The sequence below is a fragment of the Taurulus bubalis genome (assembly GCF_910589615.1).
Source record: "Taurulus bubalis genome assembly, chromosome: 6".
In the NCBI taxonomy this organism is placed as follows: domain Eukaryota; kingdom Metazoa; phylum Chordata; class Actinopteri; order Perciformes; family Cottidae; genus Taurulus; species Taurulus bubalis.
The window spans coordinates 17,468,710-17,611,553 of record NC_136594.1 but is presented as its reverse complement, the minus strand read 5'-3'; the positions used below and the strand labels follow the sequence as shown (position 1 = coordinate 17,611,553).

General features: G+C 41.6%; 15 protein-coding genes across 20 annotated transcripts in view; 7 read left to right on the top strand and 8 right to left on the bottom strand.

The window, feature by feature from the left end:
* Positions 1-8,270, bottom strand: part of nt5c2b (5'-nucleotidase, cytosolic IIb) — a gene marked incomplete at its 3' end in the record, with an annotated part of 20,205 nt that extends 11,935 nt beyond the window's left edge. Inside the window, exons 1-3 of the mRNA XM_079219181.1 lie at positions 8,127-8,270; positions 5,817-5,936; positions 1,602-1,675 (exon numbers count right to left, since the gene is read on the bottom strand). Of these exons, the coding sequence (XP_079075307.1) occupies positions 1,602-1,675; positions 5,817-5,917 (175 nt within the window). The 5' untranslated portion in view covers positions 5,918-5,936; positions 8,127-8,270. The remainder of the gene's footprint in view (positions 1-1,601; positions 1,676-5,816; positions 5,937-8,126) is intronic.
* A 3,373-nt stretch (positions 8,271-11,643) lies between these two features.
* inab (internexin neuronal intermediate filament protein, alpha b) lies at positions 11,644-13,759 on the top strand (the record flags this gene model as incomplete). Its single annotated transcript, XM_079219561.1, has 3 exons — positions 11,644-12,681; positions 13,157-13,281; positions 13,477-13,759. 3 exons carry the CDS (start codon positions 11,644-11,646, stop codon positions 13,757-13,759), a joined length of 1,446 nt encoding a protein of 481 aa, XP_079075687.1.
* Positions 13,760-35,084: 21,325 nt separating this feature from the next.
* taf5 (TAF5 RNA polymerase II, TATA box binding protein (TBP)-associated factor) lies at positions 35,085-40,754 on the top strand (the record flags this gene model as incomplete). 2 transcript variants are annotated; one of them, XM_079219557.1, is made up of 11 exons in its annotated part: positions 35,085-35,502; positions 36,183-36,411; positions 36,529-36,844; positions 36,954-37,117; positions 37,576-37,711; positions 37,798-37,918; positions 38,014-38,143; positions 39,041-39,205; positions 39,316-39,493; positions 39,954-40,131; positions 40,252-40,754. In XM_079219557.1, 11 exons carry the CDS (start codon positions 35,085-35,087, stop codon positions 40,464-40,466), a joined length of 2,250 nt encoding a protein of 749 aa, XP_079075683.1. In that variant the 3' UTR covers positions 40,467-40,754. The 2 variants fall into 2 exon arrangements, with proteins under 2 accessions (XP_079075683.1, XP_079075684.1); XM_079219558.1 differs by having other exon boundaries at positions 35,085-35,513; positions 36,194-36,411.
* Positions 40,755-40,855: 101 nt separating this feature from the next.
* On the bottom strand, positions 40,856-42,368 carry atp5md (ATP synthase membrane subunit k). Its single transcript, XM_079219581.1, has 4 exons — positions 42,295-42,368; positions 41,286-41,390; positions 41,075-41,168; positions 40,856-40,978 (listed from the first exon to the last, which is right to left on the bottom strand). The coding sequence occupies exons 2-3, from the start codon at positions 41,370-41,372 to the stop codon at positions 41,079-41,081; spliced, it is 177 nt and encodes a 58-aa protein (XP_079075707.1). The 5' UTR covers positions 41,373-41,390; positions 42,295-42,368; the 3' UTR covers positions 40,856-40,978; positions 41,075-41,078.
* Positions 42,369-43,119: 751 nt separating this feature from the next.
* On the top strand, positions 43,120-56,322 carry pdcd11 (programmed cell death 11; the record flags this gene model as incomplete). The annotated part of the gene is made up of 36 exons (XM_079219553.1): positions 43,120-43,221; positions 43,538-43,678; positions 43,843-44,007; positions 44,147-44,308; positions 44,402-44,522; positions 44,701-44,876; positions 45,539-45,646; positions 45,853-46,065; positions 46,184-46,308; positions 46,404-46,464; positions 46,795-46,941; positions 47,046-47,297; positions 47,442-47,567; positions 47,663-47,857; positions 48,072-48,242; positions 48,327-48,540; positions 48,616-48,768; positions 50,251-50,363; positions 50,514-51,010; positions 51,193-51,255; positions 51,418-51,514; positions 51,656-51,745; positions 51,879-51,981; positions 52,098-52,275; positions 52,596-52,652; positions 52,748-52,870; positions 53,036-53,158; positions 53,394-53,559; positions 53,755-53,901; positions 54,085-54,216; positions 54,314-54,457; positions 54,648-54,898; positions 55,100-55,268; positions 55,429-55,582; positions 55,824-55,989; positions 56,151-56,322. 36 exons carry the CDS (start codon positions 43,120-43,122, stop codon positions 56,320-56,322), a joined length of 5,577 nt encoding a protein of 1,858 aa, XP_079075679.1.
* A 1,162-nt stretch (positions 56,323-57,484) lies between these two features.
* Positions 57,485-63,088, bottom strand: LOC306737788 (RING finger protein 122; the record flags this gene model as incomplete). Of its 4 annotated transcripts, none has more annotated exons than XM_079219578.1 (7): positions 62,540-63,088; positions 61,973-62,340; positions 60,348-60,501; positions 59,616-59,658; positions 59,067-59,108; positions 58,368-58,450; positions 57,485-57,605 (listed from the first exon to the last, which is right to left on the bottom strand). In XM_079219578.1, the coding sequence occupies exons 2-7, from the start codon at positions 61,995-61,997 to the stop codon at positions 57,485-57,487; spliced, it is 468 nt and encodes a 155-aa protein (XP_079075704.1). In that variant the 5' UTR covers positions 61,998-62,340; positions 62,540-63,088. The 4 variants fall into 4 exon arrangements, with proteins under 4 accessions (XP_079075704.1, XP_079075706.1, XP_079075705.1 ...); XM_079219580.1 differs by having other exon boundaries at positions 60,348-60,475; XM_079219579.1 differs by lacking the exon at positions 62,540-63,088 and having other exon boundaries at positions 61,973-62,363.
* Positions 62,829-72,044, top strand: LOC306737772 (inositol 1,4,5-trisphosphate receptor-interacting protein). The gene is given in 3 exon segments (XM_079219560.1): positions 62,829-62,862; positions 62,865-62,887; positions 69,952-72,044. Coding segments are annotated over 3 exon segments (1,941 nt in total). The 5' UTR covers positions 62,829-62,843; the 3' UTR covers positions 71,851-72,044.
* On the bottom strand, positions 65,311-67,784 carry calhm1b (calcium homeostasis modulator 1b; the record flags this gene model as incomplete). Its single annotated transcript, XM_079219569.1, has 2 exons — positions 65,311-65,942; positions 67,239-67,784. The coding sequence occupies 2 exons, from the start codon at positions 67,782-67,784 to the stop codon at positions 65,406-65,408; spliced, it is 1,083 nt and encodes a 360-aa protein (XP_079075695.1). The 3' UTR covers positions 65,311-65,405.
* Positions 72,045-74,399: 2,355 nt separating the features above from the next.
* On the top strand, positions 74,400-79,598 carry LOC306737782 (ras-related protein Rab-40C-like). Its single transcript, XM_079219570.1, has 6 exons — positions 74,400-74,679; positions 74,767-74,827; positions 74,921-74,981; positions 75,067-75,144; positions 75,366-75,588; positions 77,539-79,598. Exons 1-6 carry the CDS (start codon positions 74,526-74,528, stop codon positions 77,838-77,840), a joined length of 879 nt encoding a protein of 292 aa, XP_079075696.1. The 5' UTR covers positions 74,400-74,525; the 3' UTR covers positions 77,841-79,598.
* Positions 79,599-80,887: 1,289 nt separating this feature from the next.
* Positions 80,888-82,785, top strand: wfikkn1 (WAP, follistatin/kazal, immunoglobulin, kunitz and netrin domain containing 1; the record flags this gene model as incomplete). The annotated part of the gene is made up of 2 exons (XM_079219179.1): positions 80,888-81,154; positions 81,271-82,785. The coding sequence occupies 2 exons, from the start codon at positions 80,888-80,890 to the stop codon at positions 82,783-82,785; spliced, it is 1,782 nt and encodes a 593-aa protein (XP_079075305.1).
* Positions 82,786-83,421: 636 nt separating this feature from the next.
* Positions 83,422-85,826, bottom strand: mettl26 (methyltransferase like 26). 2 transcript variants are annotated; one of them, XM_079219573.1, is made up of 6 exons: positions 85,540-85,826; positions 85,077-85,239; positions 84,345-84,404; positions 84,160-84,227; positions 83,838-83,916; positions 83,422-83,702 (listed from the first exon to the last, which is right to left on the bottom strand). In XM_079219573.1, the coding sequence occupies exons 1-6, from the start codon at positions 85,731-85,733 to the stop codon at positions 83,646-83,648; spliced, it is 621 nt and encodes a 206-aa protein (XP_079075699.1). In that variant the 5' UTR covers positions 85,734-85,826; the 3' UTR covers positions 83,422-83,645. The 2 variants fall into 2 exon arrangements, with proteins under 2 accessions (XP_079075699.1, XP_079075698.1); XM_079219572.1 differs by lacking the exon at positions 84,160-84,227.
* Positions 85,827-86,654: 828 nt separating this feature from the next.
* On the bottom strand, positions 86,655-104,163 carry LOC306737767 (girdin-like; the record flags this gene model as incomplete). Its single annotated transcript, XM_079219554.1, has 28 exons — positions 86,655-87,733; positions 88,015-88,080; positions 89,065-89,142; positions 89,641-89,852; positions 90,477-90,569; positions 90,775-90,920; positions 91,146-91,332; positions 91,454-91,597; positions 91,701-91,978; positions 92,104-92,265; positions 92,438-92,611; positions 92,731-92,872; positions 92,981-93,111; positions 93,605-93,799; positions 93,924-94,129; positions 94,205-94,882; positions 95,391-95,535; positions 95,705-95,851; positions 95,971-96,129; positions 97,363-97,444; positions 98,434-98,609; positions 98,776-98,916; positions 99,249-99,332; positions 99,433-99,491; positions 100,050-100,119; positions 102,230-102,335; positions 103,917-104,008; positions 104,101-104,163. 28 exons carry the CDS (start codon positions 104,161-104,163, stop codon positions 86,655-86,657), a joined length of 5,295 nt encoding a protein of 1,764 aa, XP_079075680.1.
* Positions 104,164-106,895: 2,732 nt separating this feature from the next.
* Positions 106,896-114,259, bottom strand: pld5 (phospholipase D family member 5; the record flags this gene model as incomplete). Its single annotated transcript, XM_079219565.1, has 10 exons — positions 106,896-107,152; positions 107,454-107,544; positions 107,693-107,858; positions 108,036-108,187; positions 109,058-109,255; positions 110,710-110,837; positions 111,284-111,392; positions 111,597-111,780; positions 112,345-112,481; positions 114,227-114,259. The coding sequence occupies 10 exons, from the start codon at positions 114,257-114,259 to the stop codon at positions 106,896-106,898; spliced, it is 1,455 nt and encodes a 484-aa protein (XP_079075691.1).
* Positions 114,260-123,665: 9,406 nt separating this feature from the next.
* On the bottom strand, positions 123,666-134,109 carry cep170ab (centrosomal protein 170Ab; the record flags this gene model as incomplete). Its single annotated transcript, XM_079219178.1, has 18 exons — positions 123,666-123,922; positions 124,040-124,091; positions 125,839-125,932; positions 126,322-126,410; positions 126,852-127,013; positions 127,104-127,212; positions 127,446-127,689; positions 127,985-129,457; positions 129,737-129,869; positions 129,959-130,087; positions 130,217-130,587; positions 130,759-131,211; positions 131,322-131,456; positions 132,146-132,305; positions 132,786-132,844; positions 133,052-133,130; positions 133,811-133,900; positions 134,005-134,109. 18 exons carry the CDS (start codon positions 134,107-134,109, stop codon positions 123,666-123,668), a joined length of 4,194 nt encoding a protein of 1,397 aa, XP_079075304.1.
* Positions 134,110-138,829: 4,720 nt separating this feature from the next.
* The window catches only part of LOC306737769 (B-cell lymphoma/leukemia 11A-like), a gene marked incomplete at both ends in the record, with an annotated part of 32,106 nt that continues 28,091 nt past the window's right edge, over positions 138,830-142,844 (top strand). Inside the window, 2 exons of the mRNA XM_079219556.1 lie at positions 138,830-138,884; positions 141,582-141,971. Coding sequence (XP_079075682.1) covers positions 138,830-138,884; positions 141,582-141,971 — 445 coding nt within the window. The remainder of the gene's footprint in view (positions 138,885-141,581; positions 141,972-142,844) is intronic.

Here is a 142,844-nt window from a genome sequence, read left to right as displayed (position 1 = left end):
TGCTCAAAATGTTAATGTTTAATAAGATTGATACTTGTGTTTTTGGGTTTTAAAACACTGTCATGATATGCAAAATGACAAAAAGGTGTAAAACTACTCAAAAACAGAACAATAGAAGCGGGCAATATAACTAGATAAATTCCTATAATTAAATAGCAATATCACATAACAATGTCTCAGAAATAATGCTATATTTTTCTCATACATTTGCTTTCTGCATATTTCCATTTCCACGCTCTGTCAATAATTACAAAATGGCAGTTTCACCCAGAATTTAGACTTTTTCTTTTAAAGCACCCACTTAAACTGTTGAACACCCTCTAAAAACAAATAGTGCTGTCAGCCCGGGTGCTGTGGTTAAGCAGCAGCCATGCTGTGACACCACCAGCTCCCTGAAGTTGATGGAGTACCTCTGGGATCAAAACCTGAACACCCTCCAAAAGATACTCGATAGCCAAGCTTCCAGTCAACATTAACACTTCGTTATGAGCACCCATAAAGAGTCATGTCAACAGCTGAGCGTGTGCAGCATCTCCTGCCCTCTGGACAGGGATAGGGGTACAGAGCCAGAGAGGGACTACGAGTGATCCCCGTTCTCAAAGGACCCAGCGCTGGTGAACTCAACAAACAAACGTGACCTGCTTTTCAAAGTCAGGGAGGATTTATTTTTAGAGATGGTGAGAGCAAAAATTGGAGCTGCGTCACAGAGCAAAGCGGCATGAAAAATCGGGATATTTTTGGCCCGGCAACAGGTCAGTAGGAAAAACAACATATCAATATAATCGACTTTGTGGACCAGGGAACTCTGCTTAATATTTACTATGTTTTCGTGTCCTCTGTGTCACTGGCATTGACCTAAATAATATATTGTGGTCAACAACCTGCAGTTCTGTGGGGGGGATGGGAGGGTAGCCAAATATAGGGTTGAAAAGAACAGATAGTGTAGACTTTAACATCCACGCAAAACACACAAGATAAAAAGGTAAAAGGAAACTCAGTAACTGGAAATTTGTTTTTCACGGATTCCCAAAAATTCTAGAAAATCCCTCAATCCTCAAACTGACTGACATTAACAAAATGCTTTTTTCTTCACTTTTTTAACAATGCATGGATGCATTTAATGCATAAACCTAAACTAAACATTTTCTTTCAATCTGGGCTATCAAGTGACACTCTGGACCCGTCTACATTATTAATATGGCCATAGAAAGGATAATCCATGTGAACTGAGGACCTGCTATGCAACCCTCTGGCCAACTTGAACTACGTACCGAACATTTAAAAGTATTGTATAGGGCTGAACATTTTGATTATTTTACTTATTGATGTATCGTTTGTCTTTTCGGTTTAAATTATTAAAACTACTAAATGGTAGAAATATGGCTAAATGTGTGTGAAAGTATCAAATTGTGAAAGTCAGAAAATCCAATCCAGACATTCAATTAACAACAAGAAAGTGATACAAGCGTTTAAATCCTCACATCTAACAGACAAAACAACCAGAGAAGTATTAGCATTTTAACCCATCATATTTAAAAAAAAAATAAAGCAGCTATTTTGTTTCTGCACCAGGGATGCGTGTCATTGTGTATTCAACTCACCTGCTAAAGTGTAATCCATGTCAAAGCCAAAGCATTTGATCTTCTCCATTGCCAAGCTTCTGTTGACAAACACTCTGCAGGAAACAAGTTGAGGTAAATGTTTTAGTTGCAAAATTCAACAACAAGATTAGCATTTATTCTGGCAGACTCAAAAGAAGCTGTGTCGCGGACTGAAAGGACCTACTATAACCCAGAAAATGGATAGTGTGAAAATGTACCAAAATAATGATACAACTCAATAAGAAACACAAGCACACGCACACACAGTTAGTTAATTTGATACAGACATCACAGTGCCATTATAATTGTATTATACATGTATGCACCAGATGTACTGTGTGTAGGGTTTGTAGTGAAAAACTAATTGACTTTGGGTATTAAAAAACTGTTTTAATCAAAAATATATCCAAGTCAGTCTGTCACTTTTCTGCTCATGACAAAAAGAAATGGTGAAATTCAATGTCACGGTGTCAAGTTGAGCACATCTGAACCCAACAAGGCGACATGTGGAGCATTATTTAATTATCTAGAATCCATTACAACAAATTTGTCGAAAAGATAGTTTTTAACATATGTTATAATTAAATAATGGTAACATGATAAAATACTTTCTTTTTCCACAAAGGGTGGTCATTTTGCGTCGCACGAATTCTAAAAGTAAAAGCAGCTTTTAAAAGAAAGATATCCCATTTAACTTTAGTCCTGCTGTTAAAGACAAGACTACTGCACGAGTTGCCAAGAGGCAGGTGTTAAAATGGAAGTGGCGTTTCTCATTGACTAAGAAATCTTGCTTAGGAGAAGCGAAATGAAAGAGATCACGGCAAAGATCATTGTTTGTGAAAATGAATTACTACATATCACAAGACTTAACAATGCATGGCCTTAAAATTTGTTTAGCATTTTACATCAACATAACAATTCAAAATATTAACTAACTACTTTTATATAATTACACAATTGCACAGCACTAAAATGGGAAACAAAAAAACAGAAGTTGTTGAGTAATCTAAAACCACACGTCTTGAGTCCAGTGTCTGCTAAAACCACAGGAAGTTTACAAAACTCTAAACCAGGGGATTGTGAAACCTGACAGATTCAACTCAAAGCGTGTCAATCTTCCAGGAAACGTGCATCAAAATGTGCTGACTCATAAGTCAATCAGGACACTGAGGTCCAGCGGCCACAGCGATAGACGGTGTTTACATAGCCTGGCTGACACATGCTGCTCTGACTGTTGGCACGGAGCTACACGTCTTATCTTCAGCATCTGTAAATGTTCCAGATATGTACACACTAGACAATATTTAATAATGTTGTAAATAAGATGTCAATTGTTTAAAAAGGGAAATAAAAAAAAACTAGATTACATCACTCTTGTCAAGCACGTTACTGTGATACGAAACAAATCGGCTCTGCAAAGCAACTCATCGTCTCATTAATCTGTGACCAATCTCAAAATCAGTTGTGAAATACCTGGCAGCAGATCCATAGTGAACAAGTTCCCATTTAGATGTTAGTCCGGCAGACGACTGACGATGCATTCTGTGCGAAATTAAACTTTCGTTTGACTCTCCGTTGGTGGGACCTGCTCCAGCTACACAGAGCAGCCACAAACAATGCCCCCCTCTCTTCTCTCTTCTCTTTCTCTCTCTCTCTCTTTGCTTTCTTGCCATTCAGACATTTTCTGACTTGTTGCAAAAATGATTGTGGCCTTTCTGCGTCATTCTCTGTTGTTGTGTGTCGTCAGTCAGGGTTGTTGTTGTGCAGCATGATGTTTGTGAGCCCTCAAAGACATCCAGAACAATCACAAGTCAGGAAGAACCAAGCTGCTGCCCCACAGCGACAGCTGCTCACCAGACTGAGATGTGCCTCCAAGTAAACACTCACAGGAGCACACTTTATTATAAAGGGATGGATTTTATGGGAATGATAACAGACAATATGAATACCTGATTGAGAATGTTATCATTGGCAAAACGTTTTAATGGCATTACTTTTTAACCAAACTTTGTATTCTTACTTTTTTTGTGTTATTCATATATTACATTTTCCAAAAGTTATTTACCAGTTGATCAAATTAATAAATATTCTTGCTTAAGTCTAAAACTTAAAATTCAGTTATATGATCCCCCCCAAAAAAAAACAAGGTTATATGAGACTTTAAACCCAAAACACTTGAATTTTGGGGACCCTTTTATATCAGGTCACAAGGTCCAAATCAAGAAAAAAACATGGTATAAATCCCCTCCCCCCCAAAAAATATGTTGGGTTTTAAATTAAACATAAAAATCAGGGCTACACTAATATATAATCCACATGTACAAGCTCTAAACATAACTCAAACAATAAATAGGATTAGGGGTTAGGGTGAGGGCTTAAAGGGCTACTCTAGTTTTTCAAATAGTAAAACTTGAATATTGACATAGGTAAATGTCATCAGTGGTATTTAAATTTCAACAATACGTAATCAATAGGGATTATTTATCAAGGCATTCAGTTCCTTACAAGATAATTAGTATGGCTTTATGCGGCTTGAAAAGACAGAATACGCCTCATTAAAAACAAATGCACGACTACTGTCAATATTTCTCTGTGCTAAGTGGGCAAACACTGTTTCCAGAGAGGGACTCCAATCTAAATCTCTTCTATTTTGTTGAGCTGTTGTCATTTCAGATATGACCTCTTGCTCAATGCATGTGGGGAGTGAGTAAAGGGCATTCATTAATCATAACGCCTCTCCTAAACTCACCCCTATTGACAATGGGTGGGGTGACTTGATTACCAGACTTTGGTCCTGCAGACAACACCATTGCCTCAAATATCCCACATGAACCACAACACAATCTCTTCACAACTTCTACTCCATCCGAGCGCAGCTGTGCGACCACCAGACAGATTTTTTCCGCTGCCCTCTAATCTCACGTAGACAGTGATTGGCGTCCCTGAGATAGAACGTTTAAGTCGTCAGGCCTCTGCTATGTGATACGCAGCTCGCTGTCCGGGTACATTGTTTTAGCTGAGCTCCTACTTTGAAGTAATGGTCTCCGTCCGTCTGCGAGATAAACACAATGTCCCCTTCATTGGCCTCTTACATCTTACAAGAATGGCTGAGCAGATCAAGCAGCCAGAACTTATGTAACAAGCATATTGTCTGAGAGAGCTCAACACCACCTTTGTACCTTTTGTTATCTTAGCATGTGAGTATCTGCAGGGCGTAGGGACATCACAGACCGGGGCTCTTGTTTCAGCACACACACACACACACACACACACACACACCCACACACACACACACACAGCTCACAGATGAGTGACAGCTTTGTCAACCCTGTGAGCGTTGCGTATTATATAATGGCATGAAAGAACAGCAGTACCCAGTGGACATGCATGTTTGAAGCCGAGTTAAACATTGAACCGCCACACATGTTTTATTACTAAATGCCTCCTACATGAGCCTTTCATCGGGGCGTTGTCAGTCAACAGGTACAGGAACAAGGAAGTCCATCTATGGAAATACGCTGCTATTGTGGGAGTTGTTCAAACAAGTCAGTGTCAAAATACAATAAATGTGGAGGGTATAAGTTTGCCTTCAAGCCAACTACAAGCTTCGTATTCATGCACTCACAGCCGTGACATTTTGCCATGAGGCCGAGAGGAATTTTGCACAAGAGTATGAAAAACACACCCAAAACACAATCGACAGCTTCTACAGTATGTGAACCAGCCAAACCTGCTTAAAGAATCAAGCTCACAAAGCTCGGTGGAATGACCTAGTAAAGCTTCTGCTCTACTTAATGACGAGTAATGTGGATAAAAGAAAACACGAAGCAATATGTTTCTAGATATATGTGAGGATTAGTTCTGTCTCAGTGAAAATAATTGGAAATGACATGGAAATGACATGACTTATATGTCGGTCTTTGAAGCCGGAGTTTGATGTTCAGCAGCTATTTTGTTATGAGTCTGAATAACAATAACAAATTAGAATTCCTGACGCTAGTGTAGTTTGTTTACATTTTGCATTTGTTGTATGGATTCGTATATTGTTGGAAAATATATGTTCCGGTTGTGACCAATTCACTTTTCAAGTGTGATCAACTTATGTGAACCAACTTTGTCATTATACATTTCTTCAAAGTGAAAATCTTTGGGTTAGTTATGATGTCGTTTCAGATGTTCAGAAATGCACCTTTGACCTCCACACGCGTTTCTTACCTATGGTATGGCTCTCTTCTGTATTTTTTCATTGACACGCCGTCCATGTTGGCGGGTAAGTCTGCGTAGTTCTGCAGTCTGTCGCTCCATGAAGTGGTCATCTTTAAAACCTTTCAATGTCTGGGGAGAAGCAGCACATGTGGAGAGGCTCAATTTAAAAATGGATGGTCAAACACAAACACAACCAAATACGATCACTTCAGAAGATGTTTACCACATACGAGTGAGTGAACTTTAGGGTTCTTTGCTACACAAATAGAAGAACAGATAAGCAAAACAAATCTTTTAAAACTGAAAAGAATCACCAACATTTGTTTTTGAGTTGACTTCTTGGGTCATTCTTTTCAAAAAGTCCCATTAGCCACATCCATTTAAAAATAGATGACGTTTTTAGAGATGGCTATAATTTTACATTATAATTTCATTTTGCGGAGAGGGGGCGGGGGTTGACAGTTGTGTTGATGTATTTTTATATATGTCTGCAATTTACTCAAAATGTCATGTAAAAAATACACAACCACAACACTATATCAGCATTACGTTTATTATAAAATTAAAATTGTCATTTATTTGCACATGAGAAGCTGAATATGATCCTTTGATTACTATTGTACACATCATTCTGGTTAAAGTACTGATTGACCTCATGTGCATCTCGCCTGGTAGGCAGCAAGCTTTACTTTCTGGAAAGGAGCAGCTTGAGTAGGAGGGATGATTGCACCCCCAGCTGTGACACATCATGACCACAAAGTTGCCCAAATTGTTCATGTCGACATCATCTGTTGTTGGTAGTTATTGGCTTTTGTTGGCTAAAAACATCAGAAGCCTCGTCACATACATCCTAGGGTTTGCCGTGCAGTTTTATTGCCTTTATCTTGATTGGTACTTTGCACACACTGCTGATGTCGGTTCTCAGGTGGCTCGTTCTTCAGGTGTGTCAAACATGAACTTGAACTCTTGTGCAATAGCATCGCCACCACCCAGTTGCGCCGAACGTTTTCAATCATTCAGATTTCGGCCACTTCATAGAGACAGCCATTTGGTTTTTGCGTGGCTAATGTATTTTAAAAAAAATAAAAATAAAATAAAAAAAATCAACCCATAAACGAGTATTTGTGCCAATTTTGGCTCTTATTTCCACTTGTGAAAATATGTTATACCCATGTATATGTATATTATATGCTTGCGTGCGTGTGTTCAACATTGAAAGATCTGAACAGTTCAATCATCATCCTTAAATAAGGGATGTGGTGCGCTCAAACTGCAAATAGAGGTCAGGATGGGTCACGAGGGAACATGCTCCAGTGGCAGTGCAACCAGCACAAACCCATCTCGTCTCACTCACAAGACTTAAACAAGGGCTCATTCACAAGAAGGCAATTTTACTCAAGTAACGTGACGATGTTAAAGCACCAGATATCAAGCAGACAGGCGGAGACCAAAGAGGACACACAACAATCCCTGGAAAGCCTTGTAAATTCCTGCCTTAGTGGAAAGCCTTGTAGGGTTTGGTTTCTCCCGGGCTGATACTTTATCGTGCTACACTCACAGGAGGAAGGTGAGGCAGAGGAGGTCAGCCTCCTCCTTCTCGGGGCCAGCGCCAATGCAAATGAGAGGCATGCTGAGGTGAGCGGTCCACAAACACTGCATTAGAGCATCAACACATTGTCATCAATGATGACGACTTCACAGCTTGGGAGGAGAGTGAACGAAAGATGTTTTTGAGGGGGAAGGTGGGGGGTGTAATCCTAAAGCATGTTTATTATGTTTTAGCTTTACAGTATGAACTGGGTCCTCTGGGCTCTGAAGGAGAGACAGATCCACAACTAAACACGACAGCCAACAACAGTGGAACAAAAAGGGGGCAACACACAACTTGTGACAGTCTTTGTTTCCTCAAAGTCGGTGTTGGGAGTCGACGTTCACCTCAAACAATGCTAACGTTACAAGTTAACGGACACACACTCTTTGAGATGCCATTTGTGTTGGAGCATCACCATCTCCGGGCTGTACAAACATGTCGGGCTGCTCGCAGAAGCCAGCAGTGACGGCTGAGAGGGATTAGCTTCGGCTAACTTGCTGTGAAAGTGTCATCACAAGCTAACATCAAAGAAAAGGTTACGAGCCGCGTCCCGCCGCTGGTTGCGGGACCGTAACCGCTAAGCTAACCGTCCTGGCTGACGTGTACCGAGAAGGACGAGCAGCAGTGGTCCGGGACGACGCTAACGCGTTAGCCTTTGATTCAACAAGCAAAAAGCAACAAAGTGTCGGGGGGCAGATTTGGCCGCGACTTGGCGTTACTGTACTCACCTCTGAGTTCCTGAATAAAACAACTGCACCGTCAGTTAGTCTGAGCATGCGCCGTGAGCGGAGCCGAAGTCGGAGATAAATCGTTGATGTGCGGTGTCTTTTTTCTGTCTTCACTGTAAAGCCAGGCAGCAGACGGGTATTCCTGCTGTCCTGCTCTTTGCTGTCTCTCTCTCTGCCTCTCTGTGCTAACAGCTGTTGTTATGAGACGTTCAGGGGGCGGTGTTTATCGGACTATCAAGAGGAGGCGGGACTCTGTGTCGTCTTGGCACAGAAACGTGACACCGCGGTCTCGCGTCCGTTATAGGTTGACTGCAACAAGGTGGATCTACCTTAATCTATTGATCTTGATGCACAAACTCATTTGCTTATAGTGGGCCTGCAGCATTGCAGAGAGGAGGTGCTTCGGTGCTTTGCTCAATGTGCAATTCTATTGCAAACTACTCACGTGTGTTTGTCCAACTTAACTAAAACAACACAAGAAAGCACAAGTAATGTGAAGATAAGTTGCCTCTTGTTTGCTGACTGCTTTCACAACTGCTACATATGATGACGCTTGTATTCTGTGATTTATATCATCAGCGGTGGAAGAAATACTCCTTTACTGAAGTATAAATTGGCAATACAACAGTTTTACACACTATACAAGTCCTGCATTCATTATCCCACTTAAGTAAAATGATACAATTATCTAAAATTAAAAGTATAAATTATCCTTCTACAGGAAAAATGCACTTGAGATTGATACCTTTTTTATATGTGACATTATAGTGTTGCAATAATGCATTTGACTGTTGTAGCTGGTCAAGGTGGAGCTACTTTATCTACTTTAGATACAGTTAGGTAGTTTATTCCTGTGGTTGCAGGGTCAGGCCCCCTACAGGGTCACCAGATAAATATGAGGAGTAATGATTAATGGGATAGGAATGAACTAAAGGTTCTGCCACACAGATTTGTAGTCATTTGTCTAATCTTTGTAGATTTTCAACAATGTATTGTAGTTGTATAGGAGAGACTGACTTACATTACAGGAGACGTGTGGAAACCATTGTTGTAGTTTCTCTGACATCAAGGTGCATTTTGAATTGTTGTATGTTAAGTGTTTTGTTGTTGTTTAGATTTTTTCCGTTTAAATGTCAAACATGTAAAATGTTATGTTGTGTTTCCTTTGATAACTACGAAAACCAGAGCTACATATTGTATTGTTTGATTGAATTATTAATGTTACTGTCTATTTGTGAAATATATACCAAACTCAATCAAATATATATATTTTTGTTGTATTCTTAACCTCAAAATGAACTACACTGGTCTAAAATTTGTCACACCGCGGTGAGGGTTGTCTTGTCTGGGGTTTTTGTCTCGTAACTTCCTGTTTTATTTTGAAGCCTGACTCTCCTCTCGTTTCAGGTCACTTGCTCTTCCTCATGTGTCACTGGTCTGATTGTCTCCCCTGATCCCTGAGTGGTTCCACCTGTCCCCCATTGCCCTCATGTGTTTATAGTCTGCGTCTTCCCTCTGTCCTGTGCCAAAGTGTTTGTCCTTGTCGATGCACCAAAGCCCGTGTCCACAGCCATAGATAGAATTTTGCCCAAGAGTTTTGTTCGTAAGTAGTTTTGTTCTGTTTATTTTCCACTCCTTCGGGAGCGCTTTTGGTTTGACGGATTATTGAGGAAGTTGCTTGGAACAAAGGACACAAAGTGCGCCAGTACGACTATCTCCTGCATCTGGGTCCTCCTTTCAGTCCAGGCCTGACAAAATTAAGGGAACTATAACACATAGCGGTGACTATCTTTACCCTTTGGATTTGAAGAACCTCAAACACACTTAAAGCTTAAAGCCAGTGTCATAACCTCAGTCGTTTAATTTCAGATTCATTCTGCCAGAACACAGAGGCAATATGGCTTCCAAAATTCCACAGCACAGGTAAAAAGGGCATTTCTACTTTGGGGAATACAATATTTTCCATTGACGTCATAATAACTAGTGCCTCCCTGTCACAAGCTGATTTACTTTGGCCTGAAGGGCGACATGTTATTGTTGCGCAGACTTTGCAACAATGATGTCAGCACAGATTTTGAGTGAAAGGCAGAAAAGATCTCCAGGGCACTTGTGGGGCATCTCGGAGGCTCACATTTGAATATTCTGCACCAGTATATTGTGCGTCTCCCAGTTTACAGCTCCTCTGGTGAACAGTAGTAGCAATGACCCTTTCTTCTGTCAGCCTGAAAATGGCACCTTAGAAAAGCCCAATCAGAGTTGATACCTTTGAACCTGACTGTCGGCTTGTCTTTTCCTTTTGCTTACTTCTTGGGAAATCACTATGACCCATGTCAGTTCACAGTTCCTCCATCATCCAGTAGCCAGTATGCTGCATTAACTTTAGTCAAAACAGCCTGGTATAAAGTGGACCTAATGTATCTGTCGTATTCACGTCTTCTTGCAGTGCTGCAATCTGACAGCAGAGGGCAGCAAAGGCCAGTCAGTGGGATGCTGTTTTCAAGGAACTCTGCGCAAAACGAAATAAACACCAGACGAAACTGATATATCTTAACTTTACTTAAGCTTAAAGAACATTATTGACTATGAATTAAGATCTTAAACTTGTTTTATTTTTAAATATTCAGCTCCAAAGTCCCAAAGTGCAACCTCAAAGCCACAAGATGCGGGTTTGTCATCTTAAAATGGAAAGTCCTCATTTAATTCCCACTCCACGGATGTCGGACAGCAGGTGCACAACCCCAAAGTGAAACTAACGCCTCTCTCTTTTGTTCTGCTCCTCACAAAGTCCATTTTCAGCATTTCTTCATTAATACATTATAGCCTCATTCTCATTGCAGACGTTTAAGAACAAGAGGCATCAAACACACGATATTTTTCACTTTAAACCTATAAAATATTGATTTGAGCATACTGTTGTAACTAATGGAAAGTGTCACTGCAATAAATTACAAAACAGTAACAAGTGTAACCTGCTAGTTGCAACTACAACAGATACAAATTTTGAAGCAAAGTGCATCCTCATTGGATTTATAGGGGGTGAGGGTTCTTTGAGAATTTTTTGTTTTCTCGGTTCGTAATATTTGTTACTGTCTATACAGAAAGCGTGATAGTACTACCTAGTATACACGCTAAATATGTGCTTTCTGGAAGAATGATTACAGTATGATTTTTCAGTTTAAAGTGTAAATGTGCAACATGCATCAAACACTGACGCACCACTGCGCCAAACAGGACATTTCCATCTGCTCCACACAAAGAACAGTGTCAACTGCGCACATCTGGACCAATGGACCAGAATGGATACAAATTATTGTAGATATATTACAATGAGGTTATTAATAATGCAATTTACATCGAGCATAACATTCAGCATTGATCGGCATATTCATTGGGCTACCTGACGCATGTGGAACGAACGGGTCCGGATGTTGCGTCGGGCATTAATGAGTGGCAGGGTTGGTCCCCCTATATAAAGGAGACGCGCCCACTGCTCTGCTCTGACTGCATTCAAGCCAAGATGAGCTACGGATCAGAAGCCTTTTCCTCCTCCTCCTACAGGAAGATGTTCGGGGAGTCTCCCCGTTATGCGTCCTCTCCGTCACGGACATCGATGAACGTGTCCTCCCGGGGAGGTTACCGGGTGTCCTCTGGCACCCGGACCAACGTTTCATCCGCGGGCTCGTACAACAGAAAGTCCAGCCGCCTCATGCCACTGGACACCTTCGACCTGTCACAGAGCACCGTCCTCAACAATGAGTTCAAAATTGTCCGCACCAATGAGAAGGAACAAATGCAGGGGCTTAATGATCGCTTTGCAATGTTCATCGACAAAGTGCGCAACTTGGAGCAGCACAACAAAGTGCTGGAGACGGAGTTGACTGCCCTGCGCCAGCGGCAGACCGAGCCGTCCCGCCTGGCCGAGCTTTACCAGCAAGAGATCCGTGAACTGCGCTCGCAGCTCGAAGAACTGAACGGGGAGAAGTCCCAGCTCGTGATCGAGAGGGATTTTATTGAAGACGACCTGCAGAAGCTCAGGGGGAAATACGAAGAGGAGTACCGTGCCCGGGAGGACGCGGAGGTCACCCTCAAGGCCTTTAAGAAAGATGTGGACGATGCCACCATGGTGCGCCTGGACCTGGAGAAGAAGGTGGAATCCCTGCTGGACGAGATCAACTTCCTCAGGAAGGTGCACGAGGAGGAGGTGGCCGAGCTGACGGAGATGATCCACGCTGCCCAGGTGTCTGTGGAGATGGAGGTGTCCAAGCCGGATCTCACCTCCGCCCTCAAGGAGATTCGAGGCCAATACGAGTCCATGGCGTCCAAGAACATGCACTCCGCCGAGGAGTGGTACAAGACCAAGTTCGCCGACCTGTCCGATCAGGCCACCCGGAGTAATGACGCCATCCGCGCCAGCAGGGAGGAACTGAACGAGTTCAGGAGGCAGCTGCAGTCGAAGACCATCGAGACGGAGAGTCTGAGGGGAACCAACGAGTCTCTGGATAAGCAGCTCCGGGAGATGGAGGATAGGCACAATGCGGAGATTGGAAACTACCAGGTAAGCACCTTTTAATGACTCGCTTACTGCGTTTCTAAACTAGAAAATAAGGCATTTTATGCCCAGTCATTCAAGTGTATTTTAATTGAAATAATTACACTGTAAAACGTCTTCAGAGCAATAACAATATCAGGAGCAGCTGAGCCCTGTCCGTGGTGCTGAAACTCATCCCCCTGGGACAGCGCGCTCAGCAGCTGCATCAGACAACGCCCACTGAGTGGATGTGCTCTAAATGAATAACTTTAGTGCGGTTTGTTTAATCACTCCCAACTGGGAGTATACTGTTTAGGACACACATGTCAACGCATTATGCTCATGAGCGATATGATACAGAGGATAATAATATGATTTATGGAGGTCTTTGTTTGGGCACTGCGATTACTCCTCTGCAAGAAATGTGACCACAGACTGTTGTCCTTAAAAAAAAAATCTTGAACCCTGGCCTACTTTTCTTTTATCGTTCCATTGTCTTTAGGACAATATGATCGAGCTGGAGAATGAGCTGAGGGCCAATAAGAGCGAGATGGCTTGTCACCTGAGGGAGTACCAGGATCTGCTGAATGTCAAGATGGCACTGGATATTGAAATTGCAGCCTACAGGTAGGTTCTTCTCTCAAAGACAACTCACACATTATCAGTCATAACCTCAATAAAATGGAATTTAAAAACACTAAGATACAGGCATTTAGTGGGGGGAATCACATTGTTCCTTAAATGCTGCTCCTGACCATTACTCTTAATCTTTATGTTATCTCTATCCAATCTAAACCCTTCTCTCCATCGTCCTCGCTGCAGGAAACTACTGGAAGGAGAGGAGACCCGCATCGGGACAGGGATCAGCTATCCTGGCTCCTCCATGAGTGCAAGTGTTGGGCAAGGCTACAACTACCAGAGCCGTATTTACAGCAGCTCTGGCATGGGCTCCAAGAGGGAGGTCAAGGACGAGGACCAGCAGCAGCAGAGCAAGGCTGGAGGCAAGGTGTCCCAGCGTGAAGTTTATGAGGAGACAGTGGTCACCACCAAGAAGATGGAGAAGCAGCCAGACCCCAGCGACATTTCCACCAATCAGAAAATCTAAGAGCCTACTGTAAGCTTGTTTTTCACCCTTTACCTTGTAAACCTTTATCACTTTTCATTTCCCATGCTGAAACAAACCCTGAGCCTTTACACTTCAACACTTGTGGGGATCTAAGATGATAGGTCCTTATTATAAGATCATCCTGGTTTCCATCTGCACGTTTGCGTGTTGGATGTCCACAAGTGTGTATAGAGTGCGGGATCTAGATGTTTGTTTGACGTGTGGTTTCCCCTCCCTGTCCCGTTTGTCCCCCACGTGTGTTCCCCAAAGGAAATCCATTGTAACTCTACCACTCTATACAAAACCACAGTGCATCTGCACTCTCTCTTTCTCACACACTCAACATCAAACAATAACAAGCACTTACTGTAGGTAGCATCTCTTACAGAAGTGTGGTCTTTCAAAATATAATATTCAACTGGTCCGTCACATTTTGGGCTGATGTTACTTCCATATGTGATACTGTAACACGAATATAACAACTCTGGTCATTCACCACCACCACAAGCTGTGAGCTGCTCTAAACACATTCCAATTTTAGCATGTGTGTGCGTCCACAAACAAAAGAGATCCCCACAACAGTTTAGTGAGGAAGCACACAGTCTACAGCCAAGATAAACAATGAAAGATGACAATGTATTACTGAGTCATTATTTCGAGTCGGAGTTCAGAAGCAAAATGTGTACCTGGGGAAAAAAATGTGATCCCTGTTTGACTGCAGTTCAATCAGTTCTGCATGACAACAGTATGGAAGATTCTCCTCTTCCACCTCCTTTCTAACTTCCCAGTAAAGTTTCATTCTCAAAAGTGGATTCCCGTAGTTATTTAAAAGAGATTTGAAACAAAGAAGAAAACAAACGTATTAATCAAGCATAATTTGCATGGTGTATGTAGATGTCATGCTTGCATGGAATCCATCGGCCCATTGCTTATTCGACACAATTTCATTGTTAAAAGGCTGGCTAATGCCTTCCTTTTTACCATTTACCGTGCTGAGCATCATATTGCACAACACTCAATAATAACTGTAATAGATGTGCTTGTAAGCCTGTAGGTTAGATTATAACTTGTACTGCAGGATGTGACTTAGATAGGCCTCAAAGCTATGAAGATAAGAAGTCAAAATCCACTTTAATGCACTTATATAGGAATGTCAAAACTACCACATTTGGTAAACAGTTTGCACATTATGATCTGAAAGTTACAGGGAAAAGTGAAACAACAATGCTGTAATGGAGGAAACATACAGCATATTTAGCACATATCTACAAGATCCTCTATGATCCATCTGGGTGGGATGAGTTGTATGCATCTTCAAAACCATTTCCCTTGTGCCATCATCGATGATGCTTGAAGCACATTTGAGCTCCAGAATTCATACCATATCACTCAGCCAGAAGAAAACCATGCCATCAATGCTCAAAATACTCACTCTCAGAAGCCGCCAGACCACCACGTGTTTGAATCAACTTGACTTCTATCTTTATAACTGTTGCCATGACTGGACAAAATGTCTGTTGTAGCAAGACCTCACCCCTAGAAATCTCTTAGTATGAGACCTGAGCTTGTTTTTTCTCTGCTTGTGTACTACCGACTTTAACACAGCTTATTCTCCTGCTGCTGGTCATGGCGACCCACACCCAAACTGCACATGTGATGAAAACTAAAAACTATGATTGTACGGCAGATTGTTGTGGATTGGGTTCCTAATGTTTTACTTGTGATCGGTATCTTAGTACTGTAGTGAGTGTGTCTGTGTCTCTGCACAGTGGCCTATTATAATTATGTAGGGGCCAACCTGAAAGTTGGGCATCTTGTTTTCTAGATCATTGAGATCCAGTGTGGAGCTGAAGAAATGTACAAGAACTTAAAAATACAAGCCACATTTTATAATACACAGCTATAACAATGGATGAATGGTTCATCAAGCCTTTGTCTTTGCACTGTAAACCAAGTCATTCATTGGTGTCTGAAGATAGAAATGTCCCTCCTACTACTACTGCACTGCCAAACTTTTGTAAGTACACATGCAACATCCCTTCATGGGAAAAAAAAATACATCAAGCATTTTCTGAAAATCCAGTTTGTCACCAGTATGAAACCACCCATCAAGATTTAGCGATAGAACAACTAACTGTAGGATGTGAAATGCCTTAAAACACCAGCAGCTTTTTTTCTGGCCATGTGTGTGTGATGTGTATGATTCTGTTCATAGGGATGTGTCATCATTATTATCTCTTTATTAGAGCTACCATGACAACAAAAGCATAGGGGATCGAATGTAGTTAACATGTTATTCTGTTTGATGTTATTCCTATGTATTGCTGTTTGACACCATATAATAAAGACTCAATAAAGACTTGAAAGTATCGAGGCTGCACATGATTTCATTGTGTACTTAAGTGCATTTCAGAGGTACATATTATTTCATGCTACTCCACTACTTTTCAGAGAGAAATATTTTTGCTGCACTGTTTTTACTCCACTACATTCATTTACTGTTTATTTTGCAGATTCAAATTAATAATTATATTATTATTATCAAAATAAATTGAATCAACAAATGCATTATGTAATATTATAGATAAAGGTAAGATAGATTTGACTGATTCCCAAAGGCAAATTCACAAGTCACCCAACAGTATATTATATAGTAATCCAAATTAGACTATATACAAATGTAATAATATTAACAAATGTAAAAGTAATAATAATCCAATATTATAATAAACAGTTTTATGAAATGGTTAATTCAGCATAGTACATTTAATTCATAATTTGTACATTTGGTTCTTTAAGTATATTGTATAGAAATATTGTGTATTTGTGATATTGCTACTTGTACTTAAGTAAAAGATCTGAGTACTCCCCCACCACTGATTAATGACGAGTCAATGTGTTTTAACAATATTAGAATAAGGATGGAGAGAATATTCACACATTTCTGTATTAGTATAGGAGCACATTCACCATGCTTTTCTTTATTAGCATGAGCAACAGTGGGGAGTTTTTGTGTGTGTTGCACACTTGATGCAGCAAATGCAGGAAAACTGTGAGGTTCAATGTTGAGTGCCAGTATTGAAATATTATTATTTTTCTACTATGTTTTCAGGTCACAGGAAAACAATAGTTGCTTTATATATTTCTGTAAAAGTAACTATTGCTTTGCACCAACACAAGCCAGAAAGCAATGTCACCTTGACCTCCGTCCTGGATATGTATATATATATATATATATATATATATATATATATATATATATATATATATATATATATGTGTATATACACGTATATATACATATATATATACGTATATATATATATATATATATATTCATATATATACGTATATATATATCTATGTATATATATGTATATAAATATATATATATATATATATATATATATATATATATATATATATATATATATATATATATATATATTCTGCTTCTCAGGGCCACGATGCAGATGTGTATGAAAGAAATATGATGGATTACCCGCTGCTGTACTGTACACTGATCCTTGTACCCCTGCTGCAGCTCCACACACACACACACACACACACACACACACACACACACACACACACACACACACACACACACACACACACAGTCCTAGACCTTGAGACCTTAGGCCTCTTGGCGTGTCTATGTTACTGGGTGTGCATGTGTGACGCAGTTTGCAGTTCTTCAAAGATTTATACCCCTGCAATGCTGCTGAGTAGAAGGTGTGGTGGGAGCCATTCAGTGTAAAAGCCCTGTTATGAAACAGCCTTCCCTCATGCTTCAAACTTGTAGAGTGCTTCAACTTTCTATTTTGATTCTCTTAGCCATTCTGACCCTTCCTCACAACCATAGAAAACACACAAGAGTATTACGAAGCAATAAAAGCACATGAATACCATAGAAAATATTGCCTCCTACAGGAAAATCTCAGATTAATTTGAGGGTGTTTCGTCCTTCAGTCCCAATGCAATCATACATTGCAGTTTGCTGATTTCTCAAGTGTGTCACTCTATAATTATTGGCGCTTGCTTGTCTTAAAATACTCGCAGTGTTGTGTAAAATATAGTTTTTATGCTGTAATAAATGTAAATTGAATGAGCTGAAAATAAACTGAGCCTATACCAGTTCACAGATAAACACATTTTTCCCTTAATTTTCTCTCATCTCAATACATTAACTGGTTAATGGTTTCCCCCATTTTATTTAAACTTAAATTGCTATCAACACTTCAAAGTCTAATCTGAGTGAAATATTTAAACCCAACATTATATCTACACCATCCTGTCAAATGGACCTATTATAGATGTCTCATGCAGGGTTTTCTACACACCTTCCTAAAATTTCAGAATATAGATATGTCAGGCAACATTTTGGGAAGATCCCCCAGAATTTAAAATGATCTAAAGTTCTGGTTTCAATAATGTTTAGGATGTTCATGGAGTTTGAGAGGTAAATACATATCATCTGTGCATGCACACTCCGTACTGGCTGTGGGAATTGATAATGGTGTATTTAATAAGGGGACAGTGCACATTAATAAAAACATTTCTGTTAAAAGTGCCGGAGTTAGCCAAGAGGCTATATTCCATCCGTAGTCCAGAGAGGCAGATGTTAAAAAAAACTAAAACAAACCTAAAAACAGAGATTAAATTAAACATACAAGGATTATAAAATGTTGACACTAAAAATCAATAAAAGTCATGCAGGTAGATGATGGTCGACCGGCAAAGTCAAGACAGACAGACAGCTGACAACAGACAAACAGAGGGAAAGTACAACATGGACAGATTGAGGAAGGCAAGGAGCAGTTATGCTCTAGTGCTGACAGAGCTGTGCACCAATCAACCATTTCTTTAGTTGTGCCTTAAAAGATTCCTTTTCATGCCTTCGTCTTTGCTATCTTGAGGTATAAAGGGGATTGTGTTGAGGGAGAAGCATGTTTTATGTTCCATCTGGTAATACTTGTGTCTGTGTAGGGCTGTGATGGTGATTGGAATGAGAATCAGGAAGCAGAGCAAAGGGGGCCATGGCCGTAAATTTCACCAGTTTGTCAGCGTCTCCGGATCAAAGTCATCACTCTTCACTGGCCTGAAGTGTCGGCTCTTCAGACATTTTAAAATGTGAATGTGTGACCTTTAACACCCACAAATATCCAACTAAAAATAAAAAAAGGCAGAAAGATGTTATTAATAAGGGAGATGATCACATTCCTTTTAAATTGTAATCCAAGGTTCTTCAAGTCTAAAGGCCTTTTCAGACCAAACGCAAATAATTCACAATAGATTGTCTCGGACATCGCCATAGTGGCCAATGTCATTATTCTGTATTCATACTGTCACACAACAGACATAGATATTGATGGATCGAAGTAAAGATAGTGAACAGTGTGTGCCTGTATGTGAAGTCAAGCAAAACATGAATACACACACATATGCCCAGGGTGTTGTGGATTGAAATGAAGCGCCTGCACATGTTGAAAATGTTTCAACTTGAGTGAAACATTTCAAGGTCTTAACTGACTATAAATGAACAGAGACAAGAGAAACAAAGAAAGAGAGTCAAGAGGACAATTACAATTTTTTCACATACATGGTTGGTTCGGATGTTGCTAGCTAGCTTACAGCTAACTCTGGTACAGGTGGTGCATTGGCCGTTTTGGGTTAATAAACAGAGACTGCATGCACACATGCAAACAAATATTTGCTTTGCTTTCCGTCTAAACACACCTTTACAGGATTACACAAACAGTTTTGGAGGTGCATTTCTTTGTTTGTGGAGTTACCAAGAATTACATGATTACAAGATCACTGTGCAAGATGTGTTTAGCCTTGTTTAACACAAACATTCAGGAGGAACAATAAGCCTCCACCAAAAACAGGGGGAAATACTCCTTCCAATGAGTCCAGAATTGTCTTTTTGAATGTTGCTACATACAGCTCGCCAAATCCAACAATTAACTGGATTTTGGGGAAAATGCGCAAAGCCAGCAACCAGCTCGACATCTTCTCCGCACCGTCATGTGTTCCTGGTGGTCAGTACAATATGTTTAAGCTAACTGCCCATAAACCAGTGTATTGTTGTAATAAAAGGTACAGTGTGTAAATATGCCTAGCTAGCTGTTTCTCCTTACATCCACTGCGTTGCACTATGCTAAGCTAGGCTAAACACAACACTGAGCTTGTACAGAGATGGAACTGCTGATAAATGAGATAATTTCCCAAAATATCAGAATATTCCTTTAAACACAGGCAGCCAAACACATTTTAAATGCATTGTTATAACTAATTTTACCATTTGACTCAGCAACAGATGGTGATCCATGTTCTCTTTGTACCTGTAATCAAAGTGTTAATTTGTGAGTTGCTGATTCTGTTGCCTTGGAATCGGTGGCTCGCATCCTGCTGTGCTTCAGCAGCCATGGTGATTTACACCTTTCAGAGAGACAGAGTTTGTTGTCCAGACAAATAGATCAAAAGACAGGAATATATAAACGGATACAGAAGTCAGATAGCAAACATTATGGAGAGCAGATGAACAAATTTAAGATAATGGTATACAGAGGTAGTATGACTGAACATAGTTTGCTGTTCTGTTGGGGAAATGCACTTCAGAAATGCTTTGCCGTTAAGCTATCTACTCATTCTGTTTCCTTGCCTCGCAAAAAGTACTGAGTCATTTTGAGGTAGGCCGTGTGACGTGGCTTTCTCTCTAAACCAAGCCATCGCTGTGTTTTTTTCCTTCGTGCTAATAATAGCAGAGACAGAGCCGGTAGAGCCAGACATGCCGAGAGAAAGACTGAAGGAAAATGTTAAACAAAGGGGGAAGGTCACAGCTCTACTCTTGACCTCCTCTAAGCTTCTCTGAGAATGTGATATTGGGGGTATTCAACCTGAGAAATACAATTACTTTAGCTGCTAAGTGCATCTCACTAATCAGAAAATGGTCACTGTTCTTCTTCAAATATTTTCAATATTCTAGAGAATTCGATTTAGGTGTAAAGATTAGATTTGTCGAGCAAAGGTTAACTTACTTGATCTACTTTAGATGTGCCACATGTTTTTCTTTAATTTTGTTCTTCAGTCAAACAAAAGTGTTGGCTAGATTAGAAAATGCAAACTGATAAAAAAGAAATACTCTATTTGAATACAGGAAAGGAATACTACTTGTGCGAAGCTGCCTATGCATGACACAATCATTTTCAGAGCTGCCCTCTAACTACCACATGTGATGAATGCAAAGCCAATAAAAAAGACACGTCACACCAGGTCTAGCTGTGGTGAAACATATTTATTTCCTCAGATGTGGAAAAGTGTGATTCATCCCTTCCTATAGTGATTAAACAGATATAATAGAACTCCATCATTACACAGGAAAACGTTTGATGAGATGTTAAAAGGTAGGTATTTTTAGGTTTCAGCTGGCTGCATCAAAAGGTGGAGAGGGAGGAAGGTACTTTGAGAAACTGATGTGCATAAGCTCTGCAGATTGCTCTTGATGCACTGTAGGAACTGTAGAGGTAAATCTGATTAAAAAACACATTTAAAAAGTCTTTCAAAAATGTAAATCCACTTGGGAACACATCAGCAGTCATACATGCACTTCCTCTATTTTATCTAATTAATAATGAAGCATTCCTGAGAACAAAATATGTTTTACTTCCAATATGTGATGACCTTCAGTTAAACAATACTGTAAAAGTAAAATCTCTTTCATTTAACCACGTTACTTTCCTGCAACTGTCAAAATGTTGCAGAGATACACTCAGCCACTTGAGGAAGAAGTGCTGGTTGGTCCCTATTCAGATGGGACTCGTTATGTACGAGGAAGCCAGGGAGGGTGCAGAAGTGCAGCAAAACAAATTCAACCTACAGGGATGTGTCCTTAAGGTAACCTTGTGCTGCAGCGTGGAACCACTGGCAGTATTAACACTGTCATTTGGAATGACAACTCACATAAAGATATCCATTTAGATGTTGACATTCTGGATTATAAATCTATAACAAGGCAATGTCCTCATAAAACTCCAGCCAATTTCAGAAATCCATTTCATTATAGCAAAGTCAGATAATGGTCTATATAAAAGGGCAGCAATTGAGGGGGGAAACAATTATACATATGGATTTGTTATTTCGATCTCTTTCACACACACAATCTGATATACTTTCAGATAAGTTGTCTACCTAAAGATCACAGTGTACCCTCTGTTCTAAAATGTTCCTTCAGCTCTTTTGGTTGGTTGAGAGGTCTGTGCTGCCGCTGCCTAATCCATTATGGAGCAGCTGAGCCCATCCAGGGCGTTCTATTCAACATCCAGCCTGCAGACTATGACACATGGCTTTAGAGAGAGAGAAAGAACAAAGAGAAATTGAAAGTATGAAAATGTAATACAAAGCTGAGTTCAACCTGATGTTGAAAAGAATGCTCTTCAAGGTACCATGAGGCATTAAAGGTCAGAATAATTAATCAGGACCTCAAAGCTTTAAAAAAAGAAAAAATATTTCTCTGATCATGATGATTCTCTTTCAACAATAAGAGTTGAAGAATTCCCTTCTTCACTTATGTTGGAGCTCTAATGACAGATCTATTCTGATCAGTCGAAAGATTACATGTAAGAAGAGCTTTGTCGTGATTTTATTCAAGGCTTCTTCTGTTTTTGTTTCTTGTCCCTCATTAGTAAATTATTCAAATGACTTCACCGCTGTCTTGCTGTTTAATAACTTAACAGATTTAATATACTTTTGCAGTAATGCTGTCATGCAGTATCTACATAATTTCCCCCAAACGCATCTACTTATTTCCAATGATATTATAAAATAAATTAATAAGATATAGCATTTCATTATTAGCATATAACATCATTAGGCCACGCCAATGTGACCATTCATTTCCTCTGCTGCTGAACAGCTGTGAAGTCGTTAGAGATCAGAAAGAGTTCATCTGCTATCATGAATCTTAAGGCCCTTACGACTTAAATGTAGGCAATGCACATTTTACAGAATTTTAAGAATATTATTTTAAGGCCATAAACAACTAAGTTACAGTTATTTCTCAGGAACAAGTAGCCAGCATTGTATGTCTGTAAGAGATGTTTTCCTGCATGTCCTTCTTCTTTTTGCTGAAGCAGAAGTGCTGCACAGATTAACTCGGATCACCCCATAAAACCTAGTGGATAATTAAACCTGATTGAACATAATGACTGATTTCCAAGATTTTGAAGAGCCTGCACTGGTCTCCATGACATACAAAGGTAACCTACGACAGTTGACGGGCATTATTTTCAAATGTGGAAGGGTTTAGGATTCACTGCTTTTTCATCTTGATTTAAAATATGACACATTAGATTTAGACATATGTATGCAACAAAGCATTTGTGAAGCCACAACACGCACAACCTTGAGGCGGATGGGCTACAACAGCAGAAGACCCCACCGGGTACCACTCATCTCCACTACAAATAGGAAAAAGAGGCTACAATTTGCAAGAGCTCACCAAAATTGGACAGTTGAAGACTGGAAAAATGTTGCCTGGTATGATGAGTCTCGATTTCTGTTGAGACATTCAGATGGTGGAGTCAGAATTTGGCGTAAACAGAATGAGAACATCATGCCTTGTTACCACTGTGCAGGCTGCTGGTGGTGGAGTAATGGTGTGGGGGATGTTTTCTTGGCACACTTTAGGCCCCTTAGTGCCAATTGGGCATCGTTTAAATGCCACGGCCTACCTGAGCATTGTTTCTGACCATGTCCATCCCTTTATGGCCACCATGTACCCATTCTCTGATGGCTACTTCCAGCAGGATAATGCACCATGTCACAAAGCTCGAATCATTTCTAATTGGTTTCTTGAACATGACAATGAGTTCACTGTAATAAAATGGCCCCCACAGCCACCAGATCTCAACCCAATAGAGCGTCTTTGGGATGTGGTGGAACGGGAGCTTCGTGCCCTGGATGTGCATCCCACAAATCTCCATCAACTGCAAGATGCTATGCTATCAATATGGGCCAACATTTCTAAAGAACGCTTTCAGCACCTTGTTGAATCAATGCCATGTAGAATTAAGGCAGTTCTGAAGGCGAAAGGGGGTCAAACACAGTATTAGTATGGTGTTCCTAATAATCCTTTAGGTGAGTGTACATATATATATATATATATATATATATATATATATATATATATATATATATATATATCATAATTGGAATCAAATAAAATGTTTGAAAAGTGTAGCTTAATAAACGATAACTGTCAGTTAGCTTGTTTTACTACTTTCTCTAAAGTTCTAATTTGTGAAGTTGATTTCATCTTTATCTTCGAGAGGATTAGTGCAAATCCCTTCATTATATTTTGTTTATTTTGTGTGTTATTATTGAGCACATCAGTGCAAATTATCCTTTTTAAACCAACCACAGAATAGTTGGTTTAAAAAGGATAAAAAAATTCTTACCTACAAAAAATGTAACCCCTAATGTGGCCTTGACTGGATTGATGAGGTTCTGCTTCTCAGGCTCCTGTGATTATTTTAGCTCCAGGAAAACAATCAGCAGGTGTGTTTATTCCTTATCATCAAACAAGGATACATTCTGTATTACAAACAATATCACTTTTGAAGTTGTGCTCTCATCCAGTGTCACGCTGAGACTGAGATTACTGTAGGATTTATACCTTGCATTAAACTGCCTCAGTAGCAATGTGCAGCAGAGGTTGTGGGGGGAGGGACACTCCCTTCCCCACACAAAGGGCTGCAGGCTGTCAGGCAGGAGGAATAAAGATTACCTGCCTCCAGAGGCCGACTTATTGACAAAGCTCACATGCTGCTCCACACGGTATATATATAGTCTTCAAACATCCAGAAGTGCGCAGGGCAGCTGGGTAGGGGGGCTGGGACTGCAGGGGGGAAGCATAGACTGAAGGTGCAAAAACAATAGTGACACATGCACCCAATGAGATAAAGGTGGGGTCTTGTATTATCTGCTGTGCAAACCAACCTTCGGCTGATTACCATTCAGAATTGATTGTGCATATGACAACAAATACATTTTCATAATCTCTTACTCCTTCCTAATTTCCGGAAATGCTGTGACGACGAACGGGGAAATCCTACATCAGGTCTGAGATAGAAACTACAATATCTCTCTGTGTACGTGGCAGCCATCAAAATGGAAAGCACACTGGCGTCTTTCTGTTGAAGGCATGAAAGCCATTCATGTTTGAACATGTCCTCTTTATCACGAAAACTGCCTTAGAAGAAGTTAAACCATGACACAGTGTGAACACAGTGCTGTCCAAATTGAGTAGATGTTCAAGAAAACAAATGCTCTTGTATCATCAAAGGAACCTTAGAGAAGTGATTATTGTGCTTATGATGTTCTCAAATAAAATGCAAGTTGCACGAAATTAAATGATTAAAAGCATTTGGAACAAATCAAAGCACTTTAAACACCCAGTAAATAATTTACTTGGCAAATATTTTTTATGTTCACATAGATTATTTAAGGTTTTCTACACAATATTCAGAGCATTGTAATGTAGAGATATAAAGAAGAGAAGAGTAATGTCTGAGCAGAGAATGAGCTCTGCTCTCTCTGCGCGTGTGTTGCTATCAGAGCTGTGATTTTTCTAATTAGCACCTTGAAAGAGTTTTACAGTTTTACATCAATGTTTGCAGATATTCTAAATGTAAAATTACCAACAACCATTGCCTGTGGTGTGGGATGAAATTGTTCAAATGGGATGCACAATATAGTACCACTTTCCAATAAGTCACACCTTGAAATGGACTTTTGTTAGGTTGAAATAATTGCATTTTTAATGGTGAAGAAGTAATTGATCAATCCTTTAGAGATCCATAAAAAGCCATTAAAAAGAATGAGTTTTGCACTGCAATGTTGCAATTTATAGGTTAGGTTATAGGACCCTGACGCAGCAACCGTATCAGAAACCTTTCATTAAAAGAATACCTTAACATTTCTTGGAAATACGCTTATTTGCTTTCCTGCTGGGATTTACATGAGAAGGTGCTCTCTCACGTGAGAAAGGTAACAAGCTGATGTCTGAGCTACTATTGTGAGAAACCCATGACCCTTTATTAATGACTGAGCCGCGTTCTAAAAAAGGATCATGTCTGATCTCTAATGCATGAACAAATGATTTATTAATCATTAATAAGGCCATTTGTTGTAAGTTATAAATGTTTGAGTAAGCCTACTGTATACCATTTTTTTGTTTTTGATTGAGTTATTACTTTTGTTGGTTTAGCTATGAAGGGACCAGGTTTTATCGCCCCTTTACTGCTGCACACATACTTCAACCTTCACCCACTGAAGGTGATAATGTCTTCGTAGATGATGTGTGTGATGTGTGGGGAGCTGGTTAGGTGGGTGGTGCTAAAGTATTGAACAATACCACCGTCCCCTTACTCCCCTGTGCCCGTTTGTGCAGCAGTGTCCATTTCAACCTTGACGCTTGAAGAAATGACACTAAGGTTGGCGATGGACTGTTTCTCTGGAAGTGAGTTATTTAATCTAACCTGCTAGTCATGGGTGAGTGCAGGGTAATTACAAGGCATCATTCAAGATCAGCAGAGAACGACATAGCGTTATGATTGTTTTAAGATTCAATGGGGAAGAAATGGCCGGCTGAAGTTAACCGAGCGATTTCTCTCTCAATGAAAGCATAGACGGTTATGGCAGCATTTCACACTAATGGCTGCTTTCATTAATCAATGTCACCATTGATCAAAGGTATTGTCTTATTGAGCGAGAGAAACCATCAAACAGATGTTGTTAACGCATCAAATTAATTTGTTTTGGCAGATGTGGTGTTACAGGCCACGGATGATGACACATATGGCAAGATTCTTTATGGTCAGCATATCCCATTCATTTCTCTTATCTCATGTGCACTGTCACAAGCTTGACGCATTATCTGTATTATGTGCGGAGGAAGGTCTGAGCATCCATCACTTAAGAGCCATGAGCATCTTTATCTCCCGCTAGGTCGTGCAGACGAAGCCAGAGAAGACCAACCAGTGGATGTAGACCTACTTTGCAAGAAATTCATTCAATTTTGTTCACATAAATACTATGTAATTTGAGTACAATAATGTGTGTCCATCTTACTGTGCATGTCTACATCACCCCTTCTCCTTTTGTGAGGATCCTTAAGACCCTTGGCCCCACCCCTCTTTGCTGCACTACACAGCAAATACATGCAATGTCAAGGCATCCCATCTCCAGGCCTACAGTATATATGCATGTGTGCGTTTGCCGCCCCCGCTCCTCTCCATCTCTGAAAGTGCTGACTGCACTCATTCCTCACCTGCTGGCATTCCGCCCAGAGGCTGATATACTGTGTCAGTGTACACACATTAACAGCTATTGATCGGGAAGAAAACAGCAAAAGCATTCCATTATCTTGGCGGGACCGTAATTATAAAAATGGCAACTCATTCTGAGCCTGTGGGACTAAACCCACTTAAATATTTACCTCCCATAATTAAGTGAATACAGTAAAAGGTCTGGCTGAGTGGTGTAGAGGTATGCAGATGGCTTTGTTGTTGTGTGGATTACAAGGGCAGCTGATCTATAAGACGACGCCCCATAGTTCGAGAGCAGATCGATGGAGCAGGATCAGCTACTAATTAAAAAGCAGTTTGGAAGCCTGTGCAGTCAGCTTCTGAGCAGACTGAGAGGTCATATATCACTTGTCTGTATAAATCAATTTGTAGGCCGATTCACAGGTTAGTTTATCGGTTGGTGTTTTGGTCTTCTGACAAAGTGTTCACCGTGTACGATGTCACTATGTGCTGCGAGGTTAGGATCTGAACTCCTCTACACATGAGACGATTATCAGACTGACTCTCAAGCTGGTGTTCACTGTGCATGCCTTCTCTCATGAAATAGCATAATTAGGCGTTCTCAGGGTGAAGACACCCGTTACTGCTCAGAGAGAAGGAAATTACACTGAATAATTTGCAGTCATTTTACTGTACAATAGAATCGGACATTAAGATTCAGAATCCATTAGATTGATAAAAAATAATCAGTTCCTCTGCTTTATAAGGACATTTTCCTTTATATTTGTTTCATTCTATTGTGGATTTTATTCTTTTTGAAACAGCTTTTTAGCATCAATTTCTTTTTCTAACTCTTCCAAACAACTGGAAGTTATATTTGTTGAAGTGTGTATCCAATTTTGGCATAATACATGTAATCTCCAAACAATTATGGAGTCAAACTGTGGACGAAATGAAAAAAAAGATTTTTGGAGACATCTTCTTAATGGTTTATTATGTCAGAAGTTTTGTCTAAAATCGAATTTGAAATACAGCATGATGGCTTCTGAGTGAATGCGAACACATTTTAATGGTGTGTGTGTGTGTGTGTGTGTGTGTGTGTGTGTGTGTGTGTGTGTGTGTGTGTGTGTGTAATCTGCATGTTTCTGTCTTTTCATGTAGATTTACCTGTCTCGGTCCCCAATGACATCCATCCTTTCCACCCTCACCCTCTTGGTGACATCTTTGCCTTGCAGTTGCCCAAGTCCCTTTCCTCCATGATGACAGGGAACTGATTGGAAATCGATGTGTCCTTTCTGTCAAATTAACTGATAAGCTACAGAGAGACGGTGCTCCTGAACAGCTTGGCTTACAAAGCAAATCCGGATTTAGTTCAGGTCCGCATTGACAGATTTCAGGAATTTACCAAAGCTCGCTTTGTGCGAGACATAGATCTTTTTATCAGCCGCTCTATTGTGAAGAAGAATCTTGCCAATGTGACACACACACTAGGAGGAAAAGGTGCAATATCCCTCGATAAATTATTCAAATTTATGAGGGGTTTGGAAACAGCTAACAATACCACTATTTCTCTCTTTATTCTTTTGTGTATTATAAACTATTCCATACATGTACCCACACACACATAGAGGAAACTGACTGAATATCGTAGCTAAAACTACAGACAATACCATATAAATCATAAATGTCTGTTAATTATTAGTCTCTAAAATGTTAATGTCACCATTGGTTAGAAATTGTAATTATTGATTTAGGCTTTAAGTACCGGGGCTCTGATCTTTAGCAAATTGGAGGCCACCTCCTTATCTTTCCCTCTCAGCAGCTGTCAGTCAGTGTGTGTGTGTGTGTGTGTGTGTGTGTGTGTGTGTGTATGTGTGTGTGTGTGTGTGTGTGCGTGCGTGCGTGTGTGTGTGTGATAATCTTAAACACGCTCATTGGACCGCAGAGAAGCCTAATTTGGAAGGGGAGCTATCTGAAGGGGTTTGGAACAAAGGGCAATCATGCAGTGAATTATCTCTTCTCCAGAGCTTCAATCTGTAATAACAACATGTGGTTCAATAACAAAAAATGAATCATAATAACAGCAATAGTTATGATGTAATATGCGATACGGAGACATACAGTTTGGGGTGCATGAACTAATGAGTTGAATCAAAATGTTTCAATATGACTCAGCATGTTTCTTGGTCGCCTCACTGCACCGTTCTGCCTTATTAGTTTTAGATGGGGCCTGCATTATTTATAGTGATAAAGAACTTGTGTGGCACAACATTGTGTTGGGTGGGACCTGCAGACGGGGGGCCGCTCAAGTGTCTGGTTAGATCTACTGACAGAAAATGCGTGGGGAGGGACCACGCAGCGAGGAGAGGCTGTGCAGAAAGTGAAAACAACGTAAATCAATTAATTAATACAGAAATACATTATGTTCATGAAGACAACTCCACACGTTTTTAAACAGATGCCCAATATAACTGCATTTGAAACGCCCATCTCCCTTCGTTCTTTTGTTCTTTTTTTAAGCGCAAAGATAGCCCTCACCAATCTCTCACAATGGGGACCCGACACAGGGATGACGCCACAGTGGGATAGCAGTGGGTTATGTTGCAACATGAGCTTAATATAGTTAAAGCTACATTATAACATCAGCATACTGAGGCCTATGGAGCCAACAGCAATGAACATTTTCTTGATGTTACTGCAGGAAGCTGCCTTATATTGTTTTGTTTCCAGACACTGAAAAATAATTAAACAAGGGAAACAACACCATGAACAAGTAGAATGAACTTAAAAGAATACTTAAAGTTTTTGTCAAATAGGTCAAAATTCATTTTCTTTCTTGCCAAGACTTAGATGAAAAGATTGATAGATATATATGAAGCCTCTAAGCCTGTTGGCTTAACATAAATATTGAAAATAGAAGGATACCAGCTAGCCAGGCTTTATCTCAAGGTTAAAAAACATCCACCTACGAGCACCTCTAGAGTTCAGCACTTAACAAGTTACATCTAGTTTTTTTGAATTTGCAGCTACAAAAAAGCTACAAAAACGCTTATCCTTTTCATTGTATACAAACATAGACATGGTACATATCTTCTCATCCAACTCTCAAGAAAGCAAACAAGTTCCACAAATGTCAAACTACTTTAACTTTGATAGCTGAGTAGACTAAATGACTTGTTATATATGCTTTTTACAGTGGAACTACTTCCTCAGACGTGTATTGACGGTGACTGTAGCAGTTTCCTTTGAGCAGACAGGGAGTAAATGTCTTGCTTAAGGGCACTTTGACAATGTATCTCATCTACCCCAGCTGTTCTGGGGGATTTGAACAAGGTTGCTTCCATACAGCTACCATTGCTCATCCATAAGGCCGGCAGAGCCGACAACTGCGTGCAAGATCCAACCCTCCAGTCAGGTCAGTATTGAATAATGCAAGCTCCACACATTTCATTCCCCCAAATGGAGATCTCTAGTGCCACATCTCTGCCTTCACACCCATTATTCCGCTCGAATGGGCAAAAAGGCTCTAAGATGCATCAATGCACGCACGCACACAAGTGTGCCATCACACACACACACACACACACACACACACACACACACACACACACACACACACACACACACACACACACACACACACACACACACACACACGTTTAGTCCAAAGAAAATAAGAGCAGCCTCTCTAAGACAAATAATGACAGTTAAAAGCTAACCAGAAAGCTTTAAAGTGAGTTACGGCAACATAAAGATGGATTTTATGGAATTTGTTGGCAACCCAAAACAAGTATTTATAACTCCAAATTTGATGAAACAACTGGTGTAAAAAAAGATTTTTCAGGTTGGATAAAGGTTTAAACCCCAGTTGCTTAAATACGGGTTAAATCGTTTGTGCATCAAGTCCAATTTAGCTTTAATTGGCAACAAGTCCATCACAAACACGGCAGCTCTGTTTATTGTTTCACCCCACTGTAATTAAACTGGATCAAGATGCAATTCTTTCTTGTTGCTCATGGCTACCAGAAGAGAAATCCTCATCCCCCTGCAGCTCACTTCTCACATCACTGCAAGAAATCTGCTGTTCTCTATATTCACATGCCTTCCTTTACACCTGCCTCTCACCTCTAACAATCTCATTCGAGCATCTCTCTTTCATCTCTATCAACCGTACATCCTCTCAGTTTAAGGCACAATCCTTTCTTTCTTGTTTCTGCTCCCCATGCGATGCCACGCCCCCGTTCCCTGACCCAACCCCCATCCCAACCACCATGCTGACTTGCCCCTCCTTCTTCTCCCTTCATCTTTTCCCCCCACTCCCTCCCTCCCCTTTTGCTTCTCTTAGGGCATTTTCCACCTCTTCTGAGAGTCACACCTCATGAATTATTTACCTGTGCAACTCAGTGGGGGATTTTGTTGCGTTTCCTGACCGTTTCTGCTCATAGACAGGCAGTGGCTACTGCAAGGCTGCAACTCATTTAAATGCGCAGGTAAGCATCACAGATCGTCTGCTTCACACAAAGCTCTCTGGTGGACTGCTGAGCGTCCTGCCTGGAAAACAATAACACCATCATAAGGAAGTGAGGACGGACAAACACAGCAAGCAAGGGAATCATCACTTTGTGTTCTAATAGGTTGTCATCTTATCCTATATGATTATTCTAGTAGGCCCTTAACAAGCAGGCATTATTTTATGGGGATAGTGAATCTATTTCAAGTAATCATGAGATGCAGCTCAACTGCACCATTTCTTGCAGCAGGGAAAAGAATACCCTGCATGTGCATGCATTAAAATAAAACTACTGAAAGTGACGAAAACTGCAACGCCCACTCTGCTCCCAGGACTACATCACTCTCTGACGCCTCGCGCGCAAGTATGCAAGGGGAATCTTATTTTAATAATAGCTTTTGCCATATATCTTTTTTTACTTTTAAAGCTTGGTAGAATATATAAATCCAACGACTGAAATTGTTCATTTGCTGCTTATTTCTTTCACACTTGGGGTGATGCCACCAATACCAATTAGCACATCTGCTATAAACCTTCCCTCCAATCTTATCAGAGGACATTTTTACTGGCACATAAGCAGAACAGCTTGAGGGGGAATTCATAACAGCGCATCTCCTGAAGCGCATTAACCACGTAAACACAAAAAGAAAAGAAAAAGCCTTTTAATTTGAATCAGTAATGCATGTCAGTGGTATCAGCACCACTATTATGTGAATGTAAGCATAAAAAGTACAGTAACGGCAGCAATTGACATTCAATTCTAATGTTTGGATTGCATGAAGTATGTCAAAAAAGGATTGTTGTGGATCTACAGCAATATGAATTTCAGGGGTTTAAGTGCACATGAAATAGTTTCCTTTGAGGGCTTTTGTGCTCCAGAGCTGTCTCTGGGTGATGCCACACCCTGCTGCCTCCTGACACAGAGAGAAAGAGGGGGAGGGGAGAGAGAGGGAGAGCGATGGGAGGTTGGTAGCGTCCTCCAGCTTCTGCACACACTGAGAGGAACTGAGAAAAGTCATCACTGAAGTGTGAAAGAAAGATCGAACTGACCATGTGTCTCTCCCCTCCGAACATTTCATTACTATTGTAAAGAGCATGTGAGCAGCTTTACCGACGTTGAATGTAAGACCACACACACACACACACACACACACACACACACACACACACACACACACACACACACACACACACACACAAAACTGGCCGCAGCGTAAAAAAAATGAATTTTGGGGGTTTTACCATTTAATGAGAGGGAAGAAAGCTTTTTAATTTTGAATGGCTTGACATAAACCAACATCTAAACTTGTTTCATAGAATTGGAAGAAATCAAATCAATAAACTACTCCTTTAAAAGTGAATGTCTTTTGAAAATATCATAATTGGTACTGTTGAAGTGTCAGTACCTCAAAAGCCTGTTGTCTCTCACTTAACACAATTCAATCCTCGATTACCAGCTGATTGCTGCATGTAATCCATCAGTTTTATTTCAAATCAATGTTAACACTGGTGAGCTGCATGAGGCATTAAAGCGGCCACAAGAGATTACCATTAATTATTCTATAATTTAAAAGTACAATCACTTCAATACAACAGTAGAGTGACACGTGTCTTTTAGGACTGGTCAACTGCATATCTGCTAAGATAGAGGGTGAATATATGACAAGAGCGTCAGACAGGTTTAGTAAAATTGCTTTTTAATACATTGTCATTGTCATTCAGTGACACCAAAAGCAGTCCTGTATCCTCCTCACACCTCATTAGCAGCGTTGCAATGAACCTGCACTGATGACCACGCCCTGAGTTGCTGATGTTAACATGTTTGTCTCCTTCACCCACCAAACATCTCCACCCCACCCCCATCTCTCCTACTCACCTAACTACGGCACCGCAATGTTATACAACGCCCTCCTGCTTCTGCTGTGAACCCTTCTCCTGCTCTTGCCCCACCCCTCACTATGGACCTGAGTCTGCAGTCGTTAAACCTGCTGGTGAGTTATCACTCTAGTGAGGAAGTGCATCTGAGCTCGATGAAAAATTGTTTAATACTAGGTTAGGAGAAAGATTTTAAAGATGTACATATTACAATTCATGAGGTGTTATAATTAAGACAGACCTCGAGCAAAATACTTTAGAGAAGAGACTTGAACTGAATGAGAAAGGCTGCCAGTGAGTAAACACTGCCAGTGCACTGTTTGAAAAATAAAAATGCTAGTAAGGCCTGATTTTCTACTGACAGTCACCTAGAAATGAAAACAAATACAGCGCTGACCAAAATAATGCACAGTCAGCGGTATGAGTGTATCTCTGACAGGGAGTTTAGAGTGTTCGGAGAGGGAAGAAGCTGTGTTATTCTGTATGGGCAGAAATCCAGCCTCAGCCGAATGCAAAGAGGGTACTGCTGATATTTGTATGTCATTTATATTTGTCATGTGTTTTATCCCACTGCTACAATTTAATCAATCCAAGTTTGCAAAACACAAAGTTGAGTTGATTAAGTGCTTATCAAGATCGCAATGCTATTCAAAACCTGTATGTTCCTCAATTTATTGCATCACCCACTGACATTAATTATTTGTATCTCATATAAAGGGGAAAATAGTGCATTGTTTTAAACTGATATGAGACTGTGGAGCACAGAGGGATATTCCATGCACAAAAACTGTCTTAAAAGCATGACTATAAGATTATAGGGCAAAGATTTGTCTCTGAAAACAACATATTGCAAATAAAGATATATATTTACTGGTGCCAGCTTCCTAAATGTGAATATTATCTGGTTTTCCTTCTCTTCTATGGCCATCATTTGAGTATCTTTGATTTTTTTTTTTACTATTGGTTGGACAAAACAACACATATGAAGGCGCCTGGGATCGTCTGATGTAAATGTTATATTTACTGACCTTTTAAAGACAAAACAATAATGAATCATTTTGAAAATAATCAGTATATTAAGCAATAATGACGATAATCATTAGTTTCGGGCTCGGTTTTTCTTCTACATTTGTTCAAGGTTGAGATGCTCAAGACTGTCGGAGTTATGTGAGACCAAAGTGCCACCATCTGGTGCAAAATGGTACATCGCTAATTATAAATGAAATATGCTATTCAATTTAAAATACACACATTACGGTAAGTATAAATAGAACTCTTTCACTTTTTATAATAATCAGTCTTCAAATGCATACAGTTTACATGAGTTTCCATAGAATGAAAATGAAATAAGGTGCAATAGGTATGCATGGTAAATATGGATACATTTTATTTAAGAACTATTGGAGCTCAAATTAACTGTTGATGATACAATTATGGGTTATACATGTAGATATTGTTCCAATTAACACCAGCAGACCAGTTTCCGCTGAGTGACAGGCGCTGGTGGGAGGCGGGAGCTCTGCTCTCCACAGGATGACGTGTCATCAATAAGCACCAATCAGGTGATCTGATCTTACACCGCTATTGGTTTCCGTTTTTAAACCTTGCACATGCGCATTTCATTTTTAAAATGGCGGCCGTACAAGGTGGTCTGGTCGACGCGGTCGAAGAAAAGGACATAAAAACAGAACCATCAAGCGATGGCATTGCAAATAATAATGCAAACGACGCAAGACCGCCCTCCACGCCTCCCGGCTCCAGTGCTTCGGCTGGAAGTAACAAATCCGCGGCGGGAGCCCCGGAGGACCAGCAGACGCTGCTGGCAGTGCTGCAATTCCTGAGAAAGAACAAACTGACCGAGTCCGTGGACATTTTGCGTCGTGAAGCGGGATTACCAGAGGATTCTCTGGACCTGAAGGCGGGCGACTCCTCCGGGGCCGGTTCGGGTGGTGCTGCGGGAAGTGGTGAGGCAGAAGGCGGGGATGCGAGCTCTCTTCTCAGCCGGGTGACCGCCTCATCCGCCGCTGTCGCTCCGGCGCCAACTAAAGGTCCGAACGATGTGTAGAACTTGGCGATTGTTTTATTTTTTAAAACGCTGTTGCATCGTCAATACACACGTTTGCTGTTAATATAGTATTTAACGCAAGAAATAAGTATTTCCTCTTTGAATTATACCTACCACGTTTATGACTATAGAGTTACTATGCTCGTGCTTTCAATGACCAGAAATACATAAACTACAATATGCTGATCCCAACTCCTCTGAGTCTCAGTTAAAGCTTCATAAAGACAGTATGTATTGCAGAGATGGATGAGTTACATTACAACGAGGAGTTTTGTGTTTCTGGTCATTGAGTTTCAGATGTGTACACAAACTTTTTCCTTGGCTTTAGGGATGCCAAAGTTTGTATTTTTTCACAAAACAATTCAGTTAAATTGGCCACTATTTCAAATCAACATGTACTCATTTGCATTTCAGTTCAAGTGTAATTGCAAGTAAAGATACGAAACCAATTGGGATTTTTAGATACACCTGTCATTACAATAACTGAAGAAATTACTTTTCCCACACCTGCTTAGTTATCGTTATCGTCACATAGTTTAAACGTTGTGTTATAAAGCCATAATGTTTTTATTCTTTACCTAAATGACAGTTAAGGTATTTATATACTTTTTTCTTTTGAAGCTTAGCTTAATGCACATCTCACTGAGACTTCTTCTTCAACAGCTGCTGGGGAGGACCAGCCAGACGTCAACGTGGTGCTGTCAGCTTACAGCCAGCAGGGAGACCCAAAGCTGTACCCGGTTTACTACAGCGGCCTGAAGAGGTTCATAGAATCCGTGTTGGACTGTCACCGAGCAGAGCTGTCCCAAGTCTTCTACCCGCTGTTTGTGCACATGTATCTGGAACTGGTGTACAACAATTACGAAACTGAGGCCAAGGCGTTCTTTGAAAAGTGAGTTTCCTTGACATACCGTACAACTTTCTAACTATAAACACGGAACTTGATTTTGTTTTGGTATTAAATCCTGCACAGTTGATAAACCATACCTCTTGTTTCTCACCATCTCAGGTTCAGCGGCGATCAGGAGTGTTACTACGAAGATGACTTGCGAATTTTGTCCAGCTTGTCCAAGAGGGAGCACATGAGAGGCAACGAGACTCTACTGGACTTCCGTACCAGCAAGTTTGTCCTGCGTATCTCCCGTGACTCTTACCAGCTGCTGAAGAGGCACCTGCAGGAGCGTCAGAACAACCAGATCTGGAATATCATACAAGAGCATCTCTACATTGACATCTTTGATGGCATGCCACGCAGCAAGAGCCAGATTGACGCCATGTCTGGCAGCTTGGCAGGAGAGGGCAAACGAGAGGCTAATAAGGCGAAGGTTGGATTCATACACCAACACTCAAATATGATGTTTTCTTCGTCTCCCCATGCTTTTTTCACAATTGATTAATTCACGACATTCTCTTGTTTTATTATAATTAATACAGGTTTACTATGGACTGCTGAAGGAACCAGAAATTGAACTGCCTCTTGATGATGAGGATGAGGAGGCAGAGAATGAGGAGGGTAAACCCAAGAAGAAGAAACCCAAAAAGGACAGCATGGGCTCCAAGAGCAAGAAGCAGGATCCTCATGCACCTGCACAGACTAGGTAGAGATTCTGAGAAAGAATATTTCAAATTTGTAAACATAAACATTCCAGATGTGTCCCGCTTTATTTCCTGTTGCACTGTATGTGAATGACATTACGTTCTACGTAGCTGTGAATGTGCAGTGCTGGTCCTTTCTTTCTGTCTCCATCAGCTATTGTTGTTGCCAGAGCAGTATGATTCATTAGAAGTTAGCTGCATTGTTGACGGACACTTCAGTTAAACATTATTGCATGAATTCAAACTTTTAATTTGAAGGAAATGACCTATCCACATACAGAACAAGACGGTTAATAATGTTGTACTTGCCAAACATCCAAGCCTCTAGCCTACACATTCCTATGTTTTAGAAGAGTCATAATTTCAGTTATTGAGTTTATTACTTGGAAGCTCCTTTTTAAAAATCCTTAAACTGCTTGTAGATGCACCAGTCAGTGACAGGTGACATTGCTTTTTTCAGGATCCCTCTTCCAGAACTAAAGGATTCAGACAAGCTGGACAAGATCATGTACATGAAGGAGGCCACCAAGAGGATCCGCCTGGGACCAGATAACCTCCCCTCCATCTGCTTCTACTCTTTTCTCAATGCTTACCAGGTAATATAGCTTGTAACCTAGCAAGTGATGGATAATAGACAGTTCATTGTAAACTACACAAGAATAATTTCTAATTATTCTTATAGGGTCTGACTGCAGTGGACTTCACAGATGACTCCAGCCTGGTCGCAGGAGGCTTTGCTGACTCCACAGTACGGGTGTGGAGTGTCACACCGAAAAAGCTCCGCAAGGTCAAGTCTGCAGCAGGTACAGTGCAAGACTGTGACCATGGTGACCCAGCTTGATGTTATTAGGACTTTCTGTAACACAAGTTTCTTCTCGCTCTCTCTCTCTCTCTCAAGACTTGAATCTGATTGACAAAGAGTCAGACGATGTGCTGGAGAGGATCATGGATGAGAAGACGGCTAGCGAGTCAAAGATCCTCTATGGACACAGTGGCCCGGTGTATGGCATCAGCTTCAGCCCAGACAGGTATAATAATACTAATAAAGTCTTTATTTGTATCGCGCTTATCAAAACCAAGTTAGTTATTGACATAGTAAGCAAAGAACACATACAAGCACAGCACTATAAGAATAAAACAAACCACATTAAACATTCAAGTGAAATCAGGGAAGGCGGTGCAATACAATTATATTTTAAGCTTGGATTTAAAAGAAGCCTGCAGTATTTCCTTAGGCTAGGTCTTCCAGAGCCTCGACTCCTGAGTTCAGATAAAAGCCAGAGGATCTCAAAGTACGAGCAGAACGTACAGAGATCTGAGGTATACTGAATAGTCAAACCGTTTAGTGCCTTAGAAGTAATTAAAGGAAGTTTAACATCAATTCTAAAACCGACTGTAAGCCTGTGTGAAGAGGCTAAAAACAGGGTAACGTCTTCAAACCTGTTTACTTGGTTAAAAGCCTGGCAGCTGAGTTCTGTACTGTGGCAATGTACCTTTGTTGATAAAAAACATGTTTGTACAATTTTTTGTATTTTTTTGTTTTGTTCTGCTCTTGGATTACAGTCAAACAAGATGCCAATATTTCTAGCAACAGGCCTGATGTATTCCGGCAGGTATAAATTTAATGTTTGTGTTGCTGGAGACAATAACAACAACTTCGGTTTTGGTTGAGTTCAATGGAAGGAAATTCTTAGCTATCCAGCTTTTTACATCTATTAGGCACTCCTGTAAATAAGCGAGCATACTGTGTTCACTGCGCGTAAATCATTTACCGGTAATTGTTCATTTTTGCGGCTTACGTTATAACATTATTATCATCGTCTGTCTATGTGCTTACGTTTAGAGTATTAAAAAGAGGCACAAAGTTGAGACTCCTGACTAATATAACTCATAATTCCTGTTGACCCCCTTGTTTTGACTCTCAGAAACTACTTGCTATCAAGTTCTGAAGATGGCACAGTCCGGCTGTGGAGTCTCCAAACATTTACTTGTCTGGTGGGCTACAAAGGTCACAACTACCCCGTGTGGGACACACACTTTTCCCCCCATGGGTACTATTTTATCTCCGGGGGACACGACAGAGTTGCCCGGTAAGAAACAGTTTTTCCCTATTCTTCAATGACAGAGCAAAAACACACTGTCGATACACAGCAGATACAATGTCCGTCATTGTTTAACAACATTGTACTTTCTCGAACAGTCTCTGGGCAACAGATCACTACCAGCCTCTGAGGATGTTTTCTGGTCACCTAGCTGATGTCACTTGCACCCGCTTCCACCCCAACTCCAATTACGTGGCCACAGGTTCTTCTGATCGTACCATCCGACTCTGGGATGTCCTGAACGGAAACTGTGTGCGCATCTTCACCGGTCACAAGGTCAGATGAGTCTCCAGAGCAGAGCCCCACGTCTGTGGTTTCTCATTCTGCAGTCGGGGCATATCATGAACGCCTAATCTTTTGTCTAAAGTAATGAAATTAAGCATTTACAAAAGGTAAACAAAACTAAAAAATGTCCTTAGTTACATTTAGTTTGCATCTAAGGGAATCATTTAGTTTGACTCACATCAGCAAATATTGTGACGTGATGCATATTCAACATCCAAACTAAGTTGATCCCAATAAAATACATTTTGCTAGCCAGTTTAACATTACATGCACTGTCTACACACCCATGAGTTTGGGAGCAACCTCTATCATTTCTGGTGGATGCTATAAAGTAATGCTGTTCAGAGAATTTCCTTTACACTGTTAAATATGCTAAAGTGTCACAGCACAGCTAGCAGAATTGACTGCTGCAGAGACCACTACTCAGCCAGCCTTCAACGCTGTCTTCCAGGGTCCCATCCATGCGCTGGCCTTCTCTCCCAATGGTAAGTTCTTGGCTTCAGGAGCCACTGATAACAGAGTTCTTCTGTGGGACATTGGTCATGGGCTGATGATTGGAGAGCTTAAAGGCCACACAGACTCCATCTACTCCCTCCGGTTCAGCAGAGATGGAGAGATCCTCGCCTCTGGTGGGTGACATCTTTTAATTTGACTTTATCTGTTGATTTCAATGTATTCACATGCAGATTTGAGTGGAGTTTTTCTTCAAATTATAGTTGCAGTGACACTGCGTTATCTTTTTATTCCAGGCTCGATGGACAACACGGTTCGTCTGTGGAATGCTCTGAAAGCATTTGACGATTTAGAGACCGATGATTTCACAGCGGCTACAGGACACGTCCATCTACAAGATAACTCCCAGGAGCTTCTGCTGGGCACCTACATGTCAAAATCCACACCTGTCATACACCTTCACTTCACGCGAAGGAACCTGCTGTTGGCTGCTGGTTCCTACAATCCATGAGACATTCTTGAACTATGAGGAAAATAATCCATAGAAGCTTGAAATGAAGCAAATCTAGTCTCCATCCTGCAAGTAATTTAATAGGTTTGTGTTGCAGTTGGACAAAAACTGTATTCTCAACAAATCACAGCTGTTGAGAATTTAGCTGTGAAGAAGATAAAAGTGCGGTTCCCGACTCCTGTTCTGACCCATAGATTTGGGCCACGAATCCAAGCGGATCTATTGCAAATATCCCTTCGCCATGATGAGTGCCATTGTTGATTGAAGACTTTTTTTTTTTTTCAAATCACTGCCAATGAGTACAGCTTTGTTCAACACATTGCTGACATTTCTGTATCATAGTATTTTATATTGGTGTACACTGTAAATAAAAAAAAAAACATGTTTTCTATTTTTTGGGCATAAATGTTCTTTATTGTTGACATAAGGAAACCAAACAGTGATATTTTATTACAAGCATGTCCAGATGCTTTCTCCTCTCCCAGCTGTTAAACGGTGGTCAAAATGGGCACCTGTACGGAGACAATGAGGGCCTTGAGTTAAATAAATGGAGCATTACTTTCATAAAGTACAATGAATTTGGAAAATAATAGGATCTAGAGACTTACATGATCACTTTTCTGTGACAGCGGCCTGCTTCTTGGGCTTCAATTTGAAGAAAAGGCCAATGGCTAGTAGACTGGCGTATGTGGCCAAAACACACTAAAGAGAAAAACAGGATGTAAAAATGTCATGACAAGATTCAGGCATGACAGTTTTAGCCTGCGTGACAGTGTCACTCGTAAGCATTAAAATACAGTTTATTCAAAGTTAACTCACATTCCTCCTTCCTGTGATCGTGTATGCATTGAAGTACTTCGCAAATCCAGTGAACTGGTGCTGGGTTCCTGCGTCGTGTCCTCCCATGATGGATTGTTAATGGTCCTATAACAAGGAGAATACATGAGAGTGATTAACAGAGTACATGAGCCAAGTTCAATCTTTACCTTTGGTACTGCAACCTTGTGTGGAACCAAACAAATCTGGAACTGAAAAAGAACTGCCAAAAACTTTCATTGCAATTTGAAAGATTCTGTGAATTCATTATTTAGACTTCTCTGATGGTAACCCGAATATATTTGAATTATTTCTGGATTTGGGGATTTTTGGTTGCACAAAGGCAAATCATTTGAAGAAGTCACCTTGCAGCCTGGGAAACTCATCTGTGTAACTACATTTATAGCCGAGAAATAATCAGCAAATGAAATGACAAAATCGAAGTTGAACTACTGAGATGACCTTTACATTGGTATTAGCCACACAGCATTGTAATTTAATTAACAAGACTAGACTACTCTCGACAGGACAGAGTGTGAAAAAAACAACTCAAGCACGTCAACGTCAGTAAATATTCAAGTGCCATTTTTATTTCGTCCCACCGCACACACAACTTTCTTACAGGTGTAAACTAACGTCAACTAAACATAATGTGCTGTTAGCTACTGATAGAGGTTCAACTTTACTGATGGTTGGCTTGACATGCTTCTATGATCAATGTCAACACGCTAAAAACATGATTTGGAGCAATAACACATTTAAGCTACTACTTCTACTTCTTAACCCCACATTTTATTCAGACTGACTTTCATCAGCCAGTAACTGCAAAGCTTGTTAGCTAGCAAGCTAGCTAGGTCCGCCTGCTAACGTCAGTTAGTTGCATTTTCAAAACGCTGATTAAATACTACATTATCACAGAGGCGTTTTAAAGATGACGTGGCTACATCCCTACTCAGCGTTGTTGAACCAAACGTGAATGGTGTCGTTTGTTTCTAAATATGTTGTGACTTACCGTTAGCTCTCGACCCCTGTGCAAACAGAACGAGACAAGTGTCCTTCAGCAGAGGCCGCAATGCTAGAATTGGTAGAAAATCCCGCCCACACTGGCAATCCGGAAGTGTGTCCCTATTGGTCCAAAATAATGTCACTCAATATTAGCGTTTCAAACGGCCACTAAGTGGCTAATGTCGAAGTCAATCACTTTTACTTGTCTATGATTGGAGACAGACTGAAACGCCCGCTCAAGTTTTACTTCCGGGTTGTGATCATGGCGTGTTGCTGAACAACATGTGAGTTTTGCCGGAGATTTGATGTAGGGACACGTTTTTATGATAAACACGGAAAGAATCGTTTGATATACGTTTAGATCGAAGTCGAGTTTACCTCTATCTGAATAGGCTATTTTTATGCTGGTAAACACGCTTCATGTTTAGCCCTAGTGCTCAAATACGATACAGGTAGCTAATGTTGTCTCGTGCGTCTTGAGTTGTAACTTTATGTGCAGCAGTGTTGCATCTGATTATTGTGGACTTTGCTATATTTTTCGAACTAATTGGTTCATATGTTTATATGGGTTTAATGTATCAAGCGATGTATGTTTAGAGAGAGCCAAGCGGCTACCTGTGTCCCTCATGATGCTATCATTTTTATGCATTTATTTCATCAGCAATGGTAACTCACTCCGACGTAAAACGCGATGGTTGAGTTACTTGAGCTGGGTCAAATTATGCTTGACTAGTTATTACCTCATGTTTTTGTATCATCAGATCGTGTTAAAGGTTTTAAAACGGTGACAGTGTCTTTTGGATTTTCCACAGACTTTGAAACAACATCCAACATGGCATCAGTGGAAGAAGACTTCCCTCGAGGAGGGACTGCAAAGAAGCCCACCGAGAGTAAAATAGTGGTGCAGCGGACAGAAGTGGACAACTTATTCCAGGTATAATTCTACTCTTTTCTGTCTTTATAGCCATACTACTGTAAAAATACTTTTCTTTGTCAGGACAAATAACAGGGGGTTGCAAAAGACTTTCTGAACTGGGTAAAAGTGTAAATGATGAGGATTATCACACAATAACAGGCATTGTATTCCTCAGACAGCAGTGTGTTGCTGAAGTGGAAGTGGTTATTTCTCATCAGCTGTTGTCAACATTACTTTCCTTTCACACAAAACTCTGTAATTAAGTATGGCTTATGTTTTGTATACTTGATCAAATGACCTCCATAGTGAAAGATGGTTTGCTTTTCTCTCGCAGTCAAATGAACCGGCCGAAACTAAGAAAAGAAAAGGGGCAGGCAAAGATGCCGACAAGAAGCTCAAGAAGCCAAAGACGGACAAAGAAGATGGTCTGACGCTGAATGCAGCAGCCAAGTGTGTGGAAATTCTACACCTCAAGGTAATGCATTTGTCGAGAACCAGCGTGTGTTTGTAATTTGTCAAATGTGATAAGTAGGTTTGTTTTCTCAGCAAAATGAGTTTTGGTGTTAAACTAATGTGAATCCAAATCGTATTAAGCTCCGTTTCGAAGTTTAATATTGTGTGCGTTTTCTGCATTCCCAGAATTTGAAGGAGGGTATCCTGATTCTGGGCTGTGTAAAGGAGGTAACTGATTTTGAGGTGACAGTCAGCCTGCCCTGTGGCTTGCAAGGCTACCTCCGCATCATGAACATCTGTGACTCCTACACCAAGCTGCTCAGCGAGCAACTGGATTCAGCTGATACAGAGGTACGTTTAGTCTAAAATCAGAAAGTAACCTACATTAGACCAAGGGGTATACATGAACCCTTTTATGTCTTAGAGTTTAATCATGTGCCAGGATATCTTGTAATATTTAAGAAATGTATCTTGTGTTTTTACTTCACAGGAGATCTGCTCTCTAGAACATTTCTTCTTCCCTGGCATGGTGATCAGGTGTGTGATAGCCAAGTTAGATACCGCCAAAGGAGGCTCCGTTAGCATCCAGTTGTCAATCAATCCAAAGCTGGTGAACAAGGCTCTTACATCTAGCTCTCTAAAAGCTGGCATGGTGAGTCCTTAATGATCTTTAGTTAAATATTTGGTAAATATTTTATATTTTTTATTCAACAATTTATTGTAATGTTATTTTGTGACAACTCAGGTCTTGAGTGGATGTGTGGAGAGTGTGGAGGATCATGGCTACATAGTTGACATTGGCCTCAGTGGAACCAAAGCCTTCCTGCCCAAGAAAGTGGGAGAAGACCAACACAACAACCAGAAAGGTATGACAAAGTATTTAATTTGCCATTTACTATGGAAATATCAGTTGCATCCTTTCAGATGCAGAGTAGTAGTAAAGCAGTTGTTTCCCAGTTTTTGATTTTTCCCGTCATAAAGTAACTGATTTGAAAAGAAGTAAGAATACATGTCACAAGCTTTTGTGTGTTCTCATGTCTCCAGAGCTGAAAGTGGGTCAGTATTTGACTGCTCAATTGGAAGACGTAAAGAACGATGCGCGTCTGGTCCGCCTTTCTGTCATCCCGCCGACCGTCGTCCAGGCCTGTGCCAAATCCGATCAGGGCTGGAACCTCACCAACCTGCAGCCTGGCCTTCTGGTCAAAGCTACGATCAAAAAGGTAGATACATACTTTTTACTTTGGTAAGGAGTACATCGTCCCTCCGAGGATAAGTGGCAGCCTACAATTGTTTTTTAACATCCAGTGAATGATCTTCGGTCAGGCGTGTCACTTTGTTTGTTTGTACGCGCATTACAGAATGTTTCAATTTCATTAACATTGCGAGATAGGACATTTGTGCTGCATTCATGTAGTTTTTGGAAAAATAGTTCTTGACTGGGACAATTCAAGTGAATATAATACATCTTCTTTGTAGCGTCCATTTTGTTTCATCAAACACACTCAAGTCGGAAAAAATATATCTATCTAGTGAAGAAACTAGGACCATCTGAGGAGCATGTGAATGCACCATTTGGAATTTAAAAATCACTAATCAAAACTGGAATTACCGCATAAAGCACCTGCGAGATATGACAACAGGATGAGGGTTAAATAAATATATTGCAACACATTATGTCAAGTATTCCTAATTTCTTTCTCATCATATCAGCGTTAAAACAATGACCGTGTGCTGCAGCATAAAGCCTGAGAACATTAAGAAGGGAGGAATCCTAATTTCACTCTTGTATACACTTGTTCAAAGAGTCCCAATCACAACTTCAGTGTGGAGCCATGTTTCATTTGAATAACTTGCATGCAATAACTATATGTTGATATTGCAGGTGACCAAACATGGTCTGCTCCTGGACTTCCTGTCCTCCTTCAGTGGCCAGGTGGACGTTCTCCACATGGAGCCAGAGCAGACGTCCAACTACACTGAGGGAACTGAGGTAAAACAGATCCGCTAATGTTTTCAGCTCTTTGAGCCAGTCAATGAAATTGATATTTCTCGATTTAAAATGCACCCTTTTTTTCTTTTTTTTTAAAGGAATCTTAAATGAAGGCGTTAAATGTTACCAGTGAACCGATTTACAATGCGTTTCATATTAGAGTATGAACTTGGTAGGCTAACCCTGTTTTGCATGAATTCACCCAGGTGCGAGCCTGTGTGCTCTATGTGGATCCGTCCACCCGTCTAGTGGGCCTGAGCCTGCGCAGCTACCTCTTTCAGCCCGGGATGAGACTTGACCACATTCCTGCTGGAGGTGACCGCATTGGTGAGGTGGTGAAGGACTGCAAGATGATCTCTATGCACCACATGTCTGGAGCCATGGTGGAACTGCCGGACACAACAATGGCCTTTGTACATGTGAGTCACAGTGATGTTTGAATATTAAAGCCTGTTTGGACTATTAAGAAGAATAAATGCTCTCTGTGAATATTCTGCTGACTCAGCATTACAGTAATAACTTAAATGTATCTGACAGAGGAACCACCTGAACGAGTCTAATACGCGAGGTAATGAAAACAGAGTGCTGGCTAAGCCTGAACACACCATCAGGATACTGGACTTCAGCGCCATGGACCAAATTCATTTCGTTAGTCTGCGGAAGTATGTTGCACTTCATTTATGTGTGTTCTATAGTAACATTGGCCTCTAAAGTTCCAATGTGATGTATTGACAATCGTCTTTTGTCTTGATTTCAGGAGTATCATTGAGAAGCGTTTTTATAGATATCATGATCTTCAGGCCGGTCAGGTTGTAGAGGTAAGAATAAAGCATCACCATCTAAGGACTAGTTTGACATTTTTCAAATGTATTTTCCATCAACAACATATTTAGAAAAGCCTCTTTTGAGTTTGGAACTCTGATGCAATGGTTTAAAATAGAGATGTTGAATGTCTAGAGGCAGCCTGGCTAACATCAGTGTATATTTCTGTAAATTTGCCCCCAAAGAAAGGTTAGACCTGGACACGGTTAACTTCCCTTGCCAATAATTTGGTCCATTTTTAATATAGTTTTCCTGCCTTGTTCTGCTCTCTTACTTTGTCTATTATCTGTCACACCTTTTCTGTCTTCCCCGTGTCTCCTTCCAAGGGGACAGTATCAGCCCTGCTTAGTCACGGCATGATCGTGCATCTGTCCGACCACATTAAAGGCCTAGTGCCCCAGACACACCTGTCTGACATCATCCTCAAGAACCCAGAGAAGAAGTACGTGGAGGGCATGAAGATCAAATGTCGGGTCAGTCCAGTTTCCTTTTAATCCACTGAGATAACCACGAGAATAAGATCTGTGTGGCAGATTGTATATTATCTCTCATATTTTGTGTGAATATGTTCCTTCAGGTAATGTCAGTGGATGCAGAGAAAAAGAAGCTGTACCTGAGCAGAAAGAAGGCTCTGGTTGAAAGCTCCCTGCCATTGTTCCTTAGCTTTAGCGATGCCCGTCCTGGCCGCGTGTCCCACGGCTACATTGTCTCCATCAAAAGCTATGGCTGCCTTGTTCGTTTCTACAACAATGTCAAGGGTTTGGTGCCGCTCCACCAGCTCAGCTCTGAGCCAGTCATCAATCCTGAGGAGGTCTTCTACGTGGGGCAGGTGAGGAGATTGATTAGCATGAACACAGAGGATCATGTCTATTTGTATTCTCTGTTCCAGATGTTTGGGAACCTTTTATTAACAAGACCTTGACTGTTAAGTATCGGCATCTGATAAGTTGTTTTGTTTTTTCCATTTGTCCAGGTGTTGAAGGCTAAAGTTCTTCATTGTGACCCTGATAAGTCGAAGATGGTGCTGTCATTTAAGGCAGCGATGGAGGGAGAGACGGATGAAGCTGCCTTGCCCGAGTTGGACTGTGAGGTGGGAAAGGTAATTGTCTCTTTTTTTTTTTCTTCTTCCATCTCAATTTATACATTTTCGACCGACATTTGACATTTTTGAACATTTGTATTTGTGTGATGTAGCGGCTGGAGGCTAAAGTGCTGAAAAAGTTAGAGACCGGTCTGGAGGTGGCCATTCTCCCTGATGAGACCCGTGCTGTACTACCCACAATGCACCTTTCTGATCACATGTCCAACTGCACTCTGCTGTGGAAGAGTATGCAGGAGGGAGACAACATCTCAAACATCATCTGCTACGGCAAGAACAAACATCATGTTGTATCCTTCATAAAAAAAGTCTGTAGATGTTGTGTGGTTCTGAGTACAACTGAAGAGATAATCTCAACCTGCTATGATTGATTGATTGATTTTTGATTCTGTACAGTAGGAATTATTTTACCGTCCTTTGATGCTTATCGGGAAGTACATTTCCTAATTCTGAAAAGCAGGGAAGTTGTTGTTGTTATTTTCCTTAGTTGTTCCTCTGTTAAAGTCCATCACCAAGAAACCAACGGTGAGATGGTCACTGGAGGAAGGAGTGGTTGCCAAGGACTTCTCTGAAGTCACAGTTGGAATGCAGCTGATTGGCTGGATCAAGAACATCATGTCTTATGGCGTGTTTGTAGAGTTTCCATACGGCCTTGTTGGTCTTGCACCCAAGTCTGTAAGTAATGGGCTTTATGTTTACTTCTACACTTTTTATCCATTTTCCCTGCTAAAATTCTTCCTCTGCTTTGCTTCTTTTTAGGCCATGACAGACAGGTTCCTCATCGATACAACAACTGCCTTCCAGCTGGGCCAGACAGTGATTGCTAAAGTGACCAACCTGGATGTAGAAAAACAGCGTTTTCTGGTCACACTGAAGATTTCCGAGGTCATATCGCCACAGAGTGATGCCCAGACCAGACTCATTAATGGCCTGCAAGAGAGAAAAGTTGTGACTGAAATGTTAGCTATGAGAGGTATGATTGCATTGGTCTTTAATTCTTTATTTTAAGTTTGTCTTCAGTGTCTAACGTCCCCGTCTTTACTTTAAGAGGACAGTGATCTTCGCCAGCAGCTGGCTGCTCTGACTGTTGGTCAGAAGCTGAAGTTGACTGTAGATACTGCGATGGACGATTGCGGTGCCACCTTCAAGTCTGACGATTTGGCCGGTGCTACCATAATGGCCACCAGGCACCATGTCATGGGTGTGTATTGAACCAGAAATGTATTTTAAATCTTGATCTTGTTCCTCACCATGCCTAGTCCCCTTTCGTTTGAAGCTCCAACATGGCGTCTCTCTGGGAGGCTCCCAGTAGCGCTCGGGCTGGTGGTCTTTCCTGTTCCTTTGTGACAATAGTCATTGCCATCACATTTGTTTCTTGCGATGCCTTGACATGCATAATAGAAACAGGCTGGTATCAGATTGTCATGGTTTGATTGCATCAACCAAAATAATGTAGTAAATGATGCAGCTGCTGTATTTATTGCCGAGTTGATGCAGCTGAGGCTCTATAGCAGGGGTGTCAAACTCATTTTCACCCCAGGCCATATCAGCATCATGGTCGTCCTCAAAGGGCCGGTTGTAACTGTAACACTGTATACATTTAACTCCTCCACAACATAATGTTAACTGTCTTTGTATTATATTATTGTTTATTCAAGTGTAAAAATATTGTACATGCATTTATATAAATGTAAAAATATATGGAAGCAAATTTCTCTGTTACTATGACAGAAGTCCATTTAATTTAGGGTTAAGAACCCCACATTGCTAAAGATCAAACTTAAAACAAAAATAACAAAGAAAAAGATCAAACGCACGTTATTATATTAACTTTCTTCAAAGCTTTTTTTGTCACAGTTGAGAAGGACATAACTGGTCCAACAAATAATTGTGAGCAAATAAAGGCATGTACTGAGAAAGTACACAATATCCCAGTATGCCAACACAAAAAAAATAGTTTGAAATATTCCCTTTTACACTCAATTAAAAACCAAAAAGTGCATCTTAAGGACATGAGGTAATACAATACACATAATATTTTTATAACTTCAACTTTTTAACAGACTCAGTGTTTTCATGCACAAACATGAAATAAAGTCGGTAATGAAGCTTAACTATCACAAATAGTCCAACGTGTAAACTCACGCAAGTAAAGCCTGTTGTGAACGCATTGAGGAGTGTGAATAGATGGCACTCCGCTGCATAAAAAATCTCCTTCAAAATAGAAGCACATAAAAAATCCCCTTCAAAATAAAAGCCCACGCAAAGGTCCGTGATTCACTGAAAACGGGTTCATGAGGTCGTCACGGGCCACATAAAATGACGCGACGGGCCGGATTCGGCCCGCGGGCCTTGAGTTTGATATATGTGCTCTATAGTGTGGGTCAAACTCTAAAAACACTGGATCCTCGCATAACTCGATAGCATCTTTTATGCCAAAGCTTTGGGGCCCCCTGTGGAGTAAACTCATTACATACCTTGTAAAGTAGTGTTTTTTTCATCTGATTGAACAGATAATTATCTTTTCACCTATTTGAGAACCGTGTGTCCCACCCCTTGCACACAGGACTCATCTGTCATATGCTGCACTGTTGGCTTTAGCATATTATTAATTTATTTATTTTGCAGAATCACTTTGTGAAAGCTGCTGAATATAATTGTCTGTTGGCTGCACTGTTTCCAGGCGTTAATTTGACCTCGGGTCAGAAAGCTACTGCGGTCATCCTCAATGTTGACTTGCAGTCAACCTGTGTCCATGTGTCCATCCTACCCAAGCTGATGATCAAGAAGAAATCTGTGAGTATTTTTTTCTCAATGAAAGTTGGACTGAACATTTCTCAAAACTGCTTTCTCTGGAGCCGCCTTATATTTCACACTAATGTACATTGTGTGTGTATATAACTTATTGTCCTTTTGTGATGTTTGTTTTCATCTGTATCTTTACAGTTAGCTGAAGGATCAAAGTACACAGCGATAGTGCAGCACATCAACGAAGACTTTGCCATCCTCTCACTGGGTGACACAGCACAGCTGACTGTGATCCAAACTTGCAACCACCTCAATGAGACATTTCGGTCCGAGTCAGAGAAGCTGAAGGCGGGGATGATTTTGGCCGTCGAGGTCATAGAACCCAGCTGCCAGCAACTGCAGGAGCTCCCCCTCGTGTCGTGGAAGCGCTGCGCACCACAACAGCACACACCCTCAGAAAACCAGACGAGCGTTAAGGGTCACCTCTTCGGGGAAATCGTGAATGGTATAGTGCGGACCGTGAAGCCCGCCTCCATTCAGGTCACACTCGAGGATGGAAGTACGGGGTCCGTGCATGTTTCTGAGGTGCTGGAGCCTGCACAAGTGTGTATTGGGTCCTTCCCCACATCCACGGTTCCAGTCGGCAGTAAGGTCACCGCCAGGGTCATCGGAGGGCGCGACGCCTCCAGTCACAGGTAAAGTATGCTGAAGGGCCTCATGTTGGAGTACACATTTCTAATTGGAAGTTCCTTCTTTTGTCCCCTTGTTTTTATTCCATTCTTAATTAAACAACCACTGTAAAAGTGTAACGTGGAATGTGATATTTTCTGTGTATTTGTTAAATTGTATTGAACCAATCTTGCGTTTCTTATTTCAGATTCTTGCCCTTCTCCCACCCCAGATTTACATACACCATCCCTGAGCTCACACTTATACCCAGGTAATTATATAGCACAGTCCATTGAGTATTGTTATTATCATGATATACTGCTCAGGTACCTGACTATTTTGTAACCATGAAGCTGTTATCACCCCACTGCTACACATTTTGGGGTTGGTCCTTTTCTTATTTGTTTGTGTTTTTTATTTTTAATCTCTGCAGCAAATTGGATCAAAGTTACGATTTGAAAGCAGTTGCAGGAAAAGACGGACTAAACAACTATACGGCCGGGGAAGAAATTACATGCTTTGTATCAAAGGTATGTTTGGGCAATCATAGTGACTTGCTTTTTCTTTCTGGCAGCTTCCACAAAAAGTAGTTTTCGGTCATACATTTTAAATCAAGAATAAATCCAAAACTGCAGAAGAGTTTTTCAGTGTGTTCATGCTTCTGCCTCCAGTTTAATCCAAAGAAGAAGATTTTGGAGGTCACCACAGGTCCTTGTGTTAATGGGATAGTTGACCTGCTGGCCATGATCACCGATCCAAAAGTAAGTTTACAGTATTTTAATACACTATGTGTATTGGAAGAGGAGGTGTGGGATCATTTGTATCAGTCCAAGGTTACCATTATGAACCATCATTTCAAATGGCTGTGATTGTCTAAATGCTGCTTATTTTCAGGATGCAAGGCACCCGGAGAAACCGTACAAGCTTGGCCAAGCAGTCAATGCCAAAGTACTGGAAATTAAGTCCAAACCTCACCATTTCATGCTGTCACTCACAGGTTTTTAATCTAATTGTTTATTGCTTCCCATTGTTACGTTTCACATGGCTGTTCAGATTGTTTATAAAATACACAGACAACAATTTATCTGATTCTGTATTTCTTTTGTTTTCAAGGTGTCCATAAGCTAGAGAAAGGCAGTGTAGCTTTGGGGATGGTGACTGATATTCATCCCCGAATAGGCCTCCTGGTCAAACTTCCCTTTGGCAATGTGGGAACAGTTGCTGTCACTGACCTGACTGATGCCTACAAGCCAAACCCATTTTCCCCCTACAGCAAGGATCAACTGTTGAGGTTAGGAGATGCAGCAGCAACCTTTGTCTGAAAGGCCTTTTAATATGTGGTGCATTGATTTATTAGTGATGTTTCAATTAAATTACAAACCGTAACTAAATTACTTAACTTTTATTATTTTGTAGTTCAGGTAAACAGAATAAACGGTTTTAATCATTTGTGCCTTTTTTGTTACGTTATGAATGCTGTTGTTTCACAACGCCCAGAATACATTTATTGGCATCTGCTGGCACATTATCAACAACTTAAACCAAAAAAAAAGTATATTGTTGCCACCATCAGATCAGAAGAGTTTATTTTTGCCTCTTCTTTTTCTTCAGGTGTTTCCTCCTTGGGGGTGAAAATCGCAAGTGGCAGTTGTCTCTCCGTCCATCAAGGTAAGACCGAGTCCTTTGCATTTCTGAGTTTGTGTATCAATTTCAGACACTTATCTCATAAAAACATCTGGTTGACCCTAACTTTGCTCTTCAAGGCTGAACCCAGAGCAGACCAAGCCATCGAAGGACCCAGAAGTTTTGTCTATAGACAACCTGCAGGAAGGCCAGTTAATCAGAGGCTACATCCAATCTGTGGCAGAGCAGGGGGTCTTCATCAAGTAAGAGAAAGTTATCCAGCACTGAACTTTAGCTTCAACTTTCTTTGACATTAGACTGGATAGCTATTGCATTAATATTTAAACTGTATAGAAACTGGAAAATGTAGTTTCAGGTTTAGTTATTTCAGTAATTGTCGTCATCCTCATTTCATGTTCTTCTTCCAGGTTGTCAAGGAGCATCACAGGAAGAGCCCAATTTCAGCTGTCCACCAAGTACTTTGTCAACAGCCACAAGGTCCTTGCTGAGCACCTGACTCCCAACACCCTGCTCACGACCAAGATCCACAGGTAAAAAAAGCCCTGGGTTTCTTTCTGTAATCGTATAGTGTTTCAAATCATAAGAACAAAAGGAATGAGTCGTCATAACCAACATAAAAAAATCAATTTGGACAAACGAGGAGAATCAAGCACCGTAATGCTGATTAAGTGTCTTTCCACATCTTGCCCAGTGCAGCTTCAGGTAGCAGTGTTTTATAGTCAATTCTGTCATCATGTCTGCAGCTCTTTCTATTCTTGTCCTCAGTATTGACAGAAAGAAGAAGTTGGTCAACCTCTCTCTGCTCCCTGGGGACACCGGGAAGGCAGACGTCCTTCCAGAGTCTCTCGGTCTGCCGCTGTGTTTGATGGGAGTGGCGAAGAAGAAATATGACTTGAAGAAGAAGAAACGCGCCGTGTCTGAGAGTGAGCAGGTAAGAAACGGCCACGACTCCGCCTTTTCAACTGTGCTGAGGTTAACCCCCGTAATGCCATCTTCATATATCATTCATTATCCTTAAGTCTGACTGTAATAAAATCTGTTAAATGCTTGATGGTCCCCGATTCCCTAATGCGTTGCGGTTCATGTAATCTTTGATGGTAGTCTTCACTGTGGTTTCATTTGTCAGGAACAAGCAGAGTCCCAGGTCCCAAACAAGAAGAAGAAAACAAAGACCGATGACAATGACAGCGGTGTGGAAGTGAACTTTAGAGAAGACAAGAAGAAGAAATATGACTTGAAGAAGACGAAACGCACGGCGCCTGAGAGTGAGCAGGTAAGAAACGGCCACAACTCCGCCTTTTCAAGTGTGCTGAGGTTAACTCCCATCACATAGGTCAATCATTCATTACCCTTAAGTCTGCCCGTAATACAATCTGATAAATGCTTGATGATTCCCTTATGTGTTACAGTTTATGTTATCTTTGATGGTAGTCTTTACTGTGGTTTAATTTCTCAGAAACTAGCAGAGTCCCAGGTCGCAAACAAGAAGAAGAAAGCAAAGACCGATGACAAGGACAGCAGAGTAGGAGTGTACTTCAGAGAAGAGGAGGATAATAAAGATGAAAAGCCCAAATCTGATTCTGTAAAAGTAAGCAAATGCACATTCATACAAATCTCCATAGATTTGGTACAGTAATATTATTATTTAGAACCTGAAAAATAAATGCCCTCCTCTTTGTCAACAGGTGACACCCAGCTCAACGGGTCCGTCCAGACTGCAGGTGGCAGCAGGTTTCTCCTGGGACGTGCATCTGAGCTCCCTGAAGCCTGCCTCTGCAGCGCAGGAGGGCGACTCCAGTGATGGAGAGGACCAAGATGGAAGCAGCAAGGTGAGCTGATCATAAAAATACATGCATGTATCATTTTAGGTTTATTGAAGGAATTCAACATTCTGTCATTGTTTTTGTAATCGGTTTAAAGATGATCTCTCAACGTCTTTGTAATTTAAAACATCTTTTCTGTTTCTAAATATTTTCTACCCTCAAACTCATCGTCCTTCCCGTCTTTCGCCTCTACCAGCCGGTGAAAAAGTCTCGTCATGAGCTTCAGCAAGAGAAAAAGGAAGCAGAGAAGGCCCTCGTAAAGCGGGAGACTGAGCTAATGGATCCGAGCCTGCGACCTCAAGATGCAGCAGCCTTCGAGCGCCTGCTCCTCGCTTCACCCAACAGTTCACTGCTCTGGCTCCAGTATATGGCTAACCATCTACAGGCCACCCAAATCGAGCAGGCCCGCGCTGTGGCCGAGAGGGCCCTAAAAACTATCTCCTTTAGGTGATTGAATTATAGATAAACATGTTTAAGCTTTTCATTAAGATAATGCATTTGTTTTTAGATGGTGACCACTAAAAATCTAATGTTGTTTTGTTTTGACCGGATGCTCTCATCCCTTATGATTAGTAATTGTCTAGGCTCTGTTGAGGTAAGGTTTTACTTTACTTACTTACTTTTTGTGTAAAACCTGTATTCGTCCAGGGAGGAGCAGGAGAAGCTGAATGTGTGGGTGGCCCTGCTTAACCTGGAGAACATGTATGGCACAGAGGAGAGCCTGAAGAAAGTGTTTGAGCGAGCGCTGCAGTTCTGTGAGCCCATGCCCGTGTACCAGCAGCTGGCTGACATCTACGCAAAGTCCGACAAGACAAAGGTACGATCCACTGAGTGTATTGGTCGAGACTGACGCTGAAACACTGTGTTCACACTAACGTGTGTGTGTGTGTGTGTGTGTGTGTGTGTGTGTGTGTGTGTGTGTGTGTGTGTGTGTGTGTGTGTGTGTGTGTGATCATCTCTATGTCGTGTTTATCCAGGAGGCAGATGGCCTGTACAAGACGATGGTGAAGCGTTTCCGTCAGAATAAGGCCGTGTGGCTGAGCTACGGGACCTTCCTGCTCCAGCAGGGCCAGAGTGACAATGCCAGTGTTCTCCTGCAGAGGGCGCTGACGAGTCTGCCCTCCAAAGAAAGTAAGATGGTTTGCCCAAACACTGAACCAAACTGTATTCTCACAAAACCATTTGCTGTATATTTATATCGTTGTACCACCATTGACCGAAACCAGCGAGTGCTCATCCCTTCAACTGTGCAGTCTGTGTCAAAGTGCAGTGTGTGTGTGTGTGTGTGTAACCGTTCAGATTCTGCTTCCCCCGTCCCAGCTGTCTATCTCCACAGGTTTTAACCTTTATGCATTGTCATGCTTCCTCACAGGTGTGGATGTGATCGCCAAGTTCGCTCAGCTGGAGTTCCGGTATGGTGATTCAGAGAAAGGTCGCACCATGTTTGACAAAGTCCTGACAAGCTACCCGAAACGCACAGACCTCTGGTCCGTCTTCATCGACCTCATGGTCAAACGTGGGTCACAGAAGGAAGTCAGGTGAGCCATGGCCCTTACTTTGCTTTTTGCCTCACCATTGTTACTTTTAACACATTCTGTTTCATTCCTTCTAGCTTTTATTTCAATATATAGGGAACTACACTTGCTAAGATATGCATTTATGATCAAACATAACGAGTGCTTTTTGGTGTCTCCTGCAGGGAGCTGTTTGATCGTGTGATCCACCTGAGTGTTTCAGTGAAGAAGATCAAGTTCTTCTTCAAGCGCTATTTGGAGTACGAGAAGAAGCACGGCACCCCGCAGAGCATCCAGGCCGTCAAAGAGAAGGCCATGGAGTTTGTGGAAGCTAAAGGCACAGAGGCTGCCAACTAATGACCTAACGCACACAATAATACACACATTATGTACGTGTGTGTGGACTGCAATTTGCTGAACCCGGTCTGAGCCTCACACCTGTTCACAAACAAGCTTGTGGCTCCAGGTGCTCATATAGGTTCCTCTGCAAAATAATCAATTTATTAGCTTGTAATTTAGCTTTTATAAAAAAAATTTTTATTGTTGTGGACCTAAAAGTCAAACATTTGTAAAGTGGGTTGGAAAGATCTGTAAAGGTTAAAAGAAACTGGTATTTGCATTTCATTAGTCAATGTTGCACAAGAACAAGCTATAAAGAGAATAACTTGTGTAATAACTATTAATTTACTGCATTTTCATTCAAACACTTGTGGGAGCATTATTCCGGTAAGCCTTTTAATAAATCAAACACCATTACAATACATTACGTGACGTTTTATTTAAAAGCAACAAATACAAAATAACAATATATATAGGGACATGTTTACATACAATACATACAGGCAAGACTAGTTTTCTATCAGTCTCTTTTTAAAAGGAAAGGTCATGGGACGCAATCGGTAACAATATTGTCTACTTAACTCGTCATGGTTATATTCCCGCTGGTCTTGGTTTCAGCCGGAGGTGGTGGCTGACCTCTGGCTGCTGGAGCATTTCACCTACATTGGCAGTATTGAAGATGCATGTGTGGCACAGGGTTATAGGGTGACTGACATGGTTTGTGCTGGCTGTATTGGTAACACCCCTGAGATATTAGAGGTATCCATACTGATCCTGATGTCCTGCTCAATGCCTGGAGTGATGTTTGTCTCTGGCAGTGCTGCACTAGTCGTCTGGTGACTGTGGCAATGGTATCCTGCTCTCTAATGTGGTTCCTTTTGCCTGACATGTTTTTTTGGTGACCATTGCAATATGGAAGTAGAACTAGGAGTATTTTTTATGAAAATATCCTATTCATCCACCCACTCCCTAACTGATCTGACCAGATCATTTTGGTGCTGTCAATACCCAATTCCCGGGAAGGCATATTGCTCAAAGGTCAGCAGCAAGGCAGCCACTTGGGATCACTATCAACATTTCTTGTGAGATGTCTTTCGGATGACCGCTGCCCATCATCCCTAGTGTATTTAATGTGTGTGTTTTCTGTAAGGGGAGTCCGGTTTCGTCACTCCCAGCGCTCTCACACCTCCTCCGGATCCAATGGCCCCTCGGCACCCTGGGGAGCGTCTGTGTGGAGCCGGAGGATGGGTTTGTTACACATGGGGCACACGCTGCGGATCTCCAGCCACTTGAGGAGGCACCTGACGGGACAAATTCAGTAACAGTTAGTTTACAAACAATGACAACGTAAAACTCCACTTGACACTCCAGTATGGACAAAGAGGAAGCAATCATGGTAGTTTAGTCCAAAATGTGATAATGGAGTCTTGTGGCTTTTGGTTCAACTGCTGTCCTGTTTTCAGATTAGTGTAGGACATGCTTTGAAAAGTGCACTTTGTAAGTCTTCAAAAGTAGGAAGAAAAAAAGCAGTTCACCCCTCACTAATAAATGCATATTTTCTACAAAAAGGTTCTATAAGATCTGTAAACATTTACTTTGCACCTATAACTATATAGAAAGGCTAGAACCTTCTTATTGAAAATTATATGGTGCATTTCAAAGATGTAAAAAAAAAAATCACAGCTTAGTCCAATCCAACATGGAGGAATAGTTGGTCATTTTGGGATATCTTTGTATTGTCTTTCTTTGCCGACATGAGTTTATTGATGCCACTCAAGAGTTTCCTAATGTCTAGTCTGACGTAGTCCAAAGGTGAGAAACCTCACTCAAAAGCTCACCAAGTAATATGCGATATCTCGTTTCTTTAGTCAACATAATCAGAGTTCTATATCCGATGTTGTAGATCGGAAATGCAGAAACTCGAGTCCTGTCAGCACCGTGAGGCTCGTTGTTTCCTCTATTCTAGTGTAACTCTATGCTAAAATAACGAGTTACCGTTATCAGCTTCACATGTATTGTGCTGATATCTATCTGTATTGTATTTCCAGTTCTGTAACACTCACTTCTTGTGAAATGCATGTGAGCACGGGCACACTCCCAGCTCATCTCTGGTCCTGAATTCTTCCAGACAAACCGCACAGGTTTGCTGAAACAACAAACAAACAAACACGTGTATGCAATGTTAGTTTTTGTGATCAGAATTAGTTTTTCTCCCTCCATCTCTAATCCCATTCAATGAGATAAGTTTGGTCAATAAATTAAGTCTGACTTAGATTTATAGCTTAACACAAGTAGAAATGTAGCACTGAAAATAGTGCTTTTACCTTAACTACTTTTCCTAGTAGCAGTGTTTTAGCATTCCCTTGTACAGAGATTGAAACATTGAATTGAAATGAAAATGACACTTAACCACCACTGTCTTAAAAAGAAAGACCTTGGGAAAGCAATATTTTTAGAAATCGCAGGAGATGAGATCTTTTTGTAATGCATTTTGAATGAGTAAAGTTATTCCTGGAGTCTTAATTCCGCTACAAAAAGGGAGCCAAGCAGGCACTCTGACATGTCTCTCTTTAAATGGCTGCATTTAAGATGCAAGGTATTTTCAGGCCATCTCCTCGGAGTGTGTGCAGCATGTTAATTACACCATAGCTGCCACAGAAGCAGTGTGGTCATGCAATGTGCACAGCTGCACATGTTAAATGCAGGTCATGGTATGTTCAACACGAGAAATGCGTAAAGGCTTTGCAGCAACAATAACTTACTCCTAGAAGGCTCAGTTTCTTGCTTGCTCCCTTCAGCACCACCTACAGTTGGCAAAAAAGAGGAGAGAAATATTATGTGATTGATGTGATAGCACACAGTTCTGGTGGCAGAAAATCTATGGCGTAAAACAAACATGTCAGATGGGTTCAGTGTCCTAATTTGCAAGAGTGGAACTCTTGTATTGGTTTCATAGTTTAAAAAAAAAAAAGCCATCATGAATGCATATAATACAGATGGCTGCAGCTGGAGTTTCACCTTCCCCGAAGCTGTAAACATTGTCACTAACTGTCACCACACTACATTGCGACACCCTGCTGCTACCTGCTCATCATGTCAGGCCTGTTCACACTGCAGCTGGATGAGCAGTTGTGAATCAGAGGGCAGCTAAGGACATGGATGAAGTCAAGGTCATGTATAAATGGCTGTGTTAGGTTTCACAGTTGACAATAACGGTGTGAAGTGCTATATTAGTAGCCTATTTATAACCTGCCTCAGAAGCTAGTGTTACTTGTTCACCCGTAGTGACAGATACTGCAGTGACTACATACCTCATTGTAGCTGAACTGCTCCCTTGTTCCTTGTTGTTTCAACCTGAGTGAGGCAGAGGGAGAACAACATCTGTATGGTAGAATAAACTGTCATAACAACTGTAACTTAAATCACTGGTTCCCAACCTGGGGGTCGGGCCCCCGCAAAGGCTCGTGAGATGACTGAGTAAACAAGATCATCACCACCCTGGTAGAAAAATAACAGAATAAATGGAATTCTTTCCCAAACTTTGTTTCTTTCTTGTGGATTATTGTGTCGGGTCTCAAGGTTATTCAAATGAAGCCATCTGAGAAAAACACTGACTGAACAGCAGAATAAGTACGAGGGCTCACAAGGAGATATTGCTTCATGTTCGGGTGTCCCGTACAAAAACAAACTATCAGCTAGTTTGTTGCTAACTTTATACTCAGTTTTAGGGCCTTTTACTAAAACATAGCTGCCTCTAGCCCAATATAACTTATTCTTAATTGTATTAAATAGCCCTGCTACTAGCATATATTGATATGTTTTTCTTTTCAAACAATTATACAATTATAGATATATGTAGCAACTTTGGCAACTCTGCAGGGAACCACTACATAGATTTTCACCCTTATTGCTGCTATCATCACATATTAAGATCTTATTACCGAGCTGATTTTGAATAATTTTTGCACCTGCTGCGGCACACTGTATTGCAATGCTTGTTCAAACTGCGAAACGCTCTCTACTGTCAATCCTCCCCATCTTACCTGAACAGGTAGCAGCAGAAGATGAGGCTGAGCATGAAGACGAAGAGGCCAATGCCCAGAACAATGACATACACATTGAGCGGGAGGTGATAGATGTCAGACGTCATGCTGCAGTCGTGTTCAGAGCGCTGAGAACCCAAACCACACAGGCATTCTGGTAAGAGGAGTTTGCAGATATAGATTACATACTTAACACACATTTATATTTCTTGCATGGTTAAATGTAGTGGAGTAACTGTGATTCTGTGGGACTTTTAGTACAGTTAACCTCGAAACCTATTTTATTTATAGGTTTATGTATTTTATGTTTGTTTCCAGCCTCAGTCTTTAAATTGCATTTTCCATCTCAAAATAGAGAGCTACTGAAAAAAGAAAAAGCAGTCCGACGGTGCCTTACTAGTCTTAATTGGTATCGTAGACTTCAGACGCTGCAATTTGTGCAGATAGTTGCTCTGTTAAGAGTTTAGAGAGAAGTTAAGCTCTTGGGATCTATGGAAATTATTTTCCCTGGTCAAGGAATAATTATTATTTGAAAGCATAATTATATTTTACAGTGAGGAATCATGGCAGAGAAGTAGGAGATCGTTGATCATTAACTACAATGTGAATCTTCAGTACCACCACGTGCTTTGAGTTTCTGGCTGCCGACAGTCTGCTTGACAATGAGAATGTGGCACTCCGTCTCATCTCCACACAATCAAGTTTTATCATATATCTGGCGAGGAGTTTTACATAATTGTTGGTCTTTGTTTTGATGCAGGTGTTTCCAGGGAGCTGTGACTGGCACTGTGGTGGCAACTGAGGCAATCACAAGACGGCACATTAATTGGCTGTGAACAAGACAAACATGGAGGACAGACTCTGCTTCACCACCATCTGTTCCACAGACTCTATTGGGTGTGTGTGTGTGTGTGTGTGTGTGTGTGTGTGTGTGTGTGTGTGTGTGTGTGTGTGTGTGTGAGCACTGGGGGATGGAAGAGTAGAGATGTCTAGTGCCTGTCTGAATTGTATGTGTGTTGCAGGTGGCAGGGGGTGGGGTATATTAATCAGATTGAACTCTGGGGACTAAAGGATCATTTGGTTAAACAATAGCAGAGGAAGCCCCACTTCCACATGCCACATGTGTTCCTATTAATTTGCAGCGAGGATGTTCTTTGCCAGCCTCTAACTGTCCATGTGTCTCTCTTTAGAGTGAATGAATGGGTACAGCTTGCACTCTGTGGGGGGTATGGGTTGGATAATTTGACATGGCTGGGTGATTGGGGGATTTAGAAGGGGGTGGGGGAGTAGTGTAGGGAAGACCTAGGGTAACATAATGAGAGATACAATTATGAACCAGGCATGGATACACTGCAGAATCAGTCAACAGCAATAAAACAAGAATAAAGTAAAGTTAGGGAATACAATGTATTCAGTTTCAGTTGTCATGGCTGTCAAACAAACATGACCTTGAATTATTCTTGTATTTTAAGTGAGGCCAGTAATGTACCATGTATCAAGTATGCCCACTACAGGGATCCCATAAGCCAGCAACTAAGTAACTGAGTTTATGAGATATACAAGTAAGTACACGCGCCACCACCTCTTGTGTATTTGGCAGACGGCAGAGAAATCCACTCACTTACCGTTACACCATTGAGATGGTTGCATGAAATTTAACTCCCAGAGCAGCGCCAGTGAATCCGGGCCCTGTCAGGAGAAGGCTGGAGAGGAGCGAAGCTCGTGGGCCGAAGCGACGGACGCTGAATCTGTTTGGAACCTGGATTGAGTCCCTCTGAGCTGGATCACTCTTTTGTTGGGTGGTGTCAGCTCCTCAAAAAACAACCATCAAGATTTTCAGATTTGCTCAGATTCCACAAATCCTTGGGAGGTGCGGTTTTGTTGGCTCAGCAGTGTGCTGCCCAGCATTCCCAAATCTGGATTAACCACCCCGTGTAAGGATTGGGAGATTTGGGACTGGCGTTTGGACCAGGAGCGAAGACCTCATGTGCTCCTGGATTCCAATGAGAATGATGTCATCACAGGAGAGCGAGAGAGAAGAAGAAACCAAGAAATCTTGTTGACAATAACTGATTGTTATTCAGATGCCTCATACCATGTGTTATTCGGGAGTTGTTATTGTGAGAAGCTGAATCTCACTCAGTCACAATGTCATAAACGACACAGGCTGCTTGGTAACAGGAAATACTTACATTTCCAGCAGAAATGGGCCTCTATACTTTGCGTCTGAAGTGTTGTCCCCTCACCAAATTCAATGACATCCACCGCTCAAAATGACAGTCCTCGTCCAATGAAGGTAATTATCTGGCATTAGTCTGTGCTTTGTCTTCCTCCTAAAGCTGCTTTTTTTAACAGAGGATTTTCACAAGTCTCATCCCCCACTCCTCTGTTGTCTCCTCCTCCAGTCCTCTGATCTTGCAGCGGGTATTCCTCCTCAGTATAGAAGGCAAGGATGTGCTGCTTTCCTCAAAGCACAAACAAAGTGAAGGCAGCTCCATGCAGTCAACAACAGTCCTCTAGCTGCGATTGGTGTTTTGCTGGTGAGCGTGGGTTTTGTGTGTCAGTTAGTGCGTGTCTGTGTTTGTGTGTGTGCGCGTGCGCGTAGGGGGGGATCCTACTCTCCCTCTAACCATCTGCTCCTTCAATTGAGAAAAAAAAATCTTAGACAAAGGTGGTGTGTGTGTGTGTCTGTCTGTGTGTGTCGTATTCAGACTCTTCCACCTCCAGCTGGCTTTGTCAGGGCAGGCTTCCCCTCTTCCTCTTTCAATCCGAAATGGTGCTCAGAGACCGCCTGCAATTCGCCTTTCCCTTCCTCCCCTTGCTCCTGCTCTGCTCTGCCTTGGGTTTGTAAACAGATCTCTGCTCATGTGACCAGCCGTTTTGCCTCGCAACTCTCCTCTCCCTCAGCCCTCCCTCGCTACCTCAGTCCTCCAATCTGTAGGCAGAAGGAAGGCAGAATGAGCCTGACACTGACGAATAGGACGCCTGCAAGCATGCTGATGTGTATGTGTCTGTATGCGCACACTCCTGTGCATGTATATGTGAGAGGGAGAGAAGAGAGACATTTGCAGCAAAAGTCCATGGGAGGCCCCCCGCCAGTAGCATGCGCATGGCGGATGTCCTGACAACCAAAACAAAGCCATTTTTGTGAAGTGGAGGTCAGCAAAAGAAGAAACGGTGCAACCTCATTCACCATTTCCTTCCTTCCACACATACATATATTGTATTTTTAGATCTACAGCAGATTAGTATTCATGTTTGCTTTGTTTGATCTATATTCGAACATCATGTCACTCTTTCTCAAAGGAAGAATAAGGCAGACAGAGAAGGGAAGAGGGGGATACATCTGTCAATAGAGGGAACAAAGCAGAAAGCAAGACACAAAGGCAAAAACAGGCAGACACAGAGGGAAAAGTCACAGCCTGGACAAAAACGTTGCCTGCACGTCCACCCCCACACCAGCAGCCTTTGCTGCCAAACCGCTGAGGGAGAGAACAGCTGCTGGGCCACTGGGCGAGCTGCGAGACGGTCAAGGGGAGGGAGGTAGAGGCTTCAATGGGATTCATGCCATTTTCATTCACCCTCCCCTCTCGTAATGACGTTAGTACTGTAACAGCTGGATTGACCGCACAGATGCATGCACTGCTGGATGTTTACAGATTTCAGAATCATGAGATCTATTGTAGCTACAGGGCTGTGTTGTCATTGTTGGCATGTGAAGCATGGTGGTTAACAGCACGCCCTCTTGTGAAATAGGATAAAACAATATTGCATCAAGAGCTTCGTGACGATAGGAAAGAATTTGTGATTGCTGTAAATACATAGATTTTTAAACATAGAGGACAGTTCCTCAATGTTTTACCGGGCGAGTGACTGACGGAACTGAGCAAGAAAATGACGGAGCAAGAGAGATGTAAATGTTGGCTTTGTTTTCTTAGTGACATGTAAATTGTTTTGGCTATCCAAACCTTTTGTTTTTGCATCAATCATAGGTTTGCCTTATTGGAAATGAAGTAACATAGGTTTATCAACTTGTAAAACAAGGTTTAAGACCACACATGCTTCAAAGCATAATAAATTACATTATACAAATGTTCTAATGGAAAATGTGTCTCTTCCAAAAGGCTGTTACATGGGCCAGTGCAGATACAGTGTTTGTTTGAATTATATCTCACTGTTAAGCTTAATGTGGAATTAAATCAACTGCCACTGTGGCCAAGCGGCAGATACAGGACAACGGACACTGACTCAGTAATGTCACTTATACAGAAATATCTAGCTAGTTAATATTAACTAACATTTGCCAGAAGAGCTTCCATAAGCTACTGGTCATACCTGACCAAGCAAGGTTGTGGTGGTGGCAAAACTTCTCAGTGTAAAAAAAATAATTTATGAATTCAACTTTAATTTGTCAGGCAACATTTTTATTTGTATTTCTTCTATCAAAGGTTACATAATGTCTCTTTAAAGCAAGAAGCCGCAGGGGCTTGACGTGCATGGATTTCTGCTAATATTATCCACGTTAACACATTGCTTTGTGCCAGGGGGATCTTTATGGTGGCCCCGCACTTGAGAGCAACACAAACATTCACAAGTGTTATCAATCATTGAAAACTGTACAGTGTGCTATCATAATGCTTTGCTCAACAGCAGCACTACTTCTGCAGCCTAGACGGTGCAGGCTTCACATTTGGCCACACTCTTTCCCTCAGAGAGCAATGGCAGATGGTTTTCAGTAATTCATGACTCAACAACAAACAGGGTTATGACTCCACCCAGAACTATGTTGATTTACTGAAGTGAGCCAGAAATATGTCAACCATCGTGTAATGCTCAAGTATTATACTATCAGTCAAACTATACATTGCAGTGAATTCAATTTATATTAATGTATATGTTCTAGGCATTGAAGGAAAAAGCTTATACAATTATATGTTTTAACTCACTTTGATAAATTACTAATACTAGCTAATAGAAGTAAATGATTCCTGAAACAATACAGCTGTCTGAAAGTTAAAGAAGAGCCATTGATAGCTTTCCTTTGTCCCTTTGAACTCGTCAGACCTTGCTGTAGTACGCTGCCCATTCCCTCTTCTCCACGTCCCGGGTGTGTCCCTTTACAAATCCGTTTGCTGCTCCGTTTGCTGCTCCGTTTGCTGCTCCATTGGCCGCTCCATTCAGTTTGCCATTGTTTCCCCCGTCCATTTGGTCCTTTCTCAGTGCCAGAGCTGGTTTAGAGGTGTGCCAGTTCCATAAAACTTTATTCATGTCATCCTGGGCCCTGATACCCATCAGCTTGTCTTCATCACTTCTCTTCTTATCCTCGTCTTCATCGTCACTGTCGTCCTTGCTGGAGCGATGGTGGTGGAAGCTGCGCATTTCCCCGCTGATGTTCTCAAAGTACTGCTGGATGCAAACCTTGGCGAAGCTCTTGGCATGTTCCTTACAGGTATCATCGAACATCTTGCGCTCAATGTCAATGTAATGAGACCAGTACTTGGTCTTGAGGAAGGCAGCTTGAGTAAAGCATGGACGAATAGCTCGGATCATGAAGGCTGTGAAGATCATCATGAGCAGAAATATCCATCCACATGCCTGTAAAATAAATACATTATTAAATGTGTTGTTGAGGCAAAATTACCATTATTTCAAGCACTAAAACACAGTATTCAAAGAATTTAGAAACCAGAGAGATGGACGAGGCGATATTGTGTGTGTTGGTGTTTTTGATACTGAAGATCTTGGAAGTCGCATAGACCAATCCGTGAAAAAAAAAAAATATATATATATATATATATATATGAAGCATATCCAGGAGCTTCCTGACAGTTTCATAGCTCATTAACAGAATCTGAATATCAATAGACTTTTCAGAGACATGTTAGTTTTAAGCCTGCATAAATGCCCTTGGGCTGATCAAAGACCTAAATAACAGTGTGGGTGTTTTTGGATGGATTGAAATAGGTCCCAGTGACATGAATAATACATTTAGAGAGCTTATCTTTCCCGCTAATAAGCGAATAAGAAAGCTTCAGTGAGCTCAAAGTGCAAGGCTAGATTCAGGGTGGGGAGATTTAAGTTAACTACAGTTTTTAAGGAATAAAGCAAGCATAATTGAATTTGCTTGGTCATCATTTCATGTGATGAAGCTCAAAAACTGTCTGCTGTAAGTGTCCCCAACTTTGGCGACATTGTCTATTTTTTGTGACTGATTGGTCTATCTCAAAGATAATAATATAATTTACACTACAAATGCCCTTTTAGTCAGAGACTCCCCAAATACTAAAAACACAAGGATGAATAAAACAATGTTTCTATTGTGAGATCCACAGGCTTCATTAAAGATACATTCTGAGGACATGACCAGTGTCTTCAATAGGCCTTTTTCATAGCACTCATTTTGACTTGTCATAAAGGCACAGGTTGTTATTCACATTAATGATCACTCTTTTCAAGTCAAGTGTCCCAGTATACCAGCATTCGCAACACCAGAACCCTGAAACTGAGGCAGAGCAATGACATTTAGCCACCATGAATTTTATTATTTAGAACTGTGCTTTTCCTACCCTGATATGTCAAAATGTCTTCTGTTAAAAAGGCCGATAGTTGATGACGACAGATTTACTTACATTAAATGTTCTTGTTGTTATACCATCTATAGAAACCATCCAAACAACCATGCTACCTTATAGCTAACAACAGTAGGCACATCTATTCAGATATACTTTTCACATTCAGTCCATAATTCCTCGTTATTCAAATGTGCCATTTAACTGATGTTTGGTATTTCAAATCTTCATTCTTTTCTCCATGCTTGCCAGCTTATTGCCTCTAATTTTAAAACAAGTTAAAACACAATAAAAGTCTGGGGGGAAAAAATGAGATGACTACCTGGGATATGCACCTGATGTATCGTGATGCTGCATCTCTTATTTCCTGATTCTGAAATAGGTCTTTGCATGGAATCCTTGCCAGCATTCTGAGCTTCTCCAGCTCGGACAGCCCCGTCAGCAGAGTGTAATTCCCAAACTTGTCAAGGTCCAATTCCATGCTGAAAGCACAGAGGAAGCTCTTCCCATCCATGAGAGTGACAGACACCCACACTGCAGGTGCTATTAAAGATCTTTGTGTGATCGAGCAAAACATGTAGCGGAGGATTGTTGGATCCTTGCTTCGTTGCCCTATGGGTCTTTTCCATTCCTCTGTGAGCACTGACACCTTATTGTTCAACACAAAACCTATCAGAAAAAACCATATAGGTGGAATAAGGAGCAGTCCGATCCCATAGGTGTAGTTGTATTCTGGCATACAGGGGCAGCTGAACTCAAAGGCAGAGTACATCTGTGCACTAGCGAGTGCCATGATCCCACAGATCCCATCCATAAAGGATTCCTGGTTGGATTGGAGGAACTGGAACATCATACGAAACTTATCCATTTTGGCAGATGTGGTGGATCTTTGGTTTAGATGGAATTATATCTATGACAGCAACTGCAGTAGGAAGTTTGAAATCAATCAGGGAAAAACGTGGGAGAAAGATACGCCAAAACATGCAGATTTGTTGCATCATGGTACACATCATTTGCTTGAGAACAAGTTTCACCATTTTCCTATTGTATTAAATGAAGGTTTAGCCAGAATCACTTTACCACTCTCGTATCCTCTTGTCCAGGGATTTTTTAATTGCAACTAATGGCTTTATTAATACTATATTAATGTAATATATAACATTAACAACAGCAAATCCTGCAGTTGTAAATGTTGATATGTCACTAACAAAGAGCCAAAGGCTTCTCATGTTTTAATCCTACAGTAAAGGTTAGTAACTCTATAAGTGTCAGTAACTCATTAATAAAGGGGGTTTACAATAATAATCCTAGACTGTTCACAATAATTTCTTATCAAATTTGATCGAGATGCTATGCAGAGGCTCAACGGACAGAGAGACTTCTCCAAACCCGACAATCCAAAAGCTTCAAAGCATTAATGCATTATTTAAATACGTTGATAGAGCTGTTATAAACCCTTTTTAAATGGGGACATTTTAGAAAGTGGTACCAGAATCTCATATGCTTGTAGTGAACAATGACTGTTCTTCTAAACCATCTTTTCATCAAGTTTCATCAGTTTGAAATAGAGATAATGATACAAAGTCAGGTATAAATCATTGCCGTAGCTCAGAAAGAAAGATAACAAACACACACTTACCTATTTTCTTAACGTTGGATGAACAAAAGGAGAGGAAATTATATCATATAGCAACAAGATAGTCCGTGGTAATTAACTTGCAGTTCTTGATATATTATACTTATTAGACATCACAGCTCTGACTGACTGAAAGGTGTTTCTCAAATCCTCTGTGGGGATGTTCAAAGCCGACCACATCATCTGACATCATGCCCCTCCCCTCACAGGTGTTCAGTGATGTAACCACAGATTCTCATTCAACGCACATTTTACTCAAAAGTAAACCAGTTACAGTCCTCACAAACACACTTCCAGCTAGTCCTTTTACAATTCATTCCATTTCACAATTATTGTTGTTCTCTTTCTCTTTATACGACTGTAGTATGTGGTTGTGTAACTTCAAGTCACCTGAACCTCTGGGAGGCAGTGTTGTAGAACGATCCAGACATGCAAACATGGTCTCAATACATTCAAATCTTTGGCTGGAACCATTTGGCTTTGGCTGGAAAATGTGGTTGTTGTCTACGAGGTGAAAGGTGAATCTGTTTCCACTTGTTTCATCAGAACCAAATAAATCAAAAAGACAATCACTCGGGCAAATCAAGGCAACTGCACCCACTGAATGAGGCAGAGCTCGACAAACCAGTTAGAAGCCCACAAGAGGATAAAAGCCAGGGCTTACTCTACTATGCATAGATGCAAACCATTTTCCACACATTATTTTTATTTTAACAATAATGAGTGGCCTAATGGTTGGTCCTTCATAATACAAGAAGCATTTGTAAACTTTTGATTCATTCAGTTACTCGGAGTAAATGGTTTACTTCATACTACTCTGACTGCAGTTAAACGTACAGGAAGTCTGTCTGTTTTCTTCTGTGTATTGCACAGGAACATGTCACAGCAGAGCAGATGGGCCGGGTGTGCAGGAAATAAGTCACGAAAGAAGACCTACAACGACATCTAAAATAGGAAGAGATCATTGAGGTGGTGGCTGTGCAAGGTTAGTCTCTTGCTTCCTCTTTTGTGCCAATTCACGCATTACCGGAACATCGCAAAGCTGAGATAAATAATCACTTCTTTTGGTGCGTATTCTTGTTCTTCTTCTCCTTTAATGTTAATAAGTGCAGTAATAAATGATGTTTGATACACAATGTGATCACAGAAACGACTAAAGAGGATGCTTCCAGGCCATTGAGGAAGTAGCTTTGTTCTTACTTGCTTTGCATCATTATGAAATTTGCCTGCAGGATCATTTCTTATATATTTCACTAATTTGCAAGGACTTGTATTCTATTATATCTATTATTATTTTTTCTTTCTCCCTCTTTTACATATTTTGAAGAACATTTGTGCATTCTTCGAAATGACTGAAATTCTTTTTAACAATTATTTATGCTGTCTGACTTATTCACAGACAGTTTTGATGATGCAAGATACTCTACTGCGAGTGTTTGTGGTAGCTCTGGGTCTCCTAGCGTATCCGAGGGATGAGCCCGGGGTTGAGGAATGGGATGAGATCACCACAGTGGGCATCCAAAAGCATGAAGAGAGGCTGTTAATGGGAGGCGAGAAACTGGACCACAAAATGGCACCTGTCATTGAGGAAATGACACATACTGACAAAAGAGGGCCTCAGGATGACATAAGAAACATTCAGTCTGATCAACATGTTACTGAAAAAGACACAATGTCAGTCTTAAAAGGTGTGACTGTCATCCATCAAGATTCAGAGAATGAAGTTGTTGATCACCACTCATCAGAAAGAGGACATTTTATAGAAAATTCAGATCCAAGTTGGCTTCAAAACTTCAAAAGTGAACTTGAGACTGCTCTGAAGACTTTACAAATTGACCATGAACAAAATGGAGATTTACAGTTGGACAAGAAGAGTCAACAGGGAGAAGATATCCAGACTGATGGCTCTTTTACAGATCCAAGCAGACCACACGGGCAACAAGAAAAGTCTGAGGAGAAGGAGGTGTTCACCCCCGAAGAACAAGAATCACCTGACTCGGAAGGGGATTACTTCTGGTACATATGGAACGCACTCTCCATCATTTCTATGATCCGCTTCTTTAGGAAATACCTCGGAAAACAATCCCAATTGAAACAAGAAGAAACCACGGCGTTCCCAGTGACGTGCACCACTGCTGAAGTGCTGCTACCAGACAACGACACTCTGCAGCAATTTCATTCTAAATGTTTAGAAGTCTCATCCAATAAGAAGTGGAAGGAGTTCATGGAGGGGTTCACAAAGGATCTGTTTGCAGCCATGAGGACCGTCTGTGATAGCAAAGGCGGCATGGTAATTGAGGACTTTCAGATAGTGGACGTGTGTGATATCATCGTCCCCTTTACCCCACCGTATCCATATAGTTTCCAGTGTCAGCTGTGGAACAGTCAGGCAAGTGACCTGCTGCCAGATATGCAAGTCTGTGGTCAAATCAAACAGGTAGAAAATGAGAAAATCCCAAATGGCTGCCACTGTCAGTCTCCTAATTCAGATGATATGGTGTGTTTGCTGCATTGTGAGACTGAGAGTGCCAAGACGAAAATGACTGATGTTCGTGACGTCCTTCTTTGCACGAAGAACTCCCCCTTCCTTTCAAAATCCCTGGTTACCAAATGGTTTCAGAGCACCATCAAACAAGCGTGGGAACAGATTTCTCACAAGTATGAGTTTGAGCTCAACATTCGCTACATTAGCGCTCCAGGTGCTCTGTCAGTTCGATTCAGATCAGGGAAGAAGATTAGCTTCAGTATGAATCCTGTGGTTAAAGTCAACACTGATGCCCATTTATTCATTAATCATTGCTCCCCAAACAACATGGATACCTCCTGGACACTCTCCCTGACACACTATGAAGATAGCTTGTTTGAGCACATCTCTAAACGCCTGCCCGGAAACTCATGTCACAGACAAACTCTTGAAATTGCACTTTTCCTTCACAAGAGACAGACGGCATTGTCAGGAAGCAGTGCTCTCAAGGATTTTCATTTCAAAGCTGCACTAATGCATCTGCTTTTGACCAAAGACCCATCACAGTGGAAACCAACCCTTGTGGCTTGCAGGCTACGAGACTTACTGGCCTTCATGGAGAGAAGCCTCAAGAAAAAGCTACTGCACCATGTTCTTATTGGGAACCCTTTAAGGCAGAGGGTTATTGAACTTCCTGCTGAATATACTCATGCAAAGACCGTGAATCTCTTCCATCCCCTTGTGGTCCACAGCTGTATCTACAAAAATGCTGTGGTGCATTTCCAAGAAATGCTTAGAAACGCACACATGCTGATACATGATTATCTAGATTAACAGCTCCATTTGTTAACATATTTTAACTGTCAGCAGTGTTAAGTGTGCAGTTTAAATTATATTTGTAATCCCGTCACTGTTGGAACAAGGTGAATTATGCCATTACTTCTGAATAATTGCAGTAAAAACTTCAGATACACAGGATAAGCAATTTATTTATTTTTATTCACATTTCCTTTAGTAATACTGCTCCCACTTCAGTAAGTCTTTATGCTCTCCCATGTGGAGGGGTCCTCTAAATTGAAAGTGTCAGCAGCCAAGAATTTCTTCCGAGGGTCAAATCCATCCTTGTTGCTCAAGTCGACCTTCCAAGAGTGAGTGGAGATCATATGCTTAGAAGCTGTTGAAATAAGACAAAACAAAACTTCAAAGCTACTCCTACACAAAACAAATTAGGTTTGTAATTCAATCATTTACATCTCAAGATTGGCACATTATTAAAAAAAAAGAATAAGCACTTTGAATTAGCATACATTGCCTGTACATAACGTTAAAATGCTTCATGAATTGATGCTAAAGTTAGATCATGTGTAAACATTTTAGCCATTGCCGTGGAGCAGGTTGAGTCACAGCAGGTGCACACAGTCATCCCCGTACGGCTTCCACCTCGAGCATAAACACGTATCATACCAGCTGGCAAGCTTGATCGTAGACTAAACAGAGAAGCTTAACATTTTGGCCATCAAGCACACATGAAACAATTCATCCTACAAGACCTTCCACATCTGGCTACCTCCACCTGTGGATGTTTTACTTAAGCCAGAGTCCACTCTTTTGGGAGCTTGATCATAATTGCAAGCCTCTGAACTCTGACTTGGAATAAATTTCCCCAAAAGAGATGTCACAGTACATGTAGAGTTGCTGAAAGACATTGGATTTGGGGGTCAACACGTTTTTATTTGACAGTTTAGAGCTTCACTTGCTCTTGACGTATTGTGATGACGAAGTGGAAATTTTGTCCAACACTGAATTTTAAGAAAGTGAAAGTGAGGAACTTGGACTCTTTGTTCACCTTGCCTTCAATCGTACAGCTGCAAATATAGAGAATAAAGCATGTTAATGAAGTCATGAAGCAGTTGTTGATGTACACCCTCTTATCACTCGAAGCTCCAGTGCTGTCAGGCTTCTTGGCCTCAGTCATCAGCTCGCACAAAGTGTAACTTTTGGTACTAGTGATTTTGTTCCCTGATGCTGTGAAAAAGTGAGAGGTGTCAGTAACTAGACCATTTTAGGTACTTACAAAGTTAATCAGGGCTTCTATAAATGTTCCCCATTTTCAGTGATTGGGTTTTATTTGTTTGCAGTGAAATAATTGATCCCTACCAGCATTTTAAATATACAAGTAATGAATTCCTGAGAATACTTGTTCTACATGCTATGGTATAGGATGCTTACCTATCGCATATTTTAGCGGACCTTCAAATGCTTAAGGACAGATAAACAGTCCTTGTTATAGTGACATGAAAAGTGACAAATAAAACAAATTTGTATGAACTAAAGTGTTTCTAATTTTCAAACTTTCCCATTTTGTGTTAAGTGTGAGTTTAGCACAAATGTAGCTGAAATCTACCAATATTGTTGTGTATCCCATAGCATTTCCTTGAGGAGCCTGGCATCCTTTTCTGGCTTGAAAAGCCCTTTCTGGTCCTCGGAGGCTGAGACGGTCAGATATGCAAGAACGTTGTTTGCTTCAACTGTTGAAGAGCCATCATCTGACGCATTCTTCAATAATTTGGTTTCGGGCTTCATTTCTTCACCCATCACTGTTGCCATTCTTTCTCACATGGTCTTGCATAAATAGGCCACATCCAGCTCCCAGCATGCATCAGATCCATTTTAACTCCAGCTGCTACCCAATAAACAGGTTGCTGAAGGCATAGTTATCTTATTAAAACGTTTTAAATAATTCCTGCCTATTTGAGTGAACTGTCCCTTCAATTGAGTTGCATAGCCACACAACATCAATAAAATTAAGAATCTCGATGTGATCAAAAATCAGAAGATCAGTTGAATTAAAAACACGAGGGAGATTTAGAAAACTTCAGTTGTTAATAATAAATCGGGCAAATTAAAAAACAAGTAATTATCATGTTAGGGTGTATTTTACTTTATAAATCCTACCCGGATATCACGTGGCTGATGACGTCAAAAACAGGAAATTCCAACGCAGTCCACTTGGCTCAACGTTGTGCTCGGAAGCTTCAGTGTCCCTCGTTGGCTTTTTTCTTCATAAACAAAGTGAAACAATCGTATTTGATTTGGTAGACTGTAGTTTTATATGCGAATTTTCAGCCTTGTTTTTACTTCGTATTTCCTGTTTCCTCTAGAGTATGTTATTCTCGTTTGTGCTAGCTAACAAGCCAGCTAACTGCTAGTTATTGTTGTTTTGGTTATTAATGTGAACGTTGTGTCGTGTCTGGGCTGAGCTTCCAGTGCGAGTAACGCAGAGTGAAAAGTGTGTTTGATAGAGTCCTGACGAACTATGATTTATTTTCTGTGACTGACTTCACAAAGAACCAAGTTGCTGTAAATCATCGGTACCAGATAGCTGCTTAGCTCACGTTAACGTCAACGGTCGTCTAGCTTAAGCTAGCAGTCTCGAGACCTTTTGGTTCGTCCTTCGCCCGAATAGTGGACGTCTGGCGAGCTGACAAAGCTCTCTGTGAACGGATCCAATGCGTGGGATGATGGGCACACAGAGTAGTCCAGTCAAGAGCTACGATTATCTGCTGAAGTTTCTGTTGGTGGGAGACAGCGACGTTGGGAAAGGAGAAATCTTGGACAGTTTACAAGACGGATCAGTAGAGTCTCCCTATCCCTACAGCAGCGGTGAGTAACTATTTCTGCTTGTGTTCAGAAATTAATCAAAAGGCCTGGATTGACCAACGTTAACTAACTTTGTGTGTGTAATATCAGGGATTGATTACAAGACCACCACAATTCTGCTGGACGGGAAAAGAGTGAAACTAGAGTTATGGTAGGTGTTTTAACAAAGTAGAATGATCAAGTCAAAAGTGACCCATAGCATGGTAGTGTACTCACTGTACATGCTTGTGTGTGTCTTCCACAGGGACACATCGGGGCAGGGCAGATTCTGCACCATCTTCAGGTCTTACTCTCGTGGAGCACAGGTGACAACTTGCGGAGCAATTTATGTGTTCTCCATCATTATGCCACTCTGTATATGTGTCAACATGTTCGGCTTTTATTCCACAGGGCATCCTGCTCGTGTATGACATAACTAACGGCTGGTCATTTGATGGCCTTGACCGCTGGATGCGGGAAATTGATGAGGTGACTTCATTCAACACATTTTCTGGTTGACAAAGAGATATATGACGTGCATGGGAATGGGTTTATCCTGTGTCTATATCCTTTCATCCCTGAGATAAATCAGGGAGCTAAATCCCTGAGCTAAATCAATGTATATTAGTTTATTATATCATTATATCAAGAAATCTGGTTTACAGAATTTTGTTTACCTGACCTAAAAGCAAATTGTTTGTTTCCATCAGCATGCCCCAGGTGTACCCAGGATTCTGGTGGGAAATCGTCTTCACCTGGCTTTCAAGCGGCAGGTACCAACGGAGCAGGCAAGGGCCTATGCAGAAAAGAACAGCATGACTTTCTTTGAAGTCAGTCCGCTGTGCAACTTCAACGTTATCGAATCGTTCACAGAACTTTCCCGCATTGTGCTGATGAGGCACGGGATGGAAAAATTCTGGAAACCCAACCGAGGTGAGCTTGTTACGAGTTTTTGCGTCCGTTATCTGACGGATTAGTAATGTATGTTGTTCTGTCTATGGTAGAAAGAGTGTTCTCATAAATCTAAAGTTTTATTTGTTTTAGATTTAGATTTTTTTTATTTACCTCTCACCACCCCAGTGTAGTGGGTATAGGACTATTCAAAATATTTCAATAGAGTTACATTTGTCAAATTCAAAGCATTTCGAATTCCCAGAAACAGTGTACTGGTTATGTGGATAATCCAGTCCTCACTGTCAACAGTTCTTATTGGTGCTATTTTTTTTTGTTAAAAACAGTTCCTTAAATGCCATTTAAAGCATGGTTCGTGAAGTATTAGTGACTAGGGCTCTCATTTTTACAGTTATGTAAGTACAAAAATGAGGCATAGTCCACTTCCCACACAAAAGTTATGATCTATAAAAAACAACTTGATAGGAGATAGTGCACACTCGTACAGACACTCAGACCCACGCTTACGCTCGTAATGGAGACGGGGGAATTTGCCGACGCAGATGGTGAGATGGTGAATGGAAATAAAATGTGAGAGAACTCATTAAATGTATAACGATTGCTTCATATGACACGTTACTTTTAGCTCTAATTCATCATAAACAATCAAACCAACAGTGTTATTTGTGCTTACTTACTATTGAGCCATAACTGTTCCATAAGCAGCTTTCAATTGGAAAAGATAGAGACCAACTCAATCAAATTCCACTCAATATTTTATCCGGATTAAAGAGGTGACGGCCAGACAACCGACACTGGTAGTCAGCTGTGGAGCACACTGCAGCTGATTATCATTGGTTGTAGAAATGCAAGAACAAAGTGTCAGTTGTGTTCTTTAAACTATGCTTGTGTCAGCAAGCACAATTTACATTTTCATATAGTTTTAGTGTGTAGAATCGCTGCAGTGAACAAAACTCTATTTATTAATTTATGGTTTAGAGCAGGGGTCACTAACAGGCGGACTGCGAGTTATTTCACTTGGCGCTCCAAAAAGAGAAATGTGGACAGCTTAACCAAAGCCTTGAATCAAGAATAAACAGACTCTTATATGTTTATTATTCACACAACCAATTCAAAAGAAGTATGTCTCATGTTCAGCGATATTACAAGCAGCAATGTGAAGCGCCTCTACGAGGCAAAGCAGACATCTTTAGAGCAAACGTACAGACCCGCATCCGAAATGAAGGCACAGAAAAATTTACCTAAGAGCCTAATGTGATCAGAACCCTAACACATGAATTAACTGACCAACAATGATGTTAACAGAGGAGAAATGAGCTGAAACAAGTGGTTTAATAACCGCAGATAAAGTCCCTGCACACACATTTCTTTTTTTAGCATAGCACCCTTGAGGTCAGAGTGGTTTAATAACCACAGATAAAGTCCCTAACCCCACATTGCTTGACGCCTGAATAAACTGAATTTAAAGCTGCAGGACAATTCAGTTAAATTCATTCTTCTAAAATGAAGTACTTTATTTTAAGTCACAGCTTTCAAAAGCTTTCTGTTTTAAATCCAGCCTTTATTTTACTTGAAGTAAGAGAAGATCATGCATTTATTATTAGAGTATGTATTATTTATAATGAATCCAGTTCAATTGGATATCTGTAATAATATATATTGTTTAAATGTTATTCAATTTAACTTTGCATGAGGAAATTATCTCTAACTGGACCTCGCTGAATCTTTGTTGAATACCCCTGGTACAGGGACATATAGAGCAAAACTGATAAACCGCTGTCTGATGCAAGTATCAGAGCTCACTGAAGACATGGGGGTTTCGTCACATACAGTTGTCCAAATAGTACAGTTTATGTGCAAACCGAAAAGATGCATCGGCGAACATTATGGATGTCTCACGCCTGCAGTTTTTGGTGGTATCTGACATGACATCCAGTTGTAACATTCATATTCCATCTTCTTGTTCCACAGTCTTCAGCCTCCAAGATCTGTGCTGCCGCTCCATCGTCTCCTGCACACCGGTGCACCTCATTGACAAATTGCCCCTCCCTGTGTCCATCAAGTCCCACCTCAAGTCCTTCTCCATGGCCAACGGCATGAACGCAGTCATGATGCATGGACGCTCCTACTCTGTGACCCACAGTGCAGCCTCAGGTGGCAGCAGCGGCGGAAGCAAAGCTAACAGTCTGAAACGCTCAAAGTCCTTCAGGCCTCCGCCGAGTCCTCCAAAGAACTCGTCGTCATCCTCGAAGGGGAACTGTAAGATTTCATAGTGATGAGGGGACTAATGGTTGCCTCCGTAGGGCCCATATTAAAGGTGTTGTTGCTCCAAGAGGTTACAAGGCCATAGAAGAGCACGGCGAGCCACCAACGGTCTCCACCAGAAACGGATATAGCTGTGAACTCACATTGACCTTTGGGAACTGTCTTGGATGGTTGGATTGGTTTCTGTTCTCTTTTCACTTTGCTGGTGGCCTTTTGTGGACGTTATCTTACGTACAGGGGCTCACTCTCATCGAGTAGAACAAGATTTCCCCGGGACTAACGGATGTGAATCAAGGATTGTTGCTCACCTGTTAACACTACAAATGAGTGGAGGGAGATTTGCCAGTTTTTACTTGGAAAAGGATTGTTTATTGTATTTAAATTTGTAAATATGCTGTGTGTTGTTTTGGTCAGTGTTTGGTGATTGATCTCAGAAAGGAGTTTGTTTTGTCTTGAATGTTTTGGGAGATTTGCTTTGGTGTAAAACTTATTTGTGTGTCTTATGCTCTTGTCTACCGTGGAACATTCCTGTGGCAACTTCAACGGTGCTCAGCTACTTATTTAAAACTCAGATTAGTTATTTTTTAAATAGAACTGGTTTAAATTGAATGTCATGAGAATTGCGGGGGTAGTTTCCCCAGACAGACTGGATTTTAGACAAATTTAAAAAACATTCTTTGCATTAGCACTACTTGATCTGTGAAACTGACCAGCAAAGTCAAGCTAAATGTTCTTGTTTTGAGGACGTCCCTTAATTTGAGCCCAAATGAATTCACCCTCCACCTCCATCAGTCTTTGATTTGAAGATCTGTTGACTTTCTCAGGCCATTTTTGCCCCTAAATCTAAATCTAATTCTCTTTAATTGCATTATCGTCCCTTAGACTGGTTCAAACTACCACCAGCAGGAAAATCCATCAATCTATTAACCCGTGGGGCCATTCAGAGGTTGCCTGGGTGCTGAGGAGGAAACCTTGTACAAACTCATGATGTGCAGATTGTTTGCTCCATCGTGCCATTATGCCTTCAAAAGGTGCTGCAATCGCATCTTGGTCCTTAACAAGAATTTGTCAACTCACAAGACATGGGTGAAGAATATTTTTATCTCATTGTTTTTTTGGATCTTTTATTTGTACCCAATGTATTTCTGAATGTAAAACAAGATTAATCTGCTATTTTGCTGTGGCCATGTGGTAATATGTGGATCTGTAAGAATCAGAGGTGGAAGGTTACAGGGTACATCTGCTATTGTGAGATTTTTAATAAGTGTTGGGTATTTGTAATGTAAGTTAATTATTCTTTTCAAACCCTGTGATCCATTTGTGTACATTAGATTTGAATGGTCGTTTATGGTAATCAAAGTAATGTCAGATGAACTTGAACACTTCTGAAAGGGCATAGAAAGTCTTGGATTTTAAATTAGATGTAACTATAATATTGTCTCTTTTAATAATCAAATAATCTATCGAAATGTTTTTAAACCAATATAAATTCTCCGTTTTCTTTCCACCTCTGATTAAAGTGCTGTATTTCCACTTCAACATTCCCAGTATCAGGCTATATGCGTGTCATATAGGGTCACTGACGGCATAACCCATCAGTGCATGTTTTCTACCAGTTTGATGTGTTGTATTGAGACCAGTACAGCGGGCTAAAAGAACATTTAAAGCACTATATGTAAACGTTTGATAATGATTGTTGAGCTGTGTTTCTAAAGGTTTTGGATACGGGTTCAATTATCATTTTGTCTCCACTGAAACAGTCACCCAACAAAATAAAGGGTCAAGCTACAGGTTTGCTTTGTGTTTTCATAAACCTCTATACTGTGCTGCAATGATTTTTCATTTATTTATCATTGTGGGGAATTGTGGGAATATTTTTTTGTACCCTTTGTCCAGTCCGGGGCCGCCGGTGCTCCAGCGCAATAAAACCCGTGTGGGGGTGCTGAATTGATTAGCCGCTCTCTCGGTATTGGCCAGTTTCGGATAACCGGGCATGTCGCTGCAGCGGATGAATACAACGCGGTCAAAAGTCACCCAAAGGTTGCGGGGTCACTTTTAATGAAAAGATGCGGGGGTGCTGCTTCTCATCGCCTCGAGGCTGCGCCGGGACAAAGATGAGTCGCTCACTATTGAAAATGTGACGCTTTACGCCTTCCCACCTGACCGTGGCATTTCTGAGCTCCGTGTGAATGAGCGTCGGTGCTAAATTGACCGACGTCTAGACTAAAAGGACGTAAACAACATGTTTTGCTACCAGACACGACGCGACACGCCCCGTGTTTGGTTTTCACGCTTTCCGCTTTTTAACAGTTTCCTCTTTGATTCGTGCAAGAAAAGTATCGTCTCCAGAAGTTTGTACTGCGCCAAAACCAATTGAACTATTTCATTATAGCCGACGATGAAATTAGAAGTAACAACGTGAACAGCTCGTTATCTTACTTCTGAACGGCACCTCTATAAGTACCGTCTGGACACGTTTAACGTGGGATTTGTCACCGGAATGTGCGCACGGTTGTTGGGACAGCTTGCCACCACGGCCCCACGTTTTCTTTGATGTTTTTACAATGTTTGTCCAGTTGCTTAGCGCATGGTGCTGCTTCATAAGAGTTTCAGACACTGGAGGAGCACATGGGGGCGGTCAGAGGGGGCTGCCCTTTCCACCTCCATTCACACTCTGAAAGGCTGATGTTGCGTCTTTCTCTCTCATTGTGCAGTTTCGTTCGCTTATTTTGCTGTTCGGGGAAATCGACCTGAATGAGAGTTTGCGCATTGTTGCAAGAGTTTTGGTTATCAAGGCCAATATTTCATGCAACCAAACTGCATTTTACACGCGTTTTTCTTGGGATATTTTTTCTTCAGTAGATGTCCAGCGCATGGGAAACTATCTTTGGAATTGCTACAACTCTCCTCTCTGCGCACCGCAAACTAATTGCTACAATGTTTACGTGCAAAACGGACGACCACATTTGCACATCGACAATAGACTTAGTTCAGATTTGAAAGCCTAAAGGAGGAATGGATTTACTCGTTTGCCGACTCATGCAAAAAAGCAATAATGTATAAAATCCCTTTGCAACTTTTGGAGGATGGATGTCTGAAGGATAAAAGTTGGAATAATGCACCCAACTCAAATAAACTCGTAATAGGATGGATACGTGCGTATTTGTTGATGCTCCTGGTTTGCAAACTACCCGAACCTTCTTCTTGCGCAAGTGTGGCAGGATCCAAAGCTGAACACGAAGGATTTTGTCCCAACAAGCTCAATTCCAATCTCTGGGTTGATGCGCAAAGCACCTGCGAGAGAGAATGCAACGTCGATGAGGTGGTGTTATTTATGCATTATTGGTTAACTTATAATCATCAATTAATTTGGTGTTTTGCTCGTTTAAATCTGCTTTCATAACTGCTGTTTTGTGTGTGTGTATTGTGTCTGTGCAGGACTGTGCTGACTTTGAGAAATGCTGCACCAACGTGTGTGGTCTCAACAGCTGTGTGGCTGCACGTTTCTCTGATGGCACCTATGCCCAGCCAGATGGGCAGGGTGGAGGAGAAGGAGATGATGCCCCCACCTCCACAGCTACCTGTGAGGGCTTTATCTGCACCCAGCAGGGAGCCACCTGTGACATCTGGGACGGTCAGCCCATTTGCAAGTGCCAGGACCGCTGTGAGAAAGAGCCCAACTTCACCTGTGCTTCCGATGGACTCACCTACTTCAACAACTGCTACATGGACGCAGAGGCCTGCGTTCGTGGGGAGACTTTAACTGTGGTCGCATGCCGCTTTTACCTGGCCGGGCCCCAGACCAGTGCACTGCCTCGGGACACTACGACTAACCCCACCCCCACATCCTCCCAGGAGGACCCCAGGGCCCCCACACTGTACTCCAACCCTCACCACAAGTCTGTCTATGTCGGAGGCACAGTCAGCTTCCACTGTGACGTTATTGGAGCCCCCAGACCTGATGTAACATGGGAGAAACAGAGCGAGCGGCGCGAGCGGCTGGTCATGAGGCCTGACCAGATGTATGGCAACGTGGTTATCACCAACATCGGTCAGCTCGTCATTTACAATGCCCAGGTATGGGATACAGGTATCTACACATGCATCGCACGGAATTCTGTGGGAGTTCTTCGTGCAGAGTACCCGCTGTCTGTCATCCGCCGGGCCAATGATGATTTCTCTGAAGATCCCGAGATGCCCATGGGAAGGCCATTCTCACCTGCAGACTGCCTGCATGAAGTAGACCTGAGAGTGTGCAGTGGTGAGCGTCACGTGGACTGGTATTATGACAGCAAGCTGGGCTCCTGCATCGCCTTCAGCAATGGTGGATGTGACGACAGCCGCAACAGATTTGAGACGTATGAGGAGTGCAAGGCCTCCTGTGAGAGAGAAGGGATGGGCATCTGCTCCCTGCCGGCTGTCCAGGGCCCTTGCCACTCTTGGGAGCCACGTTGGGCCTGGAATTCCCTCTTGAAACAGTGCCAGTCCTATGTCTATGGTGGCTGCCATGGGAATGCCAACAGCTTCAGCAGCAAGAAGGAGTGTGAGGCAAACTGCCCGCAGCCCAAAAGGAAACCTTGTAAGACCTGTCGGGTGAAGGGGAAAATGGTGCCCAGCTTATGCCGGAGTGACTTTGCTATTGTGGGACGGCTGACAGAGCTGGTGGAGGATCTGGATTCAGGGTTAGCCCGCTTCAGCTTGGAAGAGGTCCTGAGAGATGAAAAGATGGGATTGACTTTCTTCAATACCAAACACCTAGAGGTGACTATTGCCAAGATAGACTGGAGCTGTCCCTGTCCCAACATCACCATGGAGGAAAACCCTCTGCTGGTTATGGGTGTAGTGCAGGATGGTATTGCCATCATCCAATCAGACAGCTATGTCAGAGCCATAACTGAACGCAGACTCAAGAAGCTACGTGAGGTCCTAAATAAAAAGGCCTGTGAGATATAGTAGAAGTCCCATGACTTGGACCGGTTAGCCCACATAGGGTCTGTGGTCACCTTTAGCACTGAATGGGCATTATAATTGCAAGCTGATATTTAATAACTCTTTAAATCAAATGACACAAATGTTATATGTTCATGAAGATATGAGATACAATTTGCATGTACAATATATATTCATTATCGTTGTACTACATTCCAGGTGTGTTGTGAGTCCATTAATATCAATGCTGAAATGTTATTGTGAATAAGTTTAAATTGAGATATTCTTTCTTTTGATATGTATTCTATGTTCTGAAAAAATAAGATAATAGCCAGAATAGCAGCCACACAAAATGCCTATAGCTTGTGCCACTAAAGGAATAGACACCTAAATAACTTTGTGTTTTTCTGTTTTATTTTATTATGTTTATTTTATATTGGGCTCTTTATACTAGTCATTTAAATAGGTGTTTTATAGAGGTTTTATTTTGTGACGTTTTGTTATGTATGGTTTCAAGATCTAATGTTCACGTTGCTTCTTAAATATCTCCCTTTGCAAAGCACTTCTTCTAACTTTAGTTTGACTGACAGTCTGCAAACTGAATAAAGAAAAAGAAAGAGTAGTTAGCTGTATGAAAGCAAATATAGCACGAAGACAACATATCAGTGAGCCTTTTTACTCAAGTGTGCAATACAGAAGAATATATAATGGATTACAGGATCAAACAACTTCATCTGTGTCAATTTGTTTCAGAATACGGGAAAACAATTCATTAAAAGTTCTGGAAAATTTGGCAATGTATCTGAGCTTCAAGTGTAAATTAAGGCATTTTGACCATCCTGCTCCAATACTGGTCTGCACCCAGAGAAGGAACCACGGGATCTTCACACCAAACTCTCCTTCCTGAACAGAAGACACTTGTTGTTTGCAGGCATGTCCACCTAGAAAAGAAAACATTTGAAATAATACATTGGTAAGCCGACATCACCATGATGGCATTGATAACTTTGTTACCTTTTTACATTTTAAGGGGAGAAAAAAATTGTATTGGATGATTAAATGAAGGGTATACTTACCATTTTCTCCAGGAATAAACCATGTATTTGTGCTATAGAACTGAGGAGGGCGATATCCCTGAGCCCCCACTCTGGGTTCCTGTAGGATTCAAAAATATAAACGTATAGTATATCCCACAGTCACCTTTGCATTATGTATTGTACCGATGACATAAACACACATGATTATCTTTACAATTCTGTTCTCTCTAACACAAAACATATGTCAAAGTGAAATCCATGGCTGCCCATCTTTTTGACAAGAAAACCACTCAATTCCTTTTAATCTCTCCATAAAAGAATTCACTTCTATAAGCATCACAAAGATTCTAAAACACTTTACCGCTGCCGTAGGCTGTAGTCAAAGTCAATATTACTTTGAGGGGTGATCTGACCATTCACTGCATAGGGCTGAGGGTAACAACAAAAGATGTAATGTAGCAAATATTTACATATGTTTAGATTTGATAATAACATATCATGAATGTGATGAGTGCATGTTTATAACAACATGGTTTTTCCACTCACCCCATATGTCAATAGAAGGCCTTGCGGCTTCAGCACTTCACCAGCTCCTTTGAATAAACCCTAGAAGAAAAATAATGATCACATCACATGAGGGGTGGGGGTTGAGAGGCAGGAGAGATTACTACTCTAACCCTTTTTGCTCTTGGTCTCTTTTATAGACTGAAAGACTAGAGGCAGAAATTGTAAAAAGGCATTGCTATACAGTTATTATCTGAGTAGTTATGAGTCAAAAGGATACTGTATATATACTCTGGGGGGCATACACTGGAATATGTATTTATTTATTTTATATTTATTTTATTATTTATTTATGGAAAATAACACCAGGCCTAGTCAATAGATCGCTGAAAACAACTGGCCAGACTATATGCATTTTTTAAGAAGGAATTAAATATTTTGACTTGAAAATTACGTCAAATTGAGTAAAACACTCAACGCTCAATTCAATACATGACAAGGTTTTTCTGCTTTTTGTGTGTAACTGATAGCACTGAGAACGTGTTATGACTCGGATCATATATTGTGCTTTAGTGCTTTTAGTGGTGCATATGGTATTACAAAAACAAATGTGTAATTTATTAAATTACCACATATATAATCGGAGGCCTTTAGGTGTCCCCCAGGGAAGTTTGCTGTTAGGCCAGTATTCTAGTTTTGGGCAAGATCTTAGGTCCTGGGGTTAGATGAAACCAATCACATGTTAATACAATAATTTATCTTCCTCAGTCCTACCTCAGTGCAAGCCATTGGAGAAATGTGTATCATATTGATGTTGACTACCAGATCGAGGCTCTCTGGCTGAATGCCTCCCCAGTACTGATAGGGCAGAGAAGCATCCAGGTGGATGGCAGGCCTCACATTGTGCTGCTGGTAGTGGGCTCTGTACGCTTCGATGCTGAGAATAGGAACAAAAGACATGATTGTAAAAGCAAGCACCATCCAACAAAACGGTTATGCACCAGTAGTATGACATGAACTACCGTAATACCAGAGTTCAATGACCAGTGCTTTGATTCAAGTTTGCTACGCATAAACTAATCAACACCATAATCAACCGAGTTGATACAATGTTGATAGTGCACCACGGTGATGCAAATTGTAACTAACTGATCCACGCACACGCACGCACACACACACACACACACACACACACACACACACACACACACACACACCAAACACACACTATGTTTACCTGGCAAGAGACTGGCGGTCAAACTCTGAGGGCTGCCACACAATGTTCCGCAGGGCCTGAGCGAAGTGTGTGACATGCTGCCCGGTACCGGAGGAGATCTCCAGAGCCTGCAGGGATCTCCCGCTGTTCACGCTCTCCCGGAGCACCGCGAGGATGGGCTCCTTGTTCCTCTCCGCGGCGGCGGCGTTCAGCATCGTTCCACGCAGCGGGTACAGCTGTCGAGTTATGTGGCACAGTTTACGAAACAACTCCAGTACAGCTGGGTAGCGTCAGTCCAGATTGAATAACTCAACACCACCCACGAATGTTTTGTTTTCGGCTGAAAATGGTCCACTTCCGCATTGCCTCACGTGACTGAAATGACATCCAATGGGAACATTGGACGGGCGCACGTTCTCCTCTCGTACACTGTTTGGGTTTAATCTAACGGTACGGACCGTCCTTGCCGAGATAAATACACAGTAAACCATAAGTAGAATGTACTTGTCATTGTTTGTCTGAAATTTGCACAACAGAAGTACATATTTTATATATGGGTTCATTTATTTACAGTAAAATAGCATTCAGGTACACATCCTAATTTACAAGATTTACAGTATCACATTTAAATTTCCCCAAGGCTCACATTCAAATCTTACAGACAAGCAATCAACATGTAATAATAATACAAAACATGTCTGAGGTACAGGACATCAATACAACAGAAACAGCAGAAATGAACACAATGTTTTGGCAAACACAAATGTTATATAAAAGGATTTAAAATGTGGTAAAGTAAACAGGCTTAAATCATAACACCAATCTAATTTAAATTGGGGAAAGGAGGACATCTATATCTAAAAAAAATGTGCAAAAAAGACAATCAGCATGGAAAGATTATACTGTGAACTATTACTCAGCTATATGAATATGCTGGAAATGTTACTAAATCTGTGTGGGGAAAACAATCTGAACCAAAAGAAACTAAAAACACTTTTTAGGATCATGGTATTCTCAGGTAGTCAGTGGAATAAAATGCAATATTATATACTGTGACCTAAATAGTGCTTCTGTTGATGTGATGAAAAGTGGCCTTGCAGATACCAACTTTATTAGACAATATTCGAAGTCTGCTTTCATGCAAGTGTGAGTGGCTTGTCCTTCTCCTCCAGCCCAGGTGTATGCTCTGCATTTTGACTCTGCTCATCAACCTTGTGGAGCAGTGTTTGTGGCGTGGTAGGAGTGGACTCCTGGCTCTCAAGTAGATCATTTAGAGATGGATTCAGACAGAGGAAGGTCTGGTTGTTTTCAAGGTCATCCAGACTGGCTATGGTCGTGACCACCGAATCACTGAAAATGGTGTTCGAGAAGACAGAGTTGAAAGTGAACGAGGAGCCAAAAAGTGACTCTTGCACGGGAGATTTGGGGCCGTCTGTGGGAACAACAACTGTTGGGTCTCTGGGAGGTTTGACAGGAGGCTCAGGCTTACTGTTATTCATGTCAGGTTCAGGTTGACTTGGTGCTTCCTCCTGATTACTGCTCTTACCTGAAACCTGAACGGAGAGCGAGTTAGTCTTGACCGGCCCCCTGCAGTCACTGTTTACACTGGAGCGCCGGGACGATCCCTCTGCGGTGGAAATGACACTGCTGGCTCGGGGGAGACTTTTGGGCGACCTGGACACTTTCTGTCGGCCCTCTTTCCCCAGAGGGGTGGAGAAGCAGTTGAGGCAGCCAGACATTGAGGAAGACTTGCCCTGAACATACAGCACTGTGATAGGCGAACAAGCTATGGCCCGGGTAGTTTCAGCTTTGCTAGAGCAGGATTTTGAAGTCATCCCATTGAGCCCTGGGTTCATTTTTAATGTGCCTGCTGAATCTGACGAGCGACGTGCCACTTTCCCTCTTGACCCCCTTCGGATGCTCTTTGTGCCCCTTGTGAGCCAGAAGTCCTGAGAGAGCACAGGGTTTCTCTGTTTTGGGAGAGACTGGGCAACTGAATTCTGGCTCTTGGTGATGGGCATGGTAGAAGCTTTCTCCTTGGTCTGCTTCTGTGTGTGTTGGGGGGTGGAGGTATCGCAGGGTGGCTGGAAGGAGGAGCGGCGTGACGGGGGCTGCTGGACAGGGCTGCTGCCATTTGACCACGGCTCATTTTCCAGGCTCAGGCTGAACTCACCGCTGCTCTCACTTTGGGCTCGACTCTGGACGCCATTCAGCCCTGGTAAAAGATTATGATGCTCTTTTAAAGATTTACAATATATACACAAATGTTCACATATATCATGAAAATGTGTCAGCTGTCGCAACATATTCTCAATGACCAACAGGGGGCAGCAAAGCCAAGTCTTTTGATAACAGTTGCTGGCCTCTGTAGTCGGGATAGAGATTAATATGAAACAAGGTCATGATTGCAATTTGATGGATTTGCTCTAATTCCCGAGCTGGTAATACATCTGTATGCTTGATGAATCCTCTCAACGTGTATCCACAGGGCTTTACCATGATTTTGTAGCTCGTCGTTGTCCTCAAATCCAGATGGCGCAGCACTATCATTTGAATTCTTGTCTGTGGGGTATAAAATGAGAAATCACTGAATGGTTATAAGTGAATGACACTTTCGGCACTTTTATTTTCAACTCCTACGAAAACAAAAGAGCGCTGTCTTTGCTCTACTCTACTCTCTATATTCTAGCATCTAACTAAGGACGATGACATCAAACAAAACAGTGGCTCATGAATGCCTCTACCTGTCACCCAGAGGTCAGAAACATCTAGAACAGTGTCGGTGGTGTCAGTGGTAGTGATGGTGACGTGGCCAGATGGTAGAGTGGTAGGAAGGTTAAGGTGGAGGATGGATAAAATGGATGTGGTAAGGGATGAGGACAATGTGTTCTTCCTGTCCTCCTCAACATCAGCCTCTATCTCTTCCAGCCACACTGAGCTGTCAATCCACTGCTCCTCCTTGAACAGGGCTGAGGGGTACGCCAAGCTGCTCAGGGCTGCATTGTTGGACCAAGGAGTGGAAAGTGGATGAGGGAGAGGGATAGACAGGTGAACTGGTCATGGAGATTAGGATGTTTTGTGCAGTGCGTGGAAAACACAGGAGGGATTTGTTGATTTTCTCCATAGACCACACAACCATCTATAAATGTGGTTTATAGTTAATCCCTGCAGTACAGCTGGCTCCTGGTAGGGCAGAGCTCATGCAGCACCAGTCTCCTCCTGCAATGCAGCATTTATTTGACCTCTGATAAATTATCCCACATTGTCTTCAAATATAGCCACATTGCTAAAATGACTGCTACAAAGGCTTAACAATGTGATATCATTACTTGAAATGAGGTTGGCATGGATGGACACATTACTAACATATGACTGCTAAGTTTACAAATGCTTGGTGATATCCTTACTGAAAATGATGAATCCTACTCTGGTGTAACATTATGTAAGAGAGAAAAGAATAAAGCCTAGATACCTTAGTATTATCAAGTTAGCAGTTAAATAAAAGGCTACAATGAAGATGAGGGTAGACACCGGTGTCTTTCTTACACATGGAACGCCGGAAGAGGGACTTGACTTTGTCTCTGTCCTTCAGCCTGTTCCTCATACGGGGAAACATTTTGGTGGCTATTTAACAGCAAAGTGCAGTCACATGGGAGGTAGACAAAGGAACGCAAGCAGAGAAAGGGATGTAAGGGAGGAGAGAGGGAAGAAGGGAAGACAAAGGGAAAGACAGAAGACAGGAGTGGAGAAACACATTAAGAAACAAGAAAGACATGGAGAAGACATATTGGGGACTGTTCACACACACAAATGCTTAGCGCATGCAATACTTGCATTATTTATGTATTTATTACACAGTTTACCTATAAAATCTATTTATTTGAGTTATTGTTTTTGGTGGAGGAAGACGTTTTGTCAGATTTGGGGAAAATGTCTGTTCTACAAACACAACTTCATGTGTAGATGTAACTGCTCATGCCGCTCTGGACTTTATTCTACGTGAAGACACTCCTGAATGATCTCTGGGCCCTGCCTCTGATCTTAGTTCCTGATCATGTCTGAAGCAGTGAAGGGGGACTTTGATGAGATGGTCCTCTGTGAATTCAAGAAGGCCATACTCACTGCTGTTACGTTGGGGTGAAATGGCATCACCTGCCAAGGTGGAGGCTGAGCCTCCAGAGCCATCTGAGCTGATGAAGGAGTTGTTGTCGGGACAGGAGAGGTGCGGCTCAGCGACGCCGGAGTGTGTGGGTGTCGGTGGGCGGTCGGGCCCATGCTCACGGCTGTTGGATCTAATCAACTTTTTCAGTTTCAGAGTGATCCAGTTTCCACGTCTGTGGAAGGGCAGATTTAGAAGAAATCAATCAATCACCAATCACGCAAAGGTGAACTGAATTAGCAATTGATGTTTGCCTGATATACAGATTAAACAATGCATATTTGATGCTGTTGTTATGAATATTTGGACACCTTTTTACAGAACATTTTAGCATCTTGCAGCTCATTGTTTCGGCCCACTACTTTACTGTTTAATTCACTCTCCCTGCTCTCATAGCATTTTGGGCTGCAACTATTTTCTGTGGAAAAGCTCTGATAATCCCACACTACTGTACTACTGGGCCAAACACAAGACAGACAACGTTAGGAACTAGCTCTTCAGCAGCTAAACACTTATTTGCCTCAGGAAGTTAGTGGAGACAAAACAGAGATAAAGAAACAAAACTCAATGTATTACTGACTACACTGTGAATATTTCTTGATTGATTAAATAATGTGTATATTAACTGTAATGTATGAGAGCTGAACATGACATAACTTGAGATGTCTGTCAATTAGTCAGTACCACAGTGATCAAAATGTATAAAGTGCTAATTGTGAAAACAGCAATTTGGCATGTCAGTCATTGCACCATTAAAATGGGAAAATAAAAAAAATGATGACTATTGCAGGCAACTTACCTACGTGGAGGCGATGGCTCATAAAATTTGTACTGGTCCATTATTTTTTCCTCCAGCTTCTCCTTATGTCTCCTCAAATCATTAAGCTTGTCACTGAATAGGAAGATAGGCAGATAGAAAGCTAGTTTATAATTGTGGGCCAGCTGTTTATTACCGTGTTACTTTGGTGTACCCAATAAGGTACAATTTGGGCTTTTTATAAGTATCAAACAATTCAATATGTTACCAAATTACTGTAACATGCTGTAAATCGACACATAATCAACACAAGATACTCATGGTATCCCTATTTGCTCACATATACTGTCGCTCTTCAACATGAAACAGATCCTTGCTCTCCATAGTCTGCTCCAGCAGGGTTCGGTTCTGTAGCATCAGGGTCTCGATCTGGCTGAGCAGGTGGCGACTCTCCTCCTCCAAGTTGCCCTTCAACTGGCTCAGCAGCTAGCATCACACAGACAAGCAGCCATATGTGCATATGTAAGAATATATGTAAAACACACACTATTGTGCAATTATTAAAACAAAGAATTGTGCGACGATACATAAAGTCAGCCTATTGAGCCTATGATAAGTATTTGTGTGCTGAGGTTAAGAGGTAATTACAAGGTTTATTTATATTATTTAATAGGCAAAACTACACCAGCTCAGCCTGCTGCATGTCAATACCTCACACTGGTTGGTGAGCTTTGTTGAGGTGATGTCCAGCTGCTGAAACTCCTTTTTGAGTTTGGAGAAGTCTGCCTCCAGCCAGGTGTGCTCCAGCTTGGCCTCATTCAGCTGGCTCTTGAGCTGTTTGTGATCCGCCGTCAGCAACTCATTGTCGTTAAGAAGCTGACGGTACGTCTGGTTCAGCCTTAAAAAAAAAGATGTACAGTGATATCTAGCTCCTTGTATAAGCCAATCATTTGTCTGGGTGTGCATTAGTGTGTACATGCTCTCTTGGGTGTATTCATGTAATGTAAATGCCTCCTCACCAGTCCTTCTCATCACGGAGCCTGCAACACTCAGTAGCAGTGGTCCTGTGTTGTTCTTTCTCCAAAGACATCCTCATTTGCTCCTCCTTCAGAGCTTTATCCAGGTCTTCTAGCTTGGTCCGCTGCTGCAATAGGCTATTGTACCTGATGATACCACCAGTACGCACACATGGACATGCATGAATACACACATAGAAGAATAGGCGGGGATCTTGTATATGGCATGCTGATAGTGCCTTTTCTCTACCTGTCCTGCATCGTGCGATACTCCAACTCAAGTGTGCGATGGGCTTTTTTCAAACAGCCATGCTTGCCCATTAGGGCCTCGTCCTCCAGGGCTTGCCGTTCATGCAGAGCTGCCAGCCGCTCGTGGTCTCTGAATAGCTGCTCTTGAACACCGCGCAGCTCTTCCCGTTCCCGTATAGCATTGTCCCGTTCGCTTTCGGTCCCCGACTGCTGCTGCTGCAGCTGAGCATTCTGGGCCATGAGGGAAGCACTCTGTGAGTTCAGAGTGGATTTTTCCACCTGGAGAAGAAAGGGATGATGAGTTCATGTCACATTTCATGCTTGCATACTGTTGCAGAGGCGTGAATATACTTATGTGTGCATGTTATGTGTAGCACAGAGAATAGTGTGTGTTGTAGGGGCACCTGCAGGTTTGCATTGAGTGTCTGCAGGGCTGTATTGTTCTCCTGCAGTGAGGCAGCCTGCCTCTGCAGGGCGAGGATCTGAGCCTGCTGACTGTCAGACTGACTTTCTAGCTGCCTCAGCTGGGCCTGCATTGCCTGGCGCTCTGCCTCAAGTGTCGCATTCTAGAGAGGAGAGGAGATTATTGTAAAACATGAAAAAGGGTAGTGTCTACTTCATACCTCCAGCACATTGTTTGGTCTAATATTAGCATAGTGTGGTTAAAGAACCAATAGTACCATTTCATAAATTGTTCACTATTTAGATTATTTACTTTGAGAAAGGCCAACCACTTACATTCCTCTCCACTTCAATGAGACGGTCTTTGAGCTTCAGCAGTTCCTTGGTGGCCTCCTGGCTTTCACGCAGCCATTCGCTCATAGCCTTGCCAGTGTCCCTGGGAGGAGAGGGACTTGATGCCGCCCACTCTTCCTCTTGCCTCTGTTGCAAGGCCTCATAGCTCATCTTCACCTGTGGGATCAAAGGTCAAATTAATCTGTCGTAAAAAATACAATGCATTTTTTCAAGGGAGTTTTCTCAAATGTGACACAGACAAGCCTCCAATTGTAAGATCTTATGACATGACTAACAGTTTTGAGCTCTTGGCGCAGATGCTTGTTCAGGGTGGACGATTCCTGTAGACGGGCCTCTAAAGCTGCCATTTTATCCTCTTTAATCTGAAGGGATCTTTTCAGAGACGACTCTAATTCCGACTCCAGCATCTTAAACCTGCTGCAAAGAGGAAAAAAGAAATTTAGTACCAACTGTGGCAATATAACTCTCCTCATTTCTTACGATATTTACTTCAAAGGTAAATATTTGGAAGGGAACTCCAAGCACCTGTTGTCTGGTGTCTCCTGTTCGGCCCGCTCTGCACTCTCCTGGTTCAGGACCCTCATTTCAAACTCATGGGCCAGCGTCTCCAGTTCATTGTCTCTCTGCTGGGTCTTCAGCTTCTCGCTTACCAGCTCCTAAAGATGGACAGTATATGTGGATTTCACAAAACTTTTAAAAACTTTGTTGACACTTAACATATTTTTTGACAAAATACAATCAAATACTTATTTTGTTATAGTGATTTCTCTACTATTTAATGTTAATCTAAAACCCTGGTGACATTTTTTTTTATTGAACCAGGAGATCACTTGGTCTCGGTTATGGGTCATTTTATGTCCTGCATATTAGGACATACCTGGCTAAATTACTGTCACTAATGCTAAAGAAAACAAAAAATATACATTTTACAGTATTTTTACTCGCTTTCATAAAATGTTCAATATCATCGTTTGAAGTTAGACTTTGGTGAGTTGTGGATCCTATAAAATCAAGCAAAAAGTAAAATCCGTGAAACACATGCACACTGCTGCTGTAAAAAAAACATTTTCAGTGAAATGTCAGGGTAGGTCGTGGTAGATTATTTATTCAATCAACGTAAACTAGACAGCACAGCCTTCCTCCCCTCACCTCTCTAAGGGTGGCCAGGGTCCTCTGATCAATAGCAGCTTGCTTGGTCAGTTCTCTGTTGTCTCTCTCCAGGCCTTTGACCCTCTCAGCAGTCTCCCTTAACCCTTCCACCTCCTTGACGAGAAAACGCATCTCCCTTTCCAGGCTGGCCATACAAACATTGCTGCTGTCTAATTTGGCTTCCTGGATTTCAGCCTAAAACAGAAAAAAAGGTAGAAGCCATTTCAATGAGGAGCAACATAAGTCTTTCAAACATTTTCCTACCTTAGGTAAGAAATAAGAAACTGACACCTTTCCCTTAAAAAACAAGCCTACCGACCTGCTGGTGGAGTCGTCGATTCTCTTTCTCCAGCTGCCTCTTTTCCCTCTCCAGGCCTGTGGTTTCTTGCTCCAGGCTTTGCTTATCTGTTTCCAGTTGCTCCAGGCGCCGGGCAGAGATGCGAAGTTCCTCTAAAGTGGCCTGCAGACTCTGGTTTTCTGCCTCCAGCTCCTGAACCTCTGCCTCCAGGCGCTGAACTTTCCTGTCTGAAGAGATGGAGGTGTTGTATGCTTAACTTAATCTTTTACATTGATTTGTGTTGTTTGATCAACCGAACCTACCAGTGTTATCGAGGGATGTCTGTAGATGCTGGTTAACTGTGTCCAGGGCCCTGCACTTGGCCTCCAGTCGCTGTGTGTGCTTTTTGGCATAAGAGGAACGTGTTGGCAGACCTGTGAAGATGCTGTCATGGCAGGGACTACTGCCCTTCGAGCCAGGGGATTGATCACGTGATCCAACAAAACAATGGTGCCTATTGTGATTATTTTCTAAGACCTCCAGATCAGACATCAATTCTTTTAAATGGTCTCCTTGGTCTGCATCCTCTAGCTGTCCTTTCTCTTGAACAAGAAGGTCTGGATTATCTATGAGGAGGATCTCACTCTGGACTCGCTCCAGATCTCCGGAATGGAATAGCTGATCACAGTTTGAATGCCCATTCAGCATCTGCTGTGTTACTGCATTGTGTGGAAATACCTCAGTGCAGTATTCTATATTTGAGCAGGTGGTTTGCAACCCTGTGGGTTCATCTGCTGATGAGGTACAGTTGTTGGTGCTACAGATCACCTGGCAGATATGATCACGCTCAAAGTGGCGGCCATGTTTGGGCTGCGTGTTTTTGTTAATCGAGGAAGCTCTCAGCTCCTCTATGGTCCTTAAGAGACTTTGGTTCTCCTTTTCAAGCTTCAGCATCCGACTGCAGGTCCTCTCACTCACCTCCTCGCTCAGCGTCTGCTGGCCTTCACACAAACACATGGTGGCAATTAGGAGACGAGGACTTTAGACAGACAGAATGAGAGAGTAGTGCATTTTAGGCTTTCCTTACATAGAGTTAGACACTCTCGTAGATACCTTTATTATGTCTGTGCACAGTTTGATGAGTCTAGCTTAGCTTAGTTAGCCGACTATATACAGTATCTATAGAACCAGTGGCAGAAGGGTGTTAATACAAGTGTTAATCCGTAAATCACAATTGATGTTGTTTGGTGAAACAATGAGTTTATACTCTTGCTAATATTTGACCATACATTCAAACTGCATGCAGAAACATAACATATGCATCCATTAGTATTTCGGACTCTGAGAAAAGAAGTTCTAATAAAGTGCTGATGCATGCGTGTATCCATGGATGAACACACTTAATAATAATCACATATGCATTTCCTTACTTACCCTTCCCTACTATTCCAATCAATACCCTCCATTAATTGTACCATTATGTTATCTTACTGGATCAGCAGCTCTTACCCTGAGAGTTCTCAGTGGTCTTGGTAAGCTGCTCTAACTCCCAGCCCAGGTGCTGGGACTCCTCCATGCTCCTCCTTTGAGCCAAACACAGAGCCAGATTCTCCTCCTGCAGCTCCTCAGTGCGCCTCTGATCTGCATCCCTCTCCTGAAGTGGGGAGTCAAAGTATCAGCAGAAACATGAGAACATATTCTGTCCAGTCGTAGAACAGACTGGACAATCGTTAAATTTAAAAGAGGAGTTAGACATCTAATGTTGAGTTCTCGATAGTTTTGAATAATACTGCCACTGATCTCCTTGTGTGCAGATGTCTGACCTGCTCCATGTCGTAGACCCTGGCCTTCAGCAGCAGACTGTGCTTCTCCAGCTGGTGTATTTTATCAGAGCGTGCCCTCCAGCCTGCCAACTGATCCTCCAGCACCTCTTTAGTCTCCTGTAGAACCCTGTTATCCTCCTTTAGCTCCTGAAGTACATACACAATATTTGATCGTTCCAGGATTCAGTGATTTCCTGAGGTCCAAGCATATATAATCATATATGTATCAAAATGAACTGGTAAAGCATTTATAAGACTATATCAACCTCCACTTTGGCCTTGTAGACCTCCATCTTGTGCAGTTGTTCCCTGTAGCGTCCCACTTCACTCTCCAGCTTGTCCGCCTTTATGGCCCTCTCTCGCAGGGCGTCCAGCTCGTCCCGGTAGGAGCGGGCTGCACGGGCGTCTACAAGCAGCTGGCCATTCTTGTGAAGGTGGAGACAGAAGCATAGTTAAAAAGTTATGAAGCTGCATCAGTCTTTCTTATCTAGTTCTGTCAGTCTTCATGTGTCTCTCATCACAAGTCAATGTCAGTTTGTTACTATTATTTGTAATCAAAGCTGCATTGATCGTCTAAGAATAATCGAATAGTTCCCAATTATTTTTTAATAGTATTTTGGCTTGAAATGGTCATACCGTCAAAGTTGTATTCTATTCAGTCTCTGTTTTTTATCAGATAATGACGACATAACATCTTATGCAGGGATGTCAAGCTCAGTTTAGTGAAGGGGCCACATGCTGCCCATTTTGAGCTCAAGTGGGCCGGACCAGTAAAATCATAGCATAATAACATATACATAATGACAATATTTCTCTATGTTTAAATCATTGGTGAAGGTTTTTGGATGATAAACCCTATTTTAAGGTATTTCTACAATAAACTAGAAATATAAAGACCAACTGTTTATCTGCCTGGGCTCTCCTCTGCAGATTCCCTCGCAGTTGAGCAATATCTCTAGTAATGTCAGTGTTCCAATCGATTGCGACTGTGGCTCAAAGTTTTTTTCTTTTTTTTCTTCTGCAATTTTACAATCATCCCGCGGGCCGGACTGGACCCCTTGGGGGGGCCGAATCCGGCCCGCTGGCCGCATGTTTGACACCCCTAATCTTATATGAAATAATTGAACTAAATGATAAATGTATTGTTTTGGCCAGATTAGATTGACTGAAATATGCAATGTAAAAGGGACGTTTAAACTTTGCTGGAACTAAATAAAAATCTCTTAAACATTTTGTTTGAAAGTACACTCAAATTTGCTAACTATTCAGCGACAAAAACATTTTGAGTTGATGTTGACCAAAACTAGACTAAATCTATGAAGAATAAAGATGACTAAAATTAATAATAAGCATTTTAATCAAAAGACTAAGAATAAAATAGCTGCTAAAATCAACATGTTGGAACCATATGAACAATGCCAACTTGTGCAGCCACAAAGCTAAAACAGAGAATACAAATGAGATCTGCTGTTTAGACAAATCCATATAAGCTTTGGTTGTATCTCTGAGTTCAGAGGTTTAAATTTGCTGTCATTAAGCACCACTCTACAGCCAAGTATGGTGTGCAATAATCTGTATAATCTGCAGCGGCCAGGAGGTTACTGTGTGTCACAATCAGAAGGAGCTGCAATTTATTCTTTGTCTTTCTAACTACAAACCTCCTGCTGGATCCTCTTCAGCTCTGCCTCCATGTTCTCCAGCTCATGTCTGCAGTCCAGCATCTGCTCACTCTTCTCCTCTCTGGTGGGGTCAGATGGGCAGTGCGGAAAGATAAGCAGGCGGGCTGGTTAGAGTTTAGAATTTGCAAATGACCATATACAAATACATTTTTTGTTACGCATATTCAAAACAATAAGTAGAATTATCAATGTTGTCACAACACACATACCATGTTTCCAAAATAAAGCTTTAACATAAAGCTTCTTAAGCCCCATTTTATTTTATTTCTCACATGTTGTAGAGAAACCGATGCAGGTTCAGATGTATATTATGCACATGAAAGAACTGTCTCAGGCCATACATGATGCTTTAAGTGATATTGTGTTTGCTCAGAGGCAGCAGTGTGTCAGTCAATCTGAGCCTCTCAACAAGAGAGGACAATACAGCCGGGTAAATGGGAAGGAGAGTGATGGAGCTGAGATCTTGGTCGGATCAGGGTTAGTGTGTGTGTGTGTGTGTGTGTGTGTGTGTGTGTGTGTGTGTGTGTGTGTGTGTGTGTGTGTGTGTGTGTGTGTGTAAGCACATGCAGTATTCGCTGAAATGCTGAGCCAATGTGGGTCAGTGGTGGTGCACAGCCATGGAACCTGCCAAGGCAGTAATGTGGGCCAAACTCCCAGAGGCATCTCTTATCCCGTAGTATCTTTCTCTCTCTCTCTCATTCGCTCTCTATTGGCAGTTCCCCAGGGTACAGGCTAACTAACATCCATCCTAAAGTAAAACCCATACTATACCAAAAGACATCAGATTCAACAATCACTTTGTTTGGGAAAGGACAACTTAGACCAGTTTGTATTTTTGAGCTTATGCCATTTGCGTTGTTTTTAGGTCTTTTAAATAGGAACTGTTTTCCAATGCTCTGGCATGTAAAGGAGTGACATTTTTCTATTCTCGTGATTGTTTACATTAGACGTTTATCCCCAAGGCAGGGGGAAGCTATTTGCTTTCTTGTTTTACGATATTGTACTTGTATTTTATATGTTAGTGAATAAAGTTAACTCTTTGGTACTCACAGTTCTTGTCTAAGTCGTCTGATCTTGGCCTTAGAGTCAGCCAGATCCACTGCCAGGTGTTGTTGAGTACCTGTCCGCTGCTGCATGCTGGGAGAGTAGCTGCCAGACTGCGGGCTGGAGGGGCTATTGAGCAGGCTAAGCCCACCTTCCTTTTCCTGCATTAGCTCTGCAATAGTCTGCAGAAAGGACAGGTTACATATTAGCATTTGACTTAGTTCCCAATTTACCTCTTAAAGTCTGTGAACTCAGAGTAGTACTGAAACAGTTCCGCTATCTATGTCCACGTCTTATCATGCATAGTTTGTAGCTACTTTATAATCAGAAGAAGAAGAAAATATATACCTCTTGATGGGTGTCCCTTTGGTCCAGCACATGTCGGAGGTGCGTGGCCATGTTCCTTGCAACGACCTCCAACTCATCTGAGTGCACCTCGCTGGACTCCAACCACTGCAGATCCAGCACGTTGTCCTGACTGTAGGTCACCTGGTAAACATGGAAAGACAGGGAAGCAGGAACAAACAGAATATAATGAGAGTTAATACAAATTGGCACAAGGATTCTCCGAATGTAGGGAAAAAATGGCATAAACTATTTTGTCTTTCACTTCTGAATAAATCATTTCCACTTCCAAGAATTTGATACAAACCGTATTTGTCATAATATATTCAACTAACAATAATACATTTGCTGGCTGTGAATCCTACTGTAGTTACATTATTCTACAGTTGTATCAGACACAAGCACAACTACACACAAACAGATTTCCTGAACACAGCATTGGCATTTCAAAACTCATCTCATATAAAGTCATATACCTCCTGAATATGTGCAGCTATGGCAGCTTTCGTGTCAAAGTCAAGTGTCTGGATCCTCTCAATGTACTCCTCCTTTTTCTCACACTGAAAATAAAAATGTAAAACAGATTTAGATCTCCACATCTCATGCAGTCTGCCTGTTTCAGGATTTCTGCAAAGAAGTGATCAGATAGTCAGGGTTTACCTGAACTGCACAGCCCAACAGCAGCAGCAAAAGCTTCTTCATTTCCTCCAGACTTTGTTCTGTTAAGAAGAAGAAAAGCTTATTATCTGAAATATGACTTATCAGATTGAAGTACTGAGTGCTGCTTGCATGGATTTAAGTATAAACTGCTGGCTGGTGAATTTGGGTCACCACTTGCCAAAGCCTTACCATCACAAAGCAGTGTGGTTATCATACTCATAGAATGTAATTGAATTCAAACGATATCAGAAACTGTATCGTGAAGCCTTTTTTGTGGAAAATGCTACTTGATTTTCATTGTTCACTAATTAGAAACAAAGATTATCACATGTTTTGCATTGTTAAAAATGTCTAAATGCATTTAGACATTTTAACTTTAGTTAACTTTAGTTTAATTGGATGGAACTGATAGATTGTTTTTTCAAATACGTAAATGTTCTCTCAGAAGTTTTAGTTCAGCCAGATTAGCAATGATACTCAATCTATATTACACATATCCTTATTTTACGTGAGTGATTGGAAATCAATGCAGTGCTTATCAACAAACGGACTAATCAGGCTTCAAACCACATACGTACTGACTTAGCAGCTCCAAGATGAGAAATAAAAGAGCATACCACAGTACGGAGTCCTGCCAAGTAGCAACACACTTGGCAAAGGAATCATGATTAATTGTCTCAGATTATCCTGAAAAAAACAGAGAAACAGCGAGGGATGAGGATAGAGGAAGAAAAGGAAGATGAGCACATTTCAGGCCAAACTAAAACGAGGATTGTATACAACACTTCTTGCGGTCTAGCCAAAGTGCTTGAATGGACAGGGACGTATGTATGTACAGCACATAGCAGCTGCTTAAATACACGTATAGAAACACAGCCAACAAATGGAGGAGCGGTCTGAATGGTTAGACGACAGAGCCAGTTTCCTTGGTGCAGTGTTTGGTAGAGCCTTGCATCAGCCTACACGTGGCTTGCATGTATGCATGTGTGCTGCTGTGTGAGCAGTGTAATAGTGTTTGGCAGTAGCTCCTAATGAGGAAAAGTGACACGGTGAAGTTCAGGAAACTATTATTAAATCCCATAGGCAAGGAAAAACACAGTTGACTATAATTTAATCTTGGACGTAATGCAGTCCACCACGCACCAATAGTTACATTTCCCAGTGACTGCCTTTAAGGAAAGTTCAACTGACTGGCCATGAATCTCCCATCAGCCTCTCCTTTCCATGCTTATGTGTGATTATGGAGCATGGAACTGAGAACCAGTCTTTATAGGTATTAGACAAGTCTGATTGAGATTCAGGAGAGTGAAGAGGATAAACACTGGAATATGTTAGGAATACAGTGCCTTGCAATGGATCAAAAACAGCATCTTATTGTATATCAGTTTACTCAATACCAATGTAAAGTATACCAGTTGTATCTTTATTATGCCTTTATCAGTTTACATTATTGTTTGTCTTGAATGACACTTTTAAAGAAGCTAACCGATGTTTCAGAGTGTGTATAAAGACTCTTTAGCCACGCTAGCTGCATGGCTCTAGGACTATGATGGCACTGCATATTGGTCAGTCTGCCATTTCGGTCCAGTCTGAACTGCTTTACAGGTAGTGGATGGATTGTTACAGTTATTGTGAAACATCAGTACTATTACTATCTCTCAGTGCAGACATTCCTGGTCCCCACACGATGAAGCATACTGACTTTGAGTTTCCCCGTTGCGCACCATGAAGTTGACATTTGGGGATTCTTGACTGAAATAGTGAGCAACTATTACTAATTGTAATAACTTTGGTGATCCATTTACTTTTCATGTACCACCATCATCATGTCAAAATGTATTTTGTCCAATACTTTTGTTAATGACCAAATACCTCAGCTGTATTTTGTATTTAGGATAAATTAGCCATTTTGAGCATGCTAACACCTTCAATTAAGATTGTGAACATGGTGAACAATAAACATTATACCTGCTAAACATCAGCATGTTAGCATTGTGATTGTCAAAATATTACCATGCTGACATAAACATGTAACTGAAGGTCCCATTGTGCCAAAGTATAGCCTCACAGAGTTGTACTGCATGTCTGTAGTCTTATTTTCCAACCAGTACAGAAGTCAAGTCCTTCAACTGATTTTACAACATAAAATAACCAAAATCAGATTAGGATGTGATTTTCACATGACAGCAGATAAAAGATTCAAGAGCTGCCCTACATCTACATTTACTGCAGTGTACTTCAGAGTTATTTTAATAGGAGCAAAGGCATAAATAAAAAGCTGCAGTCAGTCTCAGGCATAAGTGAAGGCTGATGTTTTTCTTGACTTTTCTTGTGCTCTAAACAGCTCTTAGCCAAAGAAAGCTTAGCTTGAATTGTACTTAATTACTCTGACACAGACAGCAAATCCAAGATTCAACATCAGTGGTGTCTGCCAATGAATCTCGTGACTTCATGTGTCACTCTAAAGCTCTGTCTGTGGCGCTGACTGGGCTCTCTGCCGCGCTCTAACCTCGTCCTGTGCTGATTACACAGATGTGTACATGGCTGCTATTTAGGGCATGCATCTTAAGAGGGACTAGTTGATCTGCTGTGACACAAGTGCTACCAACTATCTGGTTTGCGCATGTGTGAGCCAGTGTGTGCGTGACGGACGATGCAAAATTGAGACAGAGTTGAAAGGTCCGATGTTCAGATATCGTAATCCCATGTAGAGAGAGAGGGAAAGCTTAGTGGCCTGTTTGGATACATTATATAATATATGGAGGAGAAACAATGAGAGGGAACAACCCAAACTCACCAGATAATATGTCTTGATTAGTTGGACAAGGACGTTCAGGTTCTGCATCCTCTGATTTGGATCTCTGCTCACTTTCTTTGCACCCTGAGGTGTAGCCGAGGGATTTCTGAAGTCACAACATAAAGGCATTTACTTGGCATGTCTGCTATTCACAAACAAAAAAACAGTTGTCAGTCAGTGGAATTGAGTGAGAGGAAGCTGCAAGCTGGTAAAGGTCTTGGCTCAGGGAATCGCCATGAAAACATGTATGAGGTCTCTATTCATTCCTAACTTCAGTCCCAGTGACGTCATTCCTTTCAGCCAACAAACCGCATGCTTGAGCCAAATGGGGTGGCATTAGACTTTTCACCCAAAGGAAACTCTTCAGCTGGGTTCTTGAGCTGTTGGATCGGGGCTCATGTGGGTTGAACTGTCATACATTACAACTGAAATGCTGTCATTCGTGAACCTTTGTGCAGTTTAATAGGACAGACCTCACCTTGTTGCTCAGGAAGGGAAACCTGATCTGTACAGACATTAAGAGTAGTACCGGTAGCTAGCAAAGAGATGGACTGACATTTGTATTGCACAAACATGTATTCTATGTATAGAAGTTAGAGTGGGAGAGACAGATAGAAAAACATCATGCATGAAAGAGAGACAGAGGTGCTCCCTTGCTGCCCAGAACATCACATTTTTAATTTTGCCTTTCTTCATGCTGTTTGTCCTGTTTCTGTGACTCCTCCCTTCCCGTCCCATCTGTGTCCCGGTCCCACGAAACACCAGCAACAAGGGCCTAATCCCAGAGGGTCTCCCAATCCAGGAGATTATCCCGCCTCCTACCCTCCCCTCGACGCAGCATTGTTTTGCATTTAGAGCTGGTTATTGTGGCCCTGGGGGATAAGTGGGATGAATGCATACTGTAGACTCGGGGTGGCTAGACAACATTATCCACAAGTGCATTTTTTTTTTTTTTTACTTTATCTTTGCAACTCTTCAATTTTAGTTGAAGCATCAATGTCTGAAGTGTCATCCCAACATAAAGACTAAAACCAGGGTCTCACCACCTGTCTGTTTACAGCAGTTTGTGCCACATTGTAAACTGCCAGAGGGCCATCAGCTAATGTTTGTTATGAGTGAGGTTAATTCCCTCAGAACATAAGGCACCTGAATCATAATCTCTTAAGTAGGGTCTTGATAGTATCTATGAATTTCCTCATGTCTTTGCAAATCCAATCTTATTTTAGTTTATTTTATAAGTGATGCCCCTCAGTGTCTGTAACTTTTATGCTAATTCTTACATTTTTTTGAGAAACCTAACCTGTAAGTAATAAGGAAGTTGCATTTGAAGACTGCTGCAGACTACAAAGATACCCTTTATTACTGCAGAGTGACAAAGCCAGTACTGTTGGTGGCTGCACGTTAGCAGATGCTTGATACTGTATCAGTAGTTGCTATAGATGGCATGAGGGGAGATGATTAAAAAAGACTTAATAAAGCTTAAAATGATGATTTCTAGCATTTGAACAATACAATTTATCATCATCATCATGACATCAATTGCTATTTAAGTATATGACAGTCAACAACTTCAAAAGACAGGCTACTAATCTAAATAACCATCTGGACACTGCTCAGAACCTTAATTATAAATTTTATAAATTAAATATAAGCTGCAAGAACAAAGATGTGGCATGACGTGACTTACATCTGGGACATTATATCATTCAAAAAGACTCCATCCAGTAATACAGAGAAGTCCAAGTGCATGCCCCCATCATGTGGCACGAATGTCCTCACCTAAACAAACAAAAAGAGGAGCATGCACAGGATGACAGGATGTATCACATCACAGTGTCTGACAGTAAACCAGAGCCTTCTGTAATACTTACCCAAGTGACAAGTGGGCTCAGCAGGAATTCATTCAGGCAGGGTAGAAAAACTCCACTTTCCATCGCGACCGAGGTTGTGGGTGATAAATCTCAACCGAAAAATCCCAACTGTCAATCAGGGAAAAGACCGGCAGCAGCCCAGCACATAACTAACCGCTATGCTCTTCAGAGGTGAGACGCTCTCCATCCAAACGGTCCCGTCAATCTCATTTAAACTGACATTAGTTGAGAATTTCCTCCCGACACTGCGGTTTATATTGTCGGTGTCTTTTATACACACAGCCCGCCGCTGCATTCACCGCATCCAAAATGTCGGCAAGTTGGTGTTCAAACATCCCATCCGCACTTCGTCCCGCAACACCAACACGGTAACATCCTCCTTGGTCCTCTGCTGCAAAGGCATCTGCCGTCGGACCCCCCTCCCTCCTGCTCCTCCTCCTCCCAGCTTCCCCTGCGCATCACACAGAAAGAGTTGGCTGAATAAAATTATTATCAAAAGTGAAGGGTGGCCGAGCACAAATAATGATTTGCTTCAGCACAGTAAAAATGATAAACCGTAAATTCTAAGGGTGTACTTTATCCGAGACAGTTGAATGTGATGAAGTTTCTCACCTTAATACAAAACTCCCAAACTCATCGTGCCAAGCTGAAGCTGCCAAAGTTAGCAGCCTGTGGTTGAGTAACGGCGCCATCTTGTGTTTAAAACGGAACATCTTTAAATCTCTCATATATGTACTGTATGTTTACAATACTGTAAAAAACAAACACATGAAAAGAAATAGTAATAATACACTTTAATTTCACTTTATAAAAATAATGAACATAATTTCATCAGATACCTAGTGATCTATATTATTGACAATGTTCTAATACATCACTCCTGCAATAAATCCTACCTTTATAATGTTTAGTAGGATTTAACAAAGTTTATTAATATTGCACTTATCACAGACAAAGGTCACAAAGTGCTGACAGGGGTCGAGAAAACAAAAAACAGAACATAAATCAAAACAAGATCATAACAGGGGCCAAAACATTACAACAGGTAAGAAAGCATAATACAATACACATTCAAAGATGGCACAGTAAAATACACAATAAAAACAATAAAGACAATACATATATAAACAGATAAAAAGCAGGCCTTAGAGCATGTATTTAACAAACGCCAGTGTAAACAGGAACGTTTTTAGTTGGTTCCTAAATGACATCACAGAAACAGCAAACCGTGGGTGTGCAGGCAGAGCGTTCCATAGCTTTGGATGTAGTTTGGGGTGTTATTGAACTGCATTGCATTATACAGATGATTCGTTCTATTATTTACAAATCAAAAACAGTGTCAGAGTAACACAACACAATTAAACAACACCACAAAAATATAAAATTAAGTGTTATTTAAGTGTTATTATAAAATGGCTATGCTTTTTGCAAAAACAAAGAGGCCAACATTTGTAAGCCAATTGTTCCAATTTTCAAAATACATTAAAATGCCAGATGCCAGGTGTTTTCCCTCAGTCAACAGCCAGATAAACAGTAGTCTGATGGTAACTCTGTACGGCTACAGTTTGCTAAAACGCCAGGTAAAGTATTTTGTCAATCATCTTATTTTGGAGTTTGTCTGCCCTCCAGCTGCCAAATATGGTCCATGCAGTCTGACTGAGTTCATCACTGTGTGTAAATGTAATACTTCAAATTAAACTGAATTCATGTTTTGGACTATTTTGAATGTAACAGATGAGATTCTTGGACATACTGGAGATGCTCTTTCCCTCCCAACAAATACATCTAGTTTTGTAATAATTCAATTTATACATGTGGTGAGTGCAATTTGAGATTATATAATATATACTGACCTCATTACTGTAGAAATGATTGCAATGCATTATGCATTTATTTTAAAATTACAATAAAACTATGAAGGTCTTTATTTAAATCCAACAATAACTGATTCTGTGGTTCAAGAGGCCTCCTTATGTTTCTACAATTACTTAATTCACCATTTGCATGAGGTCCACTGGAATCTAACTCACAGCTCGTTAGTGACTTTGATAAAAGGAAAATATGAACAACGGTTGGGCAGCACTATATAAGTCAATGCTAATTACATTCTGTAAAACAGAAAACACGGCCATGAAAGTTTAATTATTATCTTTTTGAGAAGTACCTGACCTTTTTTGATGTAAAATAATAAACACAACAACAATTAGGAAAAAAGTACATTTTATAATATATATAATTTTCAATGAGATGATAAACAGTTGTCACATCTGTAAAAACTACAGCCTCTGTGCTATTCATTTATAGCATTGAAGTCCTAAATGCTATGCAAAAAAGTAATACAAAGTGTGTAAAATAGAAATAAAAACTGTCAACAAAAATAGTGGATCCTCTAAATGACTTGTTTTGGTGCGTTTGATGGGATATGTTCACGGATATAAATAGGATTCACATAGAGCATATTGATTTTATAATCAGCATATTGCTTGTGGTAGTATATAGATTGAATTTGAATATTGCTTTCAATATTCATGCAGCATAGCATGCTCATATAACAGTCAACATTTAATGAAGCAGTTAGATGCTAACACTGTAACTTGCAACTGTAGTAAGTCAAATTATAACCTCAAACATTATTTGTTGTTTGCAAGAGAATCTATTAAAATGGCAGATAATTAATGTCAAGTCGAAGAGTGTAAGTCACATTCTCATATTGTGTACATCTGTTGTAAAATATTATTATAATAATATAGTATTCCGCCTAATGAGGCTTAAGGATATAGAAAGACATTCTGTGCTTATAAAGATAAAGGGTCGTTCCGCTCGCCTTCCTCCTTAGTCTGCAGATTCATTTTCACTTGATGTAGGTTTCTGTATTTCCCCTGTGGATCTTTGTTTCCTTGAAGACTTTTAGCATAGCGTGACCTCCAGTCTCTATCAAAAGCAGCCTTGAAGTGTTCCAGGACTCCACTGTCTTGAAGACTATTTTTCATCTTGACCACCAGTCCAACTCCTGTGTTGATGGCAAAGTCACTCCCGACCCAGTCATGGTTACCTACGGAGAAACAGCAAACCTTAGTTATTGTGTCTGCGTATTATCTCAAGAAATAAGGACTCCTAAGTTCCACTAGTGTGCTTTTCATCTTCCAAACATTCTAAAGTTATAGTTTTTCATTTGGAAAAATACCACTTTCTTGATGGGAGTTACGGTAGTCTTTTAAGTCAAGAAAGAGAATGTTAAAATAGCACTCAGACATTTTTTTATATCTTGAAAACATGTGCATGCATAGAAAATCAACAAGCAAATCATTTAAATGTGCAATAAATTGATTGCAAACATATTGTACATTGCCTACCAATGTAGACAGCATTGTCGGTCACCATGTACTTGTTGTGGTTGAGTCCATGTTGAATATCATCCTCTTGCTCCTTGTGACTAAAAAACCTCTGCAAAAAAATGACCAGTGTGTAAAGTAAGGTACTACACTTATTGTAAATGTAATATGAGAGCAAAAAGAATCAAGAAAAAGTCCAGAAGTTCACTGCAAATATTAAACTACAGCTTTAATGAAACATATTTGGAGGAACTACGCACCACCTCTAACGAACAATTGTGCAGCTGCATGCAGAGCGACTTGAGGGAGGTGACAAAGTTAAAGGTGAGGGGGTGAGTCTTCTTCCAGAAGCTTATGAGCAGGCGCACTCTGACTCCTTTAAGTACCACAGCCTCTCTGATCATCTCATCAAGAGGTGACCAGTACCTGTTGATGCAACCATTGTAATTAGACACTGATTTACAATCTAAAGGCATTGATACACATGCTGTGTTTCTCAAATTTCTTATCCCAAGACCCACAAAAATATAGTTCATAAAACGTATCCATCTCACAAAACTATGCCTCAATTTCAAAGCTCTTAGAAATATAGTTTTAATATACCTTGTGACTGACGTTCCTCTGAAACTCCTGCTCAACAGAGGGAGGTAGTCCGTCACAGATATGAAGATAAATGCCTTTGCACTCTGGATGACTTGATAGATGGCATCTACATCTCTGGTACGATCTTTAGCGCAGAAGAGTTCAGGAGAGGTCTGCAGACAGCATGCATCATCATTCAGACAAGTTTGTAACCAAAATGTAATAAACATTATGAAAACCAAAGAACTGAAAGGTGAGTTCCTGCTCTTTGGGTGCAGGTACAGAACACTCAGGAGGACTTAAACAACAGGCCTCCCTGCATAGGCCTGAGAGTGTGCTGCTGTCCGTCTCACTGTTCTCACTGTGTGCTGTTGCATGTACTGCTCTCTGATGAGTACAGTGCTGTGGAAAATCATTTCCCCTTGGGGGACAATAAAGTCTAAAAAATATGATTAGGATGACTTTTCATAAGTTTGTCCCATTTCAACAAATCCATTTATACCCCTGAAACATTTTATACAAAGGTCAACACAATTAAGGAACATAATTTTCCAAAATGTCTGACAGATTCAGTGTAACATGTTGACAAAGTAAAGGGCAAGAAAGCAACAACAAGGCACTTTAACAGAAGCGAGGCACAAGAGCCGGTTGGAGTTGCCAGCAGCTTCTGACAGCATGGCTCCATTAGTTCCTCTCGGATGATAAATGGCCTAAATGCAACTGATAGGCATCGTGTCGCTTCGAGGGCAACAAGATTCATTACTGTCAAATTAGGCTGAGGTACTGAGATATTCCGACTCAAGATGCTCCTCAGCGTGATATTAACATGATTAATCACCCGCTGCATGGGTCTGTTATCAGTTGGTTATGAAACTTTTATAAAGACATTCACCATCTCGTCCAAAACCAGGAAATTGGTGCCTTAAGAGGAATATAAAACGATTAAATAATTTACTCACAACCCGTGGTCTTTGAATTGTGTTAGAGTCACTTTCTGTGCTAACATACAGTGAATATGGATACATAACAAAGTCGTTCCTCACAGACACATAAGCAGCGGCCTCTGAGGCGTTGAGTTGTAGCTCCAAGGCATCGTGCCTCCCGTACAGGGCTGTGACTCTCTTCGACCAGATAGAGGGGATGTAGTCCCTCTCATGGAGCTGCCAGTAAAATGAAAAGACTCGGTGGAGGTCCAGAGCCAGGCAGCTGCAGTTATACACCAGCACCCCCAGTTCTTTCCTCTGTGGGGTGTCAGCAAGAAGCACACAGAAAAAGGTGATGCAGCAGAAAGGTTGCAGTCTGTGTGTATGTGTGTTCATCGGATAGACATATGCTATCGCAATGTGACAAAAGAATAGGAGTGATGCTGATTTTAGAGTGATAATAGTAACACTCCGGGACAGGATTTGATAATCTAATAGTAGTAATTGATTCTATTACAATAGTAGAATAGGATCAGGGTTTTTTGGCTCGACAAAGTGGTGCTAACATAAGCACAGCAACATACTCACAAAGACGATGCTAACATGCTGATGTTTTTCCGGTATAATATTTATCATATATGCTGAACATAGTAAATATTATACATTCTAGCTGGGCGTATTAGCATGCTATCATTTGCTAACTGGCAGTAACAACAGAGGCTGATGGGAATGACATTAGTTCTGCAGGCATTTGGTCATAAACCCAAAGTATTCGACACAATGGTGGTGCTAGATGAAAAGGTGAGGTGAAGTAAATTAAGACATTAATGTGTGTACCACATTTAATGAGAATCCATCTAATGGTGTCGAGACATTTTACTCAAAACCACAAAAGTCAGAGGGTCACTAAAGCCCATAAGATTTGTCCGCTGGGCAGAATGGTTATATATGTGCAGACTTAATTGCAACCCATTCAATCTATGTTTTTCAGTCTGGACCAAAGCATGGCTACACACAGCTAACAAGAGTTCTAAATATATATATTCTCGCCTGGTCCTAATTATTGTTTTGTGTTTATTCTATTTTGGTGATTGACCCAGAAGGATGCACACAGCAGTATCAGTCTATTCTACTAGAATGTATAGTGCATTTATGTCTCTCTTCTTCCCTTCCCTTCTATTGTGTGTGTGTGTGTGTGTGTGTGTGTGTGTGTGTGTGTGTGTGTGTGTGTGTGTGTGTGTGTGTGTGTGTGTGTGTGTGTGTGTGTGTGTGTGTGTCTGTGTGTGTCATCCTTCATATATGTCTCTTCCTTCCCTCTGGCTTCTTGGTTAATTACACCGAACAGTAGTTCTGAAAAGTGCCAGGTAATCGCTTTAAGTAGTAGAATGCTAATGCTCCCTGGTTCCTCCTCTATTGTATTATAGTGAATTACTAACTTAATGCAAAGTGAAATGCTACTTGTCTTTCTAGCCCGCCTCAGACATCAATCTTTAAACATCCCTGACGCCCATTAAGAATGGCTGGAGTAATTGCATAAAAAGGTACAGGTTGTAAAGTGGAACTAATCCTGACTATGTTTAAGTCCCCAAGGAGTGCAAATGTTATCATTTAATTAAATTGGTCCAGCATGTATTTCTGAGAGTTAGAATTAGCTGTAGCCATTTTGAGGGCAGAAAAGAACTGCAGATCTGACCACACGGAACTGCCGCAGCTCATTTCTCCTCTGCTCTGACTTCACTCTGCAGACTCGTGTTGTCGATGTCTGTTGTTACCTTGGAGAGTGACCTCCAGTCCATGTCAGCGCTCCCGATGTAAATGTGCCTCCGATCCACTATCCAGAATGAGGAATGCAGTCCTCCTCTAGTAAACGCCGTCATATTAACAAAATGAACCTCTGCATCTGGACAACATGAGACAGAGAGATAGTTGGAGAGTGGTGGTAGTGGGGAAAGTGGGAAAGAATGAGGTGGTGAGAATTGTGGAAATGTGCCAGTTGGCCTCAGAGTGTCTGACGGATATGGGGGCAAAGCAGGCAGCCGGCGATGCAAAGGCTTGGACAGGAAACCAGCCAGGTACATCGGCACATTCATGAATTTTTGACCTTCATAGTGAAGTTTGGCAGACATGTTGAAGGTTGTATGACCCTTGCTGTGGAGGTGCTGGATGGGGCTCAGGTGTGTAAATGAGCCTGCATCTGTCAAAAAATCATTCTTCCTCCTTAAAAAACTGGGTTGTGCACAGAAAAGGTTATCAGGTGAGTTGTTAGGCGCTATAAATCTTCATTCTGGAAGGCTAGTGTGGCATATCAAATTGCTTTTATGAAATGAAAATATGACAGCCACTCACTGTGTGCTGCCAAGGTCTTCAGTTCAGCAGAGTTAGTCAGACTGCTGGCAATCTTCAGCTTTACCCCACGAGATTTAAGGCTGAGCAGTTTCTGGAACAACAGCTGACCCTGAGCAGGAAAGGGATCTTCTGTATTACTGTTGTTGAGCAATCCCTTGACAGGGATACTTAGAACTCAGCAGGAATAGCTTCATTGACAGCTACAGGAAAATAATTGCATTACCACTTACAACAACACCTGGGAAATGCAGGTGGTTCATGCTCTGCATGAATGTAGTGGGACATACTCACACTGTGTGCCATGACTTTGTACCTGTTTGGCAGCGCTTGGCGTTGTTTCAGGGTCCCAGGGATTTAAGGCCCAGACAGGTGACACCACCTCCACTGAGTGCTTGGCCTTGTCCAACAATGCATGAAAGCCAACAGAGAGAGGGAGGTGGGGTCTGCCATCCATGGGAAGAATGAGGTCGTCTGGAATATTCTCCACAAGCACGATGCTGAAATGAACACACTGTTTGAGTTTCAGGAGTCTTAAAGTGGAACTCAATTTTACACATCAAAGTCTGTTTACACGTCTTTAGGAGTACTACTGCATGTGTTCAAAAAGTAGTATAAAGCCTATTGTGGCTCCAGAGCCACTGCATGGAATTTGATATATTGCCTCAAATGTGATGTCACTTGAGTCAGTGTCGGGTTTCGACAAATGAAGAAAAATGCGTGGAATAAAAAAGATAATATCTCTGCTTTCTCTACTTTTTAATTGTGTACATGTATGTATGGCATTATATTCTTTAGGTAACAACAAGTTGGTACAATAAGGTACACAAAATCCTAAGAAGTTACCAAGGAACCAGTGAGGAAAGAATGAGAAACAACCTGATAATTTACAAATCAAAGCTGTTCCTAAATAACTCTGAATTGAGTATTATGTAGTAGATAATGAGTTAGTGGAGGAATTAGAGATACTTTAATAATCAATCAGTGTTATATTTCATATATGTTTCACACTTTACATAAATGTCAGCCTTTTTTTTTCACGTCACATTTGCAGAGCACCCTACCTGCAGTTTCTGCTACAGTTTTCCTCTGTAATACCGTCCTCATCATCGCCCCAAATGTCCACTGATGAGAAGATTAGCGCAACCAGCACAGCAAAGCAGCAGAGAAGGGCAAAGATGGCAATGCACTTCTGTTGGGTCTGGAAGACGAGTTCGGCACACAGACAAAAGATGATTTGCAGCAGAACCCTTCTGCTATTGTAACAGCCAGGTAACGACTCGCAGTAAAGAGATTAACGTGGCAGTTACGTTTTGGGTGGTGTACAAAAGGGACATTATCAGCCATTAAATGTTAATGTTGTCATTCAGTATCATTGATTAGAGGTTTGGATTCACGATGGCAACAACTATCTGTCTTCTCCCGACTATAGAAACTCTTGATTTGACAACTTGGCATCCGAGATATTCAAAGCTCTGGAGCAAAACCCCCTTAGCTTCACAAATCCTACTTTATGCCACGGGGGAAGAGAACAAGTGAAGTGCAACACTCTCCAGCTGAAGGCAAATTGATACACACTAAAGCCCAACGATAAGGAATACTGGAGACTCTGGTTTATGCTTTTCTGTATACTGTCTGCTTTGTTGTTGAAGCGAATCCCCAGCTGAAGGGGATTTTATGACCTCTGGGCCAGCATGGGCACGCTCGATGTCGCATTCATGACAAGCAATATTAAAGTCTATATTAGTGTGCATGTATGTGTGTGGCATTATATGGTATACACTGGTTGTAATAAGGGTTGAGTGACAGCCAGTGGGGTCAGTGGTTATGAAGCAGCAGCCCTTTTGCCCTGATCCTGCCTGAGGAGTCTGGATTTCCACTGTTTTAAAAGTGCAGTTAGGCACTTCTGTTTTGCTTACAACAACAGATTTCCACCCTCTCATTCCCTGCCTTGTTTGGCTGCAACGGTTTTGTCATCACATCACATTATATATTCTCGTTTGTTGTGTTCAATCAATCAAATGAATTGAATACCACTGATTCGTTTGGCAGCATAAGCAGTAGTTTCTCAAATATGCCTCCCAGCTACAATTTGATATTTTTGAATAAACCTAACAAAATAAAAAGACACAGCATCACATCAGAGAGAAGATGGGGGTCGGACGGTGTTTGCCAACTTGATTTCCCACTCTTGGCCACACAGTCTGTCTCAGGCAATGAGGCTGGAAGACTAGTGCCGGCCGGATACACCTCACACCCCATCTGCTGTCCACTGAGACCACTGAGCTCTTCATCACATTTAGGACCATGCTTGACTTGTGGATGTGTACATGGCTGCTAGGAAATACAAACTCATGCTACAGAACGAAAATGACAGAGTGAAACAGGTCAGTCAATTTACAGTTGATGCAACGAGATACAATATCCGATTGTTTGGACGAAACAAGCAATTGTAAGACCTCCCCTTACGCACTGGGAAATTGAGATAATTATTGTTTGCAGTAATTTCTGACATTTCATAGAAAATTAATTGATAATCAATACAATTATCTATAATATTTATGAAGCAAAATGGCCAATATTAGCTCGCTCCAGCTTCTAGATTATATTTTCTTCTTTTCTCTGTTTTATATAATTGTAAATCAAATTTCTATATCTATATCTATATTTAAAAAAAAAACTAAATTAATTAATAATGAAACGGTTAAGTCCCAGCTCTAATTGTGCTTATTTTACTTCTGTATGTGTTTTATGGGTACTTAAAAAACATAATTAATTTAGGGCTTTATCCAAATCAATCAATGAATGATAAATGTTATGGAAGCCAGCAAGAAAAGCCGAAGGAAAACATGCACCAAAATCCCACCAACATGCAAAGTAACATACATATAATTTACATGGTGCATGTTAAATAGATGCAGAGTAGTTAGGGGCGGTAAACATCACCTTCAAGGGCTCCTGTGTGGTCGGTCCCGCCATGAGAGCAGCACTCCTTCAAACTTCTGTGACAGGTGGGGACACTGCAGCTCAGTCACACATCTTCCTCAGTCTGTCTGTCTGTCTTCATCACCCACCCCTCAGCCGGTCTGCTCTGATTTCTTCAGTCTTTGCCACTGTCTTCATCCTGCTGGTTCCTCACTGTCCTGGAAGGTATGTGTGTGTGCACCTCGATACCTGGTCCGTCCCATGTCCTGACATGCTTCTTCCAGCCTCTGACTCTGTGTATGTGTGTGTGAGCTGCCTACGCGTGCTGCTCACTCTCTGGCTCTTGGTGGAGGTGGTGAGAGAGATGGAGAAAGACCCAACCCCTCTCGTTCAAACAGCCAATACAGAGCTGTAGCTCCGAGACCCAGCCACCCTCCTCCTCATCCTCCTCCTTCTCCTCCTCCTCCTCCTCCTCCTCTTTATCTTCCTTTTTTATCTGCCCTGTGAACAAAACTCATTTGGCAGAATACAGTTGGGCTTGGCTTAGAGGAGAGGGATGCTGAAACATGCCACTGGTGATCCACTGTGTGACAGTTGCTGCAAAACTCTTTTGCAGCAACTCATTAGGTGACACACACACACACACACACACACACACACACACACACACACACACACACACACACACACACGCACACACGCACACACACACACACACACACAGTTCTGCCCAGTGCAGACAAAAGAAAAAGTCCTATAACTCCCATTAATAACTTCGACTGGTGACATAACCATAAGTCAGCAGTATTGTCGGCTTTAATCCCCACTTGGTTTAAATTGGTGTAATATATGTGCTTTTCATTAATGCACCAGATTCCAGAGCACTGATTCCTGTGTCACCTCCACTGTATATAGCTGGAAATATAAAAGCTTTGCCTCTTCCTATTGCACAGAAGTACATTACAAGGCCTCTGTGGGGGGAAATTAAATATTAAACTTTATTTCCCCCTTTTATTCGCCCTTTTCTCACAGAGGAGAACAGCATCGCCTAATAGCAGAAAACAACATATGCTGCTGACTGCAGGCAAGCTTCTGCTGTGTTTATGAGTCCCACACTGCCCAGGGAGTAAAGCAAGGACCTAAAGGGGCACAAGAGAGAGAAATGAGGAAATGATAAGGTGGAAGAGTTTTAAAACAGTTTTCAGACTACTGTATTCATGTTTCCATCAGGAGTAATTGTTATAATAAGTAAAATAATCAGGTGCAAATTCTAATTTGTTGAATATTTGGATGGCCAAATGCCTGTAAAACTGACATTTTGATCAGCCTCAGATGTTCTTCATCTATAGTGCTTATTGGCAAATATTAGCGTGCTATAATGCAAAACTAAGATGGTGAATCTAGTAAATAATATACTAAATATACTAAACATCAGCTTGTTAGCATTGTTGTTGTGAACATGTTAGCATGCTAGCTAGGGCGTTGAACATGGCAAACATTATAGAGAGACATAGTGTGATCGAAAACTATATATACCCATTCATGACAACTGTGCAGGGGGAATTCTTAAATAACTCACCAGTTTAAATGATGTTGATGGATGGATGGAGAATGGCAATGCAGGGGCCTTGGGAAATAGCCAAGTACAATATAAACAACTGAGGTACTGTACTTTTAAAACTACTTTGATACAACCGCCCCAATACCACAACGGAAAGGGGACGTTAACCTTTCGTCTATAAAGCCGCCCAGACAATCATCTCTCTGACCGTCTTACTTATACGTCATAAAGAGGCATGTATGTATAGGTACGTCAAGAAGTTCCTCACAGCAACTTAAATTTATAGCACATTTAAACGGTTAATTAGGCTATTAACATTCATACTGCAAAGAACTATGCTCTGTTTGTAACTCCATGTTGAATGTTAAAATGTCAGCAACAGCATCACGTTCCGTATTTAATTTGTTAATGTCAGAAAGTGAGGAACGTCTGACGAAAATAAAACGTGTTTTCAAAGGCATTGTTAGGACTGTAAAGATGTCATTAGGTATACTCATATCGGTACTCTGTATCATCAAGTACTCAAATGTAAGTACTTGTACTTGTACATGTTCTGTAAAAAGGTGCATCCCTACTATTTTATTTAATCATTCTCATAAAATGCGGCTTCTCTTCATAGTCTATTGCAGACTTAACCAGCTTTCTGTGAGCGAGCTATACGCTGCATCTGGTTGTGTCGCGGAAGACGGGGGAACGTTGGACTGCAATGCCGTGTATCGCTCCCGTTGACGGTGTACTCTGCCGACGTCCTCTAATTTCATTGTCCTACTCTCGTTATTTAACACAATATCCGGTTTGCTGTTTCCCTCGGCCTAATTCCATGTGAATGCAGGAGTAGTTTTGTTATATTCAGTATATTCAAATTGCACCGTAATTACACTGTTTGAACAATCTTTTTCTTTATCAATGAAACGACAGGATTTGCAATTCCAAAAGAAAATGTAGAGCATTTGCTTTTCCATTATAAGGACTTGTGGAGCACTGTGTGAAAGAGAGATATTGGTAGCAACAAGGAACAAAGTCATAGCAGTGAAACCTGCTGTGTTTGTCGGGGCCAGGTGCCCTCTACACGCCACCCTGTCTGTGAGTGAAAGAGAGAGAGCAAGAGAAAGAGACAGAATAGTTTGGATCATTTCCCAGGAGAGGTGAACACGACCAAAGCTGCAGATATGGGGTCAAACCAAACACTCAAACAGGAAGGGATTTTCACTGTTCCCTGAACATCAGCTGAGACAGAACCACAGGGCAATTTCTAGCTGAGCAACATCATGAGTGAGATCCTCATCTTAACAGCAGCGGTCACACCAAGAAACTGTTGACATAAACAATTAACAACTGCACAGTCACCACCATCATGCAACATTGAATACTAATTTATGAAGTGCCAACTAGACTATTTTCTTTTACGTCATGTTGAACAGCTTGAAGAGCTCACTTTAATCTGTACACTTTCCAAGCGGCGCTCTTTGTAGGAGAGCAGTTCAGAGCTATTCCTATTCCCTCCTGACTCTCTGTACAGGGCGTCACATTCTGATGATGTACAGAACAGTTCTCCAACTCAAGAGACCAATTTAAAATAGACTTCATCTTTAAGAGCCACACTGCAAGGGACATTCATTAGCAAGTGGGCCTGAACCAGGTAAAGGTTTTCGTGCACACTGTGTCCGGTGGTGAAAGAATAAGGTTTCATGTCTTTTATTTTTGTAAGGTTTGATGCCGTTGTTTCAACCTATCCGAGCATAGCCCTGTGACTTCTAATGAAGGACGCCTCAAAAGAGGTGTTTCACCTTCACACCAAATGCTCCACAGCAGGTTTCCATGCATGGACAGTAGGTGTTTTATTTTTATTTGTTATATATAGTCAGGATGATATGTGCTGAGTGAAGGCTGACTGGGCACAATGAAACGGTAGACAGCTGGGACCGATGCCAAAGGGACTGTGGATAGGGTGCAAATAGGGATCCAGCAGTGAGAAATAGCCCCGTTAGGTTGTCTTGTTCAGAAAGCCCCATCTGTCCACAGCAGAGTGCTGGAGCTACGAGCTCAGCCTATGCAACTGCAACTCACTCCTGGGTAAGTAAACCTCACTTAAGGTTCAGAGGCAGCTAAGTTTTGTACACCCTCTAAAGTCGACATTTTGTATGAAAGTATGGCAATGTCTACGTGCCGTAAATTTCGTAATCATAGGTTGTCGGCGTAGGCCTTGTGCAGACCAAGCGGCAACCTCCGGTTCTTAAGAGTGAAGCCAATGCGGAAGATTGTTAAACTTGCATTCTCTCTGCTGACCAGCAGGGGCGACTCCTCTGGTTGTAAAAAGAAGTCTGATTGTATGGAAGTCAATGAGAAAATGACTCGCTTGATTTATTCCCTCAGTAAACATTGTAAACATGAGTTTATGGTCTCAATAGTTTGAAGATGTCTTCAATACAACATGATGTTCATTTAGTAAATGATGGTCCCATTTAGAGTAAAATAGACCATGAAGTGGAGTATGCTTCAGGGCGGGCAAAGTTGTGATTGACAGGTTGCTATCCAGTTACGTCCAAATATGATTACTGCCGTTAATTGGTTTCAAAAAAGGCAAGATGGTGACAGCCGTGGGGGGTTTATATTAAGGCTTAAAGTTAGGCATAATTCAGGGTGTGGTTACACGTATAATTTATATTTTTTTCATACATTTATCCTCAGCCTTGTTTGCATGCTTGGCGAATTCTTTACTTTCCACTTCCTCCTCTAGGACAGCTGACACCCAGTGCCACACACACACACACACACACACACGCACACACACACACACGCACACACACACACACAATCGATCAATCAACTCTGAAACTCATTTGCTGCTTTTTTTAAATTCAAATCATCAATGAAATGTAGTTAAGGAAGTCAGGTATTTATACTTTATGTTATTAAAGTATACATTTGAATAGGTGCTTGTGACGTGTCACTAGTGTGAACTTAGTGGGCCTAAGCCTGTGTGCCGTTGTACACATCAGCTGATTTTAACACAGACCATAGACCAGCTGTAAACACTGTATATACATCTCTGCTTTAAGGATGTCAGAGTAAAATGCTTGTCACAATTTCCCAGAGCCCAAGATGATATATTCACAGTGTTTATTCTGCCTGAGTAATGGTCCAAAACCCAAAGATGAGAAGTTTACTCTCTATTAACACAAAGAATGTTGGGCATTGTTGCTTGGAAAATGGCTTAAATGATGAATTGTTTATCAAGGTTGTTGCCTATTTATTGTTGATCGACTAATCAATTAAATGGCTTATCCATTCCTCTCATGGAAATGATTTATCTGTAATTAAGATAATTTACATAACCATTTGCATTCTTTAGGCGATAGTGGAGGCTGAAAAATACTAAAAATGTAGAACAAATTTAAAGATACCTTCTGTTAGGATTGTAGGATTCCTGGTCTTTTGTGTGGGTGTGTCCTGGGTGTGTGGTAATCAATTGTCATTGGAGGCATCAGAGCTCAATTGCACACCTCTCCAGCTGTAATTCCCCAGAGCCGAGGCTGATACACCACGGGCAAGCAGAATTAATGGGTTTTCAGTGGACCAAACAAATGCCTCCTTGGCTCACAAAATACCAAGTTGCATATTGGACAACATATCATGTGTGAATAAATTCCTTTGAATATAGTTTTATGCACTTAAGATACTTCGACCGGAACTTTTCGTCACATAGCTCTTTTCAATTTCTTTGATCCTGCCTGACAGTTATGTCACCTGTTCCAGCTTATCTTGGGGACGTAAAAAGATGGACGTGGAGTAGCCCTGCTGTTGGACAGCACTCTAGCTGCTGCTGCTCCTCTGGGACACACAGGACAGGAGCGCTGGGGTCTTGCTCCCTCGACCTTGGATCATCTGACAGTTCCATTGATGACCTATGTGTTGCTGTCTGCTGGGGTACAGACAGTCTGATGCACACACACACACACACACACACACACACACACACACACACACACACACACACACACACACACACACGCACACACACACAGAAATGCTGTCACTCCCGTCTTCTTGCTTTTCTTTGCTATCTATCATTCAGTAGCTGAATCAGCCACTATTGGTCTCTGTGCCGTCTGAACTACAGTGCTTCTGTTAGAGCAGCAATGTGTCTTTTAGGGAGGGTGTGCATGTGTTTTTGTGTGTGTATGCAGTTGGGCTCCTGTGGGCTTATAGAGGGGGCCTCGGTACAGCAGGAGCTGCTGCACCGGACAAGACAGGAAGAAAGCAGACAGTGGAGGAGAGTAATCTGATTGAGAAAAATGTGAGGAGACACACACACACACACACACACACACACACACACACACACACACACACACACACACACACACACACACACACACACACACAGTCTGAAATCTAATCTCTCCCATTTACACCTCACATACAGAATACTGATACTGGCGGAGACAGAGTGTCCAGAAGTACTGTAGCCTCACCATAAGAAACCTTTCTCACAGGTCTAAAGAGACGCCATCTGCCTGCTGTAAAAGTGGCACACACACACACACACACACACACACACACACACACACACACACACACACACACACACACACACACACACACACACATAAACACACACAAACAAGGTGACTGAAGATTTACATTATGGGGACAAAAAGGTGCTGTTACAAGAAGAATTGACTTGGCACTGATGTAATTCAGAACATAACCCTCCTGTGGCCACTGTGTCAATACTTACGGAGTGTAGTCTTTTGGAGCATTTCAGCATTCAGTAAGACATACCTGTCAATTGTTTTGAAGCAATAGTTACATATTTGCTTTTTTTGTGGAGCATTACATGAGCAGACTGATACCATTCTCATGTTAACTTTTCTCAATGTTTTTTTTTGTACAGAAACCAGATATAACATGACACTTTAAGATCTTTTGAGGTGGTGGTAGGCAGCTTTTGTTTCCATTGGTATTTACCAAGCATATTTACCAAAATGGTGACTTATAAATAATTCAAATGGACTGAAACTACTGAACTGTGTTGGTGAACTACTACTGCGTGACTGTAAAGTGGATTAAATTAGCTGACAAAGCATTTTATTTTGCCTTGCCTGTTGTTCTCCTCCCATGCCCATATGCTATAAAGGTGCATCAACGAGGAGGTGCAGAACATGTACATACCTCCAGTATCCTGCATGCACACAGCGCAGCATCATACATCTTATTCACTCTGAGGCCGCATAGGTGCTAAATCATCAATGACATTTAAAATTACACTGAGAAGTACATAGGGCACATGCTGTGCATCACCTGGCAAACATCCTGTATTTGTTTTAATTTTTAATGTGTTTACGAGGTCCAGACTGACAGCTCAGAACCAAAAATGCTGCAGTGTTATGACTATTTTATTCATATGCAATAAATGCAAACAGTGTGAGTGCGGCAGTGAATACACCCAAGTGGGAACAATTTAGCCAAACTGTTCCCTCTTGGGATGAACACCTGCAGGAGCACTGATGTGCACCCGCAGCCGCGGTGAATGTTGTTCGCGAGGGAGAAAACCCTGACACAGTTTAAGGATTAAGGAAGTAGAGCAGAATATCTTGAGACATAAAATTAGTAGTGCAGGGGCTCCGGCAGCGGGGCCTCTAAAAACCTAATTTGTTGTACGTACTTGCCTCTGTGAAGAAGGAGCGAGAGGCCAGATGGGGAAATCGGGCTTCTTGTGGAGAAGAGATTGTAGCTTTGGATGATGGCTGCCGAAAGGAGTTTCTGGGGTGATGAAGATTAAGTAGAAACTTTTTTTATTTTTGCATTATCACTTGGTGTGCATTCCCCCCCTACTACTAGTATTTATTTATTTGCACAATTCAAACAATACAATTACAAAAATAAACAAACATAACAGAGATAAATTAATATCACAGTGCAGGAAGAGGCAACAAGCTGGCCTTATTTGCCCAGATGGCTTATAATATTTAAAATTTAACAAATTTAACTTAAATGGAGTAATCAGGTTTTTAGAGCCAGACGAATAAAGTTTGACATCATGTCTGAGATAATTTCATCTCACTTTATGTAACACCTTTTTACTTTTAGATGTTTATTAAAAAAAATCAGTGGTGGAAAAAGTGCAGAAATACTTTTATAATAAGTATGCCGCAATGCCAGTGACCAAAATGTGATTTTTACTCTGCAATATATTCGTTGTCCACTTGGGAGCAGCGTCAAGCTGTAAACACAACAGTTTAGCGAAGAAAACCAGTTGCGTGTTTACACAGCCAACAGACACCGTGACCGTGAGTAGAAGTGTAAAGTGACAAACAATGGAAATCGTTTGACACTTTAGTACCTCGAAACTAAGCACATTACTTAAATGTCCTTCGTTACTTTCCACCACTGTCAAAAACTACTTCAGCACACATTTGACCAAAACTGTGAACTTGCACTCCAGTGGAATAATGTAAAATAGCTCATGATTATCATGCATTTTATTGAAAATGAGACACACAATACACATGTATTGCAAGGTCAACACATCATTACAAAGAAGAAGAAAAAAACTTCATACAAAACATCCAAACAAAAATTCCCTAAATGCTCAAACGGAATTAAAGACAAAGTACCGTAGGTGCTGAGCACAAAATGCAATTATCAATCTTTATTCAAGTCATTTTGGCTAAAATGTTCCAACAGTTTTGATCAGGTTACATTCATGTGTAAACATTGGTATGAGGCAAGACACTGGAAAACCTGCAGTGATTACACTGTCCATCCTGCCATTGCATCGTTAACAAGGAAATGCAGCTGCAGGACTTAGAGGTCCGTCTATGCTGGTTCAAACACAACATTTTGTTTGTGATCAGAAAATATTCTGACCAACTGTTCCTCTACAGGCAGCTGGCTTTCACCCTGCTTCACTTTTAGTTGAGGACAACGACACGATGAAGGAGTGTCGTGGGACACGTCATGTCCTGGTCCCTCAGAGATGAATATTAACATATAGCGGATTTGTAATGTGCAAAACAAAGTTCACCTCCACCTCTTACCTCCTGTACACTCTAACTTCTCTCATCTTCAACTATAATGATTGTTTGATCCAGGGCACTTGTGACAAAATACATTTGGAAGAGTAAAACCTTTTGGGGGCTACATTTGATTTGATAGTTTCTATTAACAAACATGGTCTATCTTTGATACACTGGTTTCAAATGACATCGCCACAGGAAAAAAGGCATGAATGGGAGTTTTTAATTGAACTATAATAAACATTTACACTGGTACATACTGTACATACCCAGTTCTTTTCCCAGCAAATAAGCAACGTGGCCTTTCCTGGTGGAAAATCATTACTGAGGCAGGTTTGGGGATTGCAATTGCAACAGGCCAACAATATATTAATTATTATAAATAATTCTATGGCAGGATAGAAGAACACTTGACATACACCTCCGCTGAATCTGTATTTGACAACGTTGCACCTCTCTGGTTTGGATTTCTGCATTGGCTTTAAATCACCTTAAGATTGGAACAGAAAGATTTCAAGGCTTGGAATAAAACAAAAATATCGTAAACATTAAATCCTCTCATCTTTTACATCTGTTTTTTTTTTTTTTAAATGATTTTTAAGGATAACAGATAATAAGAATGAGCTGCAACACAAAAACACAGTATATTATGTCATAGCTTCATACTGCTGTTATGTTTTCATTTGTATATCTGACAAGAGCTGTTATTTGGTAATGTTGGACTTAAATAAAGTTCTATCACAAGTCAATTTGAGAGACAGGTATATAGACAGGCTCTTCCATCGAATAGGCGTCATATACTTCAACATTTCCTCACCTCACATCTTCAGGGTATGTCCAACAGAAAGGATGCATCCTGAAGTATGTCCTTATAGTATCATTTGTAGGATCTAGGGCCCTGTTGGGGCCCTGGGTCTCGCTCTGCCACCTCTGCATGGTCTAAAGGTCCGGAGGATTCAGTGACCCGTCCTTCAGGCCTGGAGACTGTGCTGGAGGATGCTTCGGCTCCAGGGTGCAACACCGGCGCCCCCTGCTGAGTCCCAGGGCCGATCTTCTGCTCAGTCAGGGGGCTGGTCAAGCCCAGGTTGGACAGGGCATCCAGGGTGCCGTCCGGGTCCACCATCATGTCAATTACTGTCAGATTGGCGAAGAACAAACATTTTAAATTAGTACTCTTGAGTTTACCACAGCTCCAGACAGATCAACATACACCCATTTGTAATTTGTGATAGAAAAGCGTCACATCCATACCGAGCAGTTGTCTCTCCACTCTCCTCAGGTCTTGAAGAATTGTTGAAATCTCCTGTAAAGAGAACATAAATGAAACATTTAAATTGGTGGATGGGATTAAGTAAGGGAAAGTTCATACACCAAATAAATCAACTCCATCCATCTCTTCGTTGCAGGAATAAGTTTGGAGTGATGCCATGTCCGCTCAGCTATGCTTTACGAGCCCTTTCACTGTGGTGAACAGGGGGTTCACACAAGGCCAGGCTGGGTTAAAGGCAGGATATATAACACTGTCCTCGAGAGAGGCAGAAGTTTTGTGGAGACTTAACTTTTTGCACCCGCAACAGCTCGTAGGTTGTTTTTATCCATCAAAACAACAATATTTGGGGAGCTTTGCTCTCCGAAAAGGAAATTAGCTGGGTAATCGAAATGGTATGTGCATGAGTGTCTTTGATTTACAGCTGACTGTGGGTTTAAATCAAACTGTCAGCACTGAAACTGTCAGCACTCATTATGACAGCACATTACAGTCAATATATAAAGTAGTCGCCATATATACCACATGATCATTCAGGCATGACTTTAAAGCAGACCTGTGCATCTTACGGATGTGGCCCGCGGGCTCTCCCAGTCTGGCCCGCGTGAGGTCAATCAAAAATTAAAAAATAAATAAATAACGCGCGCTTACGCAGTCTCACGACGGGCAGTGTTGCCGACTTGGAGACTGAAGTGAAAGCTATTGTTATGCAGTTTCTGTCGCGAGACCCCCTCCTCCCAAGCAGCCTCGCGCTGCAGTCTCCGCCTCCAGATTGAAAATGAATCACGCAAAGCCGCCGCGGATCTGACCTGCGGTCTGATATACTATAGCAGAGCACTTTAAGTCAGTATCACTTCTGGATTTTTATTCTTCTCTCAAAGAGGAGAACGTTCCTCACATGAGGAAAGATGCTCAGAAGATGTTGGTTCTCTTTGGATCTACCTACATGAGAACATACATTCTGGTGATGAAGTTCAACAGATCAGATCCTCTCTCTCAGCTGTCCTTCATCTCCACCTCATTCAACCAGACTTCATGCTCTTGTTCAAGCAACACAGACTGGACTTTTCTCACCGAGTAAGAACAACTGAACTGGAAAACATCAAAAGCACTTATTTCTTTTGTTTAAAGTTAATAAATTGCTGGTCTTTAACATACAGATTTAAGGTCAGGTTTAAAAAAATCTTTAAAAATTAAATTAATTTGTTTTACTTATTTTCATAGCCTTATTGTAACATGCATTCTTACCAGTAGCAGCTCAAAACCATATCATTTACACTTTTTTAATACAGTAATAACATTAATATTGAGTTAATTAAATTAAGTTCAGAATTGGTTCGGCCCTCAACAACGGTCCAAATTTCTCATGTGGCCCCTTGGGAAAATAAATTGCCCACCCCTGCTTTAAAGTGATCAGTGGTTGTCTTGTTTTGTTGTTTTCAAACAAAATATGTTGATCCAGTACCGAAACCCTCCCCACACATTCTGAAACAACACTAAAAGAGTTTAAAAATGACAAGGCTAATGATATTCAGCAGGTATAATGTGGATCATGTTCACCATCGTGTGCGAGCATGCTAATTACCTCATAAACACAAAGTCATTACTTTGTAAGTTCCAAAATATGAAGGGCAATTTGGACTTTCTGTAATTACAATGCAACCCGAGGGGAGAATAAATGTCTGAACCAGATGTTATGGCAATCTATCGGAGATAATTAACAAATAGTACTGTCTTGTCTGCCTTCAGCAGATGACAGACTGTGAGAAGTGGGTGTCATCACCTTATTGGAGCTCTTGAGGAGTAAGGAGTCACGCTCAGCCTGCAGCTTGTTCTCAATCTCTTCCCATTTCCGTTCTTTATCCTTGAAGAGGATCCTGGACGCCAAGCCGGAACAAAAATAGATCAAAGCAAAAAATACATCCATATTTTTAAATACTTTTTGATAGAAGTGTTATTTGACTGTTGCACTGATCTTATTTTGTAGATTGTGGTTATGAACAAAACGCCTTTGAGTTGTCGTCCCGCGTGTGATCATTAGTATGACGTGTAGCTGGTTGTCAGTGTGAACCTTCATGAAGTGCCACTCATAATTGTGGTGCTTGGCCTATTTGCAACATCAAACACACACAGGAGTCTTCACAGCAGCAATTATTTCCGGCATGTGTCAATTTCTCAGTATAACGTCCATCACATTGAGACCAGATTACAACAGCAGCACAGTCCTGTTTAGTGACGTAACCAGAAGATGTAACATGACGCTCACCTGATTTTGTAGGTTGTTTTGTCGACAGACTGACGTATCCTCGTTGAGAGCTGAGTAACAGATGCTAATAGTAAACTGTCCAACACCGCCTGATGAAGAAATTAAAAACATGAGCATACAATGAAGGCAGATCAGATACGAATGTGCCATTGCTTAATTCAACCCAATTATAGCGATGCCTCTATATGCATTTACAATCATATTCTGTCTCATTAGCTCAGTGTCCAATCGGAAGCAGTTTGTCTGTTTGAGCTGAAGGGAGCTCCCTCTAATGGCACACTGTGGTACAGATGGACATGTTAATCTGCTACAACAAACGTACAGTATGCTCCAACAGTAAACTGCTGTGGAGGTGGGAAACAAAGTCTGTATAATTTATTTTTCTCTAACACTGTGTGATTCTACTCACTCATACTTGAAATAAAGACTTAAATGAGAATCTATGCAAGATTCAAACTCTGGAATAGTCCTCTGGTATCCAGAGTGCCTCCATATTTTGAGTATTGTTTGATATTAAAACAGGGACTAACATCCTCAGAGTTCCATGTCTGTCGGCGGATGGAGCGGGAGCTCTGTCCACCAGAGCCCCGGGGTCGAAGCTCCACAGACCGCCCGTTGGTTCCCACAACGCTGCTGGGCTCTGCAGAGGGACCGCTCAGGTCCAAGCTGACATCAAATACACGCTCCTCCATCTGAGGAGCAGAAAATAACTACAAATCTTGATATTTTGTAGTAGGCTAATCGAGCAGATAGAAATATGAATTTCGTGTGGCGTTGACTACCGTAACTCCAGGGTCGGTGGCTGCCGGGCTGACTGAGTCGATCTCTCCGGCCACATCATGAATTTCTCTGGCAAGCATGGCGAGGTCTTTGGCTAGGTCTTGGCTAATCCTGATAAATATCAAATCACCATTTGATATAGGTTTAAATACATCTTCCTGAATGTTTTATTTGGTGATATTTATTTAACTCATAACCATCAAAAACACACGCACGACTCAAAAAAAAAAAAGAAGCAAATAATGGAAAAATAATAACATCTATATACCTCTATGCAAGATAAGAGTGTTTGAATACTGTCCTCATGACTCATTATTGTTCCCAAGTGCCTCTCACCCACCTACCTGGCTATTTCCTCGCTGTGTGCTGTCCAGTCTCTCATATACTCGTCCTGTTCCCTGGAGTTCTGCCTCAGGGCAGATAGGCCAGTGGGAGTCGGAGTTGCTGGGGCTGAACCTCCAAGCTGGGCGACCCGAGTGGAGGGGAATGGACGGGCGTGGCTCTGCTTGGGTATGTGGCGGTTTGAGCCATACTCGTCCTCCGAGGTGGAGGCATACTCCACAGGCACGCGGCGCCATCGGGCACCAGCTAATGGAAATAATGGAGGTTAAGGTTAGATGGTGCTTTAAACATCCAGGTTGATATGGCAAAAGGGTTAGAAAAAAGTTGCCTTTTGCAGACATATTTTGCAGACACACAGCAATATTAATAATAGTATAATATTAGTGCAAGCGACTCTTCACATTATACATGATCACTATACACACTGTTTAGAAAGGCAGTGCATAAACAAACACAAGGAAAGAACAACATATATGAAAGAAAATACTATTTCCATTTCTACTGGACCTGAAATAAAATGGTTTACTGTGTAACTACTTACACGCAGGTGGGACGTGTCCATAGGAGGAGGAGCCTTTATTCTTGTCGGGCAGCTTGGAGGCACTGTTGGCCCTGGCTCTGGGTCCAGACACTGAGGTCACATTGGATCCTCTCAGTCCTTGCCGGGTGGCATAATCACCTGCAACACTCCGGGCCCCTAGACCCCTACTCCTTGTCACAGTGGCCTCTGAGTCACTCTGGGCTGACGGGGAGCCCACCCTCGGCCTCCTTGGCTGCGCCAGGGCCTCTATCCTGGACATACCCCTTCTTGCCATGCCTGTCCTGGATGTGGAACTAGCGGTGGAGGCCTCCGAGGCTACCGACATCCGGTCGAGCTCAGCTGCCTCAGTGTCTGAGGAGTCCCCCAGCCGGGCTCGCCTCAGTAGGGACGCCCTGGTGGGCCTGGGCTTGGGAGCATTCGTGGTTTTACTGGTTGCAGTAGAGGTTGGTGTCTGGGCGATCTTAGCCCGGCTAGACTTGGTGCTAGCCCCCACTTTTGTGCTCCCAGTCTGGGCTCTGGTGTTTGTGCTTCTCGACTCCTGTGTAGAGGTGTGCTGGGAGTCGGAGAGGAGTGAGTTGGAGTTGACGTCATCATCAGTGAGGTCCAGGGAAGTCCAGGGGCGACTCTGCGGAGGACCAGATGCCCTGGTCTTGACCCTCCTGTCCTGGACCTCTCTGCTCCAGCCGGGGCCTTTCCCCGATGAGCACACAACCGTTCTCTCCTTCTGCTGTCCTGCAAGGATCCGCCGTTTCTGGATGACTTTTCTTGCTCCGTCAGCCTGGCTTACTGTGCTGGTTGTGTCCACGTCTGACTCTGGAGACATGGAGCCCTCAATGGACTGACTTGGTGGATCCCCTTGGTCTGACACAGTCGTCTCTAAAAAGGCTGCCACAGCTTCCGAGTCTTTCTGCAGCGTGGCACTGTCAATGCCAGTCTCCCTACTCTGAGTTCTGCAGCCCATGCGCCCATCAATACGAGGTATGAGCTCATTGGGCACGTTGGAGCTTGATTTCTCAACAGTAAAACTCTCCTGCCTAAACAATGGTTTCCCACTACTTTCCCTGGCCTTCTCCTCTTCCTTTTTCTTCTGCTGCACCTCCTCTATTCTTTTCTCCCCGCTGGTCAATGGACGTGGGGGGAGCTTTGCCAACACACCTGACTTGCCTGATCTCCCGCCAGCACTGTCCTGCGACTTGGCTGGTGAGGAGCGACTGGGGCTACCACCATGACTGCCCACACCTCCCGTGCCATGACCGGGCCGAGTCTTTCCTCTGGCCATCTTGTCCTCCTGGCTCTCCTTCTCCTGTAGCTCTGTGTCCTGTTTCTCCCCCATATCTGTAAGCAGGCCTGCACCTGGGGTCCTCTTTCCTAGGCCGAGCTCCTCACCAGGGAGCTGGGGCAGGGTTCTCCTCTTACGCTCTGTGTATCCAGACGAGGCAAAGGAGGCTGAGTGGCTGGACTCACTTATTTCAGCTGAAAAGAGATTTTTTTAAACTGTTGTTATTAAAGGGCATCCTCTGATAAATGGGTGTTACATATCAATGGTGGCTATAATGCTGGTGGAGTTGCTGCACTGTTCAGCGATTCTATTTCTCTGAGATGTCATTGTGTTTTTCATACTTTAATGAATTGTCAGGCAGTCTGTAATTTTAATGTTGACAAATCTGTCTTAGCCACACAATGTAACTTCAGCTTCAAATGAGCTGACCAACCAAAATGTGTGTGTGTATTGTTCAGATTTTACACAAGTACCTCTGTCTTCTGTGACTATGAGGTGACTCTCCCCTCCTGATCCCTCAGGGTCTGTCCGAATGTGACTGGCAGCCAGAGTAGCCCACTGCGAAACCCAGCGAGGACCACCCACCATCAGCTGTTCAGATAGTACCTGCACAAAGACAGCATGAAAGAAATATGGTAAAATATAGTCTTTAAACACCTTTTTAGCTTGAATTTAAAGGCATTGAGGGTTTGCACCTCTGTCTCCATGCGTCCAGGCTTTCCTCTGTCTCCCATACCAGACCTCTGGGAGGTGAGTCTCTCTCTTTGGTCAGCGACCCCCAACCTGGACACACACACAGCCTCCTGCTCATCCACACCAAACACCTGCAACACACACACATGCAAAAGTGAACAAGCTTTTACATACATGTATGAAAATGATCATTTTCTGATAGAATCAGAAGCCAACTTATTATAGAAAAGGAGCTTTGTTATGAGTTTCTTCTTCCCCACCTTGTCAATCATTTTCCTAGCCTCTTCCTCTTCATGATCCCCATTCTCCACCTCGATGGTATAGGTCCCTCGGTCACTATAATCATCCCCATGGTGATAGCACTCTTCACGGCCACTCTGCTGATGTGGTGCTTCTCCACGTCGCCTCTCCACGAACCCACTCGTTAGTTTGGAAGTCGAAGTTTTGCGACGGCGAGCGGGACTGTCCTCCTCTGCGAAGAGCCCTTCTGGTACGTTAGCGCGACCCTCTCTGATCTTCATCCCCGCGCCGCCCCACAGACCCCAGGAGCGTTGCTCCATTGCTGCAGCCCTGCGCTGCTCTCCCAGTGCGTTCTCTGAGTCACTCTGAGTGCCGTCCTCATGTTTACTGCCTGGCATGGGAGAGGTAGAGAGGAAGGTAATGGGGTCAGAGTGTAGGCTAAAGAAAGATACAAGGAAGGTTAAAGAGAGGCTTTGGCGGATATAAAATAATATAACTGATATAAATAAGCAGGAAATACACACATAACTTAAGTTAAATACAGATGGCTGCACATACACACCTTTAAGGCTCTTTAGTTGTACAGGGACATCACTCTTCACACTCTCCCCATCATCCTCTGCAACCGTGTCTTTCAGAGCCAACGGCAGCTCGTTCTGGGCCAGCCAGTCGGCAACTTTAACCTCGGCAGCTACCATGGCGGTTTGAAGGGGACTCAGCTCCTCCCCGACAGCCCTTTTAGGACGTGGCCTGGTCTCCGGTCCAACCTTCGCCGCTCGGTCTTTGACGGCCACTTTAGCCGACGCCCCGGGGTCAAACTCGATGGTGAAGGAGGCGTGGCCATGGATGGGCTCTGCAGCAGAAGAGGCACCAGCGTCTAGTTCTCGTGAGGGGGATTCCCCGCTCACTTTACCCGTTGAGGATGTATCCTTGGTTGGGATCTCAAAGTAGCTCGGCTCCTGACTGGAAGCTGCTTGCGGGTCAGACTTTGGGACATCTGCACTTTTCTTGATGTCTGTCAGAAAACAAGCATGTATTAAGCACGACATAAGTACTACTAAGTTTAACTGAAGTAGCAAGCGTATTCATCAGGAGTGAACTTTTTTTTTGCAGCATTGTAAATACCTGTATCAGCTTTCTCTTGCTTCCGATCTGAGCTCTTCTCCTCTGGCCTCCCTTGTTGCTGGTTGCCAGGGTCTCCATCTCCCCACCAGGCAGGCTGACCATACAGGGGCGTGATTCTGGACAGTGCTACGTCTCCTGGTAAAAACAACAAATCACTTAGTCGTACATGGGTAACAATTTTTTTTGCAGAAATTGGTGGAACTAAAATCAACCCAAATGAGCTCTAAAAAAAGCTTTGGTTTGACTAACACACCAAAACATATTCAGTTTACAAAGATATACAACTAGAATTTGAGAAGCAAGAACTATGAAATGTTTTCACAACTGTGGCTTAGTGGTGAGCAGGGGCGTCCTTCAATCGGAGGATCGGGGGTTCAATTCCCTGGATCCGCTAGCCCATGTCGATGTGTCCTTGGCAAGAAACTTAATGCCAAAATTGCTCCTGATAGCTGTGCCTACGGTGTGTGTGTGAATGCTAGTTAGGCCACCTACCCATCAGTTAGTTCTGGTGGGCAGGTGGCCCCTCCCATCAGGGTGTGAATGATGTCATGTAGTCCTAAAGTGCTTTGAGTTGTTGGAAGACTAGAAAAGCACTTTACAAGTACAGGTCCATTTACTTTTTGATTGATAAATTAGTCAAAATTTAAATGGAATCAAAAGGAATCCACCAACCTTTTCAGAAATACTTTTGAACATAACTGAGCTTCAATACGTTATCCTCAGACTACATTTGGGAAAGTGGCATCAGGAGACTGATGTCTGCGTTATTGATATGCTCATGTAGTGTTGCAACCTGTGTCCCGTGCATCCTCAGACCTTCTCACCTCTCGTCTTATCCTCCGCCCTGCTGGCCTCGGGAGGCTTGGCGGAGGCCCCGTCACACGCTGGACCTGCTGCCTCAGAGAGTTTAACCTCAGATTTACACAATTGCACCTCTGGAGGTCTCTTCTGGTTTAGCTGCAGCTGGATGCTGAACTTCTCATGCTGACGTACGGGAGGGGGAAGGAGAGTTTTAGAGATCGAGGCCAAACGTTAACAAAATATCTATTAATCTATCTTAATCTATAGAAGGGCAGCCAGATTAATTTGTTTTACATTCTTGTTGCAAACATGTATAGCCCATAACTCCAGACTATATGTTTTGCTTTGTTTTTTTTAAATCTTAAACTTGAAGAGACATTCTGAATATTACTGTCAGACTTTCATCTTCCTTATAAAACTTTCATAGACATGATATCCTTTCTACAGCTTCGAGGTCAGTTTTCTGTGATAAAACCGTAGATCCATCAATCTTGTAAAGTTGTATTTTACCCAGTTAATCAGAACTCTTCTCTTTGACTAAAATCTACCTCTCTCGGGGTTTTCTGTTTACACACTGAAGAGAAAATGCAATACATTTCTGGCTGTACTGTCCTAAGATGCTTTGTCCGTTAACACATGAACATGCACAAGGTGCCATCTAACCTTGAGGGCCTCCTCTGGAATATGCATCTCCCCTCGAACCACAGTGAACAGGTTGGTATGTGAGGCAGGTTAAGGTAGAAGACGGTGAGCTCTTTGCAAGGGTGACAAATGCACTGATAGCCATATCTATTATGCAGCGGGCAGAGCACAATGAGGATTCACAGCTATTGAGAAACAGATAAAGTTACAGTATTGTCCATGTACACTGACCTTGTGCTGCACGTCACTGGGCTTGACAGACAAACAAGATCATATTCAAAGGATATCGTATCCAAACCTCAATTTGTCATCAATTTGCAGTGTGGCGTAGATTTGCTCCTGTATTCGGACATCATTTACAAATGTCTGCAAACGAAAAGAGACAGCAAGTAAGAACAACAGGGTTCAGATGCAGGCTGGCTACAGAATCTATCAGTGTTCATGTAATGACTGAATTATGGCTGAACACTGAGTACTGAAAATAACTAGAACTGAACTAAAACTACCATAGTCAGAATCCTTGTCCACAATTAAACGTATTTGTCCTTTTTTGCAAGAGTTTTGTAGAACAATGTTAATACTCGTCAAAATATAGTTGATTAAAACTCAAATTGGCAGTAGTATTGAAAACTCTATTAAACACTCCAACTATCTTTATAACAGATGGAGGACCGCTTAGTAATGACCACACAAACAACATCTTCTGTAGTTTAGAGAGGCTGAATCCTGAAGTTCAGCAAATCACTTTAAGATCCCCCCAGACATGTTTTGTTATTCACTTATGGAAGTTGCAAATTGAAAAATTAGTGGCTCCAAACTATTTTAGAAGTTCATGCGAGTGTTGAAGAGCAATCTCAGATGAGCACAGAAACATTTCCCCTTCAGCAGGTGAATGTGACAGCCTGCTAGTGTCAGAGCACAATATACACATTGATGTATAGATGCATGCAGACTGTGGTTATAGTACAGTCTTTCAGAGATGTGAGATCACAGATTGTTTTTTTTTCTAAACAGACAAATAAAGCAGTTAACACAGAAACACTCACCCCATTTAAACTGCCCAGGTCCTTCACTTTATGCTCGTCTGTATTCGGCTCATAGTTGATGACAGCGTGCTGCTTGTCCACACTGCGGGACTGAATCACACAGAATCCAGTCAATCACTGTAATCCACGCTGATCTCAGCGCTTCAAATAATAATCCAGCCTAGATGAAGAAGTGACAGCTCGGAGGTGTGTACCTGCAGCATCAGCTCACAGTCGTCCCTCCCCACGAAGATCATCTCCCTGGGGAGACGGTGGCGCGTCCCCCCGCCGCTCACCAGGAACCAGGAAGTCAGGCTCATCTCTGCCTCTGTAGCTCACCGTTGACCCCTAATGCATCATCCTGAAAACAGGAACAGTGTCATCCATCTATGAGTCTATTCATGAGTCATGCTTTTTATCAATAAAAAGATGAATTGCAGTGTGAAAAGGCGAGCATGAGGCACGCTGTTTTACAAAATTACAGAAAAACATCTGTGTGTGTGTGTGTGTGTGTGTGTGTGTGTGTGTCATATGCACAGTAGCTATTTCAGGTATCACCCGAGGACACTGGCATAGCTTTCACTGTAGTGTAGCAGACAACATCAGAGAAGAACTGTAAGGGTAAAAAGCGGATTCATCCTACTAAACTCCCAAATGTAAATACTCACTAGAGACGCCCACAAAACAAATTGGAAAAGTTAGATATTGTACAAAGAGAAGGAGGAAGTGAGGATGACGTGGGGTAAATTATGAGAAAGACAGCTAATGTAATTGGATGCTGTGCAGAACGTCAGAGACAACTCACAGGCAGGCCAGAAGGAGGCAGGAAGCGAAGGAAACCAACAGATAAGATAATGTTTTTCCTCGAAAACCCACATCTCTGCTCTCCCATGATGACCTCATATGATTCCCATTCAGTTGTCAGACTTCTTTCTCATGCACATGAACCAGCACAACAGCTCTTTTCACTGAGACGAACAGCCGGTCCTCCCTCTGTCTGCAGGAGCATCATCAGCACACAGGCCTTGCTGACTCACGCTCGGGTAGAAGCCATGGGTGAATTACTGAGATTTAATTACGCACATTTTGGCATATCTGGGGCTCATTTTTGAGCATCAACTCGACCTGACAGCCCCCCCTCTCTCTCTCTCCTTATGGAGGAATGGACGATAAACCCTTTCACTGGCCAGGCTTCTAGTGACCCAGATTTCCCTTTTAGATGCTTGACCAGACACAGCTCCGTCCACTCTCTTAAGACATACATCGCCTCTGTAAGTGTCAACACGTCATGTGCGCTTGCAAGCGGCGGTAGCCGCTGGGTTATAGCCGACCAATGACAGAGCCTGCACATGAGTTCAGCTAGGCCGTGTCTCGGTGCAGCGTTTATCTTGGAGAGGGACATCTCCTCACAGGAACCCAATGCTACACAAGGACCAAGCACATGATGGTATAAATAAATGTATAGCTAAAGGGTGTCTGTCGTGAATGCTTACACCGACTTGCCATCTGAAGCGTATTGGTCCTTATCGTTCAGCTATTCCTCTTCATGTCCGCGCGCTCTTTAAGCCCAATAGAGGCTAATTTAGACATATTTCGGATAACAGTTATCACGTGCAGTTGTAAATCAGGTTATGGAGGCGGTTTGCTGTTGTGCATCTAAGGCTCCCGTTATGGACGACGTGTGGGGGGGTTTTGTCGCACAAACACAGCGATGCTTATTTCCCCGTCGCCTCCATCCTCGGTGCAGAGAAAGCAGCGAAGGACAACAGGATCGGCCGGATATTAAATCAAACAGAGGAACATAGATGAAACTCACCAGGTGCTCTACGGACAATCAGCATTCGATACGAGGATTATGAACAACAGCGCTGCTGCTCCTGCAAGCCCGCTGCCCAGCCCAGCTCCTCCAACATCACTGCGCCGTGGCCTCACGGTGGCGCTATGTGCCCATGGGAAGAGCGCAAGAGGTTATGTAACACTGACAGCAAACAGCGAAAGACCCGTATATTGGAAAAACAATATATTTAACGTAATATCATTATTATCATCATAGATATTGTAACAATTAAACGGTGTGTATACAGAGCTAATAAACATGGCAAGCAGGTTATCTGGGTTATCCAACCAAAGGGACAAAACCCTCAAGATCACATTGTTGTGTGTGCATATATATATATATATATATATATATATATATATATATATATATATATATATATATATATATATATATATATATATATTTATTTATATATATATCAATGCTCTGTATATAATAATAGCTGACTGCTTACTGCTTACTAGTAAAACATGACTAGTATTAAACACTAGATGGCGCCAAAGCATTGAGTTGTGATGTGGAAAAGGGCTTTTGGGGCCTGATTAATTATGATGCGTTCATGGCGCAAACAAAATCCACTTATACTCGCACTATATATATATATATATATATATATATATATATATATATATATATATATATATATATATATATCAAAATCTAATGAAATCAAACGAAACCACTTGTTACTCTGTCTGGAATACCAACACCATTAATATGTATTATTTTCTGACCAATATGTTTCATATTTTTTTCATATGTTTATGTGAATTATCTGTCGTCATTTTTTTGATTATGAGCCCTTGTCTTTTATTGTAAGTTCACAATATGAAACCAAACAGAAGTTAAAAAGACAATGTTTTGAGGCCTATTTGTGTTATTTTTCAACATTTACTTAATTTATAACTCGTGCTTGAGGTTACCTTCATCTACTATCTAACAGTCATTGTTTTAGCTAAATACCCCTCCACTGCACAGATGTTATTAGCCTATTGTTTATTCTGCAGCCACACTTCATTGATGCATTTATCATCAGTAGTGTCCCTGAAGGATGAAAACATTCATTGATGCATTTTATGCGTCTAATGTCTAATGTCTAATGTATGCACCTTCCGCCTAACTAAATTCCTCATTTGTGCAAACATTCCTGGCAATAAACGGTTTCTGATTCTGATTCTGATTCTGATTTAACTTTTTCTTCTTGTGCTTTTATGGAAGACACACATTAAGCTCTGAAGCTTCTGCCAAAGAAAATTAAAAAAATAACACAATCAAAACAGCGGGAGAATTACAGCTATGCATAAAAAAAATGTTTTTGTCACAATTAGTTTCCTCGTTTGGCTCCCAGTTTCAAATGTCACATTATTTGCCTGGTTGCATGTGATTTTACTGCTTGTGCTCCTGTACAGTAAAGGCTATAACAATCACAATAAAACTATAAAAATCGCAACAGCGATGCTAAATCATTTGAATAGGCTAGATATATTCCATAATACCTCAACACTATGACAGAATATTACAGTGCAGTAACGTTTAGCAATGTGTTTTCTAATGCCTCCATATGGCTTTGAGCGTTCATCTTTAGGCTTTTATTTTTGGAAGTGCTTCGCCTCTTGGAGCCTTCTCTGTTAAGACATGGGTCTGCTTATCCTTCACATAGGCAACCTGTCAGTTGAAAACATTCAGATAAGGTGAGAAAACAAACCTGCGTTTCACTTTATAGTTTTTTAATATAGACTCAGGTGCATTATTCATATATATATATATATATATATATATATATATATATATATATATATATATATATATATATATATATATATATAAATGTAACACCTTCACCACTCTGGTTAATATCATCAAATCAAATAATGATACAGCCTATGAATCAAAGGACATTGGATTCTAAATTCAGGGTCAAATCTTATTTTAGTCACCTGTTTTTCCTCATTTTTATTCATTAGTAATACAATGATCCCACAATTGGATCATTTTATATTTTTACACATTTTTATCTCACTCTGTGTGTTTACATTTGCACTGTGGATAAAAACCAAAGCAAGGATATCCACTTTATAGTCTATATAACATGTATCCACAGGCAGTTCAGAAAGTTGTTGTCTTTAACGGCTTCTCCTCATTGGTCCCTTATATAAAGCTTAAATCAACAACAACAATGCCCAAATACATTGTATATTGCACTGACCTTTCCATATTCAAATCACAAATAAAAACCCACCTCTTCAGAACTGTGATTGTGTGCTCCATGTTCTTATTGTTTTTATTTTATTTTTTATTTTTTTTATTGTATAGCTATAGCTTTTTAGGATGAATTTTAAAATGTTTTGTAAAGTGTCTTTGAGTACTACGAAAAGCGCTATATGAATTAAATGCATTATTATTATTAGCTTACTGAAATGGCTAAAAAATGAATAATATAAGTTATAATTAAAAAATATACACTTTAACCCACCCTTATGTAAAAATACAATCTCGAGTCAACACTGTACATTTACATACTCACTTAATATTCATATCAGTCTGAAAATAAACTAATAAATATGAATGGAGCAGTAAAGCTGGGTGTAATACTCTACATCCACATCCCTGCTACACAGCGATGTTGGTTCATGTGCTTTGCTCCTCGACTTCCTTGGATAACTCCACTCCTCTCTCTCTCTCTCTCTCTCTCTCTCTCTCTCTCTCTCTCTCTCTCTCTCTCTCTCTTAGCCCAGCCCCCTTGATCCCCTCTGTCCATTGGTGTCTTCGGGGCCTCTCTTCTGTCCCCCACCCCCTCCTTCCCTTCATAGGTAGTCCATAATGAGTGTCCATTGGTTTTTATTACGGCTTGTCCCCCTCCCACTGGCCGCCTTCGCCCTGCCCATGTTTTCTATGTCTCAGTCCGTCCATCTCCTGACGTTCAAGTTCGCAGGAACGTCACGTCCGCACTTGAACTTGCAGCTCAGGGGGGTATCGCCGTACCCCCATCACTCTCTCTTTGCGAAAAAGTCATGAAGAGGTCCGCACAGCCTGCAGCGCGCGACGCACCACCCTCTGTATGATCTGCAGCTCTTTTTTTTGTTTTTGTTGTTGCCTATTTGGATGTCAGAGTCATCAATGAAGATATTTCATTTGGAGTCTACCTTGTAGGGACGGATTTCCCAATGTGAACTCAGCCGAAAAGCCACCACTAAACCAACATGTCTCGCCGCAAGCAAGGCAAACCCCAGCACTTGAGCAAACGGGAGTTTTCGCGTAAGTGGACATTAATCGCATTTTGACTTCATTTCAGCTGTTTGTCCCTCTCAACGAGCTTTTCTTAAGCACAGAGCAACTTCTTCGGGGGGTTTGAATGGGTAGGAGGCGGCGGACACACCGCTGTCCGGAGTGAAATGACCAAAAACGCAACATACCCACTTACAGGTTATTTATCGTTTAATATCCTCCGGTGGAAGTTTTCAAACAGCGTGACAGAGAGCTACAACTTGTGTAGGTTAACCGTGTTGTATAACGCAGCCCTTTCGCCATTAAAGGGCATGCATGGGCTTTATGGTCGGGGACCTTTGCCTATATGAAGGCAGCCCGAGCACACACTCCTGCTGCCGTTCGGCTCACAAGTTTCCAGGTGGGTCGCGTGAAGCTATTCCAGCACGACAACGCGCGCGCTTCGCTGTGTGGTTCGAATGTATTTCCAGATGTTTTGAGCCGGTTCGGACACCGGGAAGTGGTGTTTACATACACACTTGTCCACAGCGCAGAAACCTCGTGTGCGCTGTGGACAGAATATAGTGCCTGTGTCACACATTCCTCTCAGCTGCTGTAACATCGGGCTTTTTTGTTTTAATGCGCAGTGTGTTATTTCGCCTCGTTATCGGGCAGATGCTGTGTAAAATCCACGTTAATATCCGTGCGCGAGGCTGCTTTACGACTGTGGAAGAGGGAAGCAGGGAAGTGGTTTTACGCGTGTTTTAAAATTGCAGGACATTGATTGAGATTGAATGATTTCTTTTTTTCTTTTTGCCCTGTCGAGACGCGTTTATGTTCGTTGGAGCTTTATTTCCCACCATCCGGATGATAGCAGCAGGAACTGCTTCATTAAACACTTGCATGGACATCAGGGAATGCGGAGACCTCTCCAAATATATTTAAGTCATAAGAGAAGATCAGGAGGCCCCTTATTTCATTTTGTCCTTAATCATTTTTTGGGGCTAGATGTGTCTTTGCACGCTGTTCTCATTTCGGTTGAAACCAATTATGCTCTGGCAACATGAATGCCTTCATTTGAGGGGTAATTGTCAAAAGGTTTGCCAGTGGGGGGCGCACTATGATTGTAGTCCTGTAGGCCATTAATGAACTTGAACTACTTTATCTGTGAGCTGCTTGACCAAGCCCAAGCAGAGGATCGTTTTAATAACACAAACAAGTGATTGTTTATTATATGCTGCTTGTGCTTATCATGTGTGGTTTCTAAAGGAGGAAGAAATAAACTGAAAGATTCAGAATATTAAAAGAAAATGCAGACACATTAAGTGTTTTAGAGACAAACAGTTGTATATGTTTGTGTGGTATAATATACAAATATATACGTTTAAAAACAACAACTTTATTTGCCCTTTAGCGTAAATCAGTTTTATTTTTGCTTTGACCCAGATCTTTGGAATTCAGTTATTTTGTCTGGCATAATAATTATGTTTTTATTTATTCATATTACTCATTTGGAAAACAAAATACTTCAAAAACCCACTTCATATTATCTTGTTTTGAGTCCAATGTTGATCTGTCATCACGTAGCAAAGGAACATATATTTACGTATTTATACGAACGGAGGAAATTAAGCTTCATGCTTGATGCATTTATTTGTTTGTTGTTTTTTAATTACATTTGAACATGATAAAAAAAATCCCCTGAAACGAAATTATTGATCCACTGTTATAACAAGGAGTCATACACATCTAAAACAGATAATGATTTCCCTGATTGTAAAACGGAACTACTCTCTGGCCTAAAACTACTTTAAATTCTGCCGCAGTCAGTTGTCTGAGAAAAGGATTACATTTTAGTTTTCAAAGTTATTCACATCACTCTCGCGTGGCATCAAAATGAGATTATTTGGTTTGAAGAAAATCTTTCCACCTAACTCAGCCTCACACACCCCGCCATGTCCATTGCATAAGCTGGTTAAGATAAGCTCCAGTAAAATAGGGGCAGATTCCCTCATCTTTAATGCAGTTGAACATACAGGTAACAGGGCCTATCTTGCATAGTCCCTCACCACCTTCTCGTCTGACCCAACATGGAATTAAAGGTTGAACCGGCGGCAAGAATTCATCACATCTTATCTCAACATCCCAGTCGGGGTACCCAATGTCGTTTACTGTGTAGCTAGATTACTTCTTTTAAAATGCTCTTTCTCTTCTCTCTCTCTCTCTCTCTCTCTCTCTCTCTCTCTCTCTCTCTCTCTCTCTCTCTCTCTCTCTCTTTCTTTCTCTCTCTCTCTGCCAGTACTTCAGGGACCTACTCCACATCCAACCCCTCAATGTCTAACCTTGGTTCATGAGATCCCAGCACTTTTAACGAAATGGGGTCCAATCATCTTGAACTCAAATTAGAATCTATTTTTTGATTCTCAGAGGTGTTAGGTTCATTAAAAAGCGAGATTGGCAGCACAATAAAGAGGGTCAAGCAACTTAATCGTTTGGCTGCTGCCTGCAAGCTGAACATGTCAGTCCTTATCGAAGTAGTCTGTGTGCTCTTTCTGTCTTTCTAGACACATTTTTATACATATTTTACAACCTGACCTTATTTTCCTATAGATGTCTTGATATGTTGTAGCAATGAAGGACCCTCTGTTGGGCTTTTCCATTGCCTCTCCTGACACATTTGTTTACCAGCTCTACAGAATCACAACCTTTCTCTGAACTCACAATCCTCTTTCTTATCTGTTCGTGCAGCTGAGCCGCTGTCAGGTGTTTTACCAGAAGACTCTCAGGACTCCCCCAGGCTGGCAGTGGTTCAGGGTGAGCCCCTAAAAGGGGACCAGGACCTGTTGACCTGCGGCCAGTGCCACTCCCGCTTCCCTCTGGCTGACATCCTGCTGTTCATTGAACACAAACGAAAGCAGTGCCACGGGAGTCTCTGTATGGACAAACCTCTGGACAGGCCACCGTCCTCCCCGCTCGCCTCTCCCCTCTCCACGTCCTCCTCGCACTCGCGGACCCACCATCAGCACCCGCGGAGGAGGTTTCACCCCGTGGAAGTGGCCGTTCAGGTGTCGCCGCGGGATGAGGATTGTTTATCTGCACCCTTGCAAGGAATAATCCCCAAGCAGGAGAATATCACAGGTAAACACAGTGGGAGCATAAAATGGCTGCCACACAAGAGCAAACAAATGAGCAGGAAAAACAATTGTGGGCAGTGAGTCTTTTAAGGTCTAAAGGTGTGGAGCAGGTCACACTTCCCGAGGTTCATACAGACTTTATTTCAGTTTTGTTCAGGAGGTATGCTCTGTCAGATTCTTCTTTGTTTCTTGCTGTTAGTAATGATTGCATCCATTCTGCACAACCAGAGTGTGAAATATTGGCTGCTGCATGTAGGAGCTGTGAATGTCCCTCAGCTGCGCCATGAACCCACACGAAGACCAGCCGGAGCTAAAAATGATTGTGAGAAATGAAAACAGATAGTGAAAAAGACACACACACAGACAAAGACAGAGACTATGAAAGACAGAGAGAGAGAGAGAGAGAGAGAGAGAGAGAGAGAGAGAGAGAGATTTCTTTTGGTTTGTTGCTGCATCACAGATGTGCTCGGATCCTGTGGTCCCCTCGTTCTCTCTCATGTGGTGGTGAGAGATGTATCTGTATCCCTCCCCGGCTTATTACACCGCCATATCTCTCCCTCAAAAATGCGCCTGCGAGGCTAAAATTAAAAAGAGATAGAAAAGATTATAATTATGCTGAACTGTCAAGGAAGAAGCGTTTATTTGAGGAACCCTACAGCCACTAATTGTTTGTGTTTTTCTTGATTTGAGTAATTAAGGACTTCTTAAGGCGGCTGGTCGGTTTGTTGTTTGTCCACCGGGGCTAAATGAGGCTGGAATGAAAACACGAGTCTCTGTGCAAACAAGCGTGGGTCCCTTATGACTGGTTTTACAGAGTGGGGTTTGATTCTGACCAGCCTATCTGAATGTTTATTCATTTCCTTTAACAGATCCGATA

Coding starts and splice junctions, on each gene's coding strand:
- atp5md (XM_079219581.1), bottom strand. CDS start 41,372: ATGGGAGGACACGACGCAGGAACCCAGCACCAGTTCACTGGATTTGCG. Junction 41,169..41,285: donor CGATCACAGGAAGGAGGAAT/GTGAGTTAACTT, acceptor TTTTCTCTTTAG/TGTGTTTTGGCCACATACGC.
- LOC306737782 (XM_079219570.1), top strand. CDS start 74,526: ATGCGTGGGATGATGGGCACACAGAGTAGTCCAGTCAAGAGCTACGAT. Junction 74,828..74,920: donor AGAGTGAAACTAGAGTTATG/GTAGGTGTTTTA, acceptor TGTCTTCCACAG/GGACACATCGGGGCAGGGCA. Junction 75,145..75,365: donor GGATGCGGGAAATTGATGAG/GTGACTTCATTC, acceptor TGTTTCCATCAG/CATGCCCCAGGTGTACCCAG.
- mettl26 (XM_079219572.1), bottom strand. CDS start 85,733: ATGCTGAACGCCGCCGCCGCGGAGAGGAACAAGGAGCCCATCCTCGCG. Junction 85,240..85,539: donor GACCGCCAGTCTCTTGCCAG/GTAAACATAGTG, acceptor TCCTATTCTCAG/CATCGAAGCGTACAGAGCCC. Junction 83,703..83,837: donor GTTTATTCCTGGAGAAAATG/GTAAGTATACCC, acceptor TTTCTTTTCTAG/GTGGACATGCCTGCAAACAA.